Raw genomic sequence first — 144,179 nt, 5'->3', positions numbered from 1 at the left:
CACTGCTCCTCTTCACCTATCTATAAACTATCCATCCTCTGAGTCCATATGAAGACTCTCTTACTTGGGAAGAGATTTATGGATGAAATGACGGGATGGCTGGCTTTGCTTTAAAATAATCTGGTGGTCAGTGGGAAAGTGTATGGGAGGAATAAATGAGATAAGACTGGCTATGTGTTGCTGTGTTCGGCACATGGGGATTTACTATCCTACTATTCTTTTGATATGTTTGAAATCTTTTATAATAAAAAGTTTGATATTAAAAATAAAGAAAAAAAGCTATATGCATGGTTATAAGCATGACGTCCTATACCAGCAGCGCTCATGAGTAGCTGGGAAGGATTTCAGCAAAATGGCAAGTTGGTCATAGGGAGGACTGGTGGGGAAGAAGAGGCTGGTGATCACGTAATTTCCTATAAAATTATACTCCATGAGGGTGAGGAGTTGTGTCTGCTCTCTTTACCATTGTGTTCCAGCACATGAAATATTCCTGTCACAGAGTAGGCCATAGGTACTCCATGTTGGCACTCCATGTTGTTGTTGTTAAGTGCTGCTGAGTCAGTCCAATTCATAGTGGCCCCATGTGACAAACTGCCACATAGGGTCTTCTAGGCTGTAATCTTTACAGGAGCAAATCATCAGGTCTTTTCTTCTGTGGAGCCTCTGGGGGGGGTGTCTTAGGCTGGGAGTTCTAAAGAAGCAAAACTGGTGAAGCATGGGTATGTATAAATATCAGCTGATGATGAAACCTGCTGATGAAACCAAGATCAGCAGGTCAGATGGCAAGCTACTAACTCACAGCCTGCAGAGACCGGCGAATCCCAAGATCAGCAGGTTATACAGCAGGCCTCTGGCTCAAGTCCCAAGAGCTAGAGGTCAAGATCCAGAGCAAGCAAAAGCCAATGAGCTTTGCCAGTACGTCCATATATATTGGATGCAAGCCACACTCCTGAGGAAACTCCCCTTACAACTGATTGGCTGATCACATCAGATCACATCATGGAGGTGATTACATCAGATCACAATTGCAAACTTACATCATTACATAACTGCCAAACCACTGAGAATCATGACCCAGCCAAAACGACACTCAACTTTAACCATCACAGTGCACCCTTTGTCAACTTGGCACCTGTACACATCTCCTTAAACCATACATAACCTCCAAATAGAAACAATTATACAGTTATACTTGTGCCTAACATGACACAACTAGCACATGTACAACTGAAAATGCACTAGCTCCATTTATATCCCATATCTTATAAGTGAAGAAAACAAAAATATTTGATGTATACATACGAGAAGTAATACTCATAACAATTACAGTACTAGTTTCTGCAACAGGTCACGTGGTTGTAGCTGGCATTTAAAACTACCTTTCCACCACCCATTCAGTATTCCCCCGCACTCAGCAAGTACCTCAGCTAGTTGTGGTTCTTTGCCTGGTGAGGTGATCAAAAGCTTCATTCATGAAGGGTCTGGACCATTAGCAGTCATGTCAGAATTCAGTTGCTGTGGTTTTCCGTTGACTTTAATCACCTGCATGGTAGTATTAAGAGACGTCCTAAGGGATCTCCTGTATTCCGGACATAACCTCTTTTACTTCTATTATGTAACACCAATCCGATTTCTCCTTGGTAGTCAGGATCAATCACAACAGTCAATATGGTAACTCCCTTCTTTGTCTGTTGATCCAGAGACATGAGGAGCACAAAGTGACCAGGTGGCATTCTTAACTTCCAGTTAAATAAAATCTGTGTTGTCTCTAGGTGGGAGCATTCCTCCCTTTGGAACTAAGACCTCTAGACCCACAGAGCGTAGGGTCTCAGGGACAAAAAGCAAAAATTTAGTGAATAGTTTACTAAGGGAAATAGTGAGTGGTACCACTCCCATTTCCACTGCTTGATTCCTGGAACTGTGAATCCTGGATATTTTGAACACCATATATTGGATACTGATTTAGAGCATATACAACCTTCTGGAGAACATTGCTCCAACACTGCAAAGTATTGCCACCTACCTGGTATTGTAGTTGTGTCCTTAGGAGAAGACTCTATCATTGTATCAAGCCAGCAGCTTCAGGATGATGGGGAACATAGTAAGACCACTGAATTCCATTATCATGGGAACATTGCCACACTTCATTTGCTGTGAAGTGAGTCCCTTGACCCAAGGTGATGCTGTGTGGGATACCACGATGGTGGATAAGGCATTCTGTGAGTCCATGGATGATAGTTCTCTCAGAAGCATTGCATGCTGGGAACACATATTGATATCCAGAGTAAGTATCATCGTAGGAACAAAATGCTGCCATTTCCATGATAGAAGTTGTCCAATACAATCAACGTGTCACCAGATTACTGGCTGATCACCTTGAGGAATGGTGCCATATGGGGACTCATTGTTGGTCTCCACTGCTGGCAGATTGGGGGCTCAGTAGTGGCTGTAGCCAAGTCGACCTTTGTGAGTAGGAGTCTGTGTCGCTGAGCCCATGCATAACCTCCATCTCTGCCACCATGGCTACTTTGTTCATGAGTCCATTGTGCAAAGACTGGAATGGCTGTGGAAAGAGAATTACTGGTTTCCATGGAACATGTCATCCTATCCACATGATTGTTAAAATCCTCCTCTGTCGAGGTCACCTTTTGGTAAGCATTCACATAAGACACAAATATCTTCAAATCTTTGGTCCATTCAGAGAGGTCTATCCAAATTTCTCTTCCCCATGCCTCCTTGTCACCAAGTTTCCAATTATGTGCCTTCAAAGTCCCTGGCTGTCTAGCCAAACCACTGGTCACTGCCCATGAATCAATATACAATTGCACATCTGTTCTATTCTCCCTCCAAGCAAAGTGAACAACCAGGTTCACTGCTTGAAGTTCTGCCCATTGGGAGCATTTCCTTTCACCCCTGTCCTTCAAGGAGCTTCCAGAAAGAGAACCACTGATCCACTGTCCCCATAGGGCTGCCACTGTTCATATTCAAGTGGTACCTGCATATAGCACACAACCATCTGTAAACCAGGCACAAGTTTTTTCTTCCTCAGTCAACTGATCATTAGGAACTCCCCATGACGCCATAGGTGCAGGCTGGGAGAGGGCAGGTAATGTGACAGGAGTGAAGATCATGGGCATTTGGGCCATTTCCTCATGCAACTTATTTGTGCCTTCAAGTCCTGCTCAGGCCTGATCTTGTATATACCGCAACCATTTAATGCTGGAGTGCTGCTGTGTACATTCAACTTTATGACTCTGTGGGTCAGACGATACCCAGTGTATAATGGGCAGCTCAGGCTGCATAGTGACTTGGTGGTCTATGGCTAAGCGTTTAGTCTCTACTAAGGCCCAGTAATAAGCCAAAATTTGTTTCTCAAAAAAGGAGAGTAGTTATCTGAAGAGGATGGCAGTGCTTTGCTCCAAAACCCTAAGGGTCTGTGCTGTGATTCACCAATAGGAACCTGCCAAAGACTCCAAACAGCATCTCTATATGCCACTGACGTCTCATACACCATTGGATCAGCCGGATCATATGGCCCAAGTGGCAGAGCAGCTAGTGTGGCAGCGTGAGCCTGTTGCAGAGCCTTCTCTTAGCCTCGGCTCCACTCAAAACTAGCAGCTTCTTGAGTCACCTGATAAATAGGCCGGAGTAGCACACCCAAAGGAGACATATGTTGTTTCCAAAATCCAAAGGGGCCCATCAGGAGTTGTCCTTCCTTTTTAGTTGTACAAGGGGCCTGATGCAACAACTTATCCTTCACTTTAGAAAGAGTATCTTGACATGAGCCACACCACTGCACCCCTAGAAATTTCACTGTTGTGGAAGGCACCTGAATTTTTGTTAGGTTAATTTCCTGCCCTCTAGCACACAAATGTCTTACCAATAAATCTAGAGTCATTGATGCTTCTTCCTTACTAGGGCCCATCAGCATACCATCATCAATGTAATGGACCAGTGTGATGTCTTGTAGAAGGGAAAGACAATCAAGGTCTCTGCAGACTAAATTATGACATAGGGCTACAGGGTTGATATATCTTTGAGGTAGGATAGTGAAGTGTATTGCTGGCATTGCCAGCTGAAGGCAAACTGCTTCTGGTGGTCCTCAGAAACAGTTATAGAGAAAAAAGGCATTAGCCAGGTCAATAGGTGCATACCAGGTACCAGGAGATGTATTAATTTGCTCAAGCAGGCCACTGGCTCAAGTCCCAAGAACCAGAAGTCAGGATCCAGAGCAAGCAAATGCCAGCAAGTTTGCTAAAACTTCCACATATATTGGATGCAAGCCCCCCCCCCCCACCCCGCCCTGGAAGAAAGTCCTCTTACAACTGTTTGGGCTGATCACATCAGATCACATCATACAGGTGATTACATCAGATAACAACTACAAAATTACATCATTATATAGCTGCCAAACCATTGCGAATCAAGGCTTAGCCAAGTTGACACTCAACCATCACGGTGGGTTTGAACCAGCAACCTTTCGGTTAGCAGCCAAGAGCTTAACCACTGTGCCACTGGCACTCCTTAGTACTTATTGAATGAATTTGTTGAACCAATGATCTGCAAGTCACAGTAGGAGTGAGAAGAGCCTGCAAATCCATGTTGGAGGAGAAGAGGAATCTGGCTATATTTCTCTTGGGCTCTAAATTTGTTCACAAGGGGCTGTAAAAGGGCAGATAAAGGCATCAGACAGCACATCCATTCAAAAGGTTGCCATTGTGTGCTTTTCTTGCTCAATTTGTGGATAAAACAGGGACAAACTAGTCTCTGGACTCTGGTGCTTATATGCTAGTGGAGATACAGACAAGAAAGCACATGGCCCAGAGAGATAAAGGCAGAATGAAGTACTTAGTGCCACAGGAGGACTGAAGAGAGGCTCGTGAGGGCTTCCCAGAGGTGAAACCTGAAGGATAAGTTACTGGCCTTGTGAAAAGGGAAAGGAAACTTTTCCTAACAAAGAAAACATCTCAGAGAAGAGAAGGAACAGATGAAATGGGTTTCCTATGGGTGGAGTATGGAATAAAGGGGATGGGGTGGGGTGAGATAAGACTGGAGAAAAAGGGAAAGGCCAGATTCTGTGGGTTCTTTAGGCCATTTTAAGAAATTTGAACTCTGTCCAAAGAGCTAAAGGAGGATAAGGAAAGTTTTGTAACATCGGGAGTGACGTGATCCAATTTTGCATTTTAGAAAGATCATTCTGGCTAAAACGCAAAGAATGGAGTGGGGGTGGGTGGGAGAGAGGACTGGAGACAGCAAGAAGAGTTAGGAAGCTGTTGTAATAGTCCAAGAGGGAGATGACAATGACCTGATATATGAATACAGAGTGGGGATGGAAATTTTTTAGAGAGAATTAGGAATTTGAATTGATTTGGTGAGGAATTAGGCAGGTGGGTCTGGAAAGAGGAGGAGTTAAGATGACTCCTAAGTTTCTAAAATGGGCAAGTGGATGGATAATGAGGCCATTCTCTAAAATAAGAAATGAGGAAATGATGTAGGTGTGGATTTTTGTGGACCTTACCTACTCTAATACAAGTCCTTTCCCCAAATAGCTTTTACCTGGAAAAATAAAGGAGTGTCTGTAACATATTCCTACTATCTAACGAAACCAAACCAGCTCACTGCCATTGAGTTGATTCCGACTTAGAGCAACTCTATAGGACAGGGTAAAACTGCCCCAAAGTATTTCCAAGCCTGTAAATGTTTGCAGAAGCAGGCTGCCACATCTTTCTCCCATGGAGGGGCTGGTGGATTTGAGCCTCTGACCTTTCAGTTAGCAGCAGAGTACTTAACCACTATGCCACCAGGACTCCTTCCTACTGTATAAGGAGTTCTCAGTTCAAGAATGTATTACAGTGTGAAGAAGGGGAAAGGATGGTGGTTTGAGAATGAGGGAAAATGGTTCTAATCTTAAGTGCTGTTCTGATTGCTCCACTAATTTTTTTTTAAATAATTTTTATTGTGCTTTAAGTGAAAGTTTACAAATCAAGTCAGTCTCTCACATATAAACTTATATACACCTTACTACATACTCCCATCTACTCTCCCCCTAATGAGTCAGCCTGCTCCCTCCTTCCAGTCTTTCCTTTCGTGGCCGTTTTGCCAGTTTCTAACCCTCTCTACCCTCCCATCTCCCCTCCAAACAGGAGATGCCAGCACAGTCTCAAGTGTCCACCTGATACAAGTAGCTCACTCCTCATCAGCCTCTCTCTCCAACCCATTGTCCAGTCCATTCCATGTCTGAGGAGTTGTCTTCAGGAATGGTTCCTATCCTGAGCCAACAGAAGGTTTGGGGACCATGACTGCCGGGATTCTTGTAGTCTCATTCAGACCATTAAGTCTGGTCTTTTTATGAGAATTTGGGGTTGCTCCACTAATTTTGTGTTGTCAAAAATAAGTTCTTCCATTTCTTTAGTTCATTATCTTCATTTATGGAGGTTGATTTCCTTAAATACTTCATTTCTCTTGATTGTAGACTCACACCTGTGGTTGAAATTTCCTGTTAGACTTTCTGCTGCATATGTTTGCATCGTCTGTTTGGGGAGAGAAGCAAGAGTTGCCATTGTGATTTGCACTCTGGCCTGCTTTCAGGAAGAGGAAAGACAGGATGTGTCACCTGGCAGGGCATCTTAATGGTTGGTCTGTTGGGTGCTGATACTCTCCACTCCCTCATAAGGTCATCAGCCACCTGCTCTCCTGTCTCTGGTGTGGTCTGGTCTGGAGGCAGACACCCCATCCTTGCTTCCTGGCATTTGCTGCTGTGGTATCTACACCCTATGTGTTAACTCAGGCCCCTTTCTGCTCCAAGTTTATACAGCCTCCATCTGTAGACTTTTCTCAGTTCCTTCCTCAACAGTTTTATGAGAGTCTGGGCTATAGACTTCCTTTTCAATTCACCCTTCTCAGCTCTTACTATTTAAGTTGTTCCTAACCAAATTCCTAATCTTGTTTTTAAGCGCAACTATTTCTAGGAATTTGGAGGAAACTCCAGCTTGTACTTGGTTCATCAGTTTGAAATGAAAGTCTCGTTTGGCTAGACTAGCCAGGTATCTCAGAAGCCAACCTTCTAATGGTCATTGGAAGTGACGTTTATTCACCCATATATGCTGTAAGCAAGATAAGAAGAGGATGTGAAAATCTGGTTAGGAAGAAGGTACAATTTATTTTCTTAAAGCTTGTTTCTTGTTAATGTTATAAGTTTGCATCCGAAGGAATATTTTTGTGGCCACTGGGAAATAGATCAATAAAGATAGTCATTATCTCTATTTGTCTTTTAGGGATTGGAAATATATGATTCCAAAATGACTGAATTTCAAGCCTCTGGACTGGCAAAGCCACCTCCTGTATGCTGAGAAGCAGTTTGGCTTCAGGCAGCTGGAGAATTTGTGGACACCTGAATCTAATCCAACTAAGGTGGAGCCAGCCAGGTGCACGGCATGCTTAGGACTATGGCTGGGGAAGGGCGACTCCTCAAGGCTGAGGATCAGCTTGAGGGGCTGAGTCACTATGTAGAAAGTTTGGAGAACCCTGGAATTCTCTCTAGGCCCAGCGGTGAAATGAATTTTGGACCTTGATCCTCTGGGAAGGGGCAGACCCTGTTGAGAGTGATTTCAACCAGAGGCTGCTCTCTCTTTCATGCAGAAAGGAAAAAATAGGATATTGCTAGAGGGCCCTGGGCAGAGCAGGAGAAAAATATAGAACAAAATTCTAACTCACACACACGCAAAAAGACCAGACTTACTGGTCTGACAGAGACTCGAGAAACTCTGAGAGTATAGTCCCCGGATACTCTTTTAACTCAGTGCTGAAGTCACCCCCAAGGTTCACCCTTCAGCCAAAGATTAGACAGGCCCATAAAACAAAATGGGACTAAAAAGGGGCACAGCAGCCTGGGCAAGGAAGAGAAGGCAGTAGGGGACAGGAAAGCTGGTAATGGGGAACACAAGGTCAAAAAAGGGGAGTGTTATTGACATATCATGGGATTGGCAACCAATGTCACAAAACAATGGATATATTGTTTAATGAGAAACTAATTTGCTCTGTAAACCTTCATCTAAAGCACAATTAAAAAAATAATAAAAGATTATCCCTTCCCCACTGGGAGATAAAAAAATATTCAATACCTTGAAAAGTTGGTGTAGTTGATTCAATGTTGTTCAGCAAATCTCTTTCCCTTTGGAGTAGCATCTACCTCCTTACCTTACAGTGGCTTGGCCATGTGACTCGAATTGGCCAATGGAATGTGGACAGAGACGATCATGTGACAGGTCTCCACAGCAGCTTCAAGGGGCTTCATGTGTCTGCTGCAGGAGGACATCATGCTTCAGGAATTGCTCTCCTTCAGCTCCGGTACTAGGCGACATGAGGAAGAGACCTACATCCTGAATCCCATATGTGTCCTGAAGATGAGTTGCTGCAGCTGACTTATAGACCATGAGTGGGGAATAAACATTTGTTATTCAGAGACCTTGATATCTGGGGCTTGCCTGAAATAGCAGAATTGCAGCAGGAGCTGACTAATACAGTTCCATATTCCTATCTGAACAGAGCTAATGTAATTTATCTCTCAGGAGGCAGCTGAGCTTGGCCCCAAAGCTCAGACTTCAGAGATCTCTTCTCTGACAGCAGATCCCCAACACAACATCACTTTCTGGGGTTTGTGCTTTAGCATGTTTCCACCATTGAACAAAATCCATTTTTGGGTAAAGGTCATATCTCCTCTCTCCCCTTCCTTTCAACTATGTGTATTTTTGGTTATTTTATTGTGCTTTAGGTGAAAGTTTACAGTGCAAATTAATTTCTCATTCAAAAATTTACATATAAATTGTTTTGTGACATTGGTTGCAATCCTCGAAATGTGTCAGCAACCTCCTCCTTTCCCTTTACATCTGGATTCCCTGTGTCTATTTGTCCAGGTTTCCCATGCCTTCCTGCCTTCTTGTCTTTGCTTTTGGGAAGGTGTTGCCCACTTGGGCTCATACACTTGATTGAACTAAGAAGCACATTCCTTACATGAGTTATTTATTTTATAGGCCTGTCTAATCTTTTGCTCACATTGAGAGTGGCTTCAGTTCTGAGTTAGCATGGTGTCCTGGGGCCATAGTCTTGGGGTTCCTTCAGAATCTGTCAGACCAGTAAGTCTGGTCTTTTTTTGTGAATTTGAATTTTGTTCTACAATGCTCTCCCGCTCTGTCCAGGACCTCTATTGTGATCCCTCTCAGAGCCATCAGTGATGGCAGCCAGGCACCATCTAGCTCAGATTGGTGGAGTCTGTGGTTCATGTGGTCCATTAGTCTTTTGTTTCCTTCATTCTCCTTTGCTCCAGATGGGATGGGACCAAGAGATGTATCTTAAATGGCTGCTTCCAAGTTTTAAGACCCCAGATGCTACTCACCAAAGTAGAATGTAGAGCCTTCTCTTTATGAACTATGATATGCCAAATGACTTAGATATCCCCTGAGACCATGGTCCCCAGCCCTCGGCCCCAGTAACTCAGCCCCTCAAGGTGTTTGGATATGTCTAGGAAGCTTCTATGATTTTGCCTTTGTCAAGTTGTGCTGACTTCCCTTGTGTTGTGCGTTGTCTTTTCCTTCACCAAAGTTAATATTTGTCTACTATCTGGTTAGTGATTTCCCCTCCCCTCCGTCGTAACTATCAAGGATTGTTTTGTGTGTGTGTGTGTGTAAATTTTTTCTTGGATTTTTATAATAGCGGTCTCATAGATATTTTTCCTTCTGTGATTGACTTATTTTACTCAGCATAATGCCATCCAGATTCATCCATGTTGTGAGATGTTTCATGGATTCATCATTGTCAACTACAATTTTAACTACATGTTATTTCATAATTTCCATTCTCTATAGCAGAATTTTTGGCACTTTGGTTAAAATTCTTCCAGGCACAGCCCACTGCACTTCCTCTAAAACTCCAATCTCTAGCTTTAGTTTGGCAATCCAATCAAAAGTTAAAAAAAAAAAAAAAAAAGATATAAAGGTGTAAAATGTAAGAAATAACCTAAATATCCAAATATCGAGTATTGGTTAAATCAATTAAGATAAATCAATATAATGTAATACTCTGAAACTATTAAAGGGGATACACTACAAATGTGTGTGTTTTGATAGATACATGCCAGTTATTGGGAGCTCTGGTAGTGCAGTGTTTAAGAGCTTGGCTGATAGGCAAAAGTTTGGCAGTTCAAATCCACCAGCTGCTCTTTGGAAACCCTATGGGGCAGTCGTACTCTGTCCTATAGGTGTATAAGGTCACTATGAATCAGAATCAACTCAGTGGCAAAGGGTTTGGTGTTTTTTTTTTTTTAGTTTTATGCCAGTTATTTACAGTGGTTATTTCTGGTTGCTAGAATTATGGGTGATTTTTATTTATTCCATTTTGCTTCTTTTTTCTTTTTCTAACCATATTTCCTAGTATTCTACAAAGAACACTTTTACTTTTGAAATGAAGATTAAATAGTAAAATGTATTGTTATTTTTGACCCTCATAACTATTTTAGGTGAATTGAGGGCACCTCTAATTGTAGACCATGGAAACCCTGGTGGAGTAGTGGTTAAGTGCGATGGCTGCTAACCAAAGGATCAGCAGTTCAAATCTGCCAGGCACTCCTTGGAAACTCTATGGGGTAGTTCTACTGTGCCCTATAGGGTCACCATAAGTCGGAATCGACTCGATGGCAATGGGTTTGGTTTGGTAATTGCAGACCAGGGCATGAGCTATGTGTCTTTCTTAGGGAAAGTGTGATTCCAAATCCAGTGTTCTCTGAGATAAACAATGGTAAAGAAATGAAGTCAATAAAATGAAAAAGACAAAATGTAGGAAAAAATATCACAGTAAAATATTTTAAGAGATAAAATGGTTAAGCTAAAAAAAAAACAAAAAGACCCCCAATAGTAAAAGTGTGTTTTTTGTCTAAACAAAAGAGGTTGAAAAGAGCAGCAGAGAATAGAGCTGGACTGCTTTGTAGCAAGAACTTTGTTACAAGGCTGAGGACCCCGCTGGAAAGCTATAGATCCTTCGGCTTGGCCACAGCAGAACAGATAAACTAGTGGTGTGCTGGGCCTGCTCCTACCAGCTGGGAAGAGCTGACTGTGCATCTCTTTCCACTTCTGCATTCGGTGACGCCAGTTGCTGTTGTTAACTGTCTTTGAGTTGGCCTTGACTCATGGCGGCCCTATATACAACGGGACAAAATGCTATCTGGTCCTGTGCCATCCCTGTGATTAGTTGTAGATCAGACCATTGTAATCCTCATTGGCTAATTTTTCCAGAAGTAGATCACCAGGCTTTTCTTCCCGGTTTGTCTTATCTGGAAGCTTGGCTGAAACCTGTTCAGCATCGTAGCAACACGAAAGCCTCCATGAAAGATTGGTGGTGGCTATGACAGCTGGTAGCTTGAAATCAGCTGTGGTGGGTATATTTGCACCACAGAAATCAACAGATATTATAAATCATGGGTGTTTTCCTTGGGGAACTTGTTGTTAATTATTTACGAGCACATTGCTGGAGACAAACCAAATAACTTTTCAGGGAAAAATCCAGGGACATCAAGCAGTCCTAGTCCTGGCAGAAGATTCAAAATTGTACAAATTCCTCCCCAACCTGGTGGCATAGTGGTTAAGAGCTACAGCTGCTAACCAAAAGGTCGGCAGTTCAAATCCACCAGGCTCTCCTTGGAAACCCTATGGGGCAGTTCTACTCTATTCTTTAGGGTCTCTTTATGAGTCAGAATCGACTTGACAGCAACAGGTTCAGTTTTTTTTTTTCATTTTTTCTCCCCCAACAACATCATCACCACCATTCACTACCCGCTGCAGTGGCCAGGACTCTGTGCAAGCCCACCTCACCAAACATTGGCTTTTATGCCCAAGAAGGAAGCCCTACATGGTCTCTTAAGCAGGACGCCCTGAAAACAGAGTAGTTCTCAAAAAGCAAAAGACTGAATGAAAATACAACTCCTGCCATGCGCAGAGTAGCTCCCATCTAAGCACAAAGTGAAACCTGAACTGTCCTTTGAAATTACAAGACAAACATAAAGGAAATCAAAAGGGCTCTTCATAGTTCTTGAATTTGTAGAAGAAATCTAATGTCCTTTATATTTTTTCTTCATCGTCTGCAGCTCTTAGTAGAATTGCAGATGGTGTTACTTTTTTCCCCTAATCTCTGGAGAAACTGCTCAGTTTTCAAAGCAAAATTAAAATAATTTAGAGTAAGATATAAATGTTTCACTTTTTCCAAGCCATCAACTCATCCTGCATTATCATAAATTATCAGAAGTTTAGCTACTTCCCTCCTCACCTGCACTGCTCTCTTGTAATAAAGTAGGCTCAAGGGACATGATCCCTTCTTCTGATTGGGTTTCAGTGGGAAAGCAAGGCAATAGGAAGAGGGATAGAATCAACAGGCAGCCAAGCTGAAATGACATTCTGTTTCACTGTCCACTTTACAGTGTTGTCATGTGTTTTTACCGATGTCTTTAAGTCTTGTATCTATATATGAGCCTGTCTGGTGAGTTTGATGCCCTTTATGTAGATTTTTTTTTTAAATCTTTACACTCATTTTATATATACAACTTTATACTCACCTGGCTCCTCTAAGCAATGTATCACTAACCTTTGCGTGTTTCCCCCAATTATACCAGTGTACATATTATATACAGTGTATTATTATGTATACAGTGTATTATATACAGTATACACATCAAATGCATAAAAGCAGACAAAGGAAAAAAAAAACAACCCATTGCACTGAAGTCAATACCTGCTCATGGTGACCCTATAAGACAGAGTGGAGCTGCCCTGTAGGGTTTCTAAGGAAAGGCTGATGGATTTGAACTGCCAATCTTTTGGTTAATAGTTGAGCTCTTAACCACTGTGCTGCCAGGGCTCCCTTAAAGAGGAAAGTAACTGTTATTTAGAATATTTTCTTCCAATTTATTCTGTGCAAATATCCTTTGTAATGGTGAGAATCATGCTGTATGTACAATTTTGTATCCATCTTTTTCACTTTTCATTATATTACAAATACACTACTCATCAAGTATATGAAACATAGTTAACTTAGTCTGTCTCCCATGGCTGGATATTTAGGTTACCCTTGTTCTATTATAATTATATTACAATGAATATCTCTGTGCTAAAAGCTCTTTTCTGTACTAAGGCTATTCCTCCAAGGATATATTCCTAGAAGTAGGCTATGCGATTAAAGGATACATTTTTTGTGTGTGTGTGATATTGTTGCAATCCCCACAATGTGTGCAGGCTCTTCCTTTCTACCCCAGGTTCCCCATGTCCATTCATCCAGGTTTCCTGTCCCTTCCTGCCTTCTCGTCTTTGCTTTTGGGAAGATGTCGCCCATCTGTTCTCGTATACTTGATTGGAATAAGAAGCACGCTCCTCACATGTGTCATTCTTTGTTTTATAGGCCTGTGTAATCTTTGGCTGAAAGGTGGACTTCGGGAGTGGCTTCAGTTCTGAGTCAGCAGGCTGTTTGGGAGCCACAGTCTTGGGGATTCCTCCAGTCTATGTCAGACCAGTAAGTCTGGTCTTTTTTTGTGAATTTAAATTTTGTTCTGCAATTTTCTCCTGCTCTATCCAGGACCCTCTATTGTAATCCCTTTCAGAGGGTTTGGTGGTGGTAGCTGGGCGCTTTCTAATTCTTCTGGGCTCAGGCTGGTGGAGGCTGTGGTTCCTGTGGTCCATTAGTCCTTTGGACTTGTGTTTTCGTTGTGTCTTTGGTTTTCTTTGTTCTCCTTTGCTCTGGATGGGATGAGACCAACAGATGTATCTTAGATGGCCACCCACAAGCTTTTAAGACCCCAGATGCTACTCACCACAGTATGAACTATGTTACGCCAATTGGCCTAGATATCCTCTGAGACCATGGTCCCCAGCCCTCATTCCCAGTAATTCATTCCTTCAAGGTGTTTGGATGCATCTAGGAAGCTTCTATGACTTTGCATTGGTCAAGTTGTGTAAAGAATACAATTTTAAGGCTCTTGATAAATTGTTGGCAAATTGTATCCTAACAAGGTTATCCAGTATTCTGATTTGCATACTCACCTGCATTGTGTGAGAATATGTTTCATGACACCCTTGAAAAAATATACACATTTGTTGTTGTTAGCTGCTGTTGAGTTGGCTCCAACTCATGGCAACTTCATGCACAATGGGATCAAACTGCTATGATCCAGAGTGTTTTCATTGACTGACTTCTCAGAAGTAGATTGCCAGGCCTTTCCTTCTAGTCCCTCTTAGACTGGAAGTTCCACTGAAACCTGTTCAGCTCCATAGCAACATGCAAGCCTTCACTGTCAGAGAGGTGGTGGCTGCTTGAAGTGCATTGGCTGGGAGTCAAACCCAGGACCCCCACATGGAAGGCAAGATACACACACACACAGAGACACACACAGACACACACATATGCACACACATATATTCATTCATTACTGTCTTGACACAGAAATACACCTTTCAGTTTCAATTTGGATTCTTCTCCTCCCCAGGAACCTAACTGTGGCCTTTGAAAACAGAGCCCCAGTGAAAGAGAATCCTCAGTTCAAAAGGGCAACCAAGAGGATGGAAGTGAAGGGAAATATTAGGGGCAGAAACCTAGAAATTTCCAGCTGAGGCAGAAGCAGAGGAAGATGCTAGGAGCAGAGACACCTGAGGATGGGATGAGGGAAAGGAGGGGAGGCCACAGAGTCAGCTCTGCAAAAACCAGGCAGTCTTAGACAATAGGCTATGACCCAGACCTCAAAGCTAAAGAAGCCCAAAATAGCTAACTCCACAGGGTACACGTTTCTTGTCTTCTGGTATGTAGTGTTTTCAGGTCCAAAGTCCTAATGAGGCATGTAGTTTGGGATGCCATTTTAAATTTTCTGCCACAGGCAATTTCTCTTTCTCTGTCAGCTCTTTCTCCCCAATTTATCCCATGAGCTGGAAATTGCTCTTGAAAAAGAATTTGTCCATAACCCACTATCCTGAATCCAGATCAGTTATTCAACTCACAGAAGCATGTAACCAAACTGGAAACCAAGTACCACAGACTTAGACTGTGGGGCTGAATTAAAATCACCCAAGACAGGAAAGAGAAGTCAACATGGCCAATCAGACTCCAGAGCCAAAAGCAACACAAAGAGTGGCAAGGGCTCCCTGCCAGTAGCTATTTATTATTAATGGGGAATCAAAAACCCTTTCATATTTTTTTTTCCTATGAACACTTCGTGAAGCCCAAGTGTGATGGGAAAGGAAGTATGAAAATCTGAACCCTCATATGAATAAATGAGTATACTTAGCTATAGCGATCTGTAATCATATTTGGTTCAAGGGAGCAGTTGTTTTTAGATTAAAGTTGAAATTTATTTTATTGAAGTTGTTTTTAATTAGTTTCCACCTCTGGACTTTCGGATCTGATCCTAGTGATTCAGTTGCCTGGGAACCAGAAGGGGAGGATGAAAGTTATAATCTCGATATGTTAATTTATATATTTAGCTCTATGTCAGGGTTACCAAATCTAGCTAAACCCATTCCACTGCTTGCTTTTGTACTACCCATGAGCTAAGAATGGTACTGAGATTTTTAAATGGTCAGAAAAAAAATTAAAAGAAACAATATTTTGTGACGTGAAAATTATATGAAATTCAAATTTTGGTGTTCATAAATAAAGCTGTATTGGAACACAGTCACACCTATTTGTTTGCATATTATCTGTGACTGCTTTTGCACTACAGAGGCAGAGTTGAGTAGCTGTGATAGAAACTGTATGGCCTGCAAAATCTTAAATACTTACTCTTTGGCCCTTTACGGGAAGAGTTTGTTGACTCCTGCTCTAGTGCATTTAGAGACGTGACCTTGAGCAAGTTTAACACCCTTACCGAGGGAGTCTATCCATGCTGGAAGATAAAATAGAAATATCTCACATGATCTGAAATCATGAATTGAGTTTTCATTGGTTAGATTTGTAGATGCCACTAAATCAGGCAGGAAGAGGAGAAAGTTACTAACGGGGTGTCAGAAAAAGAATAAAAAATGACTGTATAAATGATGAAGCTGAAGTAGGCATTAGGAACTAAAAGGAAATGCTGCAGGTGCAAAATGAGGAAAGCCTGAGGGTAAGTGTGGCATTAACAGTGTGGATGTTGTCAAGTTGTGGTGTTAATTAGGAACGTTGCATTCTCAAGAGACGCAAACAGCAAGCTTTAGTAGTAAGGATACTTGAGAGCAATACTTCACTCAACTATGAAGACCACGCTTGTGGTTCTTTGGATCACCTGACAACATGTGCAGTAAAGACTTATTGACTCATCAGTTGATGCATATGATGGTGTCCAGATTTTGGAGCTCCATGCTGTATGCTCTAAAAAGACGTGAGGCTGAGGATTCCTATGATGATTGTGGGTGGGAAGAAATAGATGCATGGAAACCAACCAAGTGAGCTGGTGTGTTTAAACAGGGGAGTAAAGGAAGAACAGCTTTGATGCTGGGGAACAAGGACTGGATATGAAACAGAAACCTTGGTCTTTCATGCCTGCCTTACTAGCCATGTACTTCAACCTCTCTAAGTCTTCTTAGGAAACCCTGGTGGCATAGTGGTTAAGTGCTATGGCTGCTACCGAAAAGGTCGACAGTTCAAATCCACCAGGCACTCCCTGGAAGCTCTATCTGGCAGTTCTATTCTGACCTATCAGGTTGCTATGAGTCGGAATTGACTCAATGGCAACAAGTTTATGGCTTTTTAAGTCTCCTTGCCTATGAAACAGAGAAAATAGCTCCCAAATGATTATTGAAGGAATAAAATGAGATAATGGTGAAAAGAAGTTTGTAGATTGCAAAGCTCCATACAGATGTATGACACGTGCAGAAGTCAGATAATGTTATTGCTGAAAATTCGGGCTGTCGCGATGACTGTCATCTGAAGGATTATATCATACAGTTGAGGAGTTTGTGCACTGCACAAAGGTTTGCAGCCAAGGAATCAAACTCTGCTTTCTGGTTCAGGCTGAATTCATTAGATGGTCAAGCACCTTTTTCTCATATGAAGGCATCAACTGCTCTTCACAGCCTGCACCCACCTAGAGAAGCTGTCATTTCTTATTCATTCTTCCAAAGGTGCTGTATAGATTTAAATATGTATAAGTATAAATATACAGTAGTGTTTTATATTTGAATGTTAATTGAAGGGACAATGCTAGAACTTGCAGCAAATAGCTCAGCCAGGCAGAGAATATTGAATATACTGTGGACTGCCAGAAGAATGAACAAATTCACCTTGGAAGAAGTACAGCCAGAATGCTCTTTAGAAGAGAGGATGGTGAGGCTGTCTCAATTACTTTGGACATGTTACCAGGGACCAATCCCTGGAGAAGGACATCATGCTTGGTAAAGCAGAGGGTCAGCAAAAAAGAGGAAGACTCTCAACGGTGGCTGCAACAGTGGGCTCTAACACAGCAACATTTGTGAGGATGGCACAGGACTGGGCAACATTTCATTCTGTTATACATGGGATCAGTGCAAGTCAGAACCAACTCGACAGCACCTAACGACAACAACAACAGGCAAAGGGAAGTTCTCTGTCGATCTAAGAAAGCCCAAACATTAGATTAGACTACTCACGGTGACAGTAGAATATCCATCTTTGCAAAATCATTTGAAACAAAATAGAAAATCTTCTAAGTGTCTGCCATCTAAATGTTCATCTGCCACTCCTCGCTCTCTGATTCTGCCATTATCCTGAGGTGAAAAGACATGGATCTTTTTGAAATGCCTTCCCTGTGCTTTACTCTCTAGGAAATAAACTTTCTTAGTTAATTTGTACTTACCAAACACCTAACTGTACTTCATTGCTGACAGGATCGTGACAATAAGTAAGGAGAAAGACAGAAAATATTTGTAACTGCTTGGAGTCTTTATTAATGCCTAATATCTTATGCATATCTCCTATTTTCAAAATTTTTCTGGCATTTATTGATTAACCTATTCAACATGTTAACCTAGTCAGTAAAAAAAAAAAAAAAAGAAAAAGTTTCCTGTATAATGATGCTTCATCTGCAAAATCAAGAGGCTGAGGTGATCAGTGAGCACTGTTGGTCTGCAGGTATCAGCAGCGATAATAGCGCCTACTCTGAGACAGGAGTTGAAATAAAAACTAACCGGTAAGACATTGGCCTTAGCCAGATGGAACTTCCAATGATCTCAGAAAGCTGATTTCCCTTCCACTTTTGGAAATACTATGGAAACTGTAGCTGGGCATTCCTGGGCTGAAGTAAAGGCTTCCCTCTCAGGAATATTTTATGCAGAGGACTCTGCTTTTCAACATATTTTTTGCAAAGCAATGATCTCTTTATCTGTATAACTTTCCACCATACAGGGCCATCTGTTTTTTTCAGTGATAGTTAATGAGCCACAACCTAAATACTGCCTAAAGTGCATTCAATGATTGATAGTGTCCTCAAACAGGAGACATTATACATGCTTTGCTATTTTATACAATTTTTCCTTAACCCTTATGTCATGGATTGAATTGTGTTCCCCCAAAAATATGTGTCAGTTTGATTAAGCCATGATTCCCGGTATTGTATGGTTGTCCTTTGTGACTGTAATTTTATGTTAAGAGGATTAGGGTGGAATTTTAACACCATCCTTCCTCAGGACACCTCCCTGAACCAATGTAAAGTGAGTTTCCCTGGGGTGTGGCCTGTACTGCTTTTTATCTCTCAAGAGATAAAAGGAAAGGGAAGCTAGCAGAGAGTGGGGGACCTCATACCACCAATAAAGCAGCACCGGGAGCAGAGCGTGTCCTTTGGACCCAGGATCCTTGTGCCTGAGAAGCTCCTCGACCAGGGGAAGATTGAGGACAAGGAATCTTCCTCCAGAGCCAACAGAGAGAGAAAGCCTTCCCCTGGAGGTGAGACCCTGAATTTGGACTTGTAGCCTACTAGCCTGTGAGAGAATAAATTTCTCTTCGTTAAAGCCATCCAGGTGTGGTATGTCTGTTATAGCAGCACTAGTTGACTAAGACACCTTATAACAGCTCTGTGAGACACAGACAAATATGACCCCTATTTAACAGATGAGGAAATACAGTTAAAAAGAAGCTCATGCAAGATTCTTGGATCAAGTAGACACCTGAGACTATGTTGGCATCTCCTATCTGGATGGGAGATGAGAGGGCAGAGGGAGTCAGAAGCTGGCGGAATGGACGCCAAAAGAGAGAGCGGAGGCAAGGAGCAGGCTGTCTCATTAGGGGGAGAGCAATTAGGAGTGTATAGCAAGGTGTATATAAATTTTGTGATTTGATTCGTAAACTTTCACTTAAAGCACAATAAAAATTAAAAAAAAAAAAAGGAAGCAGCTCACACAAGAATAGCTAAATCAGGTTCTCTGTGAACCACTCTGAACATCAATGCATCAGGTGGTGCTTTAGAAGCAAGAATGCAGCATCTACAGGCTGGTTTGCCATGGAGAAGGTCTGTAGTCCAGAGAATTAGAAAAAATACTGCAATGGTCTAGGAATGAGGTGACGAGGACCTGAACACGAATCTGGCACTGAGAATGGAAAGGAAAGGACAGACGTGCAGCAGTAACTGATGTGAGAACTGGCAGAACTTAGTGACTGCCTGAGAGAGAAGGCACAGGAGAAGCCAAAGATTTCTTCCAGCTTTCAATCCCAGGGCACTGGGAAAAATCAGAAAACCCTGAAACGAAATGCGGATGTAGTATGGTAGAGCTGAAGTAGAAAACGCAAGTGGAAAATGCAGGCATAACCTTGTAAAGGAGGAGATAGAAGGAAAGATATATGTGTCCCTATTCATTCATTCGGAAACCCTGGTGGTGTAGTGGTTAAGAGCTATGGCTGCTAAACAAGAGGTTGGCAGTTCAAGATTAGAATGACCCTGGAGGTCATGGTCCCCAGGCCTTCTGTTAGCCCAATACATGAACCATTCCTAAAGCCAACTCTTCAGACAGGGACTGGAGTAGACTTTGGGATAGACAATGATACTGGTGAAGCATGAGCTTCTTGCATCAAGTAGACACATGAGACTATGTTGGCACCGCCTGTCTGAAGGGGAGATGAGAGGGTAGAGATGGTCAGAAGCTGGCCGAATGGACTTGAAAAGAAATAGAGGAGGGAAGGAGTATGCTGTCTTATTAGGGGGAGAGCAATTAGGAGTATATAGCAAGGTGTTTATAAATTTTTGTGTGTGAGTCTGACTTGATGTGTAAACTTTCATTTAAAGCACAATAAGAACTTAAAAAAAAAAAAAGAGGTTGGCAGTTCAAATCCACCAGGTGTTCCTTGGAAACTGTGTGGGGCAGTTCTACTCTGTCCTGTGGTGTTGCCATGAGTTGGAATGGACTTGGCAGCAGTGGGTTTTGTTTTTGATTTTTTATTCATTCATTCACTCAATATACCACCTCATTCCACAATGGATCTGACATCATCATAAAACTATATAGGATATAAATAGATGAGGGCATGGGTAGATGAGAAAAATAAGCACAGGAAATACTAAATCCAGATGTGATACTAGCACATAGTTTTGCATGCTATAGACTCTGTACAATACGTTACGAGAGTTGCAGTGTAAATTTGGCTCTAAACTTCCTAATGACCTGTGCAGACACAGAAACACTGCCAGTAGAGGACTCACAGGAACCATAAAAATGAATCTGCTGTTCAGGAGAAGCACAGGTTTTCGTGATACTGAAGCATGAATATTTTCTTTTGTTCACAGAAAGAGGGCATAGTGATGTAACAGATGATATACTCTCCTTGTCTAATCCCTACAGTGATTGGTGATGAAGCAAAAGTCATTAGTATATGAATGTCATCAGTTTTTCCTTCCTCTCACTCCTTAAAGAGTATTTGGCTTTGCTTGCTCAATTTCTACTCTTCCTCCATCATTTCATCTTGAAGACAGTTATGCCTTTGCAGATCTTTTTTTTTTTTTAATACGTTTCATTTTTTCTGGGCTTTGGTAATGCACAGTGGAGAAGGGAGAAGGAGGGGAAGCCAAGATGTGTGTGGGCTGATGTTGGAAGAGGGGTCTTTCAAGGCATTTTTGGGTGAAAGATTGGCTTGAAGGAGCCATGAGGCATGAAGAAAGAGCAAATGTGGTTTAAGAAACACTGCTGTTGATTATGAATTTCCTTCATAGTGTTTGAGAAATAATAGTCTGGGAGTGCGTTATTTTGAAATCTTAGTTGGTTCTAGAATTTGTTCTTGCATGCTGGCATCACTCTGAGACTAGAGGATGTGGGTCATGGTTTCATCATGAATACAAGAGGGGGCTGCTGGATAGGATGTTGGACCTATACAGTACTGCACTCTGCTGTGTGCTAGCCTGAAATTATCACTGCAGATAGCAGCCAAGAGCACAATTTCACTCTGATGTTTAGATCAAGGACACAGTTGGTCTTGAAACATTGGACGGGGGCCAATCGAACTTAAGACTTGATACACTTGGAGTTGCAAATTACAAGACAGTGCATGAGGGTGTTCATCAAATAGAGATTGCTTCATGAGGCCCCCCACAACCCCCCTCAAAAAAAAAAAACCCAAGAACTCTCAAGAAATGGCCAACTTGAAATTGGTTTCCATGCCAATACATATGAGTGCCTACTTCCGATATACATGAGTGCCTATCTCCCAAGAAAAAGTCCAGTCTAGTCCACAACAAGATTGCTGCATGGTTGGAAGCCTCCCAGTGGCACATTTAAATATAGGACATCACTGTGAGGGGTACCAAAAAAAAAAAGTGTGTTCCTAACCTCTCAGTCCCCTGCCTCCACTCCTCCCCAAAGAAGTTTCTGATTTCGCCTAATTAGTTTTTACCTCCTCCCCTATTTTCTGCACAGGGTCCTACCTTTTGCAGGCTAGTAGTTCTGAGGTTTCATGATGAAGAATTGATAGAACAGGGGTTAGGATGATGAAGGACAATAGGACAAGTCAGGAATTTTCCCAGGGATTTAGGAGGAGAGAGACTGTAGGAACTGTGGGGCCTGAGGAAAGCGGATGGTAGAACAGAAGTAAGTGGGAGTTTTTCAATAGTTTTATTTATTTTTTACAGCTTTATGGGGGCAAATTTGACATACAATAAACTACACATACTTATAATGTGCTATTTGATAAGTTTTGACATATATAGACAACTGTGAAATCACTACCACAATCAAGATAATGAACTTAAAAGTGAGATTTTAAGAAATATTGCTGTGGATGATATATTGCCTTCACTGTGTTTTAGAAATCAAAGTAAAGAGTCTGCATTATTTTGAAATTACTTTTTGGCTACTAGACTATGTTCCTTTGGCTAGGACTCCACTCAGATCTTGGACCACTGCTTCAGTAGGATTACTTCATAAAACAGAAATTAGGTGGCTGTGTCTTTAATATTCTTTAATTTAAAATATAAATTCAAAGTGTATTTATGGCTGATGATGGCTTGGGAAGAGGAAGGAGGCATACATTCTAGCCATGGTTGCTGTATAGTATGCTTGAGCCAAGGGTGAAATTTCTAATTTCTAGTAGAATGATGGATTGTATGTCATTTGGCAAGCTCCATTCTTGGATTGTATGACAGCACTGGGACTGGGTTATTCTTGGATCTGAGCTTTTGATGAGTCTTGGACCACAGAGAGTTGTAAGTTGTAATACTTTGCAAAAGCTTGGAGTAGGGATTTCTGGGTTGCTAGTTAAAAACAGATCCAAATGCTTTGGTAATCAGTAGAGCCAAGGTAAGATTATGGTCCTTTTATAGAAATTAAGGAACCTGATCAGGACAGTTGTCTGAATAGATGGCTACCCTGCCTCTGAGTAGAAGAACAAAAATCATCCTCAGGAAACATTTCTGGGTCTTCACAGGCAATTAGGACTCCAAAGTTCTGTGCACAGATTATTACCCATAATTTTAGTCTAGAACAACTTTAAAGAAGATAATATTAATTTCTTACCAAGTCATAGAAAAAATCTAAATAAAATTCCTATAGAACTTCTGATTTTTAAGCAGCATACTTTCTGATAAGCTCTCCAATATAAATTATTTGCAAATTGTATCCCCATGTAAACCACTTAATCTGGCCTGCTGTATCAGGCTGCTTCCAACTGCTTGTAGGAGAAATCTTAATTCAACTAGTCCAAACAATGAAGGACTTGTTATTCCATATAACACCCACAGATTAGGAAACTTCAGGGTTAGTTTGTTCAGTGACTAAAAAAATCATTAAGAATCTAGAGTTTTTCCATCCTTCTAATATGCTTCCTCAGGGAATCAGCCTCATCTTCAGGTTGGCTCTCCTCATGGTCACAAGATAGCTGCAGAAGCTCCATGCACCCCATCTTCACTCAACAATGGCCAGTGACTGTTTACCTTTATTTACCTTTTTTAAGATCAAGTATAATATTTCCTAGAATTCCTTCATCTGACACTTCTTTGGATCTCATTGGCCAGAATGGTGTTATATGTCCATGCCCAAACCAACTACTAGTATGATGAATGGGACCACATAACAGATTTAGACCAGCCAGGACCTAACACTGAGCCACTGGGGTTGAGGTGACTGCTGAAACAAAATCAGGATTCTGCTAACAAGGAAGAAGCAAGAGTAACCACATCTGTCATGCAAAATTATGGGTATGATTTTATTGAATTTTGGAAACATATGCCAAAGATGATGGTTTTCATTAATATTCATTCTTAAGCCAACCTTTCTGGAAAATTTTTATTAGCAGGGCTAATAGTCTATAAAGACTACTCTTAGTACATTCAGGTAAAGCCATATTTTTTGCATGCAGAATATGTGTTTTGAATCTAAATAGCAGATTTTCAGTTATTATAATTCATGTTCAAAACAAGAAGACCTGAAACATCTCCTTTTGCAGTGCTGGAAATGGTTATATGATCAATTAGAAGATCAGCCCTATCAACCCTGACCTTCAAGGAGCTATTGAGATGTATGTTTTGTATGAGTATTATTACCTGGAGGTTCAGTATTTAGCTTATCCAACTTAGCTCTACTGGCTCATGACCATAGAATCATAAGCTAGAGAAAGGTCATTAAAATTTCAAACAACTTTTGTCATTCCTGTTTGCATAAGGAAATAGAAAGCAGGATAGATGTCAATGCTAGGTATATCAGATGCCTGCATCAGGTCTCACCTGCATCTTCTTCAAGCCCCAATGTGGGAAACAGCGCTGGCTTGGGCTCTGACAAATTTTGTCAAGTACACCCTGACAGAGCCTCACCTTCTGTACATGCTGTACCCTTTCTTGCCTCCAACCTCACAGCTTCCCTATTGTTACTGAGGCATAGGACAGACTCCCTCTCAACACTCACAGATGCTCAACTTGGAAGTGCAAAAGGCACTAATGCCCCATGGGGCAAAGTTTTGACCAGTGGAAGAAGGACTGGTGGCTAAAATTTCCCCCTTTTTTCCCCACACCAGACATACTTTATATCATTGCTTTTCCCAGAATGGTCCCACAAGATCAAGGCATCAATTGAATTTAATGGCAGAAAACTCTACTAAGTATTCTCCTTCCTTGCCTGCTTCACCCTCTATGGCCCTCACTCCTGTTTCCCGAGATTGTAGTCCCTAGTTAAGTAGTAACATACAAGCAGCTTCAGGCTGTACTTTCTGAGGAACTCAGATTAAGGCAGTAGAGTAGCTAGACCTAAAATCTATTTAATATATTTAATAAATAAACATAATTTGGGTAGATGAGGAGACTCCCTTATTTAAAATAGGATAGGCTAAACTCTAGGCACTTCTGGGAAGGAAGTGTAGATTTAGGCGGGTGGTGTTGTTGGGGGCCATCAAGTTAGTTCCGACTCATAGCAACCCTGTGTGCGACAGAAGAATCACTACCTGGTCCTGAACCATCCTCACAGTCGCTGCTATGTTTGAGTCCATTGTTGCAGCCTGCTATGGATTGAATTGTCCCCCCAAAAATGTGTGTCAGCTTGGCTAGTATGTGATTCCCAGTATTTTGTGATTGTCTACCATTTTGTCATCTGATGTGATTTCCCCATATGTTGTAAATCTTACCTACATGATGTTAATGAGGCAGGATTATGAGCAGTTATGTTAATGAGGCAGGACTAAATCTACAAGATTAGGTTGTGTCTTAAGTAAATCTCCTTCAAGATATAAAAGATAGAAGTGAGCAGAGAGACAGGGGGACCTCATACAAGCAAGAAACAAGAGCCAGGAGAACAGCACGTCCTTTGGACCCGGGGACCCCTGCTGAGAAACTCCTCAACCAGAGAAGATTGCTGACAAGGACCTTCCCTCAGAGCCAAAAGAGAGAGAAAGCCTTCCTCTGGAGCCAGCACCCTGAATTCAGACTTCTAGACTCCTAGATTGTAAGAGAATAAATTTCTGTTTGTTAAAATCATCCACTTGTGGTATGTCTGTTATAGCAGCACTAGGTAACTAAGACACAGCCACTGTGTCAATCCATTTTGTTAAGTGTCTTCCTTTTTTGTGCTGACCCTCCACTTTACCAAACATGATGTCCTTCTCTAGGGACTGGTCCCTCCTGATAACATGTCTAAAGTATGTGAGATGAAGTCTCACCATCCTCACTCCTAAGGATTATTTTGGCTGTACTTCTTCCAAGACAGATTTGTTCATTCTTCTGGTAGTCCGTCAAATATTCAATATTCTTTCCCAACACCATAATTCAAAGGCATCAGTTCTTCTTCAGTCTTCTTTATTCACCATCCAGCATTCACATTGTGTATGAGGCAATTGAAAACACCATGGCTTGGGTCAGGCACAGCTTAGTCCTCAAGGTGACATCTTTACTTTTTAATACTTTAAAGAAGTCTTTTGCAGCAGATTTGCCCAGTGCAATATGTCATTTGATTTCTTGACTTCTGTTTCTGCGGGTGTTATTTGTGGATCCAAGTAAAATGAAATCCTTGACAACTTCAATATTTTCTCCATTTATCATGATATTGCTTATTGGTCCGGTTGTGAGGGTTTTTGTTTTCTTTATGTTGAGAGGAGCCCTGGTGGCGTAATGGTTAAGTGCTACAGCTGCTAACCAAGAGGTCGGCAGTTCAGATCTACCAGGCACTCCTTGGAAACTCTATGGTGGCATTCTACTCTGTCCTGTAGGGTCACTATGAGTCGGAATCGACTCGATGGCAGTGGGTTTGGTTTTTCTTTTTTTTTTTTATGTTGAGATGTAATCCATACTGAAGCCTATAGTCTTTGATCTTCATCAGTAAGTGCTTCAAGTCCTCTTCGTTTTCAGCAAGCAAGATTGTTTCATCTGCATATTGCAGGTCGCTAATGAGTCTTTCTCCAATCTTGACACCACAATCTTCTTCATATAGTCCAGCTTCTTGAATTACTTGCTCAGCATACAGACTGAATAAGTATGGTGAAATGATACAACCCTGATGCACATCTTTCCTGATTTTAAACCACGCAGTATCCCCTTGTTCTGTTTGAAAGACTGCCTCTTGATCTATGTACAAGTTCCTCATGAGCACAATTAAGTGTTCTGAAATTCCCATTCTTCACAATGTTATCCATAATTTTTATGATTCACACAGCTGAATGTCTTTTCATAGTCAATAAAACACAGGTAAGCATCTTTCTCGTATTTTCTGCTTTCAGCCAAGATCCACCTGACATCAGTGGTGATATCCCTCATTTTGCATCCTCTTCTGAATCCAACTTGAATTCTGGCAGGGTAATGTTTTATTCATCTCTTTAGCTCTAGCATTTTCTTCGTACTGAGTACATCGTATATGTTCTAAAGATACTTTTTGATTGAAAGGAGGAGAGAAAATGACAGAGACATTCTGAAGTGGTGAAGAGTATGTATGGTTAGAGGGGGATTTTAAGGTGGGAAAACAAGAGGAAAAGAGCATTGCTGTAAATTGTGCCTGGCTGGCTGGTTCTATGATCATGAGCAAATTAATTACAGCTCTGAATCTCTAGATTCTCAACTGTAAAATGGATATATTTTGCTTATCTCAAGACAAGATGGTAGCCAAGTGCTTTGAACTACTCATTAATTTCTGAGGCCCAGTAATTTTGATTCCTTCTGTGCAGAATGAGAGCACCAAATGGAATAATTTTTAAGGACTCTCCTAGTTTTTAATATTCTGTGATTCGGGAGTTTCTAGGCTTCTCAGAGAACTGGGGAACTGGAGAAGGGAGGGACTGTGAAGAGGGTTGGGCAAGTGGGAAAAACCTAGTCCAGCCTCTGTGGCAAATGTTAGAGTGAGCACATAAAGGATGATCAAGAAGTTTGCTGAATAGAAATTAGGGCCCAGCTAAGGTGGAATGGGAAATCCTGGTGGCATAGAGGTTAGGTGCTATGGCTGCTAACCAAAGGGCCATCAGTTCGAATCCGCCAGGCACTCCTTGGAAACTCTACGGGGCAGTTCTACTCTGTCCTGAAGGGCCACTATGAGTTGGAATCGACTTGACGGCACTGGGTTTGGTTTTTTGGTTTTTAAGGGGGTAGGCAGGAGTCCTTGGGTGGCTCAGTTAAGTGTTTGGCCACTAACTGAAAAGTTGGCAGTTCAAACCCATCCAAAAGCACTTCAGAAGAAAGGCCTGGTGATCAACTTGCAAAAGGTCACAGCCTTGAAAAGCGTATGGGAAAAGTTCTACTCTGCAACACGTGGGGGTCATCATGAGTCAGATCAACTAGCTGGCAACTGGTTTTAAGGTGATATGAAGCTGCCAGAAAATGGAAGAGGAGGGATGTTGCTGTTTAGAAATTTGGTTTAAGGCTAACCTGAAGAAGTATAATTCAGAAAGTCAATTTAGAGAAGGAGACTTGGTGTTTTAGGTCTTGAAAACTTTCACTGTGTGGACTGGGGAAATTGCACTTGAAAGGAAGTCAAAAGATCTGGGTTCTAGACATGCAGTCAAATTAACAAGCTGTGTGAACTCAGAAAAATGATTTCACCTCTTGATCCTATTGGTGGGACAAAGCGCATTCTAAGGTCCTGTTTGTCTTTCTTGTTCCTTAGTTATGGGGAAGTGACGGTACAGCTTATAGTTGTGCCATGGAAATTCTAGAGAATGGTCCTGCTCCATCCTCACAATCATTGCCATGTTTGAGCCCATTGTTGTGGCCACTTTGTCAATCTATCTTGTTGAGGACCTTCTTCTTTTTTGCTGACCCTCTACTTTACCTAGCATGATGTCCTTCTCTAGAGATTGGTATCTCCTGATAACATGTCCAAAGTAAGCGAAGCAAAGTCTCGCCATCATTGCTTCTAAGGAGTGTTCTGTCTGTACTTCTAAGACAGATTTGTTCATTCTTCAGGTAGTCCATGGTATATTCAATATTCTTCAACAACACCATGATTCAAATGCATCAATCCTTCTTCTGTCTTCCTTATTCATTGTCCAGCTTTCACATGCATTATGAGGCGATGGAAAATACCATGGCTTGGGTCAGGCGCACCTTAGTCTTCAAAGTGACATCTTTTCTTTTTAACACTTTAAAGAGGTATTTTGCAGCAGATTTGCCTGATGCAATATGTCATTTGATTTCTTGACTGTTGCTCTTGATAGTACCTCCAGCAAAAGCAGACAGACAGCAGGAGAAAAAGAAGTGATAAAACTTCCCCAACACTGGTGGACCTGCAAATAGCTGTCCTTCCCCATCCTTCCGTCACCAGCTTATGGCATGTGGTTTCTAGGGCTCCGCCATGCCCTTGAGTCATGTTTGCTCTCTCTTTTTTCTGTCCCACCCCTGGCATGCCTTGACAACACAGTTAGAAATGAATGGGTGGCCCTTCATCCAACTGTGCTACAAGACTGCCATGTGCTATTAGAACAGGTCTCCAACAGGGGCATCAGCAGAAGGGTGACTCCTTTCATGGTGAAAGATGTGAGGGCAAGCAGGGCATCTGGTTCTGTGGTTGTCTGGGCTATTCCTGCAGTATAGCAAGGGGACCTCAGGTCCAGGCCCTTCATCCATAGGTCTCTGAATCACAGATTTCTGTATTTGAGCATTTCTTTCTCTGGACTCAGTGCATTTGGACATTTTGAAGCCTGTTACACTTCCTTTAAAGAAAAAAAAAAAAAAGAGATGGGAGCCTTAAGATATCCTAAGGAGAAAGATTCTCTTATTGGCGTGATATCAACTTCTTTTCTCTGGGGGAGGACTGCTGTTGAGGCAGGGTGGGGTGGGTTCAAAAAGGTTATAACATGTTCTGGCTTCTGGCCCAACATTGTTGAAAAATGCTCAGAGGAGACTCATAGCACTTGGATTTCTGGCTTTAAAATCATCTTTGTTTAGATGTTCAAATTTGGATATTTTCCCAAACAGAAACAATAAAAGAACTTGAATAGACTTTTTTTCCATGGAACAAATTCTTTCCCAACCTAGGCTAACAAATTCCCCCTAAAATGATATTCACATCTTTATTAGTACTCAAAAGAAGTAAAATATATAGGGCCAAGCTGAGTTATAAACTACTCCAGACTTTTAACAACAATAATAATCACTACCATCTACTATTTGGTATTACCATCTGCTAGGCCCTATTATAAATTGTTTCACATACATTATCTCACTTAATCTTTTAAATTGTCCCTTAAACTAAGTCCTATTATCCCCATCTTATAGATGAGGAACCAGAGACTTAGGTTGCTGAGAAAGCTTGCCTAGGGTAGGTACACTAGTAAGTGACAGAGCTTGGATGCAAACCTAGATTTGTTTGACTTCAAAGCCTGGTCTTCTATCAGTGGTGTGCTGGGGAATGTTTAACAACTGGCTCTGGCAGCAGAGGTGGGGAGGCCCTACTTTGTAGTGCTTGCCAATTCCTGTGGTGTAAATACTTCCACCATGGCTGATTTCAAGCTACCAATTTGATCTCACTGAACATAGACCAAAAAAAAAAAAACCCAATGCTTTGGAGTTGATTCTACTCCTAGTGACCCTATAAGACAGAGTAGAATTGCCTTGTCGGATTTCCAAGGAGTGGCTTGTGGATTGGAACTGCTGGCCTTTTGGTTAGTAGCCAGATTCTTAACCACTGTGCCACTAAACACAGATTTGGGAAGAAATGCACAGGATTGGCTTTTGCTGATATCAGCCACCTCTAGCAAACCAGTGCTTAAAATGTGTGTTATAAAGCATTTTCGAGCTTGGAGCAAGTTTTTTTTCACCCACCATTTTATGGCAAGATCCATAGTCCCTCTACTCTTTAACTTCCCATTACACTTATTCCCATAGGGTGCTTTCTTGGAAGACTGATACTGAGCACTTTACCAGGGCAAGGCTTTGCATGCATTTTCTCACCTGATCTTCCTTACAGTCATTTTGACGAGGCTGCTATTGTTTTCTTCATTTCACAAAATGAGGAAGCAGAGGTTCAAAGAGTTTAAGTGATTTGTAGAAGGCCACACAACATGCAAGTGAGCTAGGTGTGGCTAGACTAAAGCTAGTCTTGAGTCTATAAACCCTGTAGATGATGAACTTTTTGAGAAGAATTGGGGGGTGCACTCAGGAGGAGGGGATTTTGAAAATACTCGAGAGGCTGGAGAAAAGTAATGTTAGCCAAGTAATATTGAACATGTTGTTGTTGTTAGTTGCCATTGAGTCGATTCTGACTCATGGAGACCCCATGTGTGAAGAGTCGAATCGTTCTCCACAGGGGTTTCAAGGCTGTGACCTTTCAGAAGCAGATCACCAGGCTTATCCTCTGAGGGCCTCTGGGTGGGTTTGAACCACTAAGCTTTCAGCTAGTAGTCGAGCACTTAACTGTTTACACCACTCAGGCACTCCCATATTGGACATAGATGAAGTTTTGTCCATATAATGTCCCCCAATATATTATATATGTATATATATATACACACACACACACATACATATATCAGTCACCTGTATCTGAGTGATAGCAAACACCAGAATGATTGGCTGTGTTTTTAATTTTTTTAAATCTGGGTATTCTGGGAAAAGCAATGGAAAAAATGCGGAGGAAGCAATGTGTCTGGATTTGGTTCCACCCTCAGCCGCTGCATAGCTACATGATCTTAGGCAAGTCACTTGATCCCGCCTAGCTTTGCCTATCTCATTTCTAAAATGGTTGAACAGGTGGCAATTGAAACAATGCAAGTGAATGGTATTTATGATCCAAATATTTTACAATATTAAGTTTTGGTGTTGAAAAGAACAGTTCGACAAAAGAATGAATCAGTCATAGCCATTGAGCTTTTAGGAAAAATGTTTCAGGATTGAGAACTAGCTCAACCTATTGTATAATTTGAGGTTCGATGATACGAATAACACACGATTTTTTAATCTTTAAGGGCTTTAAAAATATGATCAAATTAAATGTTTTCCTTGGGTCTGAGATGCTGTGAACCTGTGGATGAATATCTGGAACCAGTCTTTTTCAGGAGAACTTGGCCCAGTTGTTTTATTCTGTTTCACAGACTTTTTTGAGGATAGAAAACCACCTGAATCCAGATGGACTAAGTATTACTCCAGGTCTTTTCTTAGGTCTGTCGCCTTAAATTCACTCTGTATGGAAGTGGTAGGCACATCTAGCCATAGGCTTATAAAACTTGTCTCACGCATTGATACATGCAAATCACAAGCCATGTTAGTCTAAGATCTGGAGTCTAAGGAATGAAATCTTCCACATTCTCCTTTGACCAGAAGGAATGTGGAGAGAGAAAAAGTATGGTTATATTTCCCCACGGACGTGATACAGTCTGAGACTTGCAAAAGAGCTTAAGCAGTACAACTTGTGTAAGAATTCTTTGGGTGCAGTTAGTATAAACAAAGGGTCCTTGGCACGAACAGAGGACTAAGCAGCTGCAAGAGATTTGCCTGGAAAACCAAAAGATTAAATACTCTTAGGAGAGGAGAGAGAAAGAGAAAAGATCCACTAAGGTCTCTGAAATTTCCTTTTTCTTTCCTACCCCTAGAATTAAATATGTCTGTGGCAAAAAAAGACAAAAATGATCTTCTACCTAAGAATGACCACACTGTCAGCATTTTCTCTTTATGTCCCCAAATTTATGCAAGCATAAGGGTCTAAGATTAAGTCATTAGGAATAAATCATTTACATTCCTTGCCAGCATATCTTTTCTCTATGAGATCATGAAAAGAAGAACACTAATAGTACTTTAACCCCCATGTGAATATTATGGTGTTAACAGTAGTGATTGATGCATAAAGGGATTGGCTTTAAGTGAAATAACGGAAAGTACATACCAGAATCATCTCGTTTACTATGGAAAACTCTGCAGAGCAATAAGACAATGCAATAAATTTCTTGGTAGCCTTGCTATTTCTTATGATACAGCAGCTACCCATATGCCCCGTTCCTCAAGACATAAACATGAAATTTTTGCTCAACTGTAAGTTTGAAGAACTGGACCTTGTTTCATATTTTCACATAACTGGTCACATGGCTCTAAAACAGTCCTTATTGCTTTAACATAATTGCAGTTCAAAGCTGAGAAATATCTGATGCATCATTTCATTAGGAAGTTTTTACAACTTCAAAATATTACTAGAATATACTAGAAATACAACTTCTGTTATATAGAAACATATGAAATTGTCAAAATGTGATTTTTTGGCCTAAAAAACAACAAATTTCTGTTCCATTAAAAATATAATACAATAAAGAATTGAATAAAGCATACAACTGAATACCATGAAGTCATTAGAAAAAGTTGGGATAGGTCTATACATACTAATGTTGAAGGCTGCCCATGATTATTATGTGATAAAAGCAAGTTTTCAAACAATATGGATAAAATGGCATCATTTTTGCAAAAAAAGAATGTATTAGCTTATACAAGGAAAACATCTGTAGGAATATACACTAAGCTGTTAACAGTAACTATAACAAGAAAGTAAGATTATTAAAGGAAATTTTAATATTCCATGTAGCATGTTTCCATAATATTTAATGCTTTATAATGAGCATGTATAAGGTTTGAAATCAGATAAAGGCATTTTAAAAATCTGGATGTACGGTGGCATATAAGCACATTAAAAGGTGATCAATATTAATAATTAGGGAAATACAAATAAAACCATAATGAGATATCACTACACATGTATCATAATGGCTAAAGTAAAAAATAGTGACAGCGCTAAATGCCGGAGAGGATATAGAGAAATCAGATTGTTTATATATTGCTGATGGGAATATAAAATGGTACAGTCTGGCAGTTTCCTTTAAAGTTAGCGTACGCCCAGCATTTCTACTCTGAGGTATTTATCCAAGAGAAAGGAAAACTTATTTTCACACAAAAACCTATACATCAATGTTTGTAGCTGCTTTATTCATAATCACCAACATCTGGAAACAGCTCAACTTCCTTCAACTGGTAAATAGACAAACTGTGGTATATCCATACCATGGAATACTATTCAGCAATAAAAAAGGAACAAACTAGTGATACATAGGACCACCTGGATGAGCCTCAAATGCATTAGGCTAAGTAAAAGAAACCAGACTCAAAAGGCTAGTTGATTCCATTTATATGACATTCTGGAAAAGGCACAACTATAGGATTAAAGAACACTTCAGTGGTTTTTTTTTTTTTTTCAGTGGTAGCCAGGGATCAGAGGTGGGGTGAGGAAAGTAGAAACACTAGGAAATCTTTTGGGGTGATGGAACGGTTCTGTATCTTGATTGTGATGGTAGATACTCAACCCTAAGCATTTGTCAGAACTCATAGAACTGTACACCAAAAAAGTAAATTTTATTGTAAGTAAATTTAAAAATAACTTTTAAAAAAAGAAACATTCTATTGAAAGAAAATAGCGGCTTTTTTTTTTTTTTTAAGCCCTCCTCAAATCTTGATTCATCCTGTAAAATTTCTGGGTGGAGTTAAGAGAAAGTTCTTTTAAATTGACAAAGATGGTTTCCAAGTATAACTGATGTTTTTGCTACTTGAGGAGAGATCCAAAGTCCAGATCTTTAGCTTGCAAACTCTCCATATAGATACTAACTGTATGAAGTGTAGGTCAGCACTCAGTTATTCATGGGTGAATGACACAGATTGCGGATGAGGTTCAGTGAGCCTTTAACTCCAGGCAATTCTCCCACTACACTTCGGGGTTGCCTTTCCCTACCCATCAATTCGTCAAATACAAAAAAAAATTTGTATTGGTTTGATCATGCTTGGCTTAAATTCTTTTTGTTATTTCTTCCTTTTTATTAAAATCATGAGTGAAGTTGTTGACTAATGAGTAGTTACTACTGATTTTCTTTCCCTTGAGATTTACCAGAAATATTACATATAAAGACTTGTAAATATCCTTACCTTGGAGCACTTTCTCATTCTGGGTCCTAGTTCGATGACACTTGAGGGCTAGAGCAAGGTCTTCTCTCATCTGACAGCTTTGTGTACCTTAACAGCTTAGGTCTGCTCAGACTCCAAAAGGTAAAATGTAACGCATAGGTGGGCAGCATGAGGACGACTTCTTAAGTAGTTAGCATAGTACTTGGCAAAATAAAAGCACTGTTTCCAATTATATTTTACCTTTCAGTTTTTTTGTGTTATGTAGGGGCAATGAAAAAAAAAAAAAATAAGCAGAGGAAAGGACAGAGAAGAAGGAGAAAAACATAAACTCCAACACTACAAAACCTGCTAATCCTGAGGCTGGAAGTCTGAACTTTCCTAGAAATGAGGTTCAGCCTATTCACAGGGTTTATTAATGATTCAGACCTGACAAATTTGGGCTTGTGAACAGAAGAGGCTGAAACAGATTGTCCCATATAAATAAGTCTTTAAAGTGACACCCGCACGTAAGTAATGGTTATGAAGTACCAGATGTTCTTAATGAAGTGACCACATAACTGCACACACACACGTAAGAGTCTAAACTGGAGGCAGTGCCCTTCCCCAGATGCTTTCCCATCATTTTTCTTTTCTTTTTTAAATAGTCCACCTTTCCCCTCCTGCCAGAAAATAACAAGCTAGCTTTCTGCTTATTTGACTCTATCTACTATTCCGTTTTTTTTTTTTTACTATTCTGTTTACTGTGGCCACCAGGTGCTCTGAGTAGGGGCTAAAGGAAGGTCTTTAAATCCAAACTATCACATTAATGCTTCCACATCTAAGTCAAGTGAACAGGGGTCTATTAAGCCCTTCCTATATACTCTTCCTTTGAAGAGAAAATAGCCATAAAGCTGGGGGAAGAGTGCATCATTAGTGCTTTGAACTGGTCTCACAGAGGGTGCTCCTCATCTTGTCTATTTCTCCCTGGCATGACATGGGACAGAAGACCGTGGAGGTTTGGCTCAACGATCCCTAGCCTGGGAGCTTGGAGACCTAGTTCTGTTTCTGCTGGTGCTACAATGCTTGAACGAGTGACTGAATCTCTAAGTCAGAGTTTTATCACACTAAAATGAGGGGGTTAGATTATGGGATTTCTCAGGCCTTTTCCGGTCCTAAAATTCTGTAAGTTTATGAAACAAGGAAAAAGTGCATGAAATTCAATTAGATTAAATCCATAATGAAGTTGAAGGATACACAAGCTCAGCATTCCTGCATCATTAACTCACCTGTTTATCAGTACATTTGACATCCAATATACTGAATAAAAATTGAAGATGTGGCAAGGGGACACAAATGACACTGTTAAAGGAGGGTACTTTAGAAATGTGGAGACTTTTGTAAAGTTCCAGGGTATATGGTACAATGTTATATTGAAGATGTTAAATACTCAGGTTTCGAGTCAGCTGGCCCAGGTTCAAGGGGCCCTGATGGTGCAGTGGTTAGGAGCTTGGCTGCTAAGCAAAGGGTGGGCAGTTTGGATCCACTAGCTGCTCCTTGGAAACTCTATGGGGCAGTTCTACTCTGTCCTATAGAGTCACTATGAGTCGGAATCAACTCGAAAGCAATGGATTTTTTTGGCCCAGGTTCAAATCTCAGCTGTACCACTTAGTATCTGTGTAATCTTAGCCAAATTACTTTCTCGGAGCCTTAGTTTATGAATGTAATAGGGGATGATAATATTATTCTCCTCAGAGAGTTGCTGTGAAGATTAAATGAAATGATGCTTACATGCTTGGATCATGAAACATTTGATAAATGTTAGATACTATTGTTATTACTCTTATAATAACAATAACTAGTACTACTACATACAGTGTATGGTGAATGATGCACTCCAGAAGTGTATGTAATGGTGGCGGTAGGGAGAAGGGACAGCTGTGCTGGGATGGTAAAGGCTTGTCATCCAAAGTCCAACATTTTAGTTACAAGATAACAAAGAGATAAAGAATGTGTGTACAAACAAAACAAATCCACAGTGCAAATTACATCAGGCACTACAACTTATTAGGTGGGTGACTTTGGGCATGTCGCCCAACCTCTCTGAGCCTTGTTCTGCCCATAAGGATACTGGTGCTCATCTCTTAAGGATGTTGGAATGAGTTACATGAGATAATGCAAGTGAAATCATGCATTGAAAACCACTAACTCCTCTACAAAGATAAGGATTGTTATGAGTATAGAATAGTAAGATTATGAACCAAATCTACAATAGAAAATGTTCTAAAATAAGATATCCATTTGTCTGCCATGCTGAAATACTTTCCATCTTTTTGATGAGTCAGAGAGTCAAGGTCATCATCATAAACATCTATTTAAAAAAAAAATCCATTGCTGCCGAGTCAAATCCAACTCATAGCCACCCTATAGGACAGAGTAGAACTGCCCCATAGGGTTTCCAAGGCTGTAATCTTTATGGAAGCAGACTGCCACATCTTTCTTCCACAGAGCAACCAGATGGATTTAAACTGCTAACCTTTTGGTTAGCAGCCTGGTGCTTAATGATGGCACCACCAGGGCTCCTGCATATAGGAAAAAAAAAAAACCCACTGCCAGTTGAGCTGATTCCAACTCATAGTGACCCTATAGGACAGAGCAGAACTGTCCCATAGGGTTTCCAAGGAGCAGCTGGTGGATTCAAGCTGCCGACCTCTTGGTTAGCAGCTGAGCTCTTAATTACTGTGCCACCAGGGTGCCCACATATAGGAAGGCAGGGTAAATCTTGACTATTAAAACATACTTGTCTGTAATGCTTTACCATGTTAATCTGCTTTCATGTACATACCTCTTTTAATTCCCACAGTCTGACACGTGCATAAGGCCGTTTATCCCCACCCTGACCGTGTCATTAGTTTTAATTGATGTCTTCCTTCACTGCTGCTATATATCTGGACTCTGCTCTGGCTTCTCCTCATTCATATCATGTAGTTATTATTGAAAGCAGACATAGGAATAATATCAAACACTCATCTTGAATGCTAGAGAATGGAGGGAGCCTTTGAGCAAGGAAGGGGCATATTTGGTTATTTTAGATAGTTTAATTAGTAGCAGTTGAACTCTCATAGAGTGGGACATAGGGACTAAAGTAGGGAACTAGAACTAGGTGAACCAGTGAGTGTTATTCAGTGAAAGGAAAGGTGATGAGGGCCTGAATCTGAGTGATGGCAGTAAGAATGGGAAAAAGGCAAGAGACTTTGCAGGAAATAAATCTACAGAACTTCATTAATTCAATAAATGTTTTTGAACACCTACTAGGTGCTAGGTACTAACTACACAAGGGGCTAGGAATACATCGGTAAGATAGACATAACCTTTATCTCTGTGAATTTATGGTCTGTGGCACTAGTCAAGTAATTGGTTGTCAATGAGAGAGAAAGCAGGAAGTCATATAGAGGTGACTGAGGATTTCGGTCTGGGTGCCTTGGAAATGGTGGTGCAGTGAACAGCAATGGAAGGTGGAAAGTGGACTGAGTTGGTGTGAAAGGTGACACATACGGTGTACAGCATGATAAATTTAAAGAATTGATATCTAATTAAAATAATTTCTAAAAGCAGATGGCAAACCCAAGGAGTTCTGGACTTAATGCTTGGATTTTGTAGATCCAGTGTTGGCACAAAGTGATACATATGGAGTTATGTCGTTTCTTAATGTCTAAAACAGGCAGCCAAATTTGGTTGGAGACATCTACTTTATTCCTGGTCCCAAATTTTAGGAGATATTTTTCTTGTAAAACTTACGTGTGAAGGTTCATCAACATAGTAGGCAATGTCTTTAGATATAGTTTTATTTTTAAGTAAGCTTTTTATTTTAAAACAGTCTTAGATTTATGGAAAAATTGAGAAGACAGTACGGAGAGTTTCCATGTGCCCTGTACCTAGCTTCCTGTATTAGTAACATCCTACATTAGAATGGCACATTTGTCACAATTAATGAACCAATATTGATACATTAGTATTAATGCAAGTTCACACTTTATTCAGATTCCCTTAGTTTTTACCTAATGTTCCGTTGCTGTTGTGGGATTCTATCCAGGATGCTACATTGTGTTTTAGTTGCCATGTCTCCTTGTGCTCCTTTTGGCTGTGACAGTTGAATACAATTTTATAAAGATACTGAAATGTATATCAAGTTGACTTTTCTTATAAATCCCCTCTATGCCAAAACAAAACAAAACAAAACCCAAACCCACTGCCGTCAAGTCGATTCCGACTCATAGCAACCCTATAGGACAGAGTAGAACTGCCCGATAGAGTTTCTAAGGAGCCCCTGGCAGGTTTGAACTGCCGACCACTTGGTTAGCAGCCATAGTACTTAACCACAACGCCACCAGGGTTTCCAAAATATAGAAGTTGAAAACCAGGGTGAGGAAGAGTTTTAGAAATAGATAGTGTTGATGATTGTATAATATGGTGAATGTAATTAACATCAGTGAATTGCACACTTAAAAATGGTTAAAATGGCAAAGCTTATGTTTTATTTATATACTTTCCACAATAAAATTTTTTTTTTAATTGATGATTTTCATTTTGGTATACTTACCGTCACTTGCCTTTCTCATGGTTAGTACACAGATGTAGCTGCTTCTGATGTCTGCTTCAGCTTTTTGGTAATAAAACCATGCCATCAGCAAAGATCTTTTCCACTTTACTTTGGCAGTGGGAAATCCACCCTATCCAACTCATGGAGTGTCTTTATCAGGTTGTATGGCCATGGTTAAAAAAAAAAAAAAAAAAGGCAGCTGTAGGACATACGTCACTTTGTATCACATAGAATTTGAGAGCTTGTTCTTACCCATGCTAAGCTTGGCAGCAGTAGTACAGTATAAGAAACATGAATAGTGTTTGATGTGGACATTCCACTACTTGGGTATCCATCTATATCAATAGAATCAAAGACTGAGGAGAGAACTTGATTTTATAGTCTTCATATTTCTGTCTTTTCTTCACTTGTTTGTTGTTGTTTACTACAAGCTGTTGTAGCCTGAGTGAGTCATTTAAATTCTCAGAATCTCATTTTCCTTATCTCGTGGGTTTGTTTTAAGGATTGCAAATAATATATGACAGTGTCTAGTACATAATAAATGTCCAATAAACTATACCTATTATTATCTCCGAATCAGAGATGCAGACTCCTTAAATGTAAGGATCATGTTTTCTCTACAAAGTCTAGATATTTATAGTTCTCCAAGCATGCATGAGATCATGCTCAATTAACAATTACAACTTTATAAATGATAGGAAATACTAGAATTAATTACTTTCATCAGGCTGGCAGAATTAGAGGTACTGAGCAAAGTAACTGGTCTACCAGGGAATCAGCCCAACAGTCTTGGGAGATTAAAAACTTGGGTCCAGGAGTCAGACTACCTGGGTTTGAATTCTGGTTTCCACCCTTACTGACTGGGATCTTATTAAAGTTACTCGATTCTTCTCAGCTCCGTTTCTGTATCTGTAAATTAGGCATATTCTTGGAATTAATAGGATAGTATATATATTAGACAGAATCTAGTACATTATAAAGTTCAATTAAGGCTTGCTATTATTATTATTATTGGCTTCATTGGCATTGTTCTGACTCATGCACCAACTTCTAAAGGAAGTGACAGTGGCCAGCAGGTCACATGCAACAGAAATGAGGTGACTCAATTTGGTAAGAAGCACAGCATGTCTAGGAAAGAAGTATAGACGGAGCCAAGGACAACAGCCTCTGGAAACACAGCCCCAGCCACTACCCATGAAGACAGTACACACTGAGGTCATTCTTGGGCAGCCACTCAACTCATTAGAAGTTGACCAGCTCTTATTTACTCAACATTGTGTTGGGTAGCTGTGGGAGTGTTAAAGGAAGTGAAAAGTAGAACCTTTGAGGAACTTACAGTCTGGGTGGAGAGAGAAGTCTTTGTAAAGAGGATTGATACAGATGTTATTTAACTAAGTGCTGAATTGTGTGGGCCACCCTATGCTTTCAGTAAGAGTTACAAGAGGGGAGAGGGCAATATTGGCCTTTATGCATTATTCTTTGTAAAGGAAAATAATGCCATTAGCAATAGCATCTCCAAATATAATTATCAGTGGAAATATTTCATCTACCAACATATGAGCCACACTTTTCATTCCTATTTTTCCAGCAACAATCCACAATGTAACAAATATGTGAAGAATCAGGGAGTGAGTTATTCAGAAAAAAGTACAGGAGTTATGACAGATTTCTTTACAGAACATTTTTCCAATTCAAATCAGTAAGGGTTTACTAAACAGCCCTTCTGTACCAGGTATTGTGCTAGACTCATGAGATACAGAATGAGGAAGAAGCAGTCCTCTCCTTAAGGACTGGTTCACATTCTGGTGGCCATGTGGGACTATCAAGGCATCTACTTCTAAGGCCCTTCTTTCTTCCTATGCTCTGGCTCATGGTAAAAAACAGTCTGAAACAGAAATAATCGGTAGTTAAGAGAGTATAAGAAAAAAAAAAGACAGAAGTATGTCTTTACATAAAGGCTACCCTTTTAACCCCTTTTAACCAGTTGAAGGGACAGACATTAACAGGCTATCCCAGCACTATAGGTAAGGAGCTAAGACAGCGAGAGTGCTCAGGTGTTACAGCAGCACAGAGGATTGGCTCTCTGTGGAAGCTGAAACTCAGGGATGTGATGTGGTGTCTGAACTGAATATAGAGGGAAATAAGAGATCATGAGAAGATGGGAAGGTATTCCAGGCAAGGAACAGCATAAGCAGAGGCACACCTGGGTCCTGTTGCTTGTGTAGATGGGGAACTGTAAACAGTCAGCATTGCTAAAGGCCTAAGGCAGGAAAGGGCAGGAAATGGCACACAGAAACCAAGCCAGGGAGGTCCTTCCCAGCCCTGTTGGACAGGTCTCTGTCATATAGGGTTGTTGTGAGTCAGAACGCCTCGATGGCAATGGGTTTGGTTTTTTTGGTTTAAAGGTAAGGGAACCCACCAGAGAGTTTCTGGCAGGGACGTGTGATGGTCAGATGTGTGTTTTAGATACATGTAGAGAAAGGATTTAGTGAATGACGAGATTAGTTAGGATTGGGCACTGCTGCATGGAACAGTGGCTTGAGCAAAAATGGGTTTGTTTTCTCATGTAACAAGAAATCTGGAGGTAGACAGTTACTGATTGCTCAGACACTCATCCCCCTCCTGTCTTTTTGCTCTGTCCTGTTTGTTGTTAGGTGCTGTTGAGTTGGTTCTGACTCATAGCACAACTCTATTTTTTATACATGCTAGCATACCCACCCTGGAATTTTATGGAAAGTTATGCAAAGAAGCACTGTGTACAGCAAATATGGGAACATTTTCTGCCAAGCCTACCTCCAATACCAACATTCACAGGCACTGGTCAGTGCTATAGATAGAATCTGTTCTCGAATACCAACATCTATTTGCCACGCTATGGAGCAAATGTGCTTTCATTCTCTTGATGAAAATAACAGGAAATGTCATCATTCTTGAAGTCTTTATATTTATAACAGAAATATAACCATAAAAAGAAAATATAACCATGGAGACTTTTGCTGAGACTATTGGCAAGGTGTCTGGTAACATCTGGCTTAGGATAAAAAATCCTACATCTAACTAATTTTGCCTTTCAAGCAATGCTCATATCTACTCTAAGGAGCCAAACCAAGGGGGCTAAACACTTCTACAGAAGTCCTGTATAACCTCAAGCCTAGAAGGGGCCTCTGCCTCTTTAGCCCATCTGGAAGACCACAGACATTCTCCTCTTGAAGAGGGAGCTGTGGATACAATGGGAAGTATTTCTTCTGTATTTACTTTGACCAGTGAAATAGCTATGACAGATTTTTTCTTTTTCCCCAAGACACAAAGTGACATTTCAAAGGAGAAACTACTCTTTTGATGCCACAGAGGCTTTTAAAAATAATATTAGAGTAAGGATTGTCTGCTCAAGCACAGCTCCCCAAAGCCTCATATTTCGAGTAGAATTTAGCCACTCTGTGCAGACAGGAAGCCAGGACTGCTCATTTCAACTTCTTCTCTATTTAATCTACTCCTAGGTGCTCAGAATCAGATTAAAAACTGGTGACAGCCTCTTGGTTCCAGGGCCCTTTTTGCCTGTTTTGTTGTTAAATGCACCCTACATGGCAGTGCTGCCTCTTTTTTTTTCCCCCTTCATATTTATGCTTTGTTTTCCCAACTGGATCATAAGCTCCTTAAGGTCAGGGGCCACATCTTGTAGTCCTTTATTTCTTGCAGAGTTGTGTTTGTCATGGTAAACTTTCAGGAAATAGTTGTGGAATAGAAGAACGATGAAAACTGGACAATAGTGGTAGGTGAGTTGCTAGGCAGCTTGGTAAAGAGAATTAGAGAACTCGGTTCAGCTTAACAGGAATGGAGGTGTAGGAAAAAGAATACTGCATTCTGAGCCAGGAGACATGGGTCCTAGTCCTAGATCTGCTCGCTCACCTTCACTCATTCAATGACATTTCTTAAGCTTTTCCTGAAGAGCCAGACAGGCATTTTGCCAAGTACTGAATAAGACAAAATCCCTGCTCTCGAGGTGTGGTGGTGGTGGTGATGTGGGGGACATATGGAAATCAGTTTTGGAGGAGATATGTCTGATTGAATATGTAATAATGGCAAGCACAGGGCACATGGATGCAAGCAGAAGGGGTTTCTAAATTAGACTGTAGTTTCTGGGAAAGCTTCCTGAAGGAGGAGGGTTTTGATTCAATTCTTGGGTGGGTGTTGGCTAGATGAATTTGACTAGAAAAGCGTCATAGTTATACAGACCAGCATGTGATGATGTTCCAAACCATAAAAAAGAATGCTGCATTTGAGAACTAAAGTCTCAATGGAAATAGTGGTTGTGGCAAGAGACGAGCTTAGGAAGGTAGACTAGAGCTACCTTGCAAAGGGCCTTGTGGCAATATAATTTAGTGGTTAAGAGCAGAGTTTTAGAAATCAGACAGAACTGGGTTTAAACCCCAGCTCTGGTACTTACCAGCCATGTGACAATAAATTTTTTTTTTTAACCCCTCTCAGCCTTAATTTCCTTAGCATAGTGTCTAGTCATGATAGTTATCTGTTGCTGAAAAACAAATTGTCCCAGAACATAGTGGCTTAAAACAAAGCACGTTTAGTAACTCACAGTTTGTGTGGGTCTGGAATCTGGGCCCCACTTAGTGGGCCCTCTGCTTTAGAGTGTCTCATAAGGTTGCAAAGTGTCTGGAGAAGGATCAGCTTCTAAGCTCACTTACCTAGTTGGCAGAATTCAGTTCCTTGCTGGTGTTGGTAAAAGGCCACCCTCAGCTCCTTGCCAAGTGGGCCTTCCCAACATAACCAGCTTTCTTCATCAAAGACAGCAATAGTCTGCTAGCAGACGGAAGGCACAATCTTTTGTAGTCTAATTATCGCAGTGACATCCCATCACTTCTGCCACATTTTATTGGTTAGAAGCAACTCACTAGGCCAGCCCACACTCCGGGGGGTGGGGAACTATACAAGGACATAAATACCCAGAAATGGGGATCAACCAGGCCATCTTAGTATCTGCCTGCCAGCCACACTAGTCTATAACTTATTATCACTAAGTAAATGTTAGCTACAATTATTATGGTGAACTGAGACATTGGGAGAAGCTACAGGGAGCCAATGAAGGATTTTATACCTGGGACTAGCTTTAGGTGATCTTGAGCAAGTTATCTAGTGTCCTTGAGACTTCATTTCCTCCTCAGTAAAATGAAATACCTTTTCCCCTAAGAAATGAGAAAATGTATGTGCAAGTATAAATGTTTTTATTAGAGCAAATACACAACTCTTCACAGTTTGAGGAAGCAAACTGCTTTGGGCAAATTTTCCATCTTTTGTTGATTCTGTTAATATCACAGTCTGATATCTTCAAGGGTTTTAGTGGTCGGCGCTTTGGGCCCATAAGGATTTGTATAACTGGAATAAACACCCACAAAAAGAAGCCTGTCTTTTGAGAGTCCCTTAAGGCCTTTTCAAGGTTTGCTCTTTTCCTCCTTTTTACATACCTTTTTTTTCTTCCAAGGACGGGGGCGGGGTGGGGGGGGGGCGCGCCTGACTATCTGGGAAATTTCAAGGCCCTTGGTAATAAAAATGGTAATAAAATCTCGCCAGTCTCCTGAGGCTTCTAGAGGGGATGTTTATGGTGGATGGGGTTCCCCCACACTCGCACAGCTGGTTTCAAGCTTGCGCTGTTTTCAGCCACCTTTTTTTCTACTGCTGCGGAGAGGCTCGGGTTACCATCTCTGTGCTAGCCAAGGCAGCCCCGACGCCCGCAAACGGCTTCCTCCCACCTCGGCCACCTCGCCTTCTCTCCCATTTCTGTTTGGTTCCCAGCCAGAATGCTTCACCCCCACGGTCTCCCCTCGTGCGGTTTACCTCGGAGAAGGTAAACAGCTCTGCTGGACAGGGAATGGCGGGCATGTCTGCCGGGTGGCACAGCCCCCCAGGAGGCCGGCTTTCGGGAAGGGACGGAATTTAGGAGTCAGCCTCTGGCTCCGCACAAAGGCGCGTTTCTCGGCAGGGCGTCTCCGGTGCAGGGAAGCAGCCGAGAAAGCTGGGACAATGCTCCTTTGCTTCTCAGCCTGGGCTCGAGGGCGAGGGGAGCCCGGAGACCCAGGCAGGGCGCAAACTCATACCGTGCCGTACCACCACACCCCGGTCCTGTAAGTCTGGCGGGGCATCTCCGGGGTCGCCCTTAGGTTGACGTCACCCCCCGCAACGCCGCTGCCCTCGGAGCTTGCGGGCCATTGGGTCCGGGGGACCGGCCTCGCTGGGACCTCGGGGTAGCCGGGACGGGTGGGCTGGAGGGATCCCGGGGAGGAAAGGAGGGGAGGACGAAGTGGGGGAGGAGGAGCAGCTCCGGGCAGCCTTGGCCTGGGGCTTTTACCTTGCCGGCTCTGCTGCTTCTGCGACCGCCGCCTTAGAAAACTTTTAACTAGAACCAGATGTGTCGGCCACGGTCGAATTTTCTCAGACCCGGCGATTGGTCCCCGGCCGAGGACTGCAGCCAATCAGCACATTCCGAGGGCCGAGAGCCCTGCCCCGCCGGACTCCCGCCGGGATCCTAGTTCGAGGCTGGCGCGCAGCCGCTAGTGGGCTGGCTGGCTGGACCCGGGACCCGCTCTGCGACAGGGCAGCACACTGGCCGAGTGAGCATGCAGGGGGACCGGACGGCCGAGCGGCCGGCGCTGCTACAGCCGCCTCCGCTGCTGCTGCTGTTGCTGCTGCTGCTGCTGCTGTCCCGGGTTGCGGCGCTGCACCCAGGCGAGCTCTTCCCCTACGGCGAGTCGTGGGGGGACCAGCTCCTGCAGGAAGGCGATGACGAGAGCTCAGCAGCGGTGAAGCTGGCGATCCCCCTGCACTTCTACGAAGCCCAGTTCAGTGACCTCTACGTAAGTTCAGCCCCCTCCTGGTGCGGGACTAGGCGCATTTCTCCTAGCTTCTTTCCAAGGGTCATGCAGTGTCTATCTCACAGAACCTCCGCCTGCGGGAGGAAGGAAAATAGTCCCAACGCCCGGCTGCCCGGATCGCCCTTGGGGTGGGAGCGAGCTTTGCAGCAACGCTGCTGCCCGACCCGCTGCAGTTCTTTACCACCAGTGGAGAGCAAGAATTGTTCGCAGCCATATACGCGTCCCGGTCAGAAAAGAATGTGGGGTCGCTAAGGTGGTTATTGGGGTTTCCAGTTAGCACCGCGAGAAGGCTGTGCACGCCTGCAGAGCAAAGCTGGGGCGTTTCCTCCTCGGACCTGGGCGCTTTCTCCCCAGGGACACGGGGCTCCAAGGTTGTTCGGGAAGTGACGAGTTTCAGGGCTCCAGGACCTACTGAGCCGCTCTTTGGGTAGAGGTGAAGCACCAGGCACCCGCTGAAGGTGCGCTGGTCGCCCTGAGCCGGGAGTCTGGCTCCCTGTGGGTGGATGCAGTGCGTTCGTGCCTGGCGCGGTTGGAAGCGTGGCTGCCCTTCCCTCCCTGGGGGACAGGGTGGGCGAGCACATCTGGGCTTGCGGTGGCCACCCTGTGGCTTCATGCAGCCTAAGTGACCGTCACCTTTTTTGTCTTTCCTCTCAGGTGGGCACCAATGGCATCATCTCCACCCAGGACTTCCCGAGGGAGACCCAATACGTAGACGATGATTTCCCCACAGACTTCCCAGCCATCGCCCCCTTCCTGGCCGACATCGACACCAGCCAGGGCAGGGGCCGGATCCTGTACCGTGAGGACACGTCCCCAGCAGTGCTGGGTCTAGCTGCCCGCTATGTACGCGCCGGCTTCCCGCGCTCCATCACGCGCTTTGCCCCCACCCATGCCTTCCTGGCGACCTGGGAGCAGGTGGGCGCCTATGAGGAGGTCACACGAGGGGCGCCGCCCTCTGGGGAGGTAAGTAACAAGCAAGGCTCTGCAGCCCAACAAACTGGGGAATGGGCGTGATTACTGAGCTGGAATGGGGAAATGGCTCCGGGTGTTTACTGAGCCTGCGCCAGCCCTGAAGCTAATGTATCATTTGGTGGCACCCAGGGTTCAGTGGCCTGGAAGTGAAGAAGGCAGCTATATCCAGGCTTCCTCTGAGGTTCTAAGAGATGGTCACTGTACCCCGGAGAGGTTTGCTCAGGGAATATGAGGAACGGAGTGCAGCTGAAGAAAGCCCTTCTGAACTTACACATGGTGGTTTATTGTTCACTTGTTTATTTTTAGAATCACCTCTAAGTATAGAAGTATTATTTTTAATTATATGTTCATGGAAGGAAAAATCAGAAAATAGAGGGAATTTTTAAAAGAACAACCGCTCATTTTCCTACCACAGTTAAAAATTTCCATGAGCATGCTTCTGGAGGTTTTTTTCTGCTCACATCTGTGTCTGTCAGTACCTATTAACGATGTGTTCACACTACACATATTGTTTTGCAACCTACTTTTTTCCCCACTGAATAATATATTGTGAATATGCTTTAATGTCCATAAGTATAATTCTATATCATTTATAACACTGCACAATTCCACCCAGTATATATACCACAATTTACTCAACCAGTGGCCTCAGTGGTCATTAGGTTATTTCCAGTTTTTCATTATTATTAATAATACAGCAAAGCACTTTTTTTTTTCTTTCTTAAGCTAAATCTTTCTACATGTCCTTAGTTGACATTCCAGGAAGTAGAATTGGTGGTCCACAGAGGATGCATTTTTTATAAGGTTCTTGCTTGCTTTTGCCAAATTGCCCTCCAGGTACCAGTCTACCTGCTCCTTAGTGTGCAGGAGACTGCCCTTGATTTGTTTTACAGTCTCCACCTGAAGAATGTAAAACTCCCAGTCTGTAGACTTCACAGCCATTTGAAGGCCACTGAAATTCTCCCAATGTACATCAGGTGGGGCAGGGTGGCTTGGCAAGTAGGGAAGTGCCTCATTCCTGGAGTAGGTAAGTGCTTCCTCCTTTGAAATTGGACATAAAGCTAAAAATGTCATATTCCAACGTAAAATTTACATCAATTTTAAATCATCAGAGTGTTTTTTAGCTATGGAAAGATCCTTCCCAAGAGTTTAAGTAACTTGCCGATTGTCACTGTGTAGTTCAACATGGTGGCCATTCTTATTCTGTGTTCTGAGGGTATGAGTATATCCTAAAATGTGCACTAAGCAAAAAAGATGCTAGATATAGAAATCACTTGTGTTTATGTTTTTTACCATTTAACTTAAAGTCAGACAATATTTAATTTCATTTACTGAATAATTTCTAAATATATGAGTTAAAAAAAAAATGTTCCTGTGGAGTCGATTCTGGCCCATAGTGACCCTAGAGGACACAGTAGAACTACCCCATAGGGTTTCCAAGGAGTGGCTGGTGAATTTAAACTGCTGGCCTTTTGGTTAACAGCCATATCACTTAAACACTGCGCCACCGGGGCTCTGTATGAATTAGACATCTCAATTATTTAATTCAACAGAATAAAATTCAATTCAAACAAATATAATGAACACCTTTGTGCAGGACACTGGGCTGGGTGGAGTATTGGAGTGGACACAAAGATGAATAAGGCAAGATCCCCACCATTATTTTGTGTTCATTCATTCATTCGTATTTGTTTACAAGTTTTAAAAAAAACTTGTTTGAAAAATTAAGTGTAATAAAAAACTTGGAAAACATAGAAAACAAACACTGTCTAATTCTCCTAACCAGAGGTTAATAATTTAATTAATAATTTATTATGTTTTTTCCAGTCTTTTTTTCTAAACATATATTTTATATGCGGCATATTCCTATATGTACGTATAAATAATTTATGTTTAAACAGAGTTGAGATTTCGTCATTCAATAAACTCTTTTTACATTTTTACTGTATGTCAGGACTGGGGTAGGCACTATGAAAAGGTATACTTTCATACTTTGGTTGGGATATTGATTATTGTTCAATGTAGTAAGTATAGTAATCACTTGACTTAAGGAGCATAACTCCTTCCTTGTCAAAAGCCTCAATCTGGCTGGGAAGATTTTAGTGAAGAAGTTCCTTTGAGTCTGAGTTGAGCGGGGTGGAACATTCCACACAGAAGAGATAGCATATGACACATCATCTATGTACAGATAATATGTTTGGGGCATTGCATTTGGTACATTATTCCTGAAAAGGAAGGGTGGTGGGATATGAGACTGGACATGCCATAGGGTAGAAACAGATCACATGCTGCTAGGAGCTTAGACTTTGTTATTTAGCAGTAGGCAGACTTTGAAGGATTTTAAGCAGGAGATTGATACGACTGGATTTTTTCATTTTATTTTAAGAGAGCCCTATTTTACTGTACTGAGAAGGTAAAGGCTCAGAGGAAAGACTGATTACTTAGACAATCATTATATGTGTTGTTTATCCAAGCTATCGTGTTAGATTCTTATAACAATATTTTATTATGCTATTTTCCCATCAACAATTCTAACAAGATAGGTTCAACAAGAATAATTGTTTGCATTTCACAGATAAAGGAAATAGAAGTTCAAGCAACTGTTCAGAATTGTGCTGTTAGTGGCACAGAGAAAGGTTTAGAATACAGATTTCTTAGTCTCTCTCTTTTTTTTGCTTTTGTCCACACTTTTCATGTGAAACCCATTTCCTTAGCTCAGGTGATGTAGGTAGATAAAGTAATATTTGTGCCTTTTCCAAAGACTTTCAATAAATAAGACTTGGGTTTTATTCTCTCAATGTGATCTTAGTACCAGGAGAGTCCTTCGCACTGTTTTTCATTCAAAGGAAGAATGAACTTGGAATGAAATCTGCTTGCAAAGACAATTTTCATGCCACTATCACTTCCAAATTAGTATCCCAATGCTCTGAAGAGAACTCAACTGCATCTGGTAGTTTTTCAACAGAGAAAAAAAAGACAAAATTGAGTTAAGCAGGATGAATCTACAAGATGAGCAACTGCACAGAGGCTCTAGGTTATGAAATCATGCTAGAGCTTTAACATCCAAATTTTATCAGGTCTTATTGGAAATTAAAAATTACAGACAAGGTAACTGTTAATTATTTTTCTTAATTTCTTCATCTTTAGCATTGGAATAATGGTTCCCTTACCCAGTGTCTTAGGCTGGGTTCTCTAGAGAAGCAAAACCAGTAAAGCATATATATATGTATATATATGAAAGAGAGAGAGAAATTTATTTCAAGGAAATGGCTCACACAGTTATGGAGGTTGGAAAGTCCCAAATCTGTGGGTTAGGCATCATGCTAGAGGCTTTTCCTGACTCACGTGGTTACAGGGGCTGACAAACCCCAAATAGGCAGGTCAGAGGGCAGGCTGCTGGCTCACGGGGCTATGGAGCTGACAAATCCCAAAATCTGCAGGTCAGACGGCAGACTACTGGCTCACATCCCAAGAACTGGAGGTCAGATGATGATGAATCTGATGCTGGATCAAGAGAAAGCTTTGCGAGACCATCCTTATATATTGGATACAGGCCATGTCCCAAAAGAAAATCCCCTTACATCAGATGAAAAAATCAAGGATAATTATATAGTACTGAAAATTATGGCCTAGCCAAGTTGGCACATAACACTAACCATTACAGTCCACCCTTTGTCAACTTGGCACCTGTACACATCTCCTTAAACCATACATAATCTCTAAATAAAGACAATAATAAAATCATATTTGTGCCTAACATGCATACAACCAAAAACGCACTAGCCGTGTTTACACCTTATATTTTATAATAAGTAATGTGATAAGGGAGAGAAGAAAACAAAAATATTTACTCTCTCTCCACACACACACACACACACACACACATTGTTGTTGTCATTGAGTCAGTTCTGACTCATAGTGACCCTGTGTACAACAGAATGAAACACCACGCAATCCTGCACCATCCTCACACATATAATAAAAAAAGGAAGAAATACTCATAACAATTATAGTCTTCATTTCTGCAACTGATCATGTGGTCGTAACTGGTATTTAGAACTACTTTCTTCCACTACCCATTCTGTATTCCCTTTCCCCTCCGTAAGACCTTCAGCTGGTCATGGTTCTTTGCCTGGTAGGGTGACCCAAACCTTCATTCATGAAGGATCTGGGCCATCAGTACTCATGTCGGAACTGAATTGTACTTTTCCATTGACTCCAATCACAGGGCATGATAGTACTAAGAGACACCCTAAGGAATCTACTGTATTCCAGACGTAATCTTCTTTAACTCCATTATGCAAAACCAACCTGATTTTGCTTTGATATTCAGGATCAGTCACACCAGCCAATATGGTAACTCCCTTCTTTGCCTATTGATCCAGAGACATGAGGAACCCAAAGTGGCTAGGTGGCATTCTTAACTTCCAGTTCAATGGAATCCATGTTGTGTCTCCAGGTGGGAGCATTCCTCCTTTGGAACTAAGATCTCTAGAATGGTAGAGCATGGGGTCATGGGTATAGGAAGTAAAGATTTTGTGAGGAGTGGGTCACTAGGAGTAATAGTGAGTGGTGCCACTGCCATTTCCACCCCTTGATCCCTGGACCTGTTAATCCTGGTGATGAGAGAAACAGCATGCTGGTTTAGATGCTGGTTTAGAGCATGTATAACCTCCTGGAGAGCATTGCCCCAACCCCGCAAGGTATTACCACCTAGCTGGTGCCATAATTGTATCTTCAGAAGGCCATTCCATCATTCTATCAAGCCAGCTGCTTCAGGATGATGGGGAATATAATAAGACCAGTGAATTCCATAAGCATGGGCCAATTGCTGCACTACATTTTTATGAAGTGAGTTCCTTGATTCGAGGTAATGCTGTTTAGGATACCATGGTGGTGGATAAGGCATTCTTTAAGTCCACAGATAGTAGGGAAGGCAGGTGCATATCCAGAATTAAGTGTCTACTCCAGTGAGAACAAAATACTGCCCTTTCCATTATAGAAGTGGTCCAATGTAATTAATGTGCCACCAGGTTGCTGGTTGATCACCCTGAAGAATGGTACCTTGTTGGGAACTCCGTGTTGGTCTCTGCTGCTTACAAATTGGGCACTACAGCAGTGGCTGTAGCCAGATAGGCCTTGGTGAGTAGAAGCCTGTATTGCTGAGCGCATGCCTAATCTCCATCACTGCCACCATGACCCCTTTGTTTATGAGTCCATGGGACATGATGGAAGAGGCTGGGGAAAGGGAATGACTGGTATCCACATCCCGTTCACATGATTGTTAAAACCTTCCTCTGCCAAGGTCACCTTTTGGTGAGCATTCACATGAGACACAAATATCATCACTTCTCTGGCCCGTTCAGAGTGGTCTATCCACACACCTCTTCCTCATACCTCCTTGTCACCAATTTTCCAATCATGTTCTTTCCAAATTCCTGGCTTTCTAGCAAAACCATTGGCCACAGCCCATGAATCAGTATACAATTGCACATCTGGTCATTTCTCCTTCCAAGCAAAGTAAAGAACAAGTGAGCTGCTTGAAGGTCTGCCCACTTGGGAGCATTTCCTTTCTTCACTGTCCTTCAGGGAGGTCCCAGAAAGGGGTTATAGTGCTGCCACTGTCCACTTTCAAGTGGTGCCTACATATCACACGGAACCATCTGTAAATCAAGCACAAGTTTTCTCTTCCTCAGTCAACTGATCATAAGGAACTCCCCATGGAGCCATAGATGCAGACTGGGAGATAGAAGGTAATGTAACCGGTGGAGACCATGGGCATTTAGGCCACTTCCTCATGTAACTTACTTGTGCCTTCAGGTCCTGCTCAGGCCTGATCTCATATATACCACATCCATTTAATGATAGAGTGCTGCTATGAACATCCAACTTTATGACTCTGTGGGTCAGATAACAACCAGTGCATGCTGGGCAGCTCAGGCTGCATAGTCACTTGGTGGCCAATGGTTAAGTGTTCAGTCTCTGCTAAGCCCACTAACAAGCTAAAAGTTGTTCCCCAAAAGGAGAGTAGTTATCTGAAGAGGATGGCAGGGGTTTGGTCCAAAATCCTAAGGATCTGTGCTGTGATTCACCAATAGAGGCCTGCCAAAGACTCCAAACAGCGTCTCTGTCTGCCACTGCCACTTCAAGAACTATTGGATCACCCAGATCATATGCCCCACGTGGCAGAGCGGCTTGTGCAACAGCTTGAATCTCTTACAGACCCTGCCCTTGTTCTGCGACCCACTGAAAACTAGCAGCTTTTCAAGTCACTTGATAAATAGGTCAGAGTAGCGCACCCGAAGGAGAGATATATTGACTCCAAAATCCAAAGAGGCCTACCAGGAGTTGTGCCTCATTTTTAGTCGTACAAGGGCCCAGATGCAACAACTTTTCTTCACTTTAGAAAGGGTATCTTGACATGCCTCACAACACCGGACCCCTAGAAATTTCACTGAGGTGGAAGGCGCCTGAATTTTTGTTAGGTTAATTTTCCACCCTTTAGCATGCAAATATCTTAGCAATAAGTCTAGAGTCATTGATATTTCTTCCTTCCTATGTCCAGTCAGCATAATGTCATCAATGTAATAGACCAATGTGAAGCCTTGTGGAAGGGAAAGGCAATCAAGGTCTCTGCAAGACTAAATTATGACATAGAGCTGGAGAGTTGATATACCTTGAGGTAACCAACTGAAAACAAAGTGCTTCTGATGGTTCTTTGAAACAGGTGTGGAGAAGAAGGCATTAGCCTGATCAGTAGCTAAGTACCAAGTACCAGGAGATGTATTAATTTGCTCAAGCAATGAAACCACATCAGAAACAATAACTGCAATTAGAGTCGCCATCTGGTTAATTTTTCAATAATCCGCTGTCATTCTCCAAGATCCATCTGTTTTTTGCACAGGCCAAATAGGTGAGTTGAATAGGCATGTGGTGGGCATCATCACCCCTGCATCCTTAAAGTCCTTGATGGGGGCAGTAATCTCTGCAGTCCCTACAGGAATACGGTATTGCTTTTGGTTTACAATTTTCCTAGGTAGGGGCAGTTCTAATGGCTTCCACTTGGCTTTTCCTATCATAATAGCCCTTATTCCACATTTCAAGGATCCGTTGTGGGTGTTCTACCAGTTGCTGAATATGTCTATTCAAATCATGCATTCTGGAACTGGTGAAATCACTACAGGATGGCTTCGGGGACCCACTGGACCTACTGTGAGATGGACCTGAGCTAAGACTCCATTAATAACCTACCTTCCTATGCCTCTACTCTGAGTTGTGGGCCACACTCATGTTTTGGGTCTCACGGAATTAGTGTCAGTTCAGAACCAGTGTCCAGCATCCCCCAAAAGTCTGATTATTTCCTTTTCCCCAATGAACATTCTCGTTAAAGACCATCAATCCCTTTGGGGAATGCTGGGAGAAAGCTTAATGGTATAAATTTTTGGCAGTATAGTGGGGTCCTTCCTCAAGGAAACCTGGCCTCCCTTTCATTCAAGGGGTTGTATGTCTATAAACTGGCTGAAGTCTGGGAATAAATTGAAGAATCATGACTCTTTATTCTGGCGATTTGAGTTAGACTGCTGTTCACTTGACCTAGAATTCTTCCACTTACACAGATCAAGTAAATATTTAGTAGATTTGTCATCTCTTTCACTCCTAGGATACCATGACTAAGTAGCCAACACCATAGGTCCATGAGTCAGGCTATTCTGATTACTGCTTTGACTCTGCTGTCCATTATGGTAACCATGCCCACCTTATCTTTGTTGATTGAGTGCTGCCACTTGTCCCCTACCACCATGAGATCCAATCAACCTCATTGTAGTTAAGTGTCTTAATTCAATTAGGGCAGTTCCCACAATCAAATTTGACTTACATAAAATGCAATTGCAGTGGTCTTCAAGGATGCTGGGGCTCCCTTCACAAATTTGTTCCTCAAGGTTGTGGTAAAAAAGTGTGTTCTCTGGGCACTCCATGGCTGGGTCTGTGGGTCCAGTCTGATAAATCTGCTCTAACATGCCAGTTTCCCGAAGGCTTTGAATACTTCCTTCTACAGTATACCAAGGCAAATCTGTCATTTCAACTTGATTTAGTGTAGGCCACCTTGTAATCCATGCTTCAGTAAAACAACCAATTAAACTATTAGATCTTTTCCTAACCTCTGGAGCTGAAACATTGAATGAAGAATCTGTGTTTAGTGGACCCATATCAATAAACTCAGACTGATCCAATTTTATGTTCCTTGCACCACTATCTCACACCCTTAATAGCCATTCCCACACATATTCCCTAGGTTTCTGTTTGTATACATTAGAAAAATCAAGCAGTTCTTTTGGAATATAGTGTACCTCCTCCTGGGTCACACTTTGTACTTCACCTCTTGGGGCTTGCTGGGACTTAAGTCTGGTTATAGGTCTAGAAGCAAAAATGTGTAGAGAGATTAGGTCCTGGGGACATTCAGCAATGTCTTGTAAGACACCTGCCTCAGGCAATGCCCCAGGCACCACCCCAGGCAATATCTTAGACAAAGATTCTTTAGCCACAGCTGGGTTAATCTCATCTGATGGGGGTGGAAGGGTTAATGGTTTTAGTGGGGAGGGTTGCTTAGCATACAAAAAAGGAGTGATCCCTTCAGATGGGAGTAAGACAGCTGGTTCTGTTGGCAGGAGTGATTCATCAGAATTTAAGGGCTCACTGTCCTCAGTTTTCTGATTATCTGCCCATATGTCCCCATCCCATCCCAAGTTTCAGGATCCTGTTTCTTCCCAATGAATACTCTCACTTTAACTTTGACACTATTCAGTGTTGGGAATTCAACTGATGTAATTCAGCCACTCTTGCAATAAGACTCTGGGTTTGATTTTCGGCAATATCATCTCTGTTACTACAGGAAATAAGGCTTCCTTTCAGGGCATAAGTGACAACTTTCAGGTCTTGTATGTGGTGTTTAAGCTGTGACTCTGAAGCTTTGAGTTCATTCATTTCTTTCACCACTTTGTCTAGCAAAAGTAGGACCAACCACCAACTTCTTATATGTCCCATTGTTACAAAATTATAGAAAAGCATCAAGTATGTAATCACTCAGAGCATTGTTTATCACAAGTATTTGATCCAGTGGTAGTGATATTTTGTGCATTTCTATTGCCACCTCATGCCATGGATTAGTAGTGCCCTTTTTACTACTGGAGGCAGAGTCATCGATGCCTTTAAGACTAACCAGACTTGAGAATGAGTTCAGAAAACTCACCCTTATGATTTTGTCCCTGTAGAATTACTCTTGGTACCAAATGTCTTAGGCTGGTGTCATGGATTGAATTGTATCCCCCCAAAATGTGTGTATCAGTTGGCTATACCATGATTCCTGGTATTATGTGATTGTCCACCATTTTGTCATCTGATGTGATTTTCCCATATGTTGTGAATCCTGCCTTTATGATGTTAATGAGGGAGGATGGGCGGCAGTTGTGTTGATGAGGCAGGACTTAATTTATGGAATTGGATTTTGTCATGAGCCAGTTTCTTTTGGGATATAAAAGAGAGAAGCGAGCAGAGAGACAGGGGGACTTCATACCACCAAGAAAGCAGTACCAGAAGAAGAGCATGCCCTTTGGAGCCAGGGTTCCTGCATAGAGAAGCTCCTAGTCCAGAAGATTGAGCGAATAAACTTTTGTTTATTGTTAAAGCCACCCACTTGTAGCATTTCTGTTACAGCAGCACTAGATGACTAAGGCAGAATTTGGTACTGTGAGTAGGGTGCTGCTCTAACAGATACCTAAAATGTGCAAGCAGTTTTGAAACTGTGAATGGGTAGAGGAGTGGCAGTGCAGAAGATTGGAGGTGGCAGGGAACTTGGAGCAGCAGAGGCCTGGTAGCAGCAGAACCAGGAGACCAGAAGCAGACAATGCCGGAGCCAACCTACAGAGCTAGAGAGTTGAGTACCTGTGTGCAAGAGGCTTCCTGATGGAGTGGGGGTGCCTCCAGGCATTTATCAGTGGAGCTACAGAGCTTTGGAACACTTGCCCCCGCAGGGTAGATGTGGGCGTGAGGCCCAAGGGCTAAGAGGACAAGGAACACAGAAGCGGAGCTGCTTCAGTCTCAAAAGGTCTGGCCATGACCTCTGGAGTTTCAAAGGGGGGAGCCATGGCCTCTGGTATTTCTAAGAGTGGAGTTGCCACTCAGTGGACTAGGAGAATGGTATGCCTAAAGCCAAGGGAACAGAGTTGCCCGCCCAGTGGGCCCGGAAGAGGGAGCTGAATGAAGCCCAAGGCTGAAGGGCCTCCATTCAGAATCCAGGGAGTGTGACCACTACCTAGAATCTGGAGGGCAGGGCCATTGTGTAAATCGTCTCAGAGAATAGGGATTAATTTCAAAGCCTTGAGGACTAATGTAATGTGTTTTGTCGACTTGCTTGGTGCCCGTTATCCTTCTTTCCCTTCAATTTCTCTCATTTGTAATAGAAATGTCTAGCTTATGACTGTTTTGCCATCGTACCTTTGGAAGCAGATAACTTGTATTCTAGATTTCACAGATAAAGAGGAATATTTGGATTTTGGACTTGGAGTTGAGACTTTTGCTATGATATAATGGGGTAAATGTGTTTTGCGTGTTGCAAGGATGTGATTTTGGGGGGGGGCCAAAGGGTGGAATGTCATGGATTGAATTGTGTCCCCCAAAAATGTGTGTATCAACTTGGCTAGCCCATGATTCCTGGTATTGTATGATTGTCCACCATTTTGTCATGTGATGTGATTTTCCTATGTGTTGTAAATCCTGCCTCTATGATATTAATGAGTTGTGTTGATGAGGCAGAACTCAATCTATAGAATTGGATTGTGCTTTGCGCTGGTTTCTTTTCGGATATAGAAGAGAGAAGCAGGCAGAGAGGCAGGGGAACCTCATACCACCAAGAAAGAAGCTCCAGGAGCAAAGTGTATCCTTTGGACCGAGGGTTCCTGCACAGAGAAACTCCTAGTCCAGGGGAAAATTTGGAGAATAAAATTTTGTTTGTTAAACCATCTACTTGTGGCATTTCTGTTACAGCAGCACTAGATGACTGAGACAGCTGGGTTCTCTAGCGGAGCAAAACCAGTGAAATGTATGTGTGTATATATACATAGAGAGAGAGAGAGAGACTTATTTCAAGGAAATGGCTCATGCAGTTGTGGAGGCTGGAAAATCCCAAATCCATGGGTCAAGTGTCAGGCTAGAGGCTTTTCCTGATTCACATGGTTGCAGAGTTTGATGACCCTCAAACCACCAGGTCAGAGAGCAGGCTGCTGGCTCACGGGGCTATAAGAGCTGGGAAATTCCAAAATCTGCAGGGCAGGTGGCAGGTTGCTGGCTCATGTCCCAAGAACTGGAGGTTAGATGATGAGGAGTCAGATGCAGGATTGGGAGAAAGCTTCCCCAGAACATCCATATATATTGGATGCAGGCCTCACCCCTAAGAAAGCTCTACTTACATTAGATCACAAAATGGAGGATAATTGTATAATACGGAGAATCACGGCCTAGCCATGTTTACACATAATGTTAACCTTTATACCCAGGGTGGTTGTAAAGATAACAATAAAGATAAAAACACCTTGAAAAAAGAAGTGGTTTATAAACAGTTACCAAGTGACTTTGAAAGTAATGACCCAGACTCAGTCTTAGTTTCCTCACCTTTAAAATGGGGTAGCAATGCCTCCTGCCCTGTAGAATCGTTGTGAGGATTAACTGAGGTGATATTTTCAGTTAGCCATTGTAGTTCTTTACACTCAGAGGTTGCAGATTCTCAGTCAATCTGTGTTCCCCTCCTTTGGCTTGATAGGACCAGAGTCTGGTTCTTTCATTTCTCTTAATTTATGAGGATGCTATGGTGTAAAACCTAAGATTCTTTGGATAAGGACTCTGAATTACAACTTTTATGTATGTGGTGGGGGTGGGGGGCGGGGTTGTAGCTTCCATCTTTCTTTTACTTTTCTAATTAAAGTCATTCTCCAAACATTACCATATGCTGAGTTGGCTACAGAATTTGTTTCATTTAGAAAGGAGATGAGAATTCTGTTTGGAGAGAGGATGTTTTTTCAGTTACCCATGTTGAAGCTTCTTCTGAATATTTTTAAAGAACCCTGGGTCTTGAGTTCTTATTTTAATAGTTCTTTGGAGATTGATTTTGGCAAACAGTAATCTAGTTAACTTGAAGGACTGTGAGTTCTGCATGCCTTTCTTAAACCTTGGCATCCTAACCTTATATTTCAAAGTTACTGGAAATTTTAAGGTATCAGGGGAATGGCATCTTTTCTTTACCACATAAAACAATTTTAGTTCTGTGTCTGCCCTTTCTGTCCATAGATATTCATAGTGGGTGTGACAGAATGTTGCACCTGATATTGGATAAATGTCAAGGTATAATTGCATCTGAAAAAATGTGAGCAAAGAGTGTTTATCAAGTCAGTTCACCTGAGATTCCTTGAACTGTCATAGGCATGTCATAGAGCAAAGAAGTCCTGGTGTTGACTGTCAAACAACTAATGACACAAGACATAAAGAGAATTAATGCTGCTTAAAAACTGGTGTTTCTGGGAAAGGGTGTTTTGTTTTGGCAGTGAGAGTTGCAGAGAACTGTTACACAGATCTGTGTAGTATGGGGAATATATGGGAACTGAGATCATGTTGCCTTGTTGCAAAGAATGTTAGTCATTGCAGGGTTTTTTTTGTGTGTGTGTGTGTACTTGTATTCCACAGAGACAATGAGAGGTAAAAGCAGTTCTTTGTTGTAGCTTTTTGACTTCTGGAGCTAAGGTCTGGAAGAAGGGGAGCCTACAATCTATCTGAAAGAGTTTAACCTTAGCCTGAGATATAGTGGTGAAGGTACAGAGAAAAGAGACATGTAGGGAAATTGATTAAAGAAATGCTGAAGTTTCGCTAAAGAGTAAGTGTCAGGGAAGAAGCCTGGTGGCACAACTGTTAAGCACTTGGCTACTAACCAAAAGAGTACTGGTTAAAATCCACTTAGTGGCTCTGTGGGAGAAAGACCTGGCAATCTGCTCTTGAAAGGTTACAGCCTGGAAAACCCTATGAGAAAGTTCTACTCTGTCACATGGGGCCACTACAAGTTGAAATTGACTTGATGGCACCCAAGAACAACAAGAATCAAGAAGGATGTAATAGGAAACTTGATAGCACTGAACATTTATCTTTGAATTTTTGTAGAATTTATAGGATTTAGGGCAGAAATAGAATGAGATAATTTATATATGTGACAATGTCCTACAAGCAACGTTTAAGATAAGACCAGAACTCAATGATCCTATAGCTATAGAAAGCATGTGGCCCTAAGGAAGACAGGAAGGAGAGCTTCACGACCCCAGTAGGAGTCACCCCTACTTCTTGGTTTTAATTCCCATTTTTGCAAGCCTGCAGCCCCTTTGGCACTGTTCTGATTTTTTGCTAGATGACTGAAATTAATGAATCCAGTTGCAAAAATTAGAAACTCATAGAGGGGCATGTTTTGTATCCGTTAGCCTGGCTCTGAAAGCGTGTCAAATCATCATTGATTGGTGACGTCCTATACCTGGGAGGGAGAGTCAGATTCCTTCTGCCTGGCTTTGGCTGGGGGTTCTGGCTTTTCTCTTTGTGATAACAGTGTGGCAGAAACCTTGAGGCTCTGCGGCCACTGGCCCTGATTCTCCTCTTGCCGGAGGCCCTTTCTTCTCTCTGGGGTCCTGGGGGAGTTAGGAACCAGTGACCCTTTTGTGGGGTTTGGCAGCCCATCTGAGGGTTTCCTTTCCTGAGACAGAGTGTGTGGGGCTCTTGCAAAGACTTGTATCTGTCTAGGAATGTAATGACCTTTCCGGTTTGGAAGCCAGTCAAAGAGTGCTTTGGGAGGAGCAGCCTTTCAGGACTTAATGAAGTACGCTCTTTAGCAGGGAGATGTAGAATTTTGTGGAACAGAGAGAAACTTTAGAAGTGATCATTTGGTGTGCTGGGTGGATTTTAAACAGCCAAACTCTTTTGGAGTATATTCTGGATCATAATTTCTGTTTGAGAGGAGATTTTCTTCCTCTGATATTTGCCTGTTTCAGTAGAGAGAAGTACATTAAACCCTTAGCACCTATAATAAGTGCTTGTCTCAGGGATGGCATATAAAAGATGTTGAGTAAATTTTAACTGAAATGAAAGATTAAATAAAATAAAGTACTAAATACCCAGATCCCCAGAGCCAAATGCCAGACTACCCCTTTTGGAGCTCTGTTTACTTTTCCCCTTCCCTTCTCACCAACTCCCTCACAATCTATACAACTTCCTTATCTTATGGAATTTCTCTAAACTTAGAACCAGGATTTCTTCCTATCTTACTTTTATTATGGGAGATCAATGCCAGGAGCTTTGAAAGCTTAGCTTTTTAATATGAATTTCTTTCTCCTTAAGTACTTTTCCTTCCTTAGCTGAATGTTTTTTCTTCTAACTAAACTAACACTCTGAAGTTATTGAATCAACATTAATTGATGATGTAACATATATCAGCGAATTCCCCAGGTGCTCCTTGGAAATTATGTGGGCAGTTCTACTCTGTCTTATAGAGTCGCTATGAGTCGGAATCGACTCGACAGCAGTGGGTTTGGTTTTGGTTTTTTATAGACACGATGTGGAAACCCCGGTGGTATAATCCACCAGGTGTTCCTTGGAAACTATGGGGCAGTTCTACTCTGTCCTATAGGGTCGCTATGAGTCAGAATTGACTCAATGGCGATGGGTTTGGTTTTTGGTTATAGACATGATTCAGAACAGCAGTTGTTTAAATTTGGCAGAAGTTATGGTTTCCTAACTTTTAGGAATTCTGGAAAATATTCTTTGCCTTTTGTTTTTAGAAAGTCAAAGCTTCCTAAAACTACAACAATAACAAATATGCTAAGCTCCCTGACTATTACTTTGTGGATTTAAGAAGAAAAAAAAAAAGAAAGATGATTTCTTTCTGTTAGAGAACTAAAAGAAAGGTTGTATAGTATTTTGCTTTTCTTGAAAAGCATACTAATACCTGAATTCCTTTGTCCTATAAGCAAAACCTCAAAACTATACTTTGAAATTAAACACTGAAAGGAAAAATTAAAATGAGAGAAGAGCTTGAGCAACATATGGGGAAGGACTCAGGACGGAGCAAAATGTAGGACACATTCCTTTTCTTTCCTGTCTTCTACTTAGTAAAATGAGATGATCTTCTCTGTGCCTAATTTTGTCTGTCTAGCAAAATGGGAAAGCAATAGTACTTACGAGTATATAATGTTTCTGAGAGTCACGTTATTTATGAAGTGAGTACCCATTGCCTTCAAGTTGATTCTGACTCATAGTGAGCCCACAGGAGAGAGTGGAACTGCCCCATAGGGTTTCCAAGGAGCAGCTGGTGGATTTGAACTGTGGACATTTTGGTTAACAGCCGAGCTCTTAACCATTGTGCAACCAGGGCTTCATGAAGTAAATAGTATTTTTAAAGTACTTCTCCAGTCGCCTACTAAGTTGTAAATGGAGAAGGATTTAGAGCAGGAGGTATTATCAGATTCCTGAATATAACATCCTTTTAAGATGTTATATATCAATAGATCTTATGGAAAAAAAAAAAAAGATAACTAGACGTAGGTAAAGACAGAAAGTGTTCTGTTGAAGATCTGAGAGTAAATTGAACTATAAGAGTGATTCTATCAGAGCCTGAGTGTTGAGTTTGTGGATAATTAAGGCTCCTGATTTCTCTTTCCTGGTCTGCTTAGGCTCCTGCAGTGTTTATTAACATTCACAAACCACCTCTGTGAAGCCTCCCTGCCCCCAGCCCCAAGGTCTTGGGCACACACCCTCCTCTGTGGCCTCTACCACCTTGTCCAATAGCACTCTTATAATTCCAACCATGGCTGTTTCTCTCTCCTAAACTGTGAGACTTCTCTGGTCAGAGCCTCCCTGCCTGTTGCTCCTTTGTCTAGTTCTTAGTAGGCACCTGGCTTTTGGAATTAATATACAAGTGAACAAATGAATAGAGTTTACGAACATGAAAACAGCTAACATGATATAAGGCAAAATGAGGTGAATCGCAGCTAAAAACACCCACGAGGTATTATAAGTGGTAAGAAAGAAGAAATAATTCTACAGGGAATCACAAAACACCTCAGAGAAACAGCATTTGAGGACTTACTAGGATTTCTAGGCACAGGGAAACATGAGCAAGAGTATGGAAGCATGAAAATACATGGTACAAATGTGGAATATTAAACAATCCGATGAAGTTGTGGTGTAACTAAGCCTGGAAGAGAGTTTGGGGCCAGATTACAGATCACCTTGAAGTTACTGTTTGTTACCAGCTCAAAGAGGTTTGAAAAAGAGAAATCTGAAACCTTAAAAAACATTTTTTAAAAAATTTTATTGTGGTAAAATATGTACAACAAAAAGCTTGCCATCTTAACCATTATTACATGTACAATTCAGTGACCATTATCCATTTCTAAAAGTTTAGCATCACTACAAACAGAAACTCAGTACCCCTTCAGTAATAACTTCTATTCCCTCGTTCCCTAAGCCCCTGGTAACCTTTTGTCTCCGTGCATTTGCCTGCCCCAGATCATATAGGTAGGACTATGCAGTATTTGTCCTTTTGTGTCTGACTTATTCACTCAGCATGGTATTTTACGACATGATTGTCCATGTTTAGCATGTATCAGAACTTAGTTTCTGTTTATGTGAATAATATTCCATTGTTTATGTATATACCATGTTTTGTTTATCCATTCTTCTGGTGATGGACACTTGGGTTTTCATCTTTCGGCTATTACGAATAATACTGCAGTGAATATTGGTGTGCAAGTATTTGTTGAGTCCCTGCTTTCCAGTCTCTTGGGTATATACCTAGAAGTGAAACTGCTGGGCTATAGTAATTCTATGTTTAACTTTTAGAGGAACCACCAAACTATTTTCCATGGTGGTGCATGTATTTTAATTTTTTAACCTCTGTGTTATCTATGCATATTTCAGCTATTAATCCAGACTGGTTAAAGATGAGTTTAACAATAAGTAATATAAAATTACATTTGCAACAGAAGAGGAAATTTAAAAGAATATTTTAATCATAAAAAGTGGAAAGTGCTCATTTTCAGGTACTCATTGTAGTTCTCCAAGTTATTTTTATATAAATAATTATGATTTTTATGAGAAATACAATGAGTACCTGAGAAGGGAGAAAATCCTTTCCACTTTTTATGATGCTTTGTGCACATTCCATTTTGTTTGTTTGCTTGCTTTTTAAGGGTGTTTCTAACTGGTGTTCTCATTTTTTTTTCCCCTCAGCTGAACACTTTCCAGGCAGTTTTGGTATCTGATGAGTCTGATACCTACGCCCTCTTTCTTTATCCTGCCAATGGCCTTCAATTCTTTGGAACTCGCCCCAAAGAGTCTTACAATGTTCAGCTCGAGCTCCCAGCCCGGGTGGGCTTCTGCCGAGGGGAAGCTGATGATTTGAAGAGAGAAGGACCATATTTCAGCTTGACCAGCACTGAACAGTCTGTAAAAAATCTCTACCAGTAAGTAACCTAGGACTTAAACCCACTCCTATTTGAATGTCAGGACCTTTAGAAGCTACTCAATATTGAGTGTCCACAAGACCGTTAAGTAATATATCTTGGTAGCTTCTAAGCAAGGCCCCAGATCAAAACCAGAAATTAGACTCTAGGAGGATCAAGGTCACCAAAATTTTTTATTTTTCCTGTCCTATTGGGGTATAGGTACCAGAAACAAAACAGTGTGTGTGTATTTACAAAGCCACTGTGGCATGCTATGAAAAACATTGTTCCTGGAACCACATGAAATATCCAATAACATAACTGCCTAGATTGAGGTTTTCCAGGTTAGTCATTTCACAGGAGGATGCAGTGTGATTTAGTCTTTTGGACAGATACATGTTAAAAATTAAGTTAAAAGTAATGTAATTTGGAAAAGAAAAACAAACTAAAGTAACAACAGATTGGTATATTTTTAGACGTCTCGAGATTTCTCTATGACTTCATTACCTGAAATTATACTGATTGTTTTTCCATGAACCCGTTGCTGTCGAGTCAATTCCGACTCATAGCGACCCTATAGGACAGAGTAGAACTGCCCCATAGAGTTTCCAAGGAGCGCCTGGTAGATTTGAACTGCCAACATTTAGGTTAGCAGGCGTAGCACTTAGCTACTATGCCACCAGCATGAGGTAGCCAGAATTGAAGACATTCCTTAGTCCCATCAATGGCTTACTTGCTGGTGCAACAATAATCCCTGCCCCTTTTTGTCAGGCCAGCTGGTGCCAGTAGGTAGGTTAGCATCTGTTGATATTTATTGATTTCAGGAGGGTTTTTTCTTTATGTTTTGCTTTTATGCCTTTCCTGAATACTGGTCCGGAAGCTAGACAGAACACATTGGTTACTTCCTTGCCTCCCTTAACTACTTCTCAGTTTCATTAAATCATTCCCGAACTCCTTACAACTTTGTATACCATTTGCTCTGCTCTGCTCTGCTCTGCTCTGCTCAACTACCAGACAGGGTCACTTCAGCCCAGTCCAGGTACTCAGAGCTGACATTTATTCAGAGCTTACTATTTGCCAGGTATTGTGCTAAACACTTACTTAAATCTCACAAGAATATTATATTAATTAAATCTCAGAAGAATATTATCTTAATTAAATCTCAAGAATTCTAGGAGGTAAGTACAACTATTTTCTCTGTTTTACAAATGAGTTTAGGGAAGTTAAGTAAATTGCATATAATCTCAAAGTTATTAAGTGGCAAGGCCAACATTCAAGTACCAGTCTGGAGCTCTGAACTCCTTTGCTTTGCCTCCTGTTTAATTTTTATTTTTAGAGAACCTCTGCTGAATCCTTGTCACCTTTCCCATTCTTATAACCCACATTGGGTATCTTTAGGCCTCATCTAGGCTACCTGTTATCTTAGTCTGGACTCTAGAGCAAACTTAGTTCCTTGCTTACTCTCCCTTGGTTCTACCCTCTTCTTTTACTCTGGAGACCTCACACAGACAGATGGATCAATAATTACAGAGCACTGGAGTAAGCGCTAACATCTGCAGAGGTACAGGAAACAGCAGGGTCCAAAAAGCCTGTGGGGAAAAGCAGTTGTATTCCTTAAAAGCAGCCATGAAGGCCTCTAAGAACAATCACATACCCACACAGAGCACTTCCAATTACCCTCTCCATACATTTCCTCCATTTTTAGCTTTGATGCCTCCCAGAAGTCTCGTAATTACTCTGTGAGAGCTGAATGAGATATAGGGCCAAAGTGACTGATGAAGGGATTTTTCTATTGTGTAATCCATGCTTAATATAAAAAGTAAAGTAAAAACAATACAGAATAATGTGATATAAAAGTAAAAATTACCCGTTATAACTACTTCAAGTGATAACCAGTGTTAACGATTCTTCCAGATTTTTTAGGCATATGCAAAAAAAAAATTTTTTTTAACCAAAATGGTGTTTTTGCTATATGTGTGGCATTTTCCCACATAACACTGTATTATGGGCATCTTTCAGTCAGATATCTATGTAATCATTTAAGTGTGCAAAAAAAAAAATTATTAAGACAATAATGATGAATGTTTTTGTAAGCCTAAAACATTCTGATTTTTTCCTGTTATAAATAATGCTGCAGTAAACAGTGTAATGCACATTGCTCACGTCTCATTTCTCCTAAAAATAAATTCCTAAAAGCTGAATTGCTGAGACAAAGGATATATTCAATTCAACGTTTTAATGCATATTAACAAATTGACCTTCAGAAATGCTCATCGACTTACTTCCTCACCATTAATTTAGAGCTGTAATTGATAGTGTCTCTTACCCTAAAATTTTTTTTTTTCTTACCCTACCAAATTTTATCTCTTTTAATATTTGCCAGTCTGATAGATATAAAATGTTCACATTTCCACTTTAATTGCTTTGGTTACTAGTAAAACTGAAAACCTTTTAATATGTTTCAGAACCATTTATATATCTGTCTTTGTTACTTGTCTGTCCATCTGCTCTGCTATTTGCTATTGGGGTGTTTAGAAAGAGCTTTTATAAATATGAAAAAATATAGTAGGGATATTAACTCTCTGCTCATGCTGTGAATATTTTCACCTAGTCATTATCAAATTTATTTATGATTTAGAAGTTGGTAAGTTTAGGCTCATTAAAGTTTTTGATCTTTTCCATTATGATTTCGGGCCTTGGTGTCATTCTCAGAAAGGCCTTTTCTATCTCAAAATTACACAGATGTTCCTCAGTATAGTCTTTTGTTTTACTTTTCATCATTTAAATTTTTAAAAATACACAGAAGTTTAGGGAGACCAGTGCCCATCACTAGATTTACATATGTCAACATTTTGCCATATTCATCTTTTCTATTGCTCAAGGGTTTTAAAATAATTCACAAACATCACTGTATTTTACTCCTAAATACTTCAGCATACATCTCTGAAGACTAAAGGCATTTTCCTATTCAATGTGCTTTTTCTTTCCCTCAAACTTTCTTGAAAAGTATAAGCTCAAAAGTCATAAATTGTGTAAATCATAGTATGTTTGTCATAATTTTTTTCTGCAAGCTTAAATATGAATGTACATATTTGCATTTTTTGAGTTTATGCTTTTCTATCTCCTGGAAGAGAAGACAGTAGTTACTCTGTGCTTATTACATGCAGGGCTTATTATGTGCAGGGCTCTGTGCTAGGTGTTTTATGTGTGTTTTCTCACTTTACCCTCCAGCAAGGAAAGTGTTGTCATTCCATTTTGTAGTCATATTCTCTTTTCTCAGAAGTAAATTCTTTCTATCATTAAGCTTTCCAAATGCCTTTGGATTTTAGAATAATCTCAGCTTGGTTACTTATTGCACACAATGGCAAAAGCCAGGATATCAATTTATGTTTAATTAGATTATTTTATTTAGCTTTTATCTGCCATAATTTGTATTTCCCTACTCTCTGAAGCTTATTTACAGTTTTTTATTTCTAACTTCAAGTAAAAATTTCACAGCTGCAACATGTCTAATGTGATAATAAACTCAATATTCTCAGATGTTCAGGATTTTCTCTTCTCTGCCCTAGTTTTCTCTATTTGCTTGCCAGAACACACCAACATTAATTTTTGTGAACTTAGCAAGTATACCTAGCGTATTGCGCAAAGGATCATGGTTTTGCTTTCTGTGCTCCACTTTCCCTAAATTAACTACAGCGGCGGGAGCAGCAGCAGCAGCAACACTAACAATAACACATACGTACACATACGAATACAAGAAAGAAAAAGAGACATTCGCAGAATTGTATTGGAAAATATTATTTCTATAGAAATCCATATTAACAGGACAAATCCTTACCTAAATGAGCAAAAGTCTCTTGTTTTTTATACAATTCAATGAATTTATTGTCTGTTCCCTCACTGACTGACTTTTGAGCGTGTGAGACTTTGAGCATATTTTGGATATAACCAGAGGAGTAGTAAAGTGGTGTACTCAAGCTTCCCAAGCTCTTATTTGTTCCAGTTTTTTTTCTCATTTTTAGAAATCTTACATGTAATTTTTCTATTCAGAACGTATCACTGATTCTATAAGAATGGGTCATTGGGAGATTTGGAAGACTGAGTAAAGAACATATTCATCTCTAGTGGAGAAAACAAGTGAGCTCTCTGGTTCCAGATGTCTCTGGAAAGACCTCTTGTCTGTGACCCCTGTCATTTTGATTAGGCTACTTACTTTCCCCTTAACTTTGTTCTGCATTTGCTCAAAATTTTCTAGGCTTGGGCATTTTATTTCTTTGAATTTTTTCACCAATTCATCTTTCTGTGTGAATTAGTTAGCTGGTTAGCCCATGGAAATAAACAGTGAAATGTATTTAACATTCCATAAGATAATGGTAATTCAGATGCTGATGGACCATAGTGCATTGGTTTTTCCACATAATACACTATAAATGTTTAGAGCACGGGCTTTGGTATTAGAGCTGAATTCACATCCAGTCCCGTTGCCGTCAAGTCGATTCTGACTCATGGTGACCTTACAGATCAGAGTAAAACTCCTCCGTAGAGTTTTCAAGGCTGTGATCTTTCAGAAACAGATTGCCACATCGTTCTCTCATGGAGCAGCTGGTGTGTTCGAACCACCGACCTTTCGGTTAGCAGCCGAGTGCTGTAACCACTATGCCACCAGTGCTTCCTGAATTCATGCCCAGATTCTGCCAGTCATTAGTTGTGTGACTTAAAAAGATTAGTTAACCTCTCTAAAGCTATCTTCTCCTTTATAAATTTGGGCATAATAAGTGTCCCTATCTTGCAGAGTGAATTGAAGAATGTTAAGCACTTGGCACATAACTATCTCTCAAAAGCAAATGGTAGTTATATTGTTTAAGTGTTTGGGAAAGATTTTTAAGCATTAGTTTTCTTGAGTCTGTTATAAGTTTTCAAAGAAGTAAAAGAAGAATAAAATATTCCCGTGTTGTCTATTTGTTTTCACATAGCCAGATTTTAGGTAAAACATTTGGATTGTTGAGCAGATTTTTAACTTGATAATCTTAGCATTTTGTGGGCACACAGCCTTTGAAATAGAATGTTACACAAAAGATAGCTTACATCAAAATGCCAACATAATCCTTTTAGTTATCATTGAGTCCACTTTTATTTGGTTTTATACACCAGTAAAAACCCTGAATCTGATCTTAATTGTCTTTCAGTTTTAAAATAAATTGCTCACCCTGTAGAAAGGTGGGTGAATGGACACTTTTGTTACAATGACCTGTTCCCTTTTTATTTAGACTAAGCAACCTGGGGATTTCTGGAGTGTGGGCTTTTCATATTGGCAGCACTTCCCCATTGGACAATGTCAGACCAGCAACACTTGGAGGGGACCTTTCCAAAGCCCACTCCTTGGCTTCTCTGGAACATTCCTTCAGCCACACTGCAGCTCTGGAAAGTGACTATACTGAAGACAATCTGGATTATTATGATGAGAATGAAGAGGAAGCTGAATATCCCCCTAGTGAACCAGAGGAGGCAGGGAATGGCCATGGCTCTGTTGATGTTTCCTTCCCCGTGAAAGTTGATTCAAGGCCTTCAGGAGGTGATGTCTCTCCACCAAACTCTGATCTGGCCGCCCTTTTGCCACATCCAACACCTAGTGATTGGCCATTCTACCCTGAAACAGAATCCGCTACCTGGGATCCTCAAACTAAAGAGGGGAAGATAGGTACTCCAGGTTTAAATGGTCGAGTTGAGGCTTCTGAACAGATAGAGACCAGAAGCTCAGCTCCACCAGAGACAGACAGAGATTCACTGGATCCCCCCCGGAAAGCCCTACCCTACGCTGAAAATGAACACCTCCAGCCCTACCCTGATGGAGGGGTGGTACCTTCAGAAACGGATGTTCCTGCAGCTCGTCCTGGAGAAGTTGTTCCTCCACATTATCCCTTGCCAGATCACACTGCACCTCGGAGTAGCAGGAGGTTTGTGGTAGGAGTGGAAGACAACATCAGTTCCAACACTGAGGGTAAGTGGTTTAGAACACTGGGTGCTGAAAATTCATTTTTAAGCTGCTTATTTTATATAGTCAGAATTCTTCTCTCAAGTGGGTAGGTGAAAAGTTTAGCAAAAAAGAATATTGGAACTGATCTTTAAACCCTGTGTTTCAAGAGATATAGCAAATTTCCTTTGCCAAACAAATCTTGGCAGGCATGTTTTGAATCTCTTGACTATTAATAAATTTTTTTTTAATGGCTTTCATGAAGTGAGTGGGGAAGAAATGGGTTGCTTGCGCCAGCTAAGTTCTCAAGAGTAATGAAGTATTTCAGTCTTGAAAGGTAAACTTCGTATACTATGACAGTAATGGAGGGCTTAGTGCTTTAGTTTTAAGTGGCTAGTTGTGTCTGCTCAGATGAACATGCCAGATTCTTACTCTGTTATGGGGCAATCCATGGCTATAGGGATACATTTTTTGGTGCGTGGGAGTGGAGAGCCAATGGGGAAAGAAAAGAACTAAACACCTGTGTCTGTTGTCATTTCTGGTTCATGGCTGTGCAGCTGTGGTATTCACGTCCCTGGAGCCCTGTCCTCATTTCCTGACTCACTGGAGTGAGAGGCGAGGAGTGAAATGCCGAGGGGATGCCATATCAAGCAGTGGTTAATTAATCCAGACACGGAGCCCATGTTGCCTGCCTTCTTTTCCTTGTTGAGCTTTGTTATGTCAGCTCTCTCTTCCCAATCAGGGATATAAAAATGTGAATGAAAAATTGACCATAGATTCATTCCATTTGCTCCAGTGACTGCTCATCTGACCTGTGACAGCAGGAAAGGGGTCAGAGGTGAAAGTGGTCTTTAGAACCTCCACTTTTTTTTTTTTTTAAACCATTTCTGTTTCTCAAGCCTTTTGTGGGAAAAACATGTTGATCTAACAAAGAGAGACTCCTAGGTTCTGCTGCTGTGCTACAGACTTTACTTGGAAATGTGCTTATTTCAGGAAGGAAGAAAATATTTTGTGACTAATGGTATCATATAATGATTAAAATGAGAGCCTTGATATCACACTTAGGTTTAAATTCTGGCTGTCACACTAGCTAGGTGCCCTGAGGCAGCTTATGTAGCCCCCAGCCCTCTGATTTTTTATAAATTTATTGGGAGGATTGAATGAGATAGCGTATGTGATGTTAGATTCATGTCTGCACTAACCAGACCAGTTGCTGTCAAGTCTATTCCAACTCGTGGCAACTCCATGTGTGTCAGAGCGCTGACCCCATGTGTGCTCCACAGGGTTTTCAATGGCTGATTTTTCAGAAGCAGATCACCAGGCCTTTCTTCTGAGGCAACTCTGGGTAGATTCAAACCTCCAACCTTTTGGTTAACAGCCAAGCGCCTTAACCACTTGCACTACCCAGGTACTAGTTGGTTCTTAATAAATGGAGGCTGCTGTTACTAATTTTAGAAGATTTACAACAGTGGGAATAGGAGTTGGCGTGAGTGGAGAGTGAAGAATGTGCTTACTAGATAGTTCTGACTTAATTCATGACTCAGGCCAACGTTTCTGTACAGTTGTAGATGTGATTCTATTGGAAGACGTCAGAACCTTCTGATCCCTCTGACAATCTCCTGAATTTTCAGTATGAACCCCCTATAGCTGAAGAAATGTTAAAGCTGAGTATCAAAAAATTTCAGTAAAAGGGATCTTGAGGTAATACCGCATTCCTGAATGGCCTTTTCATTTGTGGGTTTTAGTTTCCTGCCCTGGGAAGAACTTGGGAATAATAAAAAGCAGATCCATGGAGTCATTTATTAATGAGTTGAGAAGGGGCTCCATGCACTGCTTTGAGCTGTGAGAGGTTGAGGTCACTGGATTAATGGCAGCGGAGGCTTGAGGAATTGGCCATAGAGAAGAACAGAAAGTGGCGGCTATAACCCTTGTGGAACATGAAATGCGGTATTTATCAGCTGCTGGATGGAGTCTAGTACTGAAATCTTGGAAATGAAAAGATACATATTAAAAGGCTGGTTAAGATACTGAGACATTTAGGGAAAAAAATTAACTAGAAGAAATCTTTGAACCTCGAATAAAAAATAATTAGCAAGCATCATATTAGAGAGCGGAGAGAGAAAACATAAAGGTAAGCCCCTATTTTTAGCTCAAGCTTTAAGGAGACTACATGAAATATAGAATGATGCAATAGGTAAATAATTTTTGGATGGGGGGCAGTGACCCTTTTTTCAAACAAAACACTGGAACTTTGGTAGGTAAAAAAAAAAAAATTTTTTTTTTTTTTTTTTGGTAGGTACACCAGGTAAAAACACACTCACTCTGGGGAAGTTGGTGGGGGAGGGGTGGCAGAGACTCACACCGAGCTATGCCCACTTACTGACTGGCCAGTGAGACATTCTAACTGGCTTTTTCTAGTGGTGGAGTAGAGAAAGTGTGAGTTTTGGCATTAGATGGACTTGGGCTCAATTCCCAGATCTGCTGTGTGGTTTTGAGCAAGATATATACTCTGTTTGACCCTCCTTTTCCTCAACTATAAAATGGAGATAATCCAGACCACATTAAGCTGTTGGGAGAGTTAAAATGAGATATACTAGTATGGAGAGCACTATGCCCAATAAATCTTCATTTCCCCTGCAAGCTTTGTAGTAGTCACCTTGCTAAACCAAGACATTAAGGTAAGATTCAGATAAAGGCCCAGAAAGTATCCCGGCCCTCTCTTTTTATTTTATTTTTAATTAGGAAGTCTTTTTGTAGACCTTTCTCTTGGTTCAGAAGTCTGTGTTCTTTTCAGATCATGTCTTCAAAAAAAGCCAAACCACTTGCCGTCAAGTCAATTCCAACTCATGGCGACCCTATAGGACAGAGTAGAGCTGCCCCATAGGGTTTCCAAGGAGCAGCTAACCAAAAGGTCTGAGTCAAGGGAGGGGAAAAGTAGGGAAATATCTTTCTGGAGGGGAGTGACATGAGTGGAGAAAAAGAGAGAGACACACACAGAGGAGAGGGTGAAGAGGTGGCAGCCAGAGAGGGCTTCAGCTGACTAGGACCAGGGACGGCCTGTGTTGTAAGTAGCAAGGAATGAGGTTGACTTACAGGAAACTTACATGTTCTTAAGCCTACTGAGTTGATGTTGTAGGAAGCTTAATTTAACCTCAGTCTACATGATGACTTAGAAATGGGGCAGGGAGGTAGGCGGCTGGCATTCAGGACTCCTTAGGCAGTCACATCACACTCCATTTGGGGATCCTAATGTTTCTACTGTGTTGGCAGTTGTGCTGGGAAAGCCCAGGCTGTGAACAGGGATTTCCCTGTGGCTTCCAGTCCAACTCCTTCCTCAGGAAGGGCCACAGGAGTGTGTTGCTCACAGGGCTTCTTCCCTGGGATGAATGTGAGCAGGCTCTCCCACCCCGTGCAGTCCTCCAGGTGTGGAAGCACCAACCCTGGGTGCTCTTTCAGGTTGCTGAGTGTGTGGATGGGGGGGCTCCCCATGCCTGTGAAGACACCCACACGGGGAGACACCTTGCTGGTAGGTGGCCGAGCTCCTTCATCAGAAGTGGAAAGACTTGTTAGTGTCGTGACAGCAGATGTAAACCACCACCCCAGGGTCCTAGTCATGTTGCCTAACCAGCCTCACCATGCACCACACACACATAAAAAATAAATAACTGTGGAAATGGGAGGAAAAAACATACAACTGTTGTTAATTTGAAATTTGGTCGTGGTTTCTGTTTTTTTTTTTTTTTTCTTGCTAGCCTTACCATTCTTACCCTTCCTGGGAGGTAGCAAGACTTAGAAAAATCTGTCCTGCAGTGAAAATGTTGGTTCTTTTTCTCTTTTATGTTTTTATTTTTATTGTGGTAAATGTATGTGTAATACAACATTCGACATTTCAGCAGTCTTCACATGTATAGTCCAGTGACATTAATTGTGTTCATCATGTTGTTCTTGGCCCTTTTCTTGATGTCACAGTAAAAAATTGTTTTAAAAGTCACTGCAGCTACCATGGGAGCATGTGGAGAAAACGACTCCCCCGCCCCATGTACAAAGCCCTCTGACCCCCTTTGTGTTCACACAGTAAGCTCAGTCTACAACATGGAGTCTGCCCACTTCCCACTTGGCGGGGTGAGAGCCCTCAGTGAAGGAGGGCAGGCAGGCCAAGGGCGGAAGACAAGTGCTTAAGTGTTTCTGGAAAAATGAAGATTGAAGAATGGGTCAGAAAAAGTGCAGAGAAGATTTCCATCTTTGTTAAAAACTCCCAGTTAGGGTAAGCCTTAAGAACTTTGGCAGTGCCTTTCCTTTTTTTCTTTTGCATAGCCCCACCTCATTTTTCTTCTTGTTAAGGATATGAGAAGAGTAAAACAAAAAAAGGAAAAAACGAGATTTTTTAAGTCCTCGTGTTAAGGTTCCTTTAACCCATTGCATTGATTCAGACTCATAGTGACCCTATAGGACAAAGTAGAACTGCCCCATAGGGTTTCCAAGGAGCAGTTGGTGGATTTGAACTGCCAACCTTTTGGTTCGCAGCTGAGCTCTTAACCACTGCACCACTGCGGCTCCAACCTTAACTAATCTGTTAAGAAGTGAACTCCATCAAAGACTGGCCAGTCTCTGCTTACTGCTGTAACCCAGAGATGGCAGCCAACTTGTCTTTTTATCACTTTGACTCTCCATGACAGGTGCTCCTTGGCGGAGAGTGGGCCCCCAGTGAATCAAGCAGTCTGCCCCGTGTGGGTAAGGATAGGGGAGGGTAGGCTATGAGATAGAAGCTGTGATTCTCAAAGTGTAGGCTCTAATCCACTTGTATCTAACTCACCTGGGACCCTTTGTTAAAAACTCTAATTTCCTTGCTCTGCCTCAACTGTCTGAACCAGGATCTGCATTTTTATTGAGGTCGTTTGGTGATTTGATGCCCACTGAACTTAAGAACTGCTAGAATAATGGGAAGAGCATGGGATTTAGAGCTAGAAGATCACTTAATCTCCATGGGCCTCAGTTTTCTCATCTCTAAAATGGAGATGATACCTCCTTACCAGAACAGGAAAAAAAGTTGTGAAAGTACATTTGAGAACTATGATATAAAGGGGCATACAAATGAGCCTTGGGAAAGAAAAAAAAAAAAAAAAGCCCTTTTGTCTTTGCATTTGCTCATTGCACATTCTATCCAGCTGGGACCCAGACATTGACTCTGAGCCTTCAAGTAGGTCAGCATCTTTGGATCTAACTGCAAATCCCACAAGAATTTGAGAAGTCACATTGAGACAGAGTTCTGGCTTTTCTTGCTCTGGAAAGATAGCTGCGTGTGAGATGACATTTCTAGCTTCTGTTCTCTCCCTTCACCAGGGAAGGTACTTGGCTTCCGGGTTACCTCCACAAACTGATCTTCCTGTTGCATTCTTGTGAATGTAGTCCTAAATAAGTCATCAACACTGAGCTCCACTTCTCAGATGGCCAGAAATAAATGCGAGAGCAGTCCCTGAAATCCTACCCACCCCAGGAATTGATAATTGATCATGTTAAATTCATTAACTACCTTAGTGAGCAATCTCTAGCTCAGAAATGAGAGGCTGTGAACATTTTGAGTACCAAGATCAACATCAGTGGGCATAAGAATCACATAGAAAGTTGCTAAAATTCAGATTCCTGGGATCCACTCATAAAGAGCTAGAGTTGGTAGGCCTAAGGGAGGCCCTTGAGATTTGCATTTTAATAGGCATCCCAGGTAATTCAGTTTCAATGGTCACTGGAATCCTGGGAAGAAATGCAGCTCTGCCTCTGAAGGGTTGCATGGTGCCATTCTGGGGGTCTAAGTCGCTGTCAGAGCTGGGGTGGAACTTCCTTGCTACCTTGCAGCTGTTACCAGAACACCTAATCTTCCCCAGACTTGCTCCTCCATGGTCTTTCCTATCTCAGTAAATGGCAGCTCCACCCTTCCAGTTTCCACACCAAAAAATGTGAACGTCATCCTGGGCTCTTCTCTCACACCTCATGTTGGATCATCAGCAAACTGTTTTCTCCGCCTTCAAAATATTTCAGGCCTGGTCTCTTCTCATCCTCTCTACCACCACTTCTTACTACCAAGGCACCATCTCTTTCCTATTTACTGTAAGTCAGGTCATGTCTCTCTTTTTCTTAAAACCGTCTAGCAGCTTCCCATCTCACCCATGCTAAAAGCAAACTCCTTACTATGACTTACAAGGCTGTATGTGAGCTGGCCAGACCCTCCTCTCTGGCCTTCTCTACTCTACTGTCCTCCAGCCCCCCATCCCCCGTCATTCCTCCCACAAGCCAGGCATGCCCTGCCTCCCTGACACAGTGCACACTGCTTCCCAGAACCTGTGACTCATTTCATTACCTCCTTCAGGCCTCTGTCCAAAGGTCATCTGTTCCCGGAGGTCCTCCCTGACCACTCTGTTTAAGAGAGCAAAGTGCACCTGCCCCTCCACCCTTACCTTTCTTCTTTGTTCTTAATACCATTCTCCATACTGAATAACGTACTTGTTTATTGACTGCTGAGGAGCCCTGGTGGCACAGCGGTTAAGAGCTCAGCTGCTAACCAAAAGGTTGGCAGTTTGAATCCATCAGACGCTTCTTGGAAACCCTATGGGGCATTTCTACTCTGTCCTATAGGGTCGCTATGAGTCAGAATCAACTTGATGGCATTTTTTTTTTTTTAATTTGCCCAGAAGAATTCAGCATCAGGACAGGACTTTTTCTCTCTTTCACTCCTTGCTCCTAGACCAGTGCCAGCTCCATAGTGAGCTGCCAATAAATATCTGTTGAATTATTGAATGAGTGAAAGAAAATTGGCAGGGGCATTTACCTCTCACCTGACAAGCTGCCTTGAAAGTGTTAAGTGTGCAAATCCATGTGTGCACCTGTGTGTGGAGAAGGGGGGTGGGCAGTGGAGGGTGGAAGAGGGATTATAAAGTGAGCCTTAAATTCCTCCTGATTAGGTGAGAACTGACCTTTTTCCCTATCTATTGCTGGAAGAGTGAGTTCCTCCCAGAGAATGCAATTTCCTCAAAACTGTTACCTCAACTTATAGGCCAGCTTACCAATAGCTATTTAACCCATCGTAAAACTACAGTTTCAGCCTCATAATAGCCTTTCATGGGAGCTCAACCATGATTTATTAATTTTTTTTGTAGAAAAATGCAGTCTGCATTCCACTTGTAAATGTTTTCACAAGTTGCATTTGTAAGTTGCCAGCTGCATTGCTGTGTCTCTATCATAGAAAGCCATGGCTTCTTGTTTTTTAGTTAAATTAACCTAATTCTCCATATCTTTTTTTTTTTTTTTTATGGTCTCTCCTGCATTCCAAGTCTCTCCCTGCTTCATAGTCCACTCTGAGAATAGGAATCAGGTCAAAGAACGTGCTTTCACAAAATAACTGAAATAGAGTAAATACAATACAAATCCATCATTTCTTTAATGTGGGGGGCAGAATAGTGTGTAGGTTTTTGGTTTTATTTTTACCTGAATATCCTAAAAATAATAACCTTTAGACCAGCATCAAATTGCCTTTTTATCTTGGTGCTTAGATGTACTTTAAGAGAAATGTGATTTCGGGTAATGCAGATGTGAGAAAGGGGGTGTCATCCCACTTTGAGAGACGAGGAGGCCAAGGCAGACATAGTTTCTGCAAAGACTGAGTCTTACAGCCTTACTCCCTTGTGTTCTGAGTTATGAGGGGCAGCTGATGGTGGTGAACACAGGAGTGTGTGAGCCCCCTGAGCTGCTCTTCTGAGCTGGAGAAGTCCAAGGTCTTGACACACCCAAGTTACATTGATTTCTTTTCATTCAAAATGTCCCCCTATCCTTTCCTCAAAGTAATGAATGATAAGTGGTATATAATTTTCTCCATAGCAATAGCCATGTTTTTTTTAATCATTTCTACCTTTTTTTTCTGCCTTGAGTTTTGCCATTTCCTGTTTAAAAATGTTCAACATTTTGCCTAATTTTCTATTTTTATCAAAATGGAACTTCTCAGTCAAGTCATCAAGACCTTATACCAAATCTTCAGTTGACTTTATTTACAGTTTCCTAATCAGATATTCCACTGGTTGGAGTCAAGTTGTTATCTGTTTGTCCTGCCAACCCTCCACTTGCTACTTCTTCAGGGGTCGGTACAAGCAGCAGTAAAGCACTGTTCAAAGCTAATGCTACTGTACTACTCTCACTTCTTCTGACCTGTGCTTTTGGAACCTGTTGTGATATCCTGCTGAATAATCTCTACTGTCTTCTACCACTAAGCCTGACTTAGGAAGTATGACTCAAATCTTGCTTGCTGAACCCATTTTGACTCAATGCGAACACCTAATCAGTTCCTTCGCTTAGCTGTCATGATCTAGATACTTGGGGTCCAAAGACCAAAGGGGAGGTAGTTGGGTACAGGGGTTAAGAACATGGATTCTGCAGCCATACTTCATGGGTTCAAATCCCAACATCAGACAAGTCACTTCAACCCTTTGTGTCTCAGTTTTTTTAATCTACAAAACAGAAATAAAAATAGTTCCTTCTTCCTAGGCTGTTGTGCAATTTAAAAGAGTGAACTGTAAAGCTCTTAGAATACTATCTGCCATATATTAAGCATCTAAAAAAAAACAAAACCATCTATCTGCCATATATTAAGTGTTAGTTTTTATTTTCACTTGCTGATACAAAGCCTTCTACTGGCTGCATCATTACAGATATGCTGCTGTATCTTCCCCATTAGCTTGTTTGCTTTCTGTTCTCCCCTGGAATACTGGGTGAATATTGATCTTTTAATTTCTTCTATCCCCTCTCATTTCCTTCTTTCAAAGCTAGACATGGAACTACCACTTAGCTTTTCCTAAGAATAGGGTATCTTTCATCCTCAGAGCTGGCACTTGACACTAGTCAGTGTTTAACACTAGGATTCTGTGCCATCCCTGAGTCATCAGCATGCTCCTGGAGTCAGTCTCCAACCAACTCCAGCTCCTGGGGACCAGGAGGCAGAGGTGTGTGCTGCCACTTTGCCACCTTGTGGCCATGCTTGGGATTCTCATTCCCCAGTATCCTGGGAGAAAGCCCCCTCTGCCACCCCTGACCACTTACCATGCCTGACCCCCTTGACCATTTCCTTTATGGACAATGACCTTTGCTCCAATTCTCTTGCAGTGCAAATGGCCCCTTTTTTCTTTTTTAAATGGGCAAAGTGAGAGATTGAAGGAACAGCTACTAAAGCCTACACTGGTTCACCATGGCTGCCTAGAAACATGTAACTCTGGCCTAGACCTCTATACTAACCCCCGCCCCCCAAAAAAACCAAGCCCAGTGCCATCAAGTCGATTCTGACTCATAGTGACCCTATACTACTGTAAAGAAATTCTTCTTTGCCACAGTCATAATGAATCCTTTTCTTTAAGGTGTATATCTGCTCTTTAAGGCTCTTTTTCCCTCTCGGGAAAAAAAATTTTTTTTTTTTTTTTTTCTGGTAGCTATAGCCCATGCTTTTAAGTTTTATGTAAGAGAAAAATTGTTAAACACGAAAACCACATTTGACAGTTTCTCTTTGGCCTTCCTTTCAGGATGTCATTACTATTTGGTTGAACCATATAAAATTGCAAATATTTAACCATTTTGATATGTGAAACTGGCAGTTTCATACAGTTCAACCTAACATACACTTACTGGTTTGCTTTCATTTTGCTGCACTCAAACCACAGCAGTCCAGTCTCCTCTGAGTTCACCGACTTTGCAATGAGACCCATACGGGAGCAGTAAGCAGTACTTCTTGTCAGAAGACAAAGCGATTTAGTTCCCCTGGGTTGAATGTTATTCCTGTCTCTTAAACATCAAAACCTATTTGTTTATTGCAAATCTAAACTGATTTTATGGAGCAGATGCTGTGTCTATGAGGAAGCTTGGCTGCTGCAATGCTGGAATCACTTTGTTCTTTTAATGCATGTTTGTTTTATTTTTCAGTCTTCACGTATAACGCTGCCAACAAGGAAACCTGCGAACAAAACCACAGGCAGTGCTCCCAGCATGCCTTCTGCACTGACTACACCACCGGCTTCTGCTGCCACTGCCAGACCAGGTTTTACGGAAACGGGAAGCACTGTCTGCCAGAAGGTGATTGGTGCAGGCTCCATGGGGGTCGGGGGTTGCTCTGTGTATATTCCTGCTGCCTGCTCATTTCTAGCTACCTCTGTGAGCTCTGCTGTGTCAGTTATGCGCCACCGCTGCTTGAGTCAAAGAGCTAGCAACTCATAGGTGCTCAATAAAAAATGCTTGCGGAATGAACATATTTGGGCTCATTTCCAATTTGAGGGTTATTCAGAAATTTTTTCTCCAGCTCATTAGAGCCAAAGTTGGGGGAAGAGAGGGAGGATGGAAGAAAACACAGACCTGTCTATTTCTTAGATGAATAGTTGGTTGGTTTGGGAACTGGTTAAAATGACTTTCGAAGGAGTGGGTTTGGGGAGTTGTCAGTGGAATTATTTTACTTGTGTGCTCCCACCCTCAGCCTGGGTGAAGGCCAAGGATGACTGTAATTGCTGTCGTTCAGGTGCACCTCAGCGAGTCAATGGAAAAGTGAGCGGTCACCTCCGCGTGGGCCATACGCCTGTGCACTTCGCTGACGTGGACCTGCACGCTTACATTGTGGGCAATGACGGCAGAGCCTACACCGCCATCAGCCACATCCCACAGCCCGCGGCCCAGGCTCTGCTCCCCCTCACACCCATTGGAGGCCTCTTTGGCTGGCTCTTTGCTTTAGAAAAACCAGGTTCAGAGAATGGCTTCAGCATCACAGGTAAGTAGAGAGTCTGGGAGTCTAGGGGGGTGGTATTCAGCATTGCTTCAGCGGTGATGCTCCTTGGGGCTGGACCTTGGGATTTATACAGTGAAGGACGCTTGCTGTTTAATGTTCTAGAGCCATGGGTGCATAGTTTTCTGACTGGAGTAGGAAGAGATGGTTTGGCCTTGCACGATTGACTTTTGACTGACAGTGATTTCTTCTAAATGTTCTCCAAGCTGCTCTGAGAAATAGGATGATTCCTTCTGGAGCATTTGTGTCCATTCCAATTCATTGAAGCTTACTTATTGGTCAGGCTTTGCTTGAGTTACTATGCACAGATCTGTCAAACAGGGATGTAAAAACTGTAATTTTAAGGCGCCTGGAAGAGTTAAGTACTCGTCTGCTAAACAAAACGTTGGCGATTCAAACCAGGGCTTCGAGTCAGTTCACTCTGGTTGAACCCCTACTGAGAATTTACATTTCTACCCCAGATATGCTGAATCAGAATCTACATTTTAACAAGATCCTCAGGTGCTTCTCAGACTTGATCCCTACTGGTGGTTCTCAGAATTGATCCCTAATTAGCAGCATTAGCATCACCTGGGAACTTGTTAGAAATGCAAGTTCTCAACAGGGGTTCAAACTGGAATGAACCAGTTCAAAACCCTGGTTCAAACCCACCAGCCACCTCCAAGGAGAAAGATTTGGCAATCTGCTTCCACAGAGATCACAGCCTTGGAAACCCTATGGGGGAAGTTGTGACTGTGTCCTATAGGGTCACTGTGTCAGAATCGACTCAACAGCAATGGGTTTAAAGAGAGATGATTTTCTTTATGGGAAAGAGGGTGGCTTTCTTCCCTCCCCATCCCCAGGTCCCTCCTGTCTCTGAGAGAGCAACATCTCTCAGACTTTAAGCTGCACACACATCACCTGGAGGTCTTGTTGAAATGCAGATTTTGATTCACTAGGCCCCAGATGGGGTCTTTCAGTGTGCATTTTCAACAAGCTCCCAAGAGATACTGTTGCTGCTGGTCCAAGGACCACTCTTTGATAGCAAGTATGTATAGGATACTTTTGGATTTCTTCAGCTTCCCACCTGAAAAGCTTGTTTTCTGGTAGATTTATCTTTATTGCACATGAAATAAAGTGCTGTGAGAATCGTTCTTCCCCACCTCCAGTGGCGGTGCTCCAGAGCGATTCATCGGATCTCGGCTTTAGTCGAGGTCTGATTAAAATCTGGGTTCAAAAGTAAATAGATAAAATATAGTACACCCAGTTAAATTTGCATTTTAGCTAAACAACAAATAATTTTTAGTATCAGTATGCCCCAAATATTGCATGGGATATACTTATACTAAAAATCTTTTGTTTGTCTAAGATTCAAATTTAACTGATGTCATGTTTTTTTTTCAAAACTATATATGGCAACCTTACTTCTCACGGGAAAAAAAGTGCCTACAAAGAGATGTGGTATGAGGCAAGATAAAACCACACGCTTTAATAACATTTCTTGGAAATTTATGGACTCAGCAGTTCAGTGTATTTAGTCTTGGATAGCAGATAACCTCTTAGGCACCATCTCTAACAACAGCAGAAATTGGAAGGAGAAAATGTCAACTGGTAATTGTGTAAGCAAGGCCACTTTTCATCCCTTTGTTCTGAATTTTTTTCCTCTCCCAGGTGCAACCTTTACCCATGACATGGAAGTTACCTTCTACCCAGGAGAGGAGAAGGTTCACATCACTCAAACTGCTGAGGGACTTGACCCAGAGAACTATTTGAGTGTTAAGACCAACATTCAAGGCCAGGTGCCTTACATCCCAGCAAATTTCACAGCCCACATTGCTCCCTACAAGGAGCTTTACCACTACTCTGACTCAGGTATGTTGTAACCAGTTTTTTCATCTGTAAAATGGGGATGGTAATATCTCAAAAGCTTGTCCTGAGGATTAAATGAATTCATACATGGAATATCTTTAGAACAGAGTGTAGCACATAATATGAGCTCAATATTGCTTTCATTATTTTTGTTCTCCTTATTGTTACTGGAGACCTGGTGGCACAGTGGTTGAGTGCTTAGGTGCTAAAAAGGTTGGCAGTTTGACTCCACCAACTGCTCCTTGGAAACCCTGTGGAGCAGCTCTACTCTGTACCATAGGGTCGCTATGAGTCGAAATCGATTTGATGTCAATGGGTTTGTTTTTTTCCTTGGTTTATTGTTATTATCAAATATAGTATAAATGAGCAGAGTTCTGGCTGCTATACACAGGAGTATCAATGTCCCTACCCAGTACTTTCAAATAGTAATCATAACATTGTTTATGGAGATGGGTAGGAATTGTATCATTGTAAACACTTTTTTAACAATCATGATGCCTGGGGCATGGAAAAATATTGATTATTAGACTTTATACTTGTCCTGTAACCTGCTTTCGCTGATAGCTTCAGCCTGCTTTAAAATAACAGAAAGGATACTGCACAGTGTTGTAAAATTAATATTGGGTTTGGAGTCAGAAAATAGGACTTCATATCTTGGATGTGCCATTTAAAATCTGTGGAAAGGTCACTTAACATCTGAAAACCTATTTCCACATCTTGGGAATGGTAATAACACCTTTTCTGACTCCCTTACATGGCTGATAATATGTGTAAAATCTGATGCATTCTGCGAAACACTGCCTGAGTGAAAGATACTGACTCAACCTGCTGCTGTCTCGCACGGTGGTTTGGTTTGAGTTGTGCCTTCCCTTCCGGTTCCTGCTTCTCCTGAACTGTGAGTGCTGGAAGCCAGACAGGAGAGGGAGGGGAGAGAACAGGAAGCTGAGTCTCAGACTGCGCACACAACAGCTGATGACCAGATAACTTAGACTGGGCTCTGGACTCACCAACTCAGATTGAAAGGACCCTTTCCTTTCCTTGGAAATCTTCAGACCTACTTAAGTGAAAGGCGGTGGAAGCTATGTGCGATATAGAGATGGATTAGTTAAAAACTTGAGGTCTAGAGTCAGGCAGACTTGACTTCCCGCTCCACCACCTACCAGCCTCACAAGCTTGGGCTAGTTATTTGACCTCTGTAAACCTCTGCCCACGGGATGGTAGTGCCTACTTCACGGGGCTGTTGTGAGGATTAAAGGAGGAGATGCATACAGAGCACTTGGTGTGGCTGACACATAGTAACATTTATTCTTTGCTTATGATTACAGCAACAATTGCAGTACCTCCTCCCTGTCAGTTCTTTGGCTTTGTATCCACTCAGGTTCTAGGGATTGCCTTGTGAGTAAGTATTCCATATAAACTCAGGGAGTTCCCGAGGGTACCTGCTCCAGCAATTAGTTGAAAATGTAATTAGAAAGTAAAACATTCTTATTTCTCATAGTTAAAAGGTCGCACAATAAGCTGTTGTGTGTGTGGAATTGCTAAAGGTCAAGATATACAGTGAGACCAACATAAATGCATAATTGTCATTATTTAGCATTAAGATCTAAGAATGAATCTCAGGAGATTGGAACACTTATACACTGTTGGTGGGAATGTAAAATGGTACAACCACTTTGGAAATTGATTTGGCACTTCTTTAAAAAGCAAGAAATAGAACTACCATGCGATCCAGCAGTCCCACTCCTTGGAATATATCCTAGAGAAATAAGAGCCTTTACGCGAACAGGTGTATGCACACCCATGTTTATTGCAGCACTGTTTACAATAGCAAAAAGATGGAAGCAACCAAGGTGTCCACTGACGGATGGATGGATAAATAAATTATGGTATATTCACACAATGGAATACTACGCATTGATAAAGAACAGTGAGGAACCTGTGAAACATTTCATAACATGGAGGAACCTGGAAGGCATTATGCTGAGTGAAATTAGTCAGTTGCAAAAGGACAAATATTATATAAGACCACTATTATAAGAACTTGAGAAATAGTTTAAACTGAGAAGAAAACATTCTTTTGTGGTTATGAGAGGTGACAGGGAGGGAAGGTAGAAGAGAGGTATTCACTAATTAGTAGATAAGAACTACTTTAGGTGAAGGGAAAGACAGCACACAATACAGGGGAGGTCAGCACAACTGGACTAAACCAAAAGCAAAGCAGTGTCCTGAATAAACTGAATACTTCGAAGGTCAGCAAAGCAGGGGCAGGGGTTTGGGGACCATGGTTTCAGGGGACATCTAAGTCAACTGGCATAATAAAATCTATTAAGAAAACATTCTGCATTCCACCTTGGAGAGTGGCGTCTGGGATCTTAAACACTAGCAAGCAGCCATCTAAGATGCATCAGTTGGTCTCTACCCACCTGGATCAAAGGAGAATGAAGAACACCAAGGACACAAGGCAATTACGAGCCCAAGAGACAGAAAGGGCTACGTGAACCAGAGACTACATCATCCTGAGACCAGAACTAGATGGTGCCTGGCTACGACCAATGACTGCCCTGACAGGGAACGCAACAGAGAACCCCTGAGGGGGCAGGAGAGCAGTGGGATGCAGACCCCAAATTCTCATAAAAAGACCAGGCTTAATGGTCTGACTGAGACTAGATGGACCCTGGTGGTCATGGCCCCCAGACCCTCTGTTGCCCCAGGACAGGAACCATTCCTGAAGCCAACTCTTCAGACATGGATTGGACTGGACAATGGGTTGGAGAGGGATGCTGGTGAAGAGTGAGCTTCTTGGATCAGGTGGACACTTGAGACTATGTTGGCATCTCCTGCCTGGAGGGGAGATGAGAAGGGTGGAGGGGGTTAGAAGCTGGCGAAATGGACACGAAAAGAGAGAGTGGAGGGAGAGAGTGGGCTGTCTCATTAGGGGGAGAGTAACTGGGAATGTGTAGCAAGGTGTATATAAGTTTTTGTGTGAGAGACTGACTTGATTTGTAAACTTTCACTTAAAGCACAATAAAAAAAAAGAGTGAATCTCAAAAGACTAAGTAGTTTTGCCATATACCAGCCTCCACAAACTGTTTTAGTAGTAAGATATATATGTATGTATTTTTTTATATGAGTTGGTAAACTATGATTGTGCAACTATTTAAAAGAATAAGTGTATTAAGCAATAACAAAAACTATGGAGAAAAACTTACCCCATAGGCAAATCTCTGTATCTCTGTCTCTTCACGCTCTCACTCGCTCACAAGTTTGTCTCTATAATGCATCTATTACAGTTGTGACCTCCACAAGTTCCAGAGACTACTCTCTCACATTTGGTGCCATCAACCAAACATTGTCCTACCGAATTCACCAGAACATCACATACCAGACCTGCAGGCATGCCCCCAGACACCAGGCCATCCCCACCACCCAGCAGCTGAATGTAGACCGGGCCTTTGCTTTGTACAATGATGAAGAAAGAGTGCTTAGATTTGCTGTGACCAATCAAGTTGGCCATGTTGAAGGTAAGGTTTTCCTTTTTCCTGTTGTTGGACATGAATTGCATCTCACCTTCTTTCTTCATTCCTTTTTGAGTAGCCTCAGAGCGAGGGTCACTGAGTGCCAGACTGTGTTACGTGCTGGGGTGCAAAGACATATAAGGCAGGGTCTCTGTCCTTGAGGTGGAGACAGAGGAAAAAATAGAAACTTTCAGAACAGTGTCCCTTGCCAAGGCCAGGAAACGAAACAGTAGATGAGGCTGGTCTGCAGCAACACCCAATTGTGTGTACTAATCTGTGTCGGTATATATCTGTGAACAAGACAGCAGAGCTGCTGCCCTTGTGGAGCCAAGTTAGGAGGGAGAATGATACCGATGAGTATGTGTTGTAATAAGTGCAGGATGCTATGAGCCTAGTCTGGAGGCTCAGGGAAGATGACCCCGAGAAAGTGACATTTTAGCTAAAACTGATGGGAAGAATTTCACCCAACCGAGGTGGGGCAAAGAACCAATGCCTGGAAGACAAAACAAATTAAAACTGTATCAGTGAAGAACCTACAGCTAACTTCACACAGAGTGGTGAAAGACTGCTTTCCCCCTAAGATAAGGAACAAGACAAGGATGCTTGCTCAAGATTGTACTGGAGGTTCTAACTAGGGCAATTTGGCAAGAAAATGAAGCGAAAGGCATCCAGATTGGAAAGGAAAAGTGAAAGTATATTCTCAGGTAAGTAAAACTATTTATTTTCTCAGATAACATGATTGTATAGCTAGAAAATCCTAAGGAATCTACTAAAAAATATTAGAACTAGGGTTTAGTAAGGTTGCAGGATACAAGATCAATATGCAAAAATTAACTATTTCTATATAGTAGTAATAAGCAAAATGAAAGTCGAATTAAGAAAACAATTCCATTTCAGAAAAATAAAATACTTGGGAGTAAATTTAACGAAAGAAGTATAATATTATACTCGGACACTGAAACCTACAAAACATTTTAAAAATTTTTTAGAATTGTGTTTTAGGTGAAAGTTTACAGCTCAAGTTAATTTCTCATTCAAAAATTTATACACATATTGTTTTGTGACATTGGTGGCAATCCCCATAATGTGACAGCACCCTCCCCCTTATCATCCCTGTGTCCATTTGACCAGCTCCTGTCTCTTCCTGCTTTTTCATTCTATTTTTGGACAGGAGCCGGTCTCGTATATCTGATTGAACTAACAAGCTTGTTCCTCATGCGTATTATTTTTTGTTTTATAGTACTGTCTAATCTCTGTCTGAAGAGTGGGCTTCAGGAATAGTTTCAGTTCTGGATTAACAACGTAGCTGGAGGCCATAGTTTCGGAGGTTCCTCAAGTCTCTGTTAGACCGTTAAGTCTGGTCTTTGTATGTGAATTTGAATTCTGTTCTACATTTTTCTCCTGCCCTGTCCAGGACTCTATTATTTTCCCTTTCAGGGCAGTCATTGGTGGTTGCTGGGTACCATCTAGTTCTTCTGGTCTCAGGCTCGTAGAGCTTCTGGTTCATTTGGTCCCTTACTCCTTTGGGCTAATATTTTCCCTGTGTTTTTGGTTTTCTTCATTCTCCTTTGCTTTGAGTGGGATGGGACCAATAGATGTATTTTAGATAGCCACTCACAATCTTTTAAGACCCGGGATGCTACTGACCAAAGTGGGATGTAGAACATTTTCTTTATAAACCAAGTTATGCCAGTTGACATAGATGTCCCCTGAAACTATGGTCACCAGGCCTCAGCCCAAGCTACTCTGTCCCTCACAGTGTTTGGATGTGTCTAGGAAACTTATTTGCTTTTACTTTGGTCTAGTTGTACTGACTTACCCTGTATCGTGGGTTGTTCTTCCCTTCACTGAAGTTGACCCTTGTACAAAACATTTTTTAAAAAAAGGAGGCCTAAATAAATGGAAACATGTTTTATGTTCATGGATTGGAAGACTTTATACTCTTAAGATGTCAGTACTTCCCAATCCCCATCAGAATCTCAGCTGACATCTTTGCAGAAATTGACAAGCTGATCCTAAAATTCATATGAAAACTCAAGGATCCCAGAATAGCCAAGTAATCTTGAAGAAGATGAAGAAAATTGGAGGGCTCATTTTTTCAGATTTCAAAACTTTAGATAATCAAGACAGTGTAGTACTGGCATAAGAACAGACATGCAGATCAATGGAATAGAAATGAGAATTCAGAAATAAATACTGTTATTTACAGTCAGTTGATTTTCAACAGAGGTGCCAAAACAATCCATGTGGTAAAGAGTAGTCTTTTTAACAAATGGCTCTGAGACAACTGGACATCCACATGCAAAAGAATGAAGTTGGGTCCCTATTGCACACCATATCCAAAATTAACTGAAAATGGATCAAAGAGCTAAAACCATAAAACTCTCAGAAGAAAACAAGGGAGTACATTTTCATGACCTTGAATTTGGCAAGGATGTGGAGAAATTGGAATGCTCATACATTGCTGGTGGGAATGTAAAATGGTGTAGCCATTTTGGAAGGAGTATAGCAGTTTCTCAAAACATTGACCCAGCAATTCCGCTTCTAGGTATGTACTCAAGAGAAATGAAAACATATGTCCACATAAAAACATGTAAACAAATACTCATAGCAGTATTATTCATAATAGCCAAAAGGTAGATACAACCCAAATGTCCATAAACCAATGAATGGATTTAAAGAATGTGGTATATTCATTTAATAGAATATTATTCAGCCATGAAGAGGAATGAAGTACGGATACATGCTGCAACATGGATGAACCTTGAAAACATTATGCTAAGTGAGAGAAGCTAGTCAGAAAGGACTGCATATTTTATGGTTTCATTTATATGAAATGTCCAGAATAAGCAAATCTATAGAGACAAAAAGTAAACTAGTGGTTGCCTAGGTGTGGAGAGGGTTGGGCAGATGGGAGGTGAAAGCTATGGGGTATGTGGTTTCTTTATGGGGTGATGAAAATGTTCTAAAATTGATTGTGGTGATGGTTGCAGAAACCTGTGACTATATTAAAAATTGTATACTTTAAATGAGTGAATTTTATGTATATGAATTATATCTTTTTTTTTTTTAAGTTGTAAGAAGAGCAAAACAAAATAAAAGCTCTAAAGCAGTAGTTCTCAGACTTGATGAGATGCAGATAAAAATGTTCTGGGCAAGTCAGAGGATGATCCTGTGAAGTCAGGGAACTCTACAGATAGGAGGGGCATTTGCACTGAGTCAGATCAAGGAGACATTTTAATTCTGGAAGCCAGTAGGTAGTATTTTCCCCCAGAATTCAAAAAGTATGTGAGGAGAAAAAGAATGTCCTCTTCATCCAGGCTCCATGCTGGTACTTGTCAGTCCAGAAACAGCACCCCAGAGAGGTGACTCTAACTGACAAGCAATTCTGGGCTTCATTACTGGAGTGGAGGCCTCCTTAAGCCTCCCCAGACTCAATGAGGCTCATATGGAAGCATTACTTAAGACAGCAAGATCTTAAGGAAAGAGAACTAGACCTTTCTCTGGGAGACAGAGATGACTTCCAATGAGAATCCTGAGTCTGTTGGTTTGGTTTTAGGAAACTTGGTTAGGGGTGCAGGTATTGGGTGTCTGGAGATGGAATTGTAAGGTAGTGAATTAATAACATGAAAATGTCAGTTGATTTTAGAGGAACATGTAAATTTGGAAGAGAAAGATTGTTATTGCAGATTTCTCAAACCTGCTGTTGTCAAGTCGATTCTGACTCATAACTACCCTATAGGACAGAGTAGAACTTCCCTCTAGGGTTTCCAAGGAGCAGCTGGTGGTTCTAACTGACGACCTTTTGGGTAGCAGCTGTGGCTCTTAACCACCAGGGCTCCAGTGCAGATTTTTTAAGGAGCAACTTAAACAAAAACAGCTGAGGAAAACATCCTTTACCTATCAAAGTCCCATTTAGCCCTTTGCTGGGTGTAAGCTCTGATATGTAAAAATAGCCATTTGTGCAAGAGACTCCCAGGCTATAGAGTCCTGTTCAGATTGTGAAATCATTTCGGGAAACATATACCTCTGGGTATGTTTTTCTCAGAGACGTACCAAACATGGAGCCAGAGAAAGCCAACAAACTGGCAAGTACCAAGAGCTATTCTAAGTACCTTACATAAATTAACTCATTTGATCTTCACAACAACCTGTATCCCAATGGAGGATGTTATTATCCCCATTTTACAGATGATGAGCCTGAGGTATAGAGGTGAAGTAATTTGCCTGGGCACAGGTGGTAAATGGTGAGCTGGGATAGACTTGATTGGCCTGGGACTTCCTCATAATTTAGATCAAATTTTCAAAAAAGGTAATGGGTATTTTTTAACCCTTTTTGTTTGAACTCTACTTCATCTACCCAACATAAAACAGCAATATTGTTTATTCTACCTCAATAGGAGAAAAACAGCAGGGTGCGGGGAGGGGGAGAAAAAAGAAGAAAAAGAAAGCAGCAACAAAAATCTTTTTTTCATCCCCTCTTGATGTGTAGTAGTATCTTGTCTTTTGCTTTTTCCAGAGGGAGCTATTATCTAGTTGGAATGCATGTAAAACAACACAGCTGCCTGTACCTGGTGTGGGAGCATCATGGTTTCCCAGGGTTTAGAATGTACTATTGTCTTTTCCAGTGAGTAACCGGAGCCTGCAGCCAGTGCTGACTTCCCAAAACCACCCCCACCCCCCACCCCCCGCCCCCCACCCCCCACCCCCTGCCCCCAACCAATTGTTCGAGTTTCACGTATGAGTTGGCTGTTTTTCATGGGGTCATAGAACAGGATCCAGTAATGCTTCCTGTCCTTGCTCCTACTTCAGGGGTCCTTTGGGTGAATTGAGACTTTGGGCAGATGGCCATGCAGTAAGGCTGAACGGCTACAGCCAAGAACTGTTCATTTAAGGGAAACCACTTTTCCCCTCTTGATTAAATGAGTAAATTAGTTCCAGATCCTTTGTCAGAGTCAAGCAGTTTAAGAGGGTGAGTGTGAAGCAGAAAATGTCTTAAGAAGGATATTTCTATTCTTTACTTACTATAATAGGAGAAAAGCTAACAAACCATAGAGAATGAATAGCCAAGTGGTTTTAGAAATGTATGAAAAATAATGTTTTTGGAAACCAAATTCAGTGAACAGGCCTGGCTTCGAGGGCGTGACCTCTGTTGCACAGGGCCCTGCACTCAGGAAGCCCCCATGCTTGGCTTAATACTCTGTGGCGCCATCTTGAAATTCTTAATAATTTTTGGAAAAAAAAATTGCATTTTCATCATGCTGAGCTCTACAAATTATGTAGCTGGTCTTGCCAGGTAAATCAGCATAGCGAATTATGGACATTTTCTTCTCAATTTCAGGTAAACTAACGTATCTTGTTTAAGTCTGCAAGGCAACTATTTCCAAGTGGGCTGCTTTTTCTCTTCCTCCTCCTTTTAATGCCTAATAGGGTAATAAGCTCTTGACATCTGTGTATTCTCACGAGACTTTATGTTAGAATGTGCCATGGTGGAAAGTATTGAATTAGAAGGCTAAGCGATGTTGTTAGGTGTCGTCGAGTTGCTTCTGACTCGTAGAGACCCTTTAGGACAGAGTAGAACTGCCCCATAGGGTTTCCAAGGAGTGGCTGGTGGTTTTGAACTGCCAGCCTTTGGTTGGCAGCCAAGCTCTTAACCGCTACACCACCAAGGCTCCGTTAGTATTTGTGAATTAAAACGTGTTGAAGATTACTTTCTACCTTTGCTGAGTGGGCCAGTCATTTTGTATGGAATCTTCTTCTAAAATGAAGAAATAATAATAGGGGAGAATCAAGTTCTTTTCTTACCTTGGGCTTTCAGTGAGGACATGACCGCATTATTCTCAGCTGTAACATATGCTGGGCACTGACTCAGGAACTTGGTCCACACTATCAAGTTAATCTAGTAACCACAGCCCTAGTGGTGTGCTTCCTTCCCATCTGCCGCAGAGATCCAGAGGGGGAGGGATGAGGAGATAAAAAGGCACAGTGGGACTCCCAAGGATGTCTGCTCATTTGAAGAGCTAGGCTTATGCTGACATACTGAAGTTCATCAAGTTTAAATAGTGCTAGAGCTCTTTGTTGGTCCTTTGACTTGGCCTAGATTCTATTACTCCAACGAACATCATTGAGGTGAACCAATGATAAATCCATGGCCCTTCTTATTTTTAGGTAATAATAAGGGAATTATTTGGGCAATAATATGAGAATATTCTACTCCAGGAATATACTGTCATTTTCTTAAATAGTCGGAGTTTACCAGAAAGCAAGCGTGTCCCATCTGGGACCTAGCCAAGAATCTTAGTTCAGACTAACAGAAAAAAAAATGAAGGGCCCTGCCCTGGGCAGTGGGGCAAGCACTGGGGAAATGGCCAGATGTCCAGAATGACTGGGAGGAATCCAGTCTATGAGGTAGGAGATAGCAGCAAGTACTTAGGGTCTAGGCTAGGAGTTACCTTTTGGTAAGTCCCACCCACATGAAGTAAGGGGATGGCGAGACATGGGGGAGACAGTAGAACGATACTGAGTCCTGCAGGAAGTGTTACTAGGAAGCTAAAGCCATGTGTTAGATATTTTTATTCCCTAGACACAAACCTACTGAAAACAAGAAAAGGTTAGTTGTCACAGTGTAGGCAAGAGGAAGCCATTTTGAAATTTCACCCTACCCTTACCAAAAACCAAACGACCCTATAGAACAGAGTAGAACTGCCCCATAGAGTTTCCAAGGAGCACCTGGCGGATTTGAACTGCCAACCTTTTGGTTAGCAGCCGTAGCACTTAACCACTACGCCACCAGGGTTTCCACCCTACCCTTAAAAAAATAGTAGTAATTTTGCAAGGTCACCAGGTATGCCACAAAACACAGACAAGTAAACAGTCAGTTCCAGGGACACTTCTGTCTCCTTTCTGTGCCTTGGTTGTCCTCTCTTTACAATAGTCAGAGTGTGCTTTTGTTTTTATTTCCTCTCTACCCATGCAGTGGATTCAGACCCCGCTCCAGTGAATCCTTGCTATGATGGCAGCCACACATGTGACACAACAGCACAGTGTCATCCAGGGACAGGTTTAGCCTACACCTGTGAGTGTGCACCTGGGTACCAGGGAGATGGACGGAATTGTGTGGGTAAGAGCCATCTTCTTTGTTCTTCTTTCTTGTGGTCATTGTTTTTACTTTACCTGGAGTTATGTTTATAGAAGACAAACATTTGTCTTCCTTATTATCCCCACTTATCTATGAATTTAGTTATTAACTGAAAGCAGTCATTGAAAAACTAAAGCATATTCCTGGGTAAGTTTGAGAGGATAAATTGGAGTGAGTATTTGTGGGCTGGGACTTGTGAAAATAACATGCCTATTGCAAATTCTGGGATATTTTGAGTTCTTAAGTTTTGTGATTTTGAGCCTATATTAAGTAGTCTTTAGATTTATTGAGAAACCCTGGTGGCATAGGGGTTAAGTGCTATGTCTGCTAACCAAAGGGTCGGCAGTTTGAATTTGCCAGGTGCTCCTTGGAAACTCTATGGGGCAGTTCTACTCTGTCCAATAGGGTTGCTATGAGTTGGAATCGACTTGACAGCACTGGGTTCCATTTTGGTAGATTTATTAAAGTTTTAGAGGTAACTTTAAATTTCAGACATTGGTTCTATTTCACCTATTATATCCCAAAATGCAGTAGTAATTTTTTAATATATGTTTAAAAGGAAAAACTTTTATAATTTTTCTTTTTAATGCTCAATACTTTTAAAATGTTTAAAGAATTTTTAGGATGTGTGTTCAAAAAATATCTTCCTGAGTACTTGAATGACTTGCAATACATTTTCATTATTTATGATGATCTTGAAACATGCATCCATTTCTGGTGCTTAGAAATACTACATTTCAGTTCCTGTTTGGTCCACCAACTCTCAGTCCTACTGAACCTCATAGTGATAGAAAACATTGAGTTTTCAGGCTTTCCGCTCCTTGATTTAGGTAACACTTTTCTGTTCTCATTCCTTCTTAGATGTAAACGAATGTGCAACCGGTTTCCATCACTGTGGCCCCAACTCTGTGTGTATCAACTTGAAGGGAAGCTACAAGTGTGAATGCCGGAGTGGTTATGAGTTTGCAGATGACCGGCACACTTGCATCGGTGAGCACCAAAACCATTTCTCGTTTTGGCAGAAAGACTGCTGAACCTTGCTCTTTAATCCCTCTTCTGTACAGAAGCTCTGCTGTATGATTTCCTTGAAAACACCATCTACATTGAAATAGTCCAAAGCTAGCTCAGTTCAGCCCTGATTTTATTTCCCCCTTAATAGATATTTTTGGTGTTGAGTTATTGAAAAATGATTACCCTCGTTTGGAATTCCTGTGAGTCCTGGTATTTGGCCCAGTCATGTAACAAGTCTGTGAATCTCTGCAGTAAACACCCACAGCTCTTTATAGAGATCAAGTGCTTTTCAAATTAGAATGAAGTAGATGTGTAATTCAGAGACACTTGTTCTGCTTGAACAGCCAAGGAACTCCATCTGTAGTAGATACACCCTTTCTAGTGTTCTAAAGGGAACCCTGGTGGCGTAGTGGTTAAGAGCTGCGGCTGCTAACCAAAAGGTTGGCAGTTCGAATCCACCACGTGCTTCTTGGAAACCCTGTAGGGCCGTTCTACTCTGTCCTTTTGTGTTCTAAAAAACACTTTGGACCTAAAATATATACAAAAGAACTAGAATTCCAAATTCATCCGTTGATGGAGCTAGACAATAAATAGAGAAAATGCACTTTTTAATCTAGTGGGATGAAAAAAGTGGCAGTGATAGTAGAAATCTTTGTGTGTGTGTAGCAATTGCTCCAGGGAGTTATAAACTTTAATCAAGGACTGTTTTGATGACTGACCTTTCAAACCTACTGTTTTGACCACAAGCCCAGACCAGCACTTCTCAAACTTTAATATACACATGAACCATCTAGGAATCTTGCTGAAATTCAGATTCTGATTTATTGGGTCTGGACAGGGTCTGAGAACCTGCATTTCTTACAAGTCCCCACGTGTACCGATGCTGTGGGTCTGGGGACTGCAATGTGATCACCCGTTCCCAGGCCTGAACCCTTGGGAATCCTTGCCTTCTTCTCTTTTCAGTGATTGCCCCACCTCCCAATCCCTGTGAGGATGGCAGTCACACCTGTGCTCCTGCTGGGCAGGCCCGGTGCATCCACCACGGAGGCAGCACATTCACCTGTGCCTGCCTGCCTGGTTATGTGGGCACCGGGCACCAGTGTACTGGTGAGTACTTGCATGTCAGCTTCAGCTGGATGTGCATCCCCACATAGTCAGGAAACAGCCTTGGAATTGCCAGAAAAGAAACAGAGAAAAGGTTGTCCCTTGGGTCAGAAAGGGGGGCGGGGGACAAGGATGATTTTTCTTGGACTTGGTTGGTGAGCATATTATGGTTCTCCTTGGTGGAGATACTTCTTGAGAGCTGGGGAGGTACTGCCTGCTTATAACTTTCTGAGCCTTGGAGCTAGCATTAAAAAAAAAAAAAAGCCCGTTGGCATCAAGTCAATTCTGACTCAGCAACCCTATAGGACGGAGTAGAACTGCCCCATGGGGTTTCCAAGGACCAGCTGGTGGATTCAAACTGCCAGACTTTTGGTTAGCAGCTGAGTTCTTAACCACTGCGCCAGCAGGGCTCCAAGAGTTAACATAGGTTGGAGGAATTTAGGAAAAATAGAATATTTTCCTTTCATCTTTGAAAGAGGAAATCTCCATCCTTCAATCTCTCTGGTTAATGGCTTAATCTAGTACTTCCCGGCATACCCGATTTTTAGTTAGAGCAGCTTTCCTGGTCGAAGTGGTAGTTTAAGCAATCTTTAAACACGTATGCATTTTTTTCTCTATTTTTCTTCCTCTCTCCTCTTTAAGAACTTTACAGTGTAAAAGGATGTTAATGCGTACCTAATTGCTCAAAACTTTTCTCCCAGAAATCAAACTACCTTTAAGACTTTGTACTGTATGTTACCAGGAACACTAAACAAGGATGCAGGGCTGTCTCAATTTAACTTTGTCAGAAATAATAGAATGTGTGAAGCCGTTGCTTAAAAACTTCACATAACTCTCTAGGTAAAATGTTCATGGAGCTGCAGTTAGTAGTACTTTAGGAATTACACAGTGAATCCACATAAACCACTAGAGGTGTTCGGAACATCTGCAGTGACATGTAATTGGACTCGAACTCAATTTCATGCTGTTTGTCAGCAGCACCCACAAACTTATGGTGAAATGTGATACTGGGAATGAGAGAATGCTGGGAAAAGGGCTTTGAATGGAAAAAGGTCTGTCTGGGGAATTTAAATCTAAAAGGCAGGGTTTACCCCTCCTTGAACTGCTGCTTGCATCTACCACTGTACATCTGGGCCCACTAAGCTGGTTTACTAAGAACCATCTTGTAACTTCTGGGAGCTGCAGAGAGAATCTAAACAGCATGGGTTCCCCTCCCTCCTCAGCAGGTGTTTGATTCTTTCCCTTTCCTTGCTCCTTTTTCCCTTTGGTTTCAGCAGGACAGGCTGACTAGAGAAGCAGGCTGAAGTCACATGCTATTGTTGGAACAAATGTGTAAGGGCAGCACAGCCCTCCACTCTTTCCCAGAATGTGTCAGGCTGTTTGGTATTGTCTGAGTTGTGCTCTTCAATTAACTGATGTGCCCATTTCTTTACAGAAGTTCTACTGTATGGTTTCTTTTGAAAACTCACAATTTATGTTGAAATAACTCAAAGTTCGGGTCAGCCTTGTTTTTATTTTGTTGTTGTTTTCCCCTAAATAGGAATACTTGGTGCTGAGTTATTGAAGGATGTTCACTCTCAGTTGTGATTCCTGTTTGTCCTGGTGTTTGACTCAATCATGTAACAAGACTATGAAGCTATCTAATACTCCCAGCTCTAGTTAGAGGATCTGCGAGGCATACCCAAAATCCCTTTAAAGGGTCCTTTGTATGACTTTGATCCTTTGGTCTTAGATTTTTCAACAAAATGTTATATAATTACAGCTTTGGCTTTATTTCTGTACCACTTTCCTCTTTTTCCTTTACTCTCTAAACCAAATTTTACTTCTAGGCTGTATTATCCTAATGGTACATAGAAGCCATTTCTTAATTTTAGCATCTTTTCCCTCTGGAGGGGCTCAGGATTTTAAAAATCATCAAGTTCTGTTTCTTTCTTATTTAATGGTCCCTTCCTCAATTTATCACTCTCCTCTCATATTTTACTATTGGTATCAAGAAGAAAGGAGGCAGAACCTTCAACACTTTGCTTGGAAATTTCCTTAACTAGATAAACAAACACATCAGATAGATGTTCTGCTTTCCACATAAGCGCAGGAAACAATGTTGCTAAGCTGTATGCCCTACATAACAAGGAACTCCCCTCTTCCAGTTCCAAAAACATGTTCCTCGCGTCTTTTTGAGCCCTCGCTGACAGCATCGTCAAAGTCCAGATTTCAACTAACAGTGTGTTCTAGGCAATTTTCACTATCATACTGTAAGCATTGTCCTAGCCTCAGCCCATTGCTGGTTCCAATGCCACTCCCACCATTTTAAGTATTTGTTATGGTAGCACCCCATTTCCAGGTACCAAAATCTGTATTTGTTTTCTATTATTGCATAACCAATTACCCTAAAACTTAGTGACTTAAACACCAAATATTATTGGCTCATAGTTCCTGTAGGTAAGGATTCTGAGCATGGCTTAACTGGGTTTTCTACTTCAGGGTCTTATGAAAGGGATCAGCCAGGGCTGAGGTATCATCTGAAGGCTTGCCTAGGGATGGATCTGCTACCAAGTTTATTTACATGGCTATTGGTAGGATTCATTTCCTTGTTCGCTACTGCCTGGAGGCCACCCTCAGTTCTTTGCCTCATGGGCCTCTCCACCATGGCAGTTTATTTATCAATACCAGGGAAAGAGAGTGTGCTAGAAAGATAAAAGTCATAATCACAGACATGACATCCCCTTAATGTTGCTTTATTTTATTGGTTAGAAGCAAGTTACTTAAGGGAATTATAGACTTCGAATACCTGGAGATTGGGATCACTGGGGGTTACCTTACAGGCTGCCTACCACCCCAAGAAGCTGGATTACATGAAGGAAGAACATGGCATTAGGATTGGACAAAGACACATTAACAACGTGTGATATGAAGATGACACATCCTTGCTTGCTGAAAGTGAAGAGGACTTGAAACACTTACTGATGAAGATCAAAGACCACAGCCTTCAGTGTGGATTACGCCTCAACATAAAACAGAAATCTTCACGATGGGACCAATAAGCAACATCATGAGAAACAGAGAAAAGATTGAAGTTGTAAAGGATTTCATTTTACTTGGCTCCACAATCAACGCACATGGAAGCAGGAGTCAAGAAATCAAATGACATATTGAACTGGGTAAATCTGCTGCAAAAAACCTCTTTAAATTGTTAAAAAGCAATGATGTCACCATGAGGACTAACATGCACCTGACTCAAGCCATAGTATTTTCAGTCAACTCATATGCATGCAAAAGCTGGACAATGAATAAGGAAGGCCAAAGAAGAATTGATGCCTTTGAATTATGGTGTTGGAGAAGAATATTGAGTATACCATGAGCCGCCAGAAAACAAACACATCTGTTTTGGAAAAAGTACAGCCAGAATGCTCCTTAGAAGTGAGGACGGTGAGACTTTGTCTCATGTAATTTGGACATCTTATCAGGAGGGACCAATCCCTAGAGAAGGACATCATGCTTGGTAAAGTAGAAGGTCAGTGAAAGAGGAAGACCCTCAACGAGATGGATTGACACCATGGCTACAAGGATATGCTCATGAATAGTAACAATTGTGATGAGGCACAGGAATAGGCAGTGTTTCGTTCTGTTGTACATAGGGTCGCTTTGAGTCAGAAGTGGCTTAATGGCACCTAACAACAACCACCGCCACACCCAGTTACAGTGTGGTTGCTTTCCAAGCTTTCAGATTGTGGGAGAGGAGAGAATGAATAGTCGTTTCCCTGAAGACCCACACACATATCAGGTTGGACTAATCATGAAGGTGACTTGCAAAATAAGATTATAAATATATATAAAGATCTCCACAGTGTGCATGTGTCCCAGGGACTAAAGGATATTTGTTGGAGATTCTACGTTTTAGAAAGTGCATATTCTTTTTTTTATTGTGCTTTAAGTGGAAGTTTACAGTTCAAGTCAGTTTCTCATACAAAAACTTATACACACATTGTTATATGACCCTAGTTGCTCTCCCTACAATGTGACAGCACACTCCTTCACCCTGTATTTCCCCTGTCCATTCGAAAAAAAAAATTCAACCAGCTCCTGTCCCCCTCTGCCTTCTCATCTCACCTCCAGACAGAAGCTGCCCACATAGCCTCATGTATCTACTTGAGCTAAGAAGCACACTCCTCACCGGTATCATTTTATGTCTTATGCTCCAGCCTAATCTTTGTCTGAAGAGTTGGCTTTGGGAATGGTTTTGGTTTTGGGCTAACAGTCTGAGAGCCATGACCTCTGGGGTCCCTCGAGTCTCAGACAGACCATTAAGTCTGATCTTCTTACTAGAATTTGAAGTCTGTATCCCACTTTTCTCTTGCACCATCAGGGATTCTCTGTTGTGTTCCTTGTCAAGGCAGTCACTGGTGGTAGTGGGGCACCATCTAGTTCTTCTTGTCTCAGGCTGATGTAGTCTTTGGTTTTTGTGGCCCTTTCTTTCTATTGGGCTCATTTTTTCCTTGCGCCTTTGGTGTTCTTCATGCTCCTTTGCTCCAGGTAGGTTGAGACCAACTGATGCATCTTAGATGGCTGCATGCTAGCTTTTAAGACCCCAGATGCCACTCACCAAAGTGGAATGCAGAACATTTTCTTAATACACTTTCTTATGTTAATTGACCTAGATATCCCCTGAAACCATGGTCCCCAGACCCTCTCCCCTGCTACCCTGTCCCTCGAAGTATTTGGTTGTATTCAGGAAACTTCTTAGCTTTTGGATTAATCCAGTTGTGCTGACTTCCTCTGTGTTGTCCTTCCCTTTACCTAAAATAATTTTTGTCTACTATCTAATTAGTGAATACCCCTCTCCTTCCCTCCCTACCCTCAAAACCATCAAAGAATGTTTTCTTCTGTGTTTAAACCTTTTCTTAAGTTCTTATGATAGTAGTCTTGTACAATATTTGTCCTTTTGTGACTGATTAATTTCACTCAACATAATGCCTTCCAGATTCCTCCATGTTATGAGATGTTTCATGGATTCGTAGTTGTCCTTTATGGTTGCATAGTATTCCATTGTGAGAAGATAATATAATTTGTTTATCTGTTTATCCATTGATGGGCACCTTGGTTGTTTCCATCTTTTTGCTATCGTAAACAGTGCTGCAACGAACATGGGTGTGCTATTCATGTGAAGGCTCTTATTTCTCTAGGATGTATTCCAAGGAGTGGGATTGCCAGATCATATGGTACTTCTATTTGTAGCTTTTAAAGAAAGTGCCAAATCAATTTCCAAAGTGGTTATACCATTTTACATTTCCACCAGCCATGTGTAAGTGTTCCAGTCCCTCCACAACCTCTCCAACTTTTATTATTTTGTGTTTTTGGGATTAACGCCAGCCTTGTTGGGGTGAGATGGTATCTCATTGTTGTTTTGATTTGCATTTCTTTAATGGCTAATGATCGTGAGCATTTCCTAATGTATCTGTTAGCTGCCTGAATATCTTCTTTGGTGAAGTGCCTGTTGATATCCTTTGCTCATTTTTTAATGGGGTTATTTGTCTTTTTGTTGTTGAGGTTTTGCAGTATCTTATAGATTTCAGAGATTAGATGCTTATCAGATTTGTCATAGCCAAAAATTTTTTCCCAGCCTGTACGTTGTCTTTTTATTCTTTTGGTGGAGTCTTTGGATGAGTATAAGTGTTTGATTTTTAGGAGCTCACAGTTATCTAGTTTCTCTTCTGGTGTTTGTGCATTGTTAGTAATGTATTGTATACTGTTTATGCCATGTATAAGGGCTCCTAGTGTTGTCCCTATTTTTTCTTCCATGATCTTTATCATTTTAGATTTTATATTTAGGTCTTTGATCCATTTTGAGTTAGTTTTTGTGCATGGTCTGAGGTATGGGTCTTGTTTCAGTTTTTTTGCAGATGGTTATCCAGTTATGCCAGCACCATTTGTCAGACTGTCTTTTCCCCATTTAACGGACTTTGGGCCTTTGTCAAATATCAGCTGCTCATAGGTGGATGAATTTATGTCTGGATTCTCAGTTCTGTTCCATTGGTCTATGTATCTGTTGTTGTACCAGTACCAGGCTGTTTTGACTACTGTGGTGGTATAATAGGTTCTAAAATCAGGGAGTGTGAGGCCTCCCAATTTGTTCTTTTTCAGTAATGCTTTACTTATCCAGGGCCTCTTCCCTTTCCGTATAAAGTTGGTAATTTGTTTCTCCATCTCATTAAAAAATGCCATTGGACAGAGGGGGACAGGAGCTGGTTGAATGATCACAGGGAATACAGGGTGGAGAGGACGAGTGTGCTGTTTCATTAGGGGAAGAGCAGCTAGGAGTACATAGCAAGGTGTGTGTAAGTTTTTGTATGAGAGACTGACCTGATTTGTAAACTTTCACTTAAAGCACACACACACACACAAAAAAGCCATTGGAATTTGGATCGGGGTTGCATTGTATCTATAGATCTCTTTGGGTAGAATAGATATTTTCACAATGTTGAGTCTTCCTATGCATGAGCAGGGTATGTTTTTCCACTTACGTAGGCCTATGTATCTGTTGTTGTGCCAGAACCAGGCTGTTTTGACTACTGTGGCGTTTTCTTTGTATAGGTCTTTTACATCTCTGGTTAGATTTATTCCTAAGTATTTTATCTTCTTGGGGGCTGTTGTAAATGGTATTGATTTGGTGATTTTCTCTTTGACGTTCTCTTTGTTGGTGTAGAGGAATCCAACTGATTTTTGTATGTTTATCTTGTATCCTGATTCTTTGCTGAAATCTATTAGTTTCAGTAGTTTTCTTGTGGATTCTTTAGGTTTTTCTGTGTGTAAGATCATATCATCTGCAAATAGAGATACTTTTACTTCTTAAAAAGTGTATATTCTTAAACACACATATTTTTACTCTATCAAACTAGCAATAAGAAGGTACATGTGAGTTTGTCTCCAGACACAGTTTGTTAAAAACCAGGCTTCCTGGAGAGGCTGCACTTGGCTTTGGGTTCTTATCTTGTCTGAGTCACTGGCAGGAGACTTTTCTACCCAAGTAGAATTCAGTCTTCTCCAGCTTCCCTCAGTCTGGATTGACTTAAGCCCTATATTGGAGTGAGTGGCTATTTCTCAGTCATGTTAATAATAGTTCTCTTTGTCTTTCTAGATCTTGGTGATGTTGCCAGGTACAAAATCAGATTGTCTTAATAGGGACTTTCCCAAGGAGGAGCAAGTCAGTCAATTGAGGAAACTGGGGTACAGATGGCCTGTTACTCAGAGCCATTGTTGCTCAGGAGGGGAGGTGCTTGAATTATGGTCTCTCAGGTTTCCCAAACATGTTCTTTATTAGCTTATGGATGATAGTGTGGAGAGTTATGCTGGGAATGAGCCATTTTTCATTACCTAAATGGCACAGGGGCTCTACTATGCCTTGAACATTACTGTCTTGACCTCCATGTTCTAACAGTCTCTAAAGATCATTAGCGGTGATTGTTAAGCATAAGTCACAGTCCCCCACCTCTAATAATACAATAAGTAAAACTCCCCTTTGGCAAGGGACTGAAAGTCTCCACTTTTTCTTTCACGACACTTGACATCCTATGAAATAGGGAAGAGGTCTCTTTCTGTATACAAAAGCTCTGACTCCCCTAAAGCCCTTCAGCGTTTGCACTCCTGAAGCAAGGCCACAGCCCACTCTGAGCTCAGGCCCTGGAGTGGCTAACTGGACTGTAGCTTGCTATCATGGTGTGAGGCTCTCCAAGGAGGATGTCAGGGGCTTTGATTCAGTGAGCTTCAACCTTCTCTACCTTTTCATTACAGGGATTTCTCAATGTGATGCCTTCAGTCTCTCCAGGGACTTTCCCCTCTTTGGTCATTCATAACAGTTACTGGCTGCCCATAACTTTAGTACCAGCAGCAACAGCATCTGTGGGGAGGAAGGCAGGTTTCTCAGCTTTGGCCGGAATTCCTGGGCCACAGGCTTTAAGAACATAAGTGATTTGACAGCTCTGAGGAATCCCCTCTCTCTAGTTCAAAAATAACCAGAAGAAACTGCTCCACAGGTTCCAGAAATAGGCCTTGTGTCTCAGGAATTCCTGCTTCCTGCCATTGCTTGGGATTCCTGTTACCATTAGAAATACTTTTAGCATATGTATTGTGAATAGCTTTGGTTTCCTGCATTTGGCTGGATGTTGATACTTAACAGCTTTGGATTTACAGCCAGTTTTATAGCCTTTTTCAGGCCCAAGGACCTGGGTGGTCACCAGCTTCACCAAATTGGGCATTTGAGTTATCTTTTGAAGAGACAGAGAACCAGCCTCAAGGATAACCAAATATGACAATATAAAACTCATACCGATTATATTGGAAATAATATTTTCATACGTTATTGTTTTAATTGGTTTATATTTTGTTAACTGAGAAACTAACCAGACAACCTTGTTTCTTTCTAACCTTGGAGATAAATTCATCAGTCTACTTTGCGCCTTTGTAGGTAAAATGAAGGTAACCAGGGAAGCCACCTGCTTACCTAGGCAGAGCCTCTCTGGGTGGTCTGAAACTTGGTTATGTTGAGCATTTAGGATTTTTTTGAACTCGAGGGAGCTGATTTATGCTGACTAAACTCTCCAGAGACAGGATAAACAGAATGCTAATTTGTTAGTTACCATCTAGGAGATTCCTCTCCAGTGAACAGAATGTCTTTGTTTAGTGTCCAGAGTGTCTGCTTACTGGTACCTGGGAAAATACCTTAGTCATCAGGAGGTGGCTCATTATGAGTGTGGTCAGAGCAAGGGTGGTGGGCATAATCCTAGGAAAGATCTTATCCGGGTCCTGCGAAGCCAAGTGAGGAGCCACCCCGCCCCTGGCAGAGTTCACATCGAATTCAGGGCTGTAAGTCTCCTTCATAGAGTCCCTGTATAACACAAATGGTTAAACACTGAACTAACTGAAAGGCTGGTGGTTTGAACTCACTCAGAGGCATGTCAGAAGAAAAGCCTGACAATCTACTTCCAAAAAATCAGTCATTGAAAATCCTATGGACTTTACTGAAAAAGTGAAAAGATAAGCTACTGACCTGGAGAGTATTTTTGGAAGCCATATATCCAACAAGAAGCTAATAACCAAAATATATGTATAAAACTTCAACAACTTAACAAAAAGACAAATAACCCAATCATAACATGGCATAAAATGAGCAAAGGATTTGAACAGACATTTCACCAAAGAGGATATTCAAATGGCCACCAAGCACATGAAAAGTTCAGCATCACTCACCACCAGAGAGATACAAATCAAAACTACAATGAGATAAGCATTTCACTCCCGCTAGGATGGCTAACATTAAAAAAATTGAAAATAACAAATTTTGGTAAGGATGTGGGGAAACTGGAACCCTTTCCCATTGCTGTGGGGAATGCAAAATGGCACAGCCATTGTAGAAAACAGTGTGGCAATCCCTCAAAAAACTAAAAATAGAACTACCATATGACCTAGCAATTCCACTCCTACGTATATACTCAAAAGACTCGAAAGCAGAAACTCAAATAGAAACTTGTATACCAATCTTTGTTGCAGCACTATTCACCACAGACAGAAGGTAGAAACAACCTAAATGCCTATCAACAGATGAATGGATAAACAAAATATGGTACCTACATACAATGGAATACTAGCCAGAAGGAGAAATGAAGTCTTGATACATACTACAATATGGATGGATCTGGAAGACATTATTCTAAGTGAAATAAGCCAATCATAAAAGGACAAATATTCTATGACCTCACTTATATTGAAAAAGAAAAGGCAAACATATAGAGAACAAAATTTTTCAGTGGTTACCAGGGGCAGGAGGGAGGGGGAAGGAGGGATGCTGATGGTGAAGGAAATAATCTCTTTAAGGGTAGAGTTGCAGCATTGCTTATTGCAATTGCTGTCAATAAGTTGTATACCTGTAAAAAGCTGAATTGGCAAAAGTTGTGTGATATATTTACAACGAGTATAAAAAAAAAAACAACTGCTGAGGCTGCTTACGTACAACCAAACACCTCATGGGATTTTGTTTCTTGGTTTGGAGGTTTAGGGTCATGGTTTCATGGGATATCCCAGTTAATGGGCCTAATAACACGTTTAGTGCTTCTTGTTCTACCTCCTAGTTTGTCGAGTAGTGCCCTGGGTCTTAAAAGCTTGCAGGCAGCCACCCAAGGCACAACAATTGGTCTTTATTTGCCTGGAGCAACAAAGGAAAAAGAGGGATGGAAGGAGGATATGGAATGTGTTGGTAATTGCCTTCATGAACAACTGCCTTCTTTGCTGTGAGACCGGAAGAACTGGATGATGCCTGGCTACTGTTACTGAACATTTTGATCAAAGATTCTATAGAAGAATCCTGATCATTGTTATATTATTGTACATACCGATGCAGAGCAGAATTTCAAATTCTCATAGACTCCAGACTTCTTGGAGCCCTGAAGTTTGGATGAACTCCTAAAACTATTGCCCTGAGATAATCTTTAAATCTTAAACCAAAAATATCCCTTGAAGTCTTCTTAAAAACAAACAACAGTCTAGCTTAACTAGTCTGCCTTGAGCATTATGCTTTTAAGAACTATCTGTATCGGACCAAATTGACAACAGCAACTTGAAAGATGGGAACCTTAGGGAACAGTGAATTTATGTTAACCAGGAAGGAACAATTCAGAAAAGGAGGGTAAGAATGGTTGCAGAACTCAAAGAATGTAATCAATGTCGTTAAATGGTATATGTAGAAACTGGGGAATTGGTATGTGTTTTGCTGGTATATTCTCAACGATAACAAAGTAAATTAAAAAAAAAAACTTTATGGAGCACAATTCTACTCTGACGCACATGGGACCATCATAAGTCAGAGTCATCTTGGCAGCAACTTTTTTTTTTAAGTCTCCTGCTTCCCAGATTCTGCGAGTCTTTGCCGTGGGCTGTACCGAATTGACACAATGTCCTGGTTTCTCCCGTTTTCTAGGTTTCACACTGAACGTCTCATTCCACATTTTTACTATGCACACGTTTAAAAAAATGTCATTATTGCGGATATGACTACTGCTTTGTTTTATTTCCAGTGGAGTCTTGATTAGACCTCCACACTTTGTTTATCCTCTTTTTACTCTGGAAGACTTCCTGTCTCAAGATAGCTTATCTCATCCATTGGGCATTGGTTTTAACAGTTCAACTCTCACGGTTTTGCTATTGTCGGCATTTTTTAATTTCAGGAAATAAAAGGAATATAACTTCACTTGTAGAAGTTTCAGGATTTTGTAATTCTGAGAGATATTATGAAAATTAATCCTCATGTTACCATGTATACTGTAGAGACCCGAATTGTTTATGGTGATATGCCTGACAAATTTAGATTTTCTTTGTTACGTGTTGTTTCAAAATTCCTGGTAATATTTTTCTTATACTTTTTCTCTTCTAAAAGTGGAAAGTAAAGAAAATTTCTTGTTATTGGGGTTCCAGGTATTAGGACACGGATGAAGCAAGACTAAATGTACTTCTAACTTAATTGAAAAAGTATATGTCTGGGTCTTGCATCTATAAATGAGAGTTATGGGGAGACAGTGCCAACAATGAAAGGAAAAACTATTGTTACATATATTTATCTTTATTGTAGTGCAACTGAAAGGAACTCAGTGATTTATAGTCTAAAGGTTAGTTCAAAGGTAATAACTTCCTGAAATTCAGTGTGGTTAAAAAATGCTTTAGAAATATACTGCAGAATATTTTTTTTTCTGTGAGGGACTGACACAAGCTTGATTTCCACTGAGCATTCTCAGTCTCATGGATTAACTCACATGGTCCTCGACTTTTTTCTACTTGCCTTTAGATGACAGAAACCCTAGTGGCATAGTGTGTAAAAGCTACAGCTGCTAACCAAAAGGTCAGCAGTTTGAATCCACTGGGTGCTCCTTGGAAACCCTATGGAGCAGTTGTACGCTATGAGTCGGAATTGATTCGACATCAGCAGGTTTGGTTTTTTTTTTTTTTTTTTTTTTTTTTAGATGACAGTGGTTTTTCTACTCCTGCCTGAAGTTCTTCTGAGCCCATTTCAGGCAGAACATCTGAAGTTGACAACTTGTTGTTGATCCATGTGCATTAAGACCATGTAGTAGCACAGATAAGGAACCCTGGTGGTGTAGTGGTTAAGCACTCAGCTGCTAACCAAAAGGTCAGCGGTTCCAGCCCACCAGCTGCTCTGTGGGAGAACGATATGGATTCTGTTTAAGATTACAGCCTTGAAAACTCTATGGGAGAGTTCTATTCTGTCCTAAGGGTTGCTGTGAGTAGACTCGAAGGCAATGGGTTTGGTTTCAACGGGTTTAGTAGATGGTGTGCAATGAAGTTACCCTGTTTCTTCCTTCCCTCACCTTCTCTCTGTCCCTGTTGCTGACCTCTGCAGATGTTGATGAATGCTTGGAAAACAGATGTCACCCTGCAGCTACCTGCTACAATACCCCTGGTTCCTTCTCCTGCCGTTGCCAACCTGGATATCATGGGGATGGATTTCAGTGCACACCTGGTAAAATTTGGGAGGCCAGATTAGGCACATAAAACTCCCGAGATTTTTAATAGATTTCTACAGGACTTTGGTTCACTCTGGATTTATTCAGGTCTGAGGCCTTAGTTGGTAGATTTTTCAAGCTCTAGAATTTTCCAGTTACCTCCTGCTGGCTAGTTTACAGATAAAACCAAAGGGGGAGGGGGAAAACAGTTGCCATGGAGTTGATTCCCACTCATGGCAACTACCTGTGTTGCAGAGTAGAACTGTGTTCCACAGGGTTTTCAAGGCTGTGATCTTTCAGAGGCAGATCACGCAGCCTTTCTTCCAAGACACCTTTGGGTGGACTGAAATCATCAACCTTTTGGTTAATAGTCAAGTGCTTAACTCTACCACCCAAGACTCCTGTGTTTACTGATAGCAGTTTACTGAAGTTCACTAGTTATTAGCATTGTTAGAATCCTGAAGTATGACCTGTTCCTTATCTTATCTCCTTTGCCTTGATGATTACAAGTTAGATGATTGAGGTGAAGCTTACTAAACAGGAGCTGTATACACTAGTGTGCCGGTAGGAAGTACCCTTGGTGACTGCTGTAGGGGAACTTGGCCAGCACAGTAGAGTTGGGTCACCACCGTTGACATGGAGCTTTTCAGATTTAAATTCTGGACTTCCAGGAATGAATGGAGTTTCACTTCTTTTCTCCAAAGTCTCTGTTTGGAGAGAAACCATGGGTTGCTCTTCATTTTACCCAGAAAGCAATAGGACCCTGAGGGCTGAGAAAGAGTCTACTTTACTACTTATAGTCAGCAAGGAGGGCTTTTAGGGTGAAGTATGAAAATTGGGGAGAAATTAGATAGATAGTGGCACAAATAATGAAAATACAGGACTCCAAAATTCCAGTGCATTGCTATTTTTCCCATGTCATTCTATTTTCCAATTATAGAAAAAAATTCTCAGCACAGGAGGCTTTGATGTTGGTTGGCTTGTAAAAGAGAATAGGTTGCAATGCCTTTTATTTCTCCCTTTGTCTGCTTCTGCCCTGGACCCTGAAGACTCTGTCTCAGGACTGAAACCCTGTGAACACCAGCAGCGCTATGTCCAGGTACAACCTGCCTATCCTGGGTCCCCACTCCACATCCCCCAGTGCGATGAGCAAGGCAACTTCCTGCCCCTGCAGTGTCATAGCAGCACAGGCTTCTGCTGGTGCGTTGACCAACGTGGTCATGAAATCCCTGGCACCCGGACTCCCCCTGGCTCCACCCCGCCTCACTGCGGAGCACCAGGTAAGACAACCAGGAATCTTGTTCCAGGTTAGGCTTTGGGTTCAAGAAGCAGGATGGCACTGACTATGGGGTAGTTATAACCCTTGCCCAGACTACACAGACTCAGGGCCACTCAGCATCCTTTCACAGCCTTCTTTCTCCTGTTGTTGTTAGTAGCCGTTGAGTTGGCTCTGACTCTTGATGACCCCAAACACACAAAACAAAATGTAGCCTGGTCCTGTATCATCTTCACGATCATTGGTATGGCCATTGTTGTGGCCACTGTGTGTTTTGACTGCCTTCCAAGCTAGGGTGCCCATCTTCCAGCATTATATCAGACAATGTTTTGTCATGATCCATAGCATTTTCACTGGCTAGTTTCAGAAGTAGATTGCCAGGCTTTTCTTCCTGGTCTTAGTCTGAAAGTTCTGCTGAAACCTGTCCACCATGGATGACCCTGCTGGTATTTGAAATACTAGTGGCATAGCTTCCAGCATCATAGCAATATCCAGGGCCACCACAGTACAACAAACTGACAGATGGGTGGTGGCTCCTTCCTCCTAGGAAGAATATTTTCACACATGCATACACATTCATATTATAGAGCCACACAGACATACACACATAACATTTAATCTCTGTTATACACCAGATTTCATCTTTGACCCTTACCTAGTACACGACTGGAAGTTTAGATAGAGTGTGTATGTCAGGCTGCCCTGGATCTGTTAAGATAGCTTAGAGAGAGCTAGAGGATCTTGTCCAGACGGAAAACTGCCTTCCTATGTAACTATCTCCCTTAACTGTGCCTTCTGAAATTGCAGGAAACAGTCTAAAGAGTGTGTTAATAGGAAAAATAAGTATGGAACTTATAGGTGGATCCGACCAGTTTGCTGTAACCTGATAACTCCAGTCCACTATAATCTAGCCCAGCATGTCAGCTGGTAGTCACTTTTGCCCCAGCCACCTTCAGAAGAGGCACAGGGATCTGTTGGATTAGGTCTCAGGATCTGAGATGCTGATGATGAGCGTGTCTGTTACCATCTGAGCACTCCCCGCTCATGTGGGACATGGTAGGCTTCTGCGTCATGCTGTCATGATTTTGAATTCTTCAGACATGAGAAGAACTTTATATTAATAGAGAAGAATGTTATTATGAAGAGCATAGCATTGGCTTGGTACTATTTTAGCCAAAATGATTCCTACATCCATTTTTACTACTGAGAAAGGGCCTATAAATATTGGTCATTGCTTTTAACATAGGAAAGAAGAAGGGGCTGGAGAATTACTGACAAGTTTAATCCTTTCAACAGTATTAATTGCTATGGCCAGGACTTTAGTGACTCTAAGACCCATAGAGGTAAAAACTGGTAATGCTTTATCTAGATATAGATACTTTGTCCCCACAGTGATATTCCTGGTTCTTCTCTGTCCCCATATTTTGGAAAAATATCCTACAGGAAAGAAAAAAAAAAGAGTACAGAGAAATCCTGTTTCACTCATGCTTTGTCTTCTTTAAAAAAGTCTTATTTCTAACGCCAACTGAGATTTGAAGAAATCAGATGGCTGGGAAGCGTCGCAAGAGAACAGCTCAGAATTCTATTAAATGTATTAAGACAAGCATGTGTGAAAGACAATGACTCTAAAAAGAGTCAAGAGACTGGGAAGTTAATAACTAAAATGAGAACGTGTTCTTTTGTGCAGACTTCTTTCCCATGGACCCAGACTTCTGTCTTGCTGGTGCTGGGTTGGCCTCAGCTGCCATTTCTGACCTTTCATCTGCATAATTGGGTCAGCTTAAGGGAGAAAACACTCTGTGCCCAAGATTCCAAAATATTTTAACGCTTGTTATCTTAGCTATCTAGTGCTGCTATAACAGAAATACCATAAGTGGATGGCTTTAACAAACAGAAATTTACTTTCTCACAGTTTAGGAGGCTAGAAGTCTGAATTCAGAATGCCGGCTCAAGGGCTAGGCTTTCTTTCTGGAGGAAGGTCCTTGTCTCTTCAACTTCTGCTTCCTGGTTCCTTGGCGATCTCCATGTGCCTTGGCATCTATCTTATACCATCTCCGCTTCTCTGGCTTGCTTCTTTCATCTCTTTTATATCTCAAAATGAGATTCACGCAAGATATACCATATACAAATCCCGCCTCGTTAATATAACAAAGATAACACATTCCCAAAAGGGATTATAACCACAGGCATAGAGGTTAGGAATTACAACACATATTTTGGGGAGACACAATTCAATCCATAACACTCTACCCTGTGGCTCCCCAAAATTCATGCAAAACACATTTACCCCATCACATCATACCAAAAGTCTTAAATCAACTTCAGGTTCAAAATCTGTACTTCTGCATCATCTAAATCAAATACGAGTGAGACTTTGGGCGTATTCCATCCTGTGGCAAAATTTCTCTTCATCTGTGAACCTGTGAAATCTAGATTACAAGTTATTTGTTTCCAAAATACAGTGGTGGTACAGGCACATGGTAGACATTTCCTTTACAAATGAGAAAAATGAGAGGGAAAGAGGGGATAATGGGCACCAAGCAAGTCCAAAACCCAGCAGAACAATTTACATTAGCTCTCAAGGCTTGAAAATAATCCTCTTCTCTGAGACCATCTGGGCAATGGCCCTGCCCTGGGGATTCTGGGTGTTGACTATACCCTCTGGATTCTGGATGAAGGCCCCTTGGCCCTGAGTTTCAGCTCTGCCCTCCAGGCCCTCTGGAAGAGCAATTCTGCTCCCTTGGCTTTAGGTGGCCCCATTCTCCTAGTCCATCTGAATAGTGACCCCCCCCACCCCTGCCTTGGCCCCAGCAGGCCTTGTCCTTATGCCACTTTGGCATGGCAGACCCGCCCCTCTGGCACACTGTAACAGCAGCCCCACACTCTGGAACCAAGTTGGCAAAGATCCAACTCTTTAAAGCCTAGGAGGCTGTAGCCCCACCCTTTGAGATCCAGGAGACCATGGCCCCACCCTTTGAAAACAAGAAGGCCCTGCTTCCCGTGCTCCTTCCAAGAGTTTTGCTGCTCTCCGAGCTGCAGCAGGGATGGTCCTTTTCTTTTCTTGAGGATAACAGCTGTAGTTCCTTTGGCCTGTTTCCTGCCTGTAGAATTCTAAGAGGCAGACAGCATTCTTTCCTTTCATTCTTTCTCTGTCCCCTTCAGTCTAAGCTGATGGGTTTTCTGCTATGGTTACTGGTTAGATCGATCAGTCACGGGCTTAATTTCTTTAACAAAAGATTTTGTAGCCACATCCTTGGAGAACATCTAGACATGTGTCCTTAGTTTGTACAACAATTTTCTATCTTTAAGTCCTGCTTTCATTTTGCACCGTTCATTTTTAAGTCCATCTCTTTCCTCTTGAATTTTACTATAAGTAGCAAGGAGAAACCATGCAGCCCATTTAAGATCTTGCTTAGAAATGTCATCGGCCAGATATCCAAGTTCATCACTTACAAGTTCTGCCTTCCACCAAACATTTGAACAAGTTCAGACACGTCCTTTGCCACTGCATAAAAAGTGTTACCCTTCTTCCATTGTCCAATCACATATTCATCATTTTCTTTTAAAGTATGACCAGAAGCACATTTAACATCCACATTTCTAGCACATTCTGTTGCTTGTGCCATATGTATTCTCCTAAGATGATAGACTTTCTCTATAGCTTTCCTTGCTTCCTTTTGAATTCTCACCAGAATTGCTTTTCGTGTCCATAACTCTACCAACAATCTCTTCAAGGCAATCTAGGCTTTTACTATTAGGCATCTTAAAACTCTTCCAGTCTTTACCCACTATCTAATTCCAAAACTGCTTCCACATTTTAAGTATCTGTTAGAACAGCACCCCGCTCTTCCAGTACCAAATTCTGTCTTAGTTATCTATTGTTGCCATAGCAGAAATACCATGAGCGGATGGCTTTAACAAACAAACTTATTTTCTCACAGTTTAGGAGGCTATAATTCTGAATTCAGAGTGCTGGCTCTAAGGGAATGCCTTCTTTCTCTATTGGCTCTGGAGGAAGATCCTTGTCTCTTCAGCTTCTGCTTCCTGGTTTCTTGGAGATCTCCGTGTGGCTTGGCATCTATCTCACCCCATCTCTTCTTCTTTGCCTTGCTTGTTTAATCTCTTTTATATCTCAAAGAGGATCAGCTCTAGACATACCCTACACTTGTCCTGCCTCATTAACATAATAAAGACAACCCATTCCCAAATGGGATTATAACCACAGACATAGAGGTTTGGAATTAGCACACAAATTTTGGGGGGACACAGTTCAATCCATAACCCTTGCTAACCAGAAGCAGAAGAGTAAGAAATCCATAAATGGGTTAAAAACTAAGTAGCTTCAAATAGTACGAAATGAGAGGGATTCCGACATGTAAATGATTTGAAGCACTCATTTTCCAGAAGTTGACTCTGCTGTGTGTCTGCATCCCAAACAAATAGCTCTGCCTAGGTGGGTGGTCCCTTGAACCAAAGATGAGTCCTCTGAATTAGGGGTGTGGGATTGGGTGGTCTTGGGAGATTCTCCAGGCAACCCACCTTGGCATTGATGGCTAGTGTTTGAAGAAGTGTCATTTCCCTTTCTGGGTTCCCTGTGATACATTTGGGTGAGGTAGTCAGGGTCCTACCTTCTCCATGAGGTACTAATAAGGGTCATGAGATAGAATGGCTCCCCCCAAACAAGGTGAGTCTTGCAATTAACTAGATGGGTTTGATCTCTGAGGATTTTATTCACCACCTTCCTGATTTCTGAGAGAAATTGTAGGTGCATGGACCCAATCATAATGTTTCCAACTTTGTCCTTCGAAGCCATTGGAGGGTTTTGAGGAAAGGAGTGACATGAAATGATTTAATGTTTTAAAGGGGCTGTTCTGGCTGCTGGTTGAGCTTGCACTGAGGGGTCAGGAGGAGGGTGGAAGTAGGGAAACCAGTGGGAAGGCTACTGCAGTAATCCCAGCATGAGATTATGGGGTTTTGATCAGGGCGATAGGGGCAGAGGTGGCAAGACATGAAGATATTCTGACTGTATTTTGGAAATAGAGCTGACAGGATTACTTGACAGATGTGGATAGTGAGAGAAAGAGAGGCACCAAGGATGACTCCAAGGTTTGGGGCCCGAGCAATAAAAGAGTAGAGGTACAGTTTGCTAATGTGGAAATGACCGGGGGGAGCAGGTTTGATGGGGAAAGCAAGGGCCCAGTTTTTTTAGCTGTACTCGAGATTCATATTACATACCCAAATGGTGGTGTCAAGTCTGGAGCTCATAGGCTTCGAGATGTAGGAATTAAAAAGAAAGGAGAAGTACCTCGTCTTAATTTTTTTCAAATTTTATTTATTTTGTTGGTGTTGAGAATATACACAGCAAAACATACACCAATTTAACAGTCTCTACATGTACAATTCAGTGACATTGATTACATTCTTCGAGTTGTGCAGCCATTCTCACCTTCCTTTTCTGAGTTGTTCCTTCCCCATTAACATAAACTCACTGCCCCCAAGGTTCCTATGTAACTTTTCGAGTTGCTGTTATCAGTTAGAGCCCATATAGATAGTTCTTAAAAGAGCACAATGCTTAAGATAGACAATTTTTTACTAGTTAAGCTTTAAGACTTCAGGGGCTATTTTTGGTTTAAGGTTTAAAGATTATCTCAGGTCAGTAGTTTCAGGGATTTCTCGAACCACCGTGGCTTCAGAAAGAAGCACGTCTTTTTATTTTAGGTCCTGAGGTAATACTGTCATAAACGGATGGAAAAGTTCTTTCAACAGGGGCTGCAGCAGAGTCAGGTGCAGTGTGGGGCAGGGCCTTGATTGCCCTGTGGAAGCAGCCTGGGCAAAAGCTGTAGGTGGCTAAACTGCTCTGCCTGAGAAGCTCACAGGAGTTTAAAGATGGTGGTGAGCTGGGAGGGAGGGCCAGAGGATGCTGGAAAAAGGAAAGGCAGAGCAAGGAGGCAGGAAGCTGGAGCCAGCAGAAAAATGTTTGGCTTTGATAATTTCATAGCCGGTTAGCCGAAGGATTTCTAGGAACTGGGAGTCAGTTTTGTTTGTACCATCTCTTGTTATGTGTGTATATACACATGCACGCACACACACATATATACACACATTACACCACAGTTTTATTTTTACTCAGTTAAGTTTTCCAATGGACAGATACTGAGGGTCACACAAGTAGGGCATTCAGTAAATATTTCCTAAGACACACACTGGCCAGTCTCAAGATAACCCTCTCCGAAGCAGGTTCTGTAGCTTTAAGCAAGTGGGAAAAAATAGCTGTCTTTGAGCATCATGAAGGCCACTGTGTCCCCAAGGAGAGTCTTTACGAATGCTGTGTCAGCAGAAGCCACCCTGGGCCTGAGTGGGGTGGCCCCCGTGGGTCTCTGCTCTGTCCCAAGCCGCATGAGTCCTGCACCCCTGATCTCAGCTCCACTTGCTCTTTCCTTATGTGGCTGGGCCTTGATGACAGATCTTCCTGGCCTGGGAGACAGGAACATCAGGACAGCCCCTTCTGAACTGGCAGAGAGCTTTTCAAAGCATGTCTGTTGCTGTCGCCTAGGGTTCAGGGGCTGGCTCAACCCTCTGTTAGCAGATACTAGGGGAGGGAGGCCAGGTGTGGGAATCTGGAGCGTTCATGCTGCATGCCATCCTTGGCCCACAATCAAAGGCTTCTCTTCTCCATATGCTCAGAGCCCACCCAGAGGCCCCAGACCGTCTGTGAGCGCTGGAGGGAAAGTCTGCTGGAGCATTATGGTGGCACAGCCCGCGATGACCAGTATGTGCCCCAGTGCGACGACCTAGGCCAGTTCATCCCCCTGCAGTGCCACGGGAAGAGCGACTTCTGTTGGTGTGTGGATAAAGATGGCAGAGAGGTGGAGGGCACCCGCTCCCAGCCAGGCACAACCCCTGCATGTAAGCACCGGGACCAGCCCTCACTTCAGCTGCCTGTGAGGGCTTATTCTGTAGGGAAGCTGCCTGCTGTGGGTGAAGGTGGGCAAGTGAGGGGCTGTGTTAATTTATCATCTGGTCCACCCAAGATCCCAATTTGGAAATCATGTCTGGTTTTGTCATTAGCAGTTTCTATAATTATAACATCTGGAATCCAATTCAACGTGATTACTATTCCCTTCCCCAGCCCAGAGCGAAAGGGGACACGTGTCACCCTGAGGCCCCACAGAGAAGCTGATACAATATTGGCTCTGGTTTTTCCCCTTAAAAAAACAACAAAAAAATAAAAACCCTGCTTTGTTCAGAGGGAAGTCTTTTGTTGTCTTCCTCCCTAGTAATTACCAGTGATTTACGTAACTGATCTTTAAAAAAAAAACCTAGAAATTAGAATTTCATTTAAAGAACATCTGGAGCACATCTGTCTAGGGTGAAGAACTTTCAATGTTCTTAGAGATTCTGGTATGTGGGAAAGTCATTTTTCTCTCCTGCCCTGCCCTTGTTTCCTTTCCTCAGCCATCCTCACACCTCCTACTCTTTATGGCAGGTATACCCACGGTTGCTCCACCCATGGTCCGGCCGACCCCCCGCCCTGATGTGACCCCTCCCTCCGTGGGCACCTTCCTGGTCTATGCCCAGGGCCAGCAGATCGGTCACTTGCCCCTCAACGGGACCAGGCTTCAGAAGGACGCGGCTAAGACTCTGCTGTCACTACATGTAAAGTGGATTCCTCCTGCGGGGCAAGGGCCTGGGTGGAGGGAAGGTTTGCAGGGTTTCTTGGCTGTAGTCCATCTTTATGGGCCTGCCCCTACCCCTGCAGAAAGTAGGGCAATCTGTGGCTGGGAGTCACCTCTGACTGACCAAGGCCATTGTCTCCAGCTGGTTCACAGGGTTTCAGATACATGGAAAGGGAAGTCCAGGGTTGTCAAGATATGTAGGCAGGATGGTGATCCAAGGAAGAATTGACAGGATCTTAACCAAAGTCCCCAGCATTCTTCCCATGCCAGAGACATCAATTTCCATAGATGGTGGAAATCAAAACCGCAGAAACCGCCTTTCTGTGGTTTCTGTGATCAGTCGAAAAACCCCAAGTAGAAATCAATTAATCAAAAATCAGTTAACGATTGTTCCACTGTTGCAATCCTCTCTACTCCTGTTTTGGTTCTGTCTCTGTGATAGGGCCTCTTTCCTTACTTGCTCTGACTTTATAGAGGAAGGTTTGGGGAAAGCCAGGCTGGGAGAGGTCTGAGCTTTCCCTGAGGGACGGATGCTTGCTGCATCCTGAACCAGCAGCCTCCCTGTTGCCACCACACTTCGGAGAAACACTTCCTTTTTAGAATAAGGAAAAGAGAAGGGGGCTAGCCCAAAGGTATCCCATGGACGCTTACAGTGGATTATCCTCCAATTCTGTTTCCCAATTTCATGTACCAAACCAAACCAAACCTGTTGCCATCAATTCTGACTCATAGAGACCTTATAGAACAGAGTAGAACTGCCACATAGGGCTTCCAAGGAGCAGCTGGTAGATTTTAACTGCTGACCTTTTGGTTAGCACCCATGCTCTTATCCACTGCACCATCAGGGCTCCAACTTCATGCTCCAGGTATTTGCTAATCCACAAGAACAGCATAGTGTTCATGTTTGTAATTTACTTCTGTTAACAAACTAACTCCTTATCTGGTTCCAAAAAAGTTTATAAGCAGCCAGTGTTCAGAAAAAGATGTATTTTCTTAAGATTTGAGCCCCCCCCCCGCCCCCAGCAAACACTAGCATGTTATTTTGTAAAAACTTCTTTAGAAGAGTTAGAAAGTAAGAAATTGCTGTCACCTCAGGCTATCTATTATAGCCAAGTCAGATGGCTTAACTTCGTTTCTAAAAGGGCCCCTAATTGGGTGGGGTAGTGGCAGTGGAACTGACAAGAGAAATGGGATATGGGTTATAAGTACATGTTGGAGAAATTTAAACCGGGATGTTTTTCTTCCAAGAAATTTTGAACTCTTTAAATGGGTTAATGAATCCCATGATTCCCTGGGTTACGAGATACTCATATTGATGGACCTTCTTGCCTGAGACAACTGATTTAATAATCTTAATTTTCAAGTTAAATTGTAGTTTACCTGTGTCCCCCCCATATAAACTGCCCACTTTTCCACAGGAGTCAAATCCTGCTTTGTACAGTGTTTGTTGTGCTGACTAGTCTCCCAGGGACATAAATTGAGCCAGGCCCCAGGGGCTTTGTTAAGCAAGGAGGGAACTGGTATGACTTCAAGGACAGCGGGATTTCCTTTCAGTGTTGGCTCTGCACATCCGCTGGGCTGGAAAAGGAATGAAGCAGTTGTGGAAAGATCAGACTCAGCATTTTCACAAAGACTGTCATTTATTTAGAATTTCTCTGCAATAAGGAGGGGAGACCTCTAGCCAGAGGTTGGTTGGGAGACTGCCATTCCCCAGTTCCTTAACCCATCAAATTATAGCCTTTCTTTTACACAAGACTACAACCTAAGTTGTATAAGAGGCAGAAGTGGGGGTAAAGGTGATTGCACTTTGGGTGGGGAGAGCTCTCATCACACTTATGGGTGGGGAGAGTTGCTTTTGTTTGGGTATGTTGGCAAATTTTAGGAAGGCTCTTTCAAAAAAGTGCTGCTAACATTTGAAAGGGGTAAGTTTTCAGTCAGTAAAATATTAAAGGCTTATTTTGCCAAGGGAGCCCTGGTGGCACAGTGGTTAAGAGCTCGGCTGTTAACCAAAAGGTAGGCAGTTTGAATCCACCAGCCACTGCTTGGAAACCCTATGGGGTAGTTCTGCTCTGTCCTATAGAGTCGCTATGAGTTGCAAGGGCAACAGGTTTTATTTTGCTGAGACTTTTGTCCTTTAATCACTGAAGAGGGGCTTTTTTTTTTTTCATGTAGTCACTTTTGTTTTAACTGCCAACAGTAACAGCACTTACTGAGGTCTTATTGTATACTAATTACTCACCAGGGCACTTGACAAACATTTATCTTAATAATTTTTACAACCACCATATAAAACAGGTACTGTCATTACCCTCATTTTACATATGAAGAAATCAAAGTATAGAGAAGTTAAGTAAAGTCACACAGCTAATTAAGTGGCCACGCCTGGCTCTGAGCCCAGGAAGCCTGCCTCCGTAATCCACATGTCAAACACTCTGCTTGGCTGCCCATGAGACCATAGTGCAGGGTTGCTCACTGCAGCTGTGCATGAGCGAGGCAGCTGAGCATAAACCTGGAGGACATTCAAGGAGTCTTAATTCTGCCAATTCTACGTTTTGGTCCATGAAGGGCTCCATAGTTGTAGGAATTGACTATGACTGCCGGGAGAGAATGGTGTACTGGACAGATGTTGCTGGACGAACAATCAGCCGCGCCAGTCTGGAACCAGGAGCAGAGCCTGAGACGGTCATTAATACAGGTCAGCAGCTTCATGAAACAAATCTGTATTTCGTCTGATTCTACTAACTCGAAGTTACTTGCCTCTTTTATGCCAAAGTCTCACCTCTATTTTCATCCAAAAAAAAAGTTGCTGTCAAGTCAATTCTGACTCATGGTAACCCCGTGTGTCAGAGTAAAACTGTGCTCCGTAGGGTTTTCAGTGGCTGATTTTTCAGAAGCAGATTGCCAGGCTTTTCTTCTGAGGTAACTCTGGGTGGACTAGAACCTCCAAACTTTTGGTTAGAAGCTGAGCATGTTAACCTTTTGCACCACCCAGGGAAGTTAAGTTCTATACAAGTTACTTCATTGAGCTGTGTGAGACCAGCCCCTCAGTATGCAAAGATATTCATACATAAAGAATGAGGTGACAGAAGACCTTTGAGCTTCTCGAAAGAAAAGGCTTGAGGTAAGAATTCAGGGTGTGACAATAGTGTATGCTGACAGGTCCCAGCACTGTGGCTGCCTAGTGCCATCAGGCTGATAGGTCAGCTAGTCTAGAAGAAACTAGAGATGGCAGAAAAAATAACAAAATGATCTGTTTCTTTATTAACCTGGTTCTTGGCACTTAGGCACTCTCAGGGATTTTTTTTTTTTTTTTTTTTAAGGTATTTAAACATAGTAGATCTCTCTGCTTCACATTTACCCTTCATACCCTGCAAATGCTCCAGTCCTGCCTTTGTTTTATTTCCAGGTCTAATAAGCCCTGAGGGGCTTGCCATCGACCATTTCCGTAGAACCATGTACTGGACAGACAGTGGCCTGGATAAGATAGAGAGTTCCAAGCTGGATGGCTCTGAGCGCAGGGTCCTCTTCCACACAGAGCTGGTGAATCCCCGAGCCATCACTGTGGATCCAATCAGAGGGTCAGCTGACCTTTTCCTAATTCTTGTCTGTTATCTGTAGAATCCAGAGTTGAAGCCCTTGGATTTTAAATGCAGTATGGGGAGGGTCAGAAGAAGACAGTAAAAGTTCAAATTCATTAATTTAACAAAGATTTATTGGTATCTACTAGGTGCTTTTTCACTAGGTGCCAGGCACTGCTATAGGCAAAGACAGGGTCTATGTTTTCATGGAATTTTCATTCTATCAGGAGGTAGTAAGAGTAAATTAACAAACTAACAAGAAAAATATTAGTCTGTGATGTGACATGTAGAGAATTAAGATAGTGTCGTGAGTGACTGGGGCTACTTAGATCAGGCAAGGCCTCTCTGAGGAGACAACACTTAAACTGGAAGGGAAGTGGGTCTCTTTCAGCAACACATTTGAGAACCATAGTGTTGAAGCTACTTTACCTCTAAGGTTTACCTCCATTAGACAGCGAGAATAACTAGACACCCAATGCCAGAGACATCTGTTCTTTGGCACATGGGCCTCTTTACAGGGTAGTTCCCAACAGACATCTAATCGGCCTCAGAGCAAGTGAGTAAGGGCACCTGAGAGAGAAGACACAGTCTTTTTTGAAGCCTAATAATGGAAATGACATCCCATTACCTCTGCCACATTCTTTTAGCTAAAAGCAAGTCACTAAATCCAGCCCACCCTCAAGGGGATTCCTTAAGCATGTGGCGCTGCCTACCACAGGCTATACAGCTATTCTTTACAATCTTGGTTTTTTAATTTATTCACAGTAACTTGTACTGGACAGACTGGAATCGAGAAGCTCCTAAAATTGAAACGTCATCTTTAAATGGAGAAAACCGAAGAATTTTGGTGAATAAAGACATTGGGCTACCCAATGGTTTAACCTTTGACCCCTTCTCCAAACTGCTCTGCTGGGCAGATGCAGGTAATACTACAGATCAAATGCAAAGAGGTAACCTTCACTACAGTAGGTGCTAGCACCAGAACAGGTTTTATTACAAAACCAAATCCCACCACTCAGATCATTTGGCTGAAATTTATGACAACACAGCAGGTAATCTATTCCTTTGTTTGGTCTGTAAACTTTAAGAACATTTTGTAATTCTTATAAGGAACTTTGTAGGGTTTGGGGTGAGTTGAATTAGCCAGTTAAGTTTGAAAGCTAGTACTATGTCTAACTCATTTTTGTACAGCTCTGCCCTGTTAACAAGAGGTTATTCTTTTCTTTTTTGCTGGTGTTATAATTTTCTTACAAATATGTTACTTTACTATCAGTTACTATGCTGTTATGCAGACATTATTTGAAAAGTGATGTGGCAGGATGGCTTCCTTCGGTAATAAATTTGGGTGGCTTATAACCTAGTCATCTATTTCTATCATGTGCTTTTCATTCTTAGCAGAACTGAAAGGATATGTCTAGTTCTATACTAAAGAATATGAAAAAGTCTCTTCTTGAAGAATTTAGTCTAAATTAACATTTACACTTGTCTAAAACAAGTTAGTTTTTAAAAGCATTTGAAATTTAAATCAGGACTCTGAGATGTGGAACTTGTAAATTCTTGAATGTTGAGTTATTATAATTTTTTGAAAACTGCTTTGTTTACAGCGGCCAAACTACATTGAAAAATATGAGTAATGTTTCCATTTTTTTTTCCAACCTAGAATATTCTTTTAAAAATATTTAGATTTTGGTAAAAGGGCTGCCGTTAGCTACTATACATTGCTTACAAGGACAAGTATTTACATAGATGTTTATAATTTATGAGCTAAGAATTGATATATAAATTAGAAAAAATGCTTCTAATGGTTTGCTTTGGGAGAAACTTAGCCAGATTTCAGTAAATTCAGTCCTTTCTTCCAAAAACGAATTTGGAGTTTGAATTCTATTAAAAACTTGAATGCTACTGAACAAAACTATTTGGGGACTAAGTAATAGAACCGGAAATTTTAGTTGCTATTTTTTATGTCTGCAATAGAAGTAGAATACCCTGTTTCCTATTCTACCTATTTTCCTTAAGAAGCAATCTACCTGCAAAGGAGCTTCCCCCTCTACCCACCATGGCATAAAAGGCTCATTTTCCCTTTGCTGTTTTTAAAAGGAACCAAAAAACTGGAGTGTACACTACCTGATGGAACTGGACGGCGTGTCATTCAACACAACCTCAACTACCCCTTCAGCATTGTCAGCTATGCAGATCACTTCTACCACACTGACTGGAGGAGGTGAGCCCAACCCTCACACTTTTGACTGAAAAGGCAAACTGTTCTGGAGGACACACCAGATGTTCAACCAAAAGTCAATAAGTGACTTTCGTAATTAAGGCCTCTATTGAGGTTTTCATTTCATTCTCTTCATTAAGAGAGAGCATCCTTCAAGTATCACTTCTTTTAAAGTCATAGTTTTACTTCACACAGAAATTTCATAGTATTGGTCACATGTAGCTTAAAGTAATGAACAAAAATGGGATTAACCTAAATCTGTTCTTCAAGGAATAAAAAGACTACCCCCTTAAGTGGTACCATGAAGTATATCACACGGTTTAAGTTTTTTCAGTCTTTTTATGACATTGTGGTCATATTAGTTATCTGCCTGGAAAACTAAGGAATACTGTAATATAGACTAAGAGTTCTCAAATAAGGAACTGGGGAAATTAAAAAAAAAAAAAAACCTGGTGGTGGAAGCATCTGACCTCCTCTAACTTCAGAAGGTGGAAGGAAAATCAAAGTCAGTAGCCCAAGGCTGATTCCTAGGAGGCAGAGGTCAAACATACTTCCACCCTCCATCTTTTTCACTAATTTCTACACCAGCCATCCCTCCCACAGCACTCTCTACTTCTTTGCTGTTTTGATAATTCCTTACAATGGCCATACAAAACTCACAGACCATACTCACAGCTATGGGGTTTATTAGGGAAGTAAAAGGTTACAATTCAGGATACAATTCTTCGATCAGGACAGCCTCTTCTCAACCGTGACCACAAGCAGGCCTCTCTCTGGCCTTTGTTCCCTTGGCCTGGCCTCTGCCCTGCTCAGACAAATGTTATAAAGCTTTTTAGCTCTACCAATAAGTGCCTGGAGCAAGGCACTCCACCAGCAAGCCTCCTACTTGAAGGCGCTCAGCTTTCCCGCTCTATGGGCAGGGAGCCTTCTCTTGCCAGTCTCCTGGTTTTGCTGTCACCATTTCTCCACTGCTGTTTCTCTGGTGTTAAACAGCTGTCTCCTGGGTCTAGGACTGTCTCAGTATAGGGATCCCAGGTCTAAAGGACACACACTGCTCCCATCTCTTCTTTTTGATAGTAGTCAAATCTGCCTCTGCTCTGGAATTGGCTCTTTTAAGCTACACTGACCAATCCCCTCATTAGAGTTCCATATACCTTATTTGCACAGTTCCACCCCCACAAGTGTCATGCACCTTATTAGTAAGCTGTTTAATCCCCTTGGGGGGCCACAAGCACTTTATTTGCAGTCCCACCCAATCTTTTGGTGGGAGTTACAAGACCATGGCTAGAAAGGCCATAAAAAAGTGATCCATATGCAGCAAGTGTCGAAAACCACTGATTTCCGATCAATGGTTCTCAAACTTTAGTGTGCATCAGAATTACCCAGAAGACATGTAAAAATACAGACTACATGTGATTTCAGACTCAGCAGGACTGGGGTGGGGCCAAAGAATTAGCATTTCTAACAAATTCTCAGGTGATGCTGGTTCGGGGTTCACTTTGAGAACCACTGATTTAGACAAATTCTGTCTACATGAGTCAAAATTCCTTAGGCTAAATTAACTTTAAAAATGTACTTTAGACGGCTGGCAGAGATTTTCTGTATTAAAACTTTCTATCAAACCTCTTAAATTTGTTTAATGAGTTATAAATTCACTCTTCCTTTGCTACCAGGGATGGTGTTATATCAGTAAATAAAGACAGTGGCCAGTTTACAGATGAGTATCTCCCAGAGCAGCGATCACATCTCTATGGGATAACTGCAGTCTACCCCTACTGCCCAACAGGTAATGAACATTCTTCAGGGTGTTCCTTTGGGTTAGCAGGGAGGGGAAGGAATTTATCTGATTACCCTTGACCCAGACACTGGCTGCTGCTACTGGCATAACCAACACTGCCCTCTCTACCACCAGTGAGAGCCACCCTGAGCTTAAACAGTTAATGCAAACATGCTGGGGAGTCCAGATTGAAGACCTTAAGTCCACCTAACGACTATACACACATAATGGTCAGCATATTGGGATATTTTCCCTTTATAAGACTTGTTATTGCAACTCTGGGTTACGAAATACTCACCGACCCCACCCCCACGCCTCTACTCCCCCCTCACAGGAAGAAAGTAAAGGTACATTCGGAAGGAGGACCTGGAGTTTACGATCCGAATCTTGACCCTGACGTTTACTGCAAACACTACGAGGTGAAGAAAGTGAAAGAGGAATTGGCCATTAGAAGTTCCTGGATATAGAACAAGATGAACATTTTAAGTGCAAAAAGACTAAGTATTTTGTGAAAAGTTTATACCTCAGTCTTTACTACTGTATTTTTTAAAACAAATGTTGCTATTGCAAGTTTAAAAAATAACAAATTTTAATTGTTGCTTATTAAAGCAACTTTTCATAAACATTTATATCGTATTTAAAGGTCAAATTCATTCAACTGAGAACCGATTAGAGTATATTAAAACTCTAAACGACTTTTGCTATGGATTCTTCTTGGCCAAAAGATTAAAGTACATGTAATCAGTGTAAAAACACAATCCTAAATATCACAAGCCTTGATGTAGTTAGAGAAGGCTATACAGAATGGATGGGAAAGAACCAACTTATTTATAGTTTCCTAACAAAAAGTTCCAAGATTTTTTTTTTTTTTTACCTCTGCATCAATGCATTTCTATTTATATTAAAAGGTGCTGAAGTGATTAAATCTGTATTTTCTGATCCTGTGCCTCCGTAGAATTACCCACAGAAAATACTACATTTATAAATACCAAAGATGTAATAGTCCCAAGTTTTCTAGATCACGCCAATAAAATATTTTAAGTTTTCCTATGAGCTGAGGATCTGTATGTCTCTATGATGAAGTTGGGGGTTGACGTACCATCACAAAGGGGGAAGCAAATTAATCATAGCAACACATAGTCCATTAAAAAGGAAAAAAAAATCTACTTCCTAAACTTTATTAAAGAAAAAAAAAGCAGTGATGATAAATCTTTAGAACACAGTCAATTTTCTGGAATTCCTCCCTAGAAAATGTGACATTTGATTTCCAAACACATGCCGGAAGTGTACATAGTTGCCAATTATAAGTAGGTCAGAAGCTGAAATCCTAAAATGTTCATCTTCCAACTTTTCCCAGTCTGTGGTCTGTCTTTGGATCTGCAATAATTGCCTGAACAGCTACTATGGCTTCATTAATTTTTGTCTGTAGCTCTCTGAGCTCTTCTATATGCAGCAATCGCAGAATTTGAGCAGCTTCATTAAGAACTGCATCTGTTTTATAACAAAAGAACTGCATTAATAATTTATTTATAAATTTTTATTTAAGGTTATTTATTCCCAATAGTCAAAAGTCTATAAAAATAGTTGGAATTAAACAAAATCACTTACCTCCTGTGTCAAAACCAAGACTATGCTTGTCTAAAGCAACAGGCAAGCCCTTAAAAAAAAAAAAAAAAAAAAAGATAATATGAGACGATTTATACTTAAGAATAACATTCTCCTCTCATCTGAAACTGTGAGAAACAGCACACTATTCTTTTAACGCTTTTAGCTACAGTGGCAAGGGGACTGAGAATTCTTTGTTTAAATCTGCTTTGTAGTGAGTGGTTTTCCTCTTACAACCCACTAGGAAAGAATGGCCCTTAAACATACTAACAAGCGCCATAACCAATCTAGTCTTTCAGACTGGGCCTGTAAATCCCTTCTGCAGCAGTGCTTTGTCACTACCACTTTGGTAGGGAAGTTCAGCAGTGCTGCTGTTAGCCCATTTTGTAAGCAGTGTACAGGACAAATGGAATAGGACTACTTTTAGTATTATTTTCCCCAGGCAAGTTTATTTCTGAGCACATTGTCTTTACAAACTGGACAAAGCTATTTTAAAAAAAAATTTTTTTTTCCCAGTTAGCATGATGTTTACCAGATTACCTACGTATAATTTTATTTTCAATAGTTCATTTGAAATGGTCTAGGAAAATGAAACTAAGTCATCTAGAGCTAACTAGTCAGCACCTATACACAGACATACAGCAAAGACTGTGATTTTGTTGTTTGATGATGCCAACCTGTACAGACTTCACAGTAATTATCAAATAAGGACAAGCAGTCTTGACTTTCTGCTAATTATACAATATAAAGCCATTAAACCAAAACCAAACCAAACCCAGTGTCGTCGAGTTGATTCCAACTCATAGCGACCCTATAGGACAGAGTAGAACTGCTCCATAGTTTCCAAGGAGTGCCTGGCAGATTTGAACTGCTGACCCTTTGGTTAGCAGCAGTAGCACTTAACCACTATGCCACCAGGGTTTCCATAAAACCATTACTATTTAAAAAAAAACCCACTACCTATAATTTTAATGTTACATCTTCTAGGCTGTAACTAGTCAAATGCTTTAGTATTCTTGCCAAATCTATTAATGAAGATCTCATTAGATTTAAAGTGGCTGAAAAAAGGTATAAAATGAAGTAACAAATGTGTATGAAAATACAGTGAGTAAAATTAAAGAGTAGAATTTTAATGAGTGTCTTTTTAGTCATTCTAGTACCAGAGGCTCCAATTTTTCCTTGTCTGCCAAGAGACCACCAAGAAATAGCTATGCCTGAAAACTGCCACATATACCATAAATACCACTTATGAATGGTTATGAGAACACTAAACTGTAAGAACTCAAAAGTATTATTGTAGGCTGGTATCTTTTGAAATGGCTTGAAAATTAAATTTTATTTTGAAAACAAGAGCAAAGAGATTTAGCTAAGCCCTCATCTGTATCGCCTTCCAAACCTTCGCTAAATGAATGAGCGACCAAAACAATTTACTGTCTGTTCTACAATGTGGGTGAAATAACCTGATCTTTAACACAATTTCCAGTGCCCTGATCCATACATAATTAATAATCTGGTAAGACCCTTTAAAAGAAGACTAAGTACTTTTTCAGAGGCAAATGTATTACCCTGGTATTAAAAACCTTTTAAGGCTGCTGAGCCTGGCTAAGGAGTCAGAGAACAGAAGGCATTGTTTAGGGTGAGATGCGGGTGGGAGACAAAAAAAGAGTAATTAGAATCCAGAATGGCGGCTGTGCCAAGGCCCTCACTGCAGCATCTACACAGCAGGAGAGGGGCATTACCAGACACTTGCTGATGCTAAGCCCTGGGGACATTTTCTCTGCACTGTCCCACAGTCGATTAAACTATGGGGACACTTGGATTTCTGGTACTGTTAATCTAAAAATTCCTCCCCCACAAGTATTACTTTTTATCTAAGGGAAAGATAGCTGTGGTATACAGTGTATTCTCAGCTTACATAACAGGACTGAAGAATGATAATGCTTCAGTCATTTGCACCCTGAACCTTAGACCACTGTAGAACAGCCCTTTCTCCTCCTTCACCTGGGTTGATCTACGCTCACCCAGACCTCTGCACATGGACTTTTGCTCCCACCCACCATGGAAGAGCATAGTTCTCGAATCAGACTGCCTAAGCTCAACACTTATCAACTGGTGACCTCAGGCAAGTTACTTTCTTATAATCACTTATGCCTGGAAGTAGAAAGAATAAAATGAGAAGAGAATCAATTTCTCCAAAGAAAACAAAAGAGGGAGGATAGAATTTACGTTGAAAGAGAAGAAAATTTATTAGTAACAAGGTGTGTTTTCAGCAATGAGTCAAAATGACCCAGGAAGTTTTACAAGGGCAAATGCCTTCAAATAAACCTCAACTGGGCATGTGCCATGGTTTGTACTGGCAGACTGTGGAGCAGCAAAGGTATGAAGTGAGATAACAAATCCAAATGACCTCCGGCAACTAGATACATTCTGGAATTCCTGCCAAAATTTCAACTTGCTTAAGAACTAAATTCAATCCTATCGAAATAAGCTATCTTTTCTCTGAGCTGTTCTAACATAGAATGAATAATTTTAAACTGCAAAATTTAAGCTGTACCTGCAAAGCTTAAACCCATAGTAATACCAAAAGAAATGATTGTTAATAGTTAATTTGTAATTTATAAAAACATACATACCTCTTTTGTTTGATTTGCTTTAGCAACTGCATCCTGCGTCAGGCGCTCCTGAACCAAAATGCGAATTGCCTGTAACACCCAAAAATATTGTTTCTACTTTTTTAAAGACTGTTTAACTGTCATGTTTTTCTTATGAGTGAGGAGAATAAGGATGTCTAGTTTGATCAAGTTAGACCTACTTCATTAACAAACTGTCCAATAAATTAAAAAAAAATCTATTACATTAAGTTTTCACACTTTTAATATTTAGTAACAAAGAGATGCTCATGACAATTAGTGTTTTTGCATAGGTAATATAGATGCATCGTACAAAATACAATAAACATGGTAAAATACAGGAAACATGGTAAAAGGTAAGTCTCCTTCCCAATCCCCAGCCTTAGCCAACCAATCCCCCTCTTCAGAAGAACCATTACCAGATCCCTGTGTACCCTTAAAAGACCGACACTACAAGCATGCATGTACACATGCACGCACATCTTTACTACAAAGGAGAGCCTATCATACAAACTTATCTGTATCTTGCTTTTTTTCAATTAACTATAGTACAGTGTTTTCAGACCTTTCAAAGGATACTTAAAAAAAAAAATTATCATGGCATTTCATTATGGCAGACACACATGCATCCACACACACCCCAAGTTATGGGTTGATCTGTGTCTCCTGAAAAATACAGTCAAGTTCTAACCCCCAGTACCTGTGAAATGTGACCTCTTTTGGAAATAGCGTCTTTGCAGATATAGTAATTTATTAACATGAGGTCATGCTCAAGTTAGGTGGGTCCTAATCTGACGGGTATCCTTATAAGAAGGGGAAAAGAGAAACCCAAGGAGCCCACCATGTGAAGACAGAGGCAGAAATTGAAGTAATGCGGCTAAAAGCAACGGATCCCCGAGGACTGCTGGCCATCACCAGCAGCTAGGAGAGAAGCACGGAGCAGATTCTCCCTCAGAGCTCTCAGAAGGAACCAACACGGCCAACACCCAGGTTTCAACTTCTAGCCTCAAGAACTCTGAGAATAAATGTGTTGTTTTAAGCCACTCAGTTTCTGGCACTTTGTTACGGCAGACCTAGGAAACTAATACACCCCCAAAACAAGATATTTTTCAGGGAATTTAAATTAGCAGGATGACAATTACAACTCAAAAATAAGTGTGAAAACAAATATTTTTAAATAATATAAACAAACCAAATGCTATGTATTTGAAAAGAACCCTCAGACCAATCTTTAACAGTGGTAAATAATCTGCCTGTCAAACAGTTAAATATTCTCATTCTTATACTTGGCAAACCTAAGATGTTTTCTATGTTATCATGTATTTTTGAATGCCTCTTAAAATACCTCAAAGGACAAACACGCAGCTTGGATAGGAATTTTTATAAAGCTTTCATTGTAGCTGATTTATAGTTTTTCCCATTGGGTTTTCAAAGTCTAACAAAAGCACCCCAACTATGCTATGCATTGTCTGTGTCTCCTCTCACAGAGTATATGGTTAAAGCTGACGTGATCAGCTAGAACTGCTCCAAGGCAATTTACATAATAGTCTGAGTAAGGAACAAGCCTTTGAAAGAGCTAAATTTCACTAAAAATAATTTTTTTGTCTCTTGGCATCCGATCTGGGATCAAGAAAATCCAAGTTAATATTCAGATATAGCACAAGGAATTATAATAACCTTCTCTTGTTACAACTGCCATTTAATACATATAATTATAAGAAGTAAAATAAATTATGGCTTAAGCCCTTCTAGGTATCACCAAAAAAAAAAAAAAAATCCATCACCATTTAGTTGATTCAGACTCATAGCAGCCTTATAGGACACAGCAGAATTGCACCATAGGGTTTCCAGGGCTATAGATCTTTACCGAAGCAGACTATATCTTTCTCCCACAGAGCTGCAGGTGGGTTTGAACCGCTGACCTTTCGGTTATAGCCAACCACTTGATCGCTATGCCATCAGGGCTCCTTACATGCACAAAGTCAAGTCAAAAGCTCTTTAATCTTTCATAAAAGCAGTAATAATTTCTAAAATAATTTCCAAGTCTGGGATCTAACTCCTCCCACCTGCAAGCCCTACTGTACTTACACAATTACTAGATATAAATCTTCTGGAATATGATGAGTATATTTTCTCTCTCTCTGAAAAAGATAATAGAAGAGACCTCTTTCCGACTATTTAGCTCCTTGAAGTAAAGGTGAACTGAGTGGCCTAACTAAGATACAGGACTCAGAAGATGGAAACCTTTACTCAGAGCGGTATTAGGGCATATATTACCGATCAAATTTACCACTACTAATTTGACATTTTCTACTATCTTAATGAGCATAGACTATGAATCCTTAAAGAGACTGACTAAACAGAACTGGGGTAGTGGTGTAGGAAAAAAGAATGGATCACAGGGTCAGAGCGCCTAGATTAAACTCCTGGTGCTATCATTTTCTGTGTCACCCGGGACATCATCTATCCTCTTTATCTACATGTACACACACACACACGTTTTATGTATATTTAATATATATTTGCATATATAATTCGTTTTTATGTTAACATATAGATATTAGCACCTACCTCTACAATTATTAGGCAGATTAAATGAGATAATCTTTGCAAATGATTTAGCACAGTGGCAGATGCACAGTGTTTCAATCCTTGATATTAGTTATTATTATTAGACAATCTAAAAACAGATGAAGCCATTAAGTGTTTTATATCCCACATTTCTCTATTTTAGTCATTCAACCATTAATGTAAACACCAGAGTCAATTTTTAGAAAAATGAAGAAATTTTCCTACATGTACAGTTTCTGTCAAGAATGAAATATATGAAACTGACCTTCAGCATTACCAGGTAATCATCATGACGCTGAATCTGAAGAAGGTTAGCCAAAGCCATTACACCGGCCTTAAAATCAGGATTATTTACTATAAAATATTAAAAACAACAAACACACACAGAAAAAACTTGTAACTCTGCAAACTTACATAATTATAGCCATATATTTGTGAACGTACAAACTTACAAAAAACATTTTTAATTTCCCAGTAACAATGATAACAAATTTCTCATTTTTATAACTGCTGCAGGCAAGAGAAAAAAACATAAAGCAGCGTAGAGCATCAACACGGTGAGGTCAATAGTTTTCCTATTAACTTCATCAGTCAAACTGAACAATCAATAAATGACTAACTCACATTAGATTTGTCTTATAACTTTTTATGCAAGGCCCATTTATGCAGCACTTTTAATTAACATTTCTTCCCAAGGCTATTAATTTTAGTACATAGGTCCCTTTGATGGACGATTTTCTCAAAACCTTTTCTCTAAGCAGCAGCACTGGAGTGTCCAAGAAGTTGATTAATTCATAAGGATAACTTATAAATTAGAGGGCACAATAAATCAGGCAGTGGAAGAATATTTAACACAATTCATAATCTAAGTAATTGTAATCTTCGTATTTGTATAAAAGGGGAGAAACTGCTAAAAGGCAACTGGTCCTTAAAACAGTGAAAAATTTTATTACTTGTTTCATAGTGTCATCAGACCAAAGAAAATTATTTATACACCCAGGAAGGCAAGCAATCAGCATCATGATTAAACACAAATCAAAACCACCAAATTATTATAACCAAATCAAAAAATATGATTTTAACATTCAGATATTCAATTGTGGTGAGGAAGAAAGCGTACTGTGTAACTCAAGGTTAGAAGCACCACAGAGAATGAAACTTCAACACTAATGCTATCTTCGCAGAACGCTCTCGGTTTTACTGAAACCAAGTAAATCTAAACTTCATTCTAGGACGGAACAACGTTTACGGCACTGCGCACCGGTGATAAACTTGACACGTTAAGTTACAGACTTACCATCCAAGTTGATCAGCGGCTCCGCGTTTTTAGTTGCATTATCAGCATTTTTTGCATTATCGGGTACCGAGTCCTTGTATTTTTCAGCTGTAAAAACAGGTAAAAAATAAAATTTTTAGAATTGCAACTTAAGGTGCAATCAACAACAACAACAAAACTCCACTGCCATGGAGTCAATTTTGACTCACTGCAATCCTACAGGACGGGGTGGAACTGCCCCCTACGGATTCCGAGGCTGTAAATCTTTACGGAAACAGCGTGCCTGCCACGTCTTTCTTCCGCAGTACAATCAACACTGCTTCTTTACTGACTTTAAGCCAAACGGATTATAAGTACAAGGCAATGCATCCAATCAAAACATTTTTTTCTACTGAATATCTAACAGAAGACAATATGATTATAGTTTTTTGATTAAGATAAAATCGATTACTGGACTGCTCGACACAAATACACTTTCATTAACAATTCTAAAGGTAATACATTCCGAACATTATGTAAGTTTTAGGGGGAGAAATCTGAATCCATTGCTTCCCTAAAACTTGGTAAGGGTAGGAGAAAGAAAGGCAAGTATAGATTACATAAAATTAAAAAAAAAAAATCACTAAAACGTTTCTTCTAAAACCTTCATTTGAATGATATATATATATATATAATCTAAAAACCTTACTTTAAAAAAAAAAATCAATACTTCAAATACATCACCATGTACGAACTTAAAATTTATTTCAAGATTTGAAAATTCCAGAATTCCAAAGGTAGATTTTATTAGCTTCACTTGAAAAATACTTAAAAAGAACACACACACACAAATAATTGATAATAATTCACTAAACTCAATACCCAAAAAGTATCTTTGACTACAGTGCTTTTATTTTTACTAAAAAATCAAGGTGGAAAAATAAAAGCGCTAAAATTTAAGTCAGACAAGGTTCAGCTCAAACGGGCTTACACTGGCCAAATCTGGGACAACGTAAACATCAAAACACATGATGGCAAAAAAGGGTTATGATCCATTGAATAAAATAAGAATCCATGCATCCACACTGATTTAAATAAATAAACCAGAGAAGGAAAACCTGCTTATAGTAAAAGCCACGAAGAAATGGAGAAGGAATACAGGAACTAGAAAAACACCTTTTGACAATCATCATCATCATAATAACTGATTCAGGTAAAAAACATCAAATGGGTCCTAAAGCTAAGAGGAAAGTTTGACAAATGACAGCATATTGACATAGCCTCAAAATATTACTCCACAAGATCACATGGTCAAAGTTAACACGACAAGTAATGGGACAAGCCTGCATCACTTGCCTCCTATTACAGTGCACTTAACATCACTTCTGTGTTCTTCCTAACAAAAGTACAAACCCTGAATCTAATCACTTAGAAGCATCAGACAAACCCAAATTGAGGGACATTATACAAAATAAATATCAGTGTAACAACATACAAAGAGTGAGAAGCTTTTCACATTATAGAAGACTAAATAGATGCAACAATTGAATACAATGTGTGATTCTGGATTTTCCCTATAAAAAAATTATTGAGATAATTGATGAAATACGAACATTGTCTACAGGTGACAGTAGCACATCAATGTTAATTTCCTGATGACTGTGATATGGTTATATAAGACGATGTTGTTTTTAGGAAATGTAATCTGAAATATTTAACAGTTAAAGGGAATCATTTACAATTTACTATCAAGGATTCAGAAAAAAAAATTGTGCGTGTGTGTCTGTGTGGGAGGAAAAAAGAAGGATGAAGCAAATGAAATAAAGTTTTAACCCTTGGGGAATCTGAGTATATGAAAATTCTAGTATTTTTGCAACTTTTCTGTAAGTCTGAAATGATGTCAAAAAAGTTAAAGGAAAAAAAATGTAACTCAGGTTTTAATCACCTTAACTGACAAACTGATATAAGGCTTAAAAAAAGAAAAAGTTAAGGCACTGTCATGGATTGAACTGTGTCCCCCCAAATGATGTGTTGTAAATCCTAATCCCTATACTTGTAGTAGAAATCCCATCTGGGAATGGTTTTCTTGTTATGTTAGTGAGGCCATATCAGTGTAGGGTGTGCCTTAAACCAATCACCCAGAGACATAAAAATGAGCAGATAGGCACAGAGAAGCAGACAGAGATGGGGGAAGATGGAAGCCAAGCCACACGAAGACCGCTGCAGAAAAGAGGCGGAAAAGAGACAAGGACCTTCCTCCGGAGCCAACAGTGAGAGAAAGCCTTCTGTTAGAGCCAGAACCCTGAACGTGGACTTCTATCTAGCCTCCTAAACTGTGAGAAAATAAATTTGTTTGTTAAAGCCACCTACTTGCGGTATGTGTTATAGCACCACTAGATAACTGCGACAGGAACAAATAATAAAAATTCACAATACTTTCATTGAATAAGAATAACATTTTAAAATGAGTATTTAAAGTCAAGAAAAATGCAACATATTAATGGAAAACCACAACAGAACATGAGCACCTTCTACTGGTAAGGGACAGTATTACTACTTTAACTTTTTTTTTTTTTTTTAAATGAAATAGTCATTGTTATTAGAAGTCTGAATTTTTAGATTAAACAAAATTGTGCTTTCTAGACTTTTAATATACTTCTGAGGCCATTTACCTTTTAACTACATGTTTTCTTTTTCAATATCAAAAATTTACTATGTATCAGACACAAACTAGCTTCTCAGTATCTTTTATTTATTAAAAAGACCATACTATTACTGAGAAATGTATTTAGAGTTACAGTCAACTGCAGGGATATGCAATCATACAGCACCTGCCATTCTCTGTACCTGAATGACCTGAGTTGAAAGAATTAAAAAACAGAGGACAAATGGAATATAATAAACAAGTGTAAAACAGAAATTGCAATAATGACTACCAATTTGTCTGGGAATAGTTGAAAAATACTTTTGATAAACTAGGGAATATATTAAAAAAAAAAAAATTACTGCAAATTAATTCACACAGATAAAAAGCACTTGGAAAAAGGTCCTGAAAATCAAGTAATACTACCAGTGGCACAAGGCTTGTAAGTTATTTTCTAAAGAAATGCAAAAGCATTTTCTTTTTAAATTAAAATGGAAAGTAAAGTTTCAAATTAGAGGTTTTCTTCAGATTGCTACGAAAAGATGGCTGAACTTAAAGTCTAAGGCACGAGCAAAATCTGGCTGATCCTCCAAGTCGGCATATGTACACACTCACATATTGCACTGGCCAAGTATTTACTGAGGTTGATAAGCATCTACCATGTGCAAGGACATATGCTGGGTGCTCTGGCAGACAGAATAATGGCTCCCCCAAAGATGCCTATGTCTCAGTCTCTAGAACCTGTGAACGTATTCATTGCTTAACACAGCAAAAACAGACTTGCAGATGTGATTGAGAACCTGCAATGAGAAGATTATACTGGATTATACAAATGGACCCAAAGTCATCACAAGGCCTTTATAAGAGGGAGGGAGGAGGACCAGAGTCAGAGCAGGAAATATGACGACAGAAGCAGAGTCAGAGAGGGACTGGAAGGTCATAGGCTGCTAGCTTTGAAGATGGAGGAAGGGACCATGAGCCAAGGAATGCAGGCGGCTTCTAGAACTGGAAAAGCTCAGGAAACAGATTGTCCATTAAAGCCTCCAACAGGAACCAGCCCTGCCAAAACCCTGACCCCCAGAACTGTAAGAAAGAAATTTGTGTTGTTTTAAGTCATTAAAAAAAAAAAAAAACCCACTGCCGTCGAGTCGATTCCGACTCATAGCGACCCTATAAGACAGAGTACAACTGCCCCGTAGAGTTTCCAAGGAGCGCCTGGCGGATAAGGGTAATTTGTTGCAGCAGCAATAGAAAACTAATACAGGAACCATACAAGAAAGCAATGTGAAAATCAGCTTAAATTTAGTGGGGTCAATAAGACATGTAAAAAATAGAAAGTGGTGAATGACTTAAAAGGCACCGAGTAAAAGCTATGCAAATTCAGAAAGATTACTGCAGCTAGGTGGCATTTGAGCCTGGATCTTAAAAGGAGGGGAAGGATTTAGATTTATAGAGATATACTAAAATGGCATATTAGCCAAGGGAAAAATGTGAACAAAGAAAGTGAAGGGAGAAAAAAAAGAATGTAAACAGGAAATGGATATTTGTTTGGCGGGATGTCAAGTGTGTAAACACTGGTTGGACACCGGTCATCGAAAGCCTTGAATACCAGGATAAGGAGCTTGGGGTTGCTACTGTAGAAAACTGAAAGCCAATGATGTTTAGGAGACTAGTTTGGAAGATATTAAAATAACCTCAGCAGAAAGTGGTAAGAGCCTGAAGGAGGGTTATGGCAGTGGTAACGGAGAAGATAGGATTTTACAGGTAACTGTGAAATTACCTGTCGCTCCCAACATAAAGAAATCCTATCAATTCTGGGACACTAACAACAATTTCTAAACATGAAAGGCTAAGGAGCAGACTGTGCAAGGTGGCAAATACACCAAAGTAAGTCACTTTGTGAGACGACAACATTTTCAAATTCTAGAAGAAAAATCCAAATAGCAATGAAAGACAGCATAAAGTATTTTTAATTTTTTGTGATAATAAAGAGACTCTAGTTTTAGAAAATTCTTTCGTAGCCAATTTAGGAGTTGGGGGGGGACTGGATGCAGAAGAAACGTTACAAATAAAATGTAAATTTCTAAATAGATGCTGAAAGGGGGTGTGAGGAAGTATAAATCTTATATGAACAAAAGGTAAAGCAATATAAGACAAAAACACAAACTAGTAAGTTCCTTAAATCTTTATACTGTCTTTCCAACCTTTCTTCTATCTCTAAAAACACATATTCCACACAAAACATACCATTATCTCCATATTCGAGTCTAACAGCTAACCCAAGAAGCCAGTCAATTGCTTCTTGTCGATCTTGAATCTTGAAAGGACAGTTAACATCTCTGAGATACTGTGAGGGAAAAAAAGGCAGTTTCATTATTACCATAAAATAAGAACCAAGAAAATGAGAGTTGAAAGAGACCTTTGTTCAGATCCCCTCATTTAAGACCTCTTGGTCTAGGAGTCGGAATCAACTCGATGGCAATGGGTTTGGTTTTTTTAGGTTTGGTCTACATCTGACCTCCCCATGATTTTAGAGTTTGTCAACAACAGCCATTAGTAAGTAATAATCAACTATAATCAACTCGTTTTCCCATTTTTTAGAAATCAGACACATATAACTGCCAATTAAAACTTCATTTATATTACCCAACTTTTGATGCATTACATAACTTAAAGGAAACATTTAAGTTGGACCATCTTATTGAGAAAAAATAAAATTTCCACCATGCTTTTTGAAATTTTACCTTTACAAATGCCAGGTAAGACATCACTGATCTAGAACATGCTCATTTTACAGATGAAGAAACTGAGGCCTAGAGAGGATGACACTTGCCAACAGTCATACACGTTAGATCTGGGACTGGAATCGAAGATTTCTGATTCCAGGTCCCAGTACACACACAGCAATTAAATAAAAAGGACAACTAAAAAAGGAGGACATACAGATAAATCAATTATTATGTAAACCTTAGCTTTCATGTTATGAAAAGGCCACTGAATAAAGTAAGCCATGTAATATCCATGTAAGGTCTAACCAAGGAATGTAAATAAGTGTCAGCAGCTGTATATTCAAACGAGTGTTGTCCTTCAAATGAGTCACTTGGGACCTTAAAATCTAACTCCAGCAATGACACTCTTTACTCAAAACTTCTGGAGTCCCGTTTTGGAAAGCCTATTAGGAATAATAAATCAGCACTTTTTAGCCATAACTCATTTTCTAATAAAAAATGTTATCCACCTACTAAGAAACAAACCTCAGTCCTAAGATTTAGTCATGATTAAAAGAGCAAATATACCCTCAAAATATACAAACTGTCCATACTAAGATATTCAAAAGTTGTGGCCTAGGATCTAAAAGTAATTTCAAAAGAGAAGTTCCAAGTATGCCTTAAGAAAGGACCTCATCATTCCAAAGAGGCCAACTTTTAGTATAACATCTGCTTGGATGTATAAGTTCCAGTATATTTATCTTTAAGTTACATTACTTTACTATCACTTCTGGGTACTCTGCTTCGGTTTTCTATACTCATCAAATACTCTTCTATATGTAGAAATGTGTACAATCTTGTACACGTGAATGGGCCATAAGTAAGACATGACCAACAAATATAAAATTTTAACAATATATTTCTAAGTCTTAAAAAGTCCATTTAAAATTTCAAAAAATACTTTCTAAGAGCAAAGGAGTAACAAGACCCATACCTCACACCATGCACAAAAACTAACTCAAAATGGAACAAAGACCTAAATATAAAATCTAAACTGATAAAGATCATGGAAGAAAAAATAGGGACAACACTAGAAGCCCAAATACATGGCATAAACAGTATATAAAACATTACTAACAATGCACAAGCACCAGAAGAGAAACTAAGTAACTGGTAGCTCCTAAAAATCAAACACCTGTGCTCATCCAAAGACTTCACCAAAAGAGCAATGATTACCTACAAACTGGGAAATCATTTTTAGCTACGACAATCCTGATCAGTGTCTGATCTCTAAAATCTACATGATACTGCAAAACCTCAACAACAAAAAGACAACCCAATTAAAAAACGGGCAAAGGATATGAACAGGCTACTTTACCAAAGGCGACATTCAGGCGGCCAACAGATAACATGAGGAAATGCTCATGATCATTAGCCATTAGAGAAATGCAAATCAAAACTACAATGAGATACCATCTCACGCCAACAAGACTGGCATTAATCCAAAAAACACAAAATAAATGTTGGAGAGGTTGTAGAGAAACTGCTGGTGGGAATGTAAAATACACTGCCGGTGGGAATGTAAAATGGTACAACCACTTTGGAAATCGATTTGGTGCTTCCTTAAAAAGCTAGAAATAGAAATACCATGCGACCCAGCAATCCCACTCCTTGAAATATATCCTAGAGAAATAAGAGCTGTCAAACAGATATATGCCCACCCATGTTCACTGCAGCTGTTTACAACTGCAAAAAGATGGAAGCAACCAAGGTGACCATCAACAGATGAATGGATAAATTATGGTATATCCACACCATGAAATACTACGCAATGATAAACAACAACGATGAATCTGTGAAACATCTCATGGAAGAATCTGGAGGGCATTATGCTGAGTGAAATTAGTCAGCTACAAAAGGACAAATATTGTATGAGACCACTATTATAAGAACTCAAGAAATAGTTTAAATACAGAAAGTCTGCTTTGATAGTTACAAGGGTGGGGAGAAAGGGAGAGGGGTATTCACTAATCAGATAGTAGACAAGAACTATTTTAGGTGAAGGGAAAGGCAACACACAATACAGGAGAGGTCAGCACAACTAGACTAAACCAAAAGCAAAGAAGTTTCCTGAATACAACCAAACACTCTGAGGGACAGAGTAGCTGGGAAGGAGGAGACATCTAGGTCAACTGACATAAGAAAGTGTAGTAAGAAAACGTTCTGGATTCTACTTTGGTGAGTGGCGTCTGGGGTCTTAAAAGCTAGCAAGTGGCCATCTAAGATGCATCAATTGGTCTCCCACCTGGAGCAAAGGAGAATGAAGAACACCAAAGACACAAAGGAATTATGAGCCCAAGAGACAGAAAGAGCCACATAAACCAAAGACTCCATCAGCCCGAGACCGGAAGGACTAGACGATGCCTGGCTACAACTGGTAACTGCCCTGACAGGGAACACAACAGAGAATCCCTGCTGGAGTAGGAGAACAGCAGGATACAGACCTCATATTCTTGTAAAAAAACCAGACTTAATGGTCTGACTGAGATTAGAACGACCCCGGAGGTCATGGTCCCTGGACCTTGTGTTAGTCCAAGACTGGAACTATTCCCAAAGCCAAATATTCAGATAGAGATTGGACTGGACTATAAGAAGACAGAATATGACACTGGTGAGGAGTGAGTTTCTTGGCTCAAGTGGACACATGAGACTATGGGGGCAGCTCCTGTCTGGAAGCGAGATGAGAAGGAAGAGGGGGACAGGAGCTGGCTGAATGGATACGGGGAATACACGGTAGAGAGGAGGAATATACTGTCTCACTAAGGGGAGAGCAACTAGGAGTACATAGCAAGGTGTATATAAGTTTTCATATGAGAGACTGACTTGATTTGTAAACTTTCACTTAAACCACAATTAAAAAAAAAAAAGAGCAAAGGAAAACAACTCAGTAGGAGTCCTTGGGTGGTGCAGTCATGTGTGAGGCGGGTAACTGAAAGGTTGGAGGTGCCTTGCAAGATAGGTTTGGTGATCTACTTCTGAAAAATCAGTCATTGAAAACCCTGTAGAGCACAGTTTTCCTCTTACACATATGGAGTCCTCATGAGTTGGAATCTACTCCTCAGTAACTTTTTTTTTTTTTTTAATATCAGTAGAGGCAGTGGTAATAATATGGGTGGTGCTATGGATGGGCCCCCTCTGTGAACACTTTAGGTGAATCATTAATTAACAATGCCCCCTAAACCCATCACCCTTGAGTCAACTTTGACTCACGGTAACCCCGTATATTACGTAGTAGAAATGGTTCACTGGGTTTTGTTGGCTATAAACTTTAAGAAAGCACATCACAAGGCCTTTCTTCTACAATACCCCTGGGTGGGTTCAAACCACCAACCTTTATGTTAGCAGTGAAGCACAAACTGTCTGTACCACCTAGGGACGTTAACAACACCCAACACCTCTGTAAGTACCATTGTTATCCCTATTTATTGATGAGAAAATTGAAACATAGAGGTTAATAAATTTGCTCAAGTTTGTAGAAGCTAGCAGGCAAGTTATATAATGCCCTAATTCACGCAGTCATTGATTCAAAGGATAATGTTACATACCTCATCACTTTGCCCTATAAAATGAAAAGTTCAGCTGGTTTTCATGGTATTTTGAAGGAAAAATGTCTTATTCATCCAAGTAATATAGCTGATGAAAATGTTTAATGTAAGTGGTGACATTCTAAAATGTAATTTTTATAATTTGAAAACCATTCTTTTTTCTATGAAAATATTACGAAAATTAGACCAAGTCAATGGGTGCATTATTCTAGCAACAAAAATATGCGATACAGAATTTTAGATTAATTCTATTGTACAAGCAAGGGACACCTGTGCACGTCAAATATAACCATAACACAACAGTCTTAATTTTTAAGCATGTTAATAATGACTTCTATTGATATAACAGCAGTAATAAAAGTGTATTATTGTAATATTTTTAGTCTACTGTAAAGAACCTAATTTCGGCCATGTAATTAAAGGGAGATTAATCACCATTTATAGAATATCACTGTTTTTTTAAAGAAATCTCACAATGTTTTCAGAGAAAACTATTTCAAGCTTCGCAGAGATTACATAATTTGCTCTAAATCAAAATAAACAACAATAAGAAAAAAGTTAAACCCCTGAAATCCAGGTTTTCAAACAATGATTGTCATTATTTAAAAAAGAAAAATTTTAAGCTTGTCTGTCTTCATATAATCCTTAAAGAAGTTATCTGTACTTTTACTTTGCTTTCTCGTAATTACCTTTTCAAAGAACTTGGGCCAATCGCTGCTGTGGATGTTTCTTAAATTTCCTCTGTCTTCAATCTTGTAGTGTCTGATTTTCTGGTCTTCGAGCCAAACAATAAAATTTCTAAACTCTGTTTCATCTGCAACAAAAAAATCACCAAAAATCACTATAAGTAATAGGTAGAAAACTTACTTCACAGGTAAAGGGTCTTGTGGGAAATTAACCCCGACATAAAAAGTTAATTGAGACAACATAAGTACTACGTTATGGGTACATTAAGTGCATATACGACAAAGTATTCTCTTGTGGTAGGTAAAACACCCATTTTACCAAAGAGAAAACTAAGGTTCAAAGATGCAAATCCAGATCTAAGTGCTACTGTCATAGGCTCCTTTTGTTAAGTAAAAGGCAAAAAAAAAAAAAAAAAAAGAAAGAAGCCCAAAATTCTATAAATTGATATGCTTCTATGTATCAACACAACACTGATAATATTTCTCTTGTAAATTATTTTCAAACTGTGAGTCAAATTCAAGCTCCCATTATGAAGTCTTGAACTATACACTGGTCTGGTATCACAGGTTGTACTTGATAAAAGATACTCACTTTCAAACGTATTAGTCTACCCCAGGCCAAGCACTATGGGAGGAAATGAGTGGAAGGGGGTAGTAAAGTAATATTGGGTAGTAGTGTTACTACTTCTAAAGTTTTTAATGCAGTAAAGCCTCCAATACTTTTGTATTTACAATTCAGCTGCCCGGCTCATCGGCTACTAACTTTTTTCCACGATGCCTACACAATTGGCACGTTGCTATACACGTCTATTCTTCCACTGTTGGTACTGGACTTCATTTGCACTCTCTGGATGTCTTAACTGCTTCATGGGCTCTGACTGCCCCCCGACCCCCACCCCTTAGCTCCTGGCGGGCGGTGAACTTGTCTTCAAGTTACTTAGCACCTTCCTCAACATCCGGCACTGTGCGGGCCCACACCAGGTACTCAAGGTACCGTCCATTTAATTGTCCGGGGGATGAAGGAGCTGAAGAGTTAAGTTATAAAACGAAAGCCTTCGTTTTTGTGAGCTGAGGAGACGGGGCACGGGTGCTTGGAGTTAACCAAGTAGAAAAAGTGGCGAGGCCGACAGGGAAGTGGGTGCTGGGGCTCCGAAGCCAAGGGTGTGGGGAGGTGCGGGGGAAAACCGCGGTGCGTGGTGGCCTGGGGGAAAGGGGCCGCCCGGAGGCCCACGAGGGAAACAAGGCCGCGGAGGGTCCCAGATGGGGAAGAGGTGGGTGTTGAGAGAGGAGCCGCCGGGGTCAGAGACGTGCGCGGGGCCGCCACCTCACCTTTGCAGTTGAAGCCGGCAGGGTTGTGGTAGTCGAGGGCCGTCAGCTTGCGTCGGAACATGGCCCCGGCTTCTCGCTCTGGTCCCCCGGGCTTCTGCCGGGAGAGGAGTGGCAAGGAGAGCGAGCGGCGCAGGCACCCACGACGCCGCGAAAGGGTGGGCCGGCGCCGCGACGCTCCAGAAGGACTGCGGCCTTCGCCACTCGCGGCTTAGGAACGGCGGCCGCCGGCGAACGCCCACCAATCGCGGCTCCGCATGGGGAGGCGGGGCCAGCGTCGGGGCACGTCGACGCGCAAATAAACTTTATTGTCAGCTCCCTAGCTGAACAATAGGTAGAAAGCAACCGAGAAGCAAGTTTCCTCGTGTTCTCCTCACCTTCTTGATACAGCATGTAGAAAATAGTATTATGTGAGATTCTGCTATTGGCCATACCATACTGTTCAGAATTTTGAGTATATTCATTCATACATTGTGCTCCTTCTGCATAATAGGTGCTCCTTTAAAAAAAAAAAA

At 41.1% G+C, this 144,179-nt stretch overlaps 2 protein-coding genes across 4 annotated transcripts; one reads left to right on the top strand and one right to left on the bottom strand.

Annotated features, from left to right (window-relative positions):
* Positions 1–44,845: 44,845 nt before the first annotated feature.
* NID2 (nidogen 2) lies at positions 44,846–125,711 on the top strand. 3 transcript variants are annotated; one of them, XM_049897982.1, is made up of 21 exons: positions 44,846–44,989; positions 45,301–45,718; positions 46,391–46,699; positions 64,016–64,248; positions 69,495–70,225; positions 80,147–80,296; positions 80,733–80,978; positions 82,644–82,844; positions 86,132–86,362; positions 93,333–93,476; positions 94,356–94,484; positions 95,469–95,612; positions 108,007–108,126; positions 109,159–109,389; positions 116,070–116,291; positions 116,872–117,041; positions 119,627–119,756; positions 120,468–120,639; positions 121,405–121,562; positions 122,737–122,860; positions 124,531–124,960. In XM_049897982.1, the coding sequence occupies exons 2-21, from the start codon at positions 45,482–45,484 to the stop codon at positions 124,712–124,714; spliced, it is 4,266 nt and encodes a 1,421-aa protein (XP_049753939.1). In that variant the 5' UTR covers positions 44,846–44,989; positions 45,301–45,481; the 3' UTR covers positions 124,715–124,960. The 3 variants fall into 3 exon arrangements, with proteins under 3 accessions (XP_049753939.1, XP_049753940.1, XP_049753941.1); XM_049897983.1 differs by lacking the exon at positions 44,846–44,989 and adding an exon at positions 124,969–125,711 and having other exon boundaries at positions 45,218–45,718; positions 124,531–124,643; XM_049897984.1 differs by lacking the exons at positions 44,846–44,989; positions 95,469–95,612 and having other exon boundaries at positions 45,218–45,718.
* Positions 125,712–125,796: 85 nt separating this feature from the next.
* On the bottom strand, positions 125,797–143,870 carry RTRAF (RNA transcription, translation and transport factor). The gene is made up of 8 exons (XM_049897985.1): positions 143,668–143,870; positions 142,342–142,466; positions 137,587–137,686; positions 132,738–132,824; positions 131,706–131,794; positions 128,873–128,941; positions 126,243–126,291; positions 125,797–126,125 (listed from the first exon to the last, which is right to left on the bottom strand). The coding sequence occupies exons 1-8, from the start codon at positions 143,726–143,728 to the stop codon at positions 125,971–125,973; spliced, it is 735 nt and encodes a 244-aa protein (XP_049753942.1). The 5' UTR covers positions 143,729–143,870; the 3' UTR covers positions 125,797–125,970.
* Positions 143,871–144,179: the final 309 nt, after the last annotated feature.

This window comes from Elephas maximus, chromosome 10 (genome assembly GCF_024166365.1).
Source record: "Elephas maximus indicus isolate mEleMax1 chromosome 10, mEleMax1 primary haplotype, whole genome shotgun sequence".
In the NCBI taxonomy this organism is placed as follows: Eukaryota; Metazoa; Chordata; class Mammalia; order Proboscidea; family Elephantidae; genus Elephas; species Elephas maximus.
Note: the sequence above shows the minus strand (reverse complement) of the source record. Positions and strands in the feature narration are given on the sequence as shown.

Bases quoted from the DNA above. Each gene is read 5' to 3' on its own strand.
- NID2 (XM_049897982.1), top strand. From the start codon at position 45,482: ATGCAGGGGGACCGGACGGCCGAGCGGCCGGCGCTGCTACAGCCGCCT. The intron at 80,979-82,643 runs GTAAGTAGAGAG...TTCCTCTCCCAG, and splicing joins GAATGGCTTCAGCATCACAG to GTGCAACCTTTACCCATGAC. The intron at 93,477-94,355 runs GTAAGAGCCATC...ATTCCTTCTTAG, and splicing joins AGATGGACGGAATTGTGTGG to ATGTAAACGAATGTGCAACC.
- RTRAF (XM_049897985.1), bottom strand. From the start codon at position 143,728: ATGTTCCGACGCAAGCTGACGGCCCTCGACTACCACAACCCTGCCGGC. The intron at 128,942-131,705 runs GTCAGTTTCATA...TGGGTGTTACAG, and splicing joins ATTACCTGGTAATGCTGAAG to GCAATTCGCATTTTGGTTCA. The intron at 126,292-128,872 runs GTATGTATGTTT...TTTTTTTTTAAG, and splicing joins AAGCAAATCAAACAAAAGAG to GGCTTGCCTGTTGCTTTAGA.